Source organism: Nansenia antarctica (genome assembly GCF_963989245.1).
Source record: "Nansenia antarctica genome assembly, chromosome: 13".
NCBI lineage: Eukaryota > Metazoa > Chordata > Actinopteri > Argentiniformes > Microstomatidae > Nansenia > Nansenia antarctica.
The window spans coordinates 12,667,036-12,811,214 of NC_137683.1; the positions used below are offsets into that span (position 1 = coordinate 12,667,036).

General features: G+C 45.9%; 3 protein-coding genes across 5 annotated transcripts in view; 1 reads left to right on the plus strand and 2 right to left on the minus strand.

Annotated features, from left to right (window-relative positions):
• The window catches only part of cpne3 (copine III), a 12,800-nt gene extending 1,874 nt beyond the window's left edge, over positions 1–10,926 (minus strand). The window contains exons 1-16 of one of the 2 annotated variants that reach the window (XM_080544351.1): positions 10,826–10,926; positions 8,930–9,066; positions 8,474–8,653; positions 7,714–7,788; positions 7,179–7,250; positions 6,838–6,918; positions 6,248–6,337; positions 4,417–4,515; positions 3,698–3,784; positions 3,406–3,465; positions 3,121–3,254; positions 2,604–2,658; positions 2,264–2,315; positions 2,000–2,133; positions 1,209–1,445; positions 767–890 (exon numbers count right to left, since the gene is read on the minus strand). In XM_080544351.1, coding sequence (XP_080400477.1) covers positions 771–890; positions 1,209–1,445; positions 2,000–2,133; positions 2,264–2,315; positions 2,604–2,658; positions 3,121–3,254; positions 3,406–3,465; positions 3,698–3,784; positions 4,417–4,515; positions 6,248–6,337; positions 6,838–6,918; positions 7,179–7,250; positions 7,714–7,788; positions 8,474–8,653; positions 8,930–9,064 — 1,611 coding nt within the window. In that variant the 5' untranslated portion in view covers positions 9,065–9,066; positions 10,826–10,926 and the 3' untranslated portion in view covers positions 767–770. The remainder of the gene's footprint in view (positions 1–766; positions 891–1,208; positions 1,446–1,999; positions 2,134–2,263; positions 2,316–2,603; positions 2,659–3,120; positions 3,255–3,405; positions 3,466–3,697; positions 3,785–4,416; positions 4,516–6,247; positions 6,338–6,837; positions 6,919–7,178; positions 7,251–7,713; positions 7,789–8,473; positions 8,654–8,929; positions 9,067–10,825) is intronic. The other variant, XM_080544350.1, reaches the window with a different exon arrangement.
• A 17,172-nt stretch (positions 10,927–28,098) lies between these two features.
• On the plus strand, positions 28,099–38,503 carry rmdn1 (regulator of microtubule dynamics 1). The gene is made up of 10 exons (XM_080543818.1): positions 28,099–28,238; positions 29,107–29,212; positions 29,385–29,472; positions 30,429–30,588; positions 31,591–31,680; positions 31,764–31,819; positions 34,909–34,996; positions 35,081–35,111; positions 35,238–35,371; positions 35,480–38,503. Exons 1-10 carry the CDS (start codon positions 28,107–28,109, stop codon positions 35,522–35,524), a joined length of 930 nt encoding a protein of 309 aa, XP_080399944.1. The 5' UTR covers positions 28,099–28,106; the 3' UTR covers positions 35,525–38,503.
• wwp1 (WW domain containing E3 ubiquitin protein ligase 1) lies at positions 38,488–92,718 on the minus strand. Of its 2 annotated transcripts, none has more exons than XM_080543816.1 (25): positions 92,641–92,718; positions 70,324–70,380; positions 70,019–70,112; positions 69,703–69,841; positions 58,915–59,039; positions 58,277–58,417; positions 57,849–57,915; positions 55,329–55,540; positions 54,543–54,909; positions 54,056–54,151; positions 53,161–53,335; positions 47,114–47,168; positions 44,417–44,501; positions 43,739–43,867; positions 43,341–43,413; positions 43,153–43,224; positions 42,304–42,392; positions 41,990–42,149; positions 41,763–41,896; positions 41,380–41,520; positions 40,052–40,172; positions 39,765–39,869; positions 39,021–39,117; positions 38,767–38,839; positions 38,488–38,625 (listed from the first exon to the last, which is right to left on the minus strand). In XM_080543816.1, exons 3-25 carry the CDS (start codon positions 70,089–70,091, stop codon positions 38,526–38,528), a joined length of 2,829 nt encoding a protein of 942 aa, XP_080399942.1. In that variant the 5' UTR covers positions 70,092–70,112; positions 70,324–70,380; positions 92,641–92,718; the 3' UTR covers positions 38,488–38,525. The 2 variants fall into 2 exon arrangements, with proteins under 2 accessions (XP_080399942.1, XP_080399943.1); XM_080543817.1 differs by having other exon boundaries at positions 70,019–70,099; positions 92,641–92,699.
• Between the last annotated feature and the right edge of the window lie 51,461 nt (positions 92,719–144,179).

The following is a 144,179-nucleotide window of genomic DNA, read 5'->3' on the forward strand; positions in this document are numbered from 1 at the left end:
CTACTTTACCTTGTTAGCAGGCTCACAAAACAAGCTGTGTTAATTTACTAGCGAGTATGTCATTGATTTTCAACAACGCTGAAATGTATTTACATTTTTCGAAATAAAAGTCAGAACATTAAATCGGCTGCCGGCTTGTTACCCCTTTCACCAGCAGCTGTCACATGATACTGTGATCCCATCAGCTTCCAGTGATTGCTTAGCTTGCGCTTGTCTTAATATCAGAAAGTTGCCTCTCGTTGTCTTTCAGAGAACAGATGCCAAACTGCCGACATGTTTGCTATAATTGGGCCTATATGACTTGGCAGTAGGCAGTCATCACTCAATGCTTGTCTCATTCACAAAACAGCATGGGTTGCTTGCACTGATCGTGTCTTCAAAAAAACGTCTCGTATTTATAACATTCAGCCTTTTTCACACAATCGGCCGAACACCGAATGTGCTTTTGTTTTGCTATTTTCAGCCGAATAATTTTGGTGGCCGAACTTTCGGTGCATCCCTATATCAGTTATTAGTAATGATGCTGTCAGTCCAACAAGATAAACAAACTCATGCCTCACTGTGTACTGAATTATTTAAAAAGTCAAATCAAAAAGTCAAAATCTGGTTTCTAGATGAAAGGTGATATGAAGGGAAATAGGGGCTAGTATGACGTACAGTGTTCAAGCTAATATGTATTGGTATTAGAACACTACTGTATGCCAGACAGACCATGCAAGCAAGACAGGGAGCTAGGGAGAGTAACTGAAGCAGTTGGTACCCCTACGTTTCTATGAAGGATTGGGCTCATTGGGCTCATTGGGAGGCTTCAGCTTGTGTAAATTGAAGTAGGACACCACTTGTTCAGGCAACTCTGCCAGCACGCACTGGGCAAGAGCTTCACTTGTTGCCTGAAATGAGACGGATACACAAGGCAAAGTAAAAAAGCTGGTGGGAAGCTCTAGTGGCGGGGGGGTGGGGGGGTGGGACTGTCTCTGCTTCCCAGATGCAAATATCTAATTTGTGTAGAAGCTTCAGGCCAGTGTATTAGCCTGATGAAAAAAGCACTTCGAATGAAACTAGTACTTTTCATTAAAGCATGCTTGTTTTGTCAATGAAAAGGGTTATTCTAGATCAGAAAATCACAGAACAGTGCTTTCATAACATCAGGTCTTCAAGTCCAAGCCCATTGCAGTAAACAGAACAACGTGTCACCACAGATTACTTACGTTCTGGAACTTTCTGAATGGCACAAACTGGACGATGTCTCGTACAGCCACCTCTCCCGAGGGCGATCGCAGACGGCCGTCGTCCCCGTCCAAAAACTCCATGGTGCTGAAGTCTGCCCCGCCGACACCCACGATAATGATGGAGATAGGGAGGCGCGAGGCGTTGACGATGGCGCTGCGCGTCTGGTCCAAGTCTGTGATCACGCCGTCCGTGATGATGAGGAGGACAAAGTATTGCTGCAGACAGGGAGGAGGAACAAGAAGAAGAGGGAGAAGGAAGGTGGAATTCGGTTGTTAAGTCGTGACGTGTTTCCGGGCCCAACGTTGGCTGAGGCGCTCTCTTCGAAATGCCTCAGTAATAATAATAATTCATTATATTTGTATAGCGCTTTTCCGAGGCACAAAGACGCTGACAATATGGGGAAAACGGGAAAGTGCTGTGTCCCTTGTTGTATGAATAGATCCGAATCTAAAAAACGATTGAACTGTCATTCTACCGCTGTAGTACGTACACTGGTACTCTGGTGCAGGGAATTTCTGGTTTGGACCCGGAAATTGCTAAACGTCACGTTTGACGTCAGACTTAACCGAATATTGTTAACAACAACATGATTTTCAAGTCAAGGTAGACTATTCTCTGTTGATATCACAGAAGAGCGGTGTAAATGAATGGCTCGACCTTTAATAACATTGTTCTGTTACAGTGACAGAAATCTGAGGGAGAAAGGATCAACATGGATAAGGAGTGCAGGGGCAGACAGAGGCAGTATGTGGCGGGAGCTGTTACTCACATCAGCTGTCTTCTGCTGGGCTGCCTCCAGACCGAAGCGCGCCACGTGGTTGATGATGGGAGAGAAGTTGGTGGGACCGTAGAGCTTCACCTGAGGAAGGCACACTCTGTAGGCCTCCACTATACCCTCGATACCTGTACGACACACACACACACACACCTCTAAGCACTTGTACAATCCCCAGATTGCTTGTTAACTCACTCCCATATTGTCTTTGTCCCCCCCCCCCTCCTCCACTTCCCAAAATGTCCCCTGTCAACATACCTGCACAGAACGGATTTGCAGGATTGAAACTTAGAGGAAACTCATGGGAAACCTGTTAAAACACATGACATTGTACTTGATCAGGGTTGCACACTGGTGACGGCCCGAAAGCAGAAGAAATGATCAATGCCTTAACGGAGAACATTTCTGTGGACGTGGGGGGAGGGGGAGTGCTAGCGGAGAACATTTTTGTCAAGGGGTCGGGGAGAGATAGAGCTAGGATTAGCGGTGGTAGATGGATAGCGCTAATGGTGGTCTAACAATGATGTGGAAGTAGCCGGCGGCGGATTTAACGAAAAGCTAACATTTGTAATTATCACACTAAATGATGTATATTCACCTGCCAGCTGGGAGGGATCTGGGCTCCGAAGCCAAAAGCAGGGAACATCTTGTCACTGCAGAGGGGTGAGATTTAACACGGGTATAGGATTAGCAAATGTAAGGGTGTGAGTTTCAGTTTTATCCATAATCAGGGTTCCCACACCTTCTGAAACATCAGATTCAAGCACCTTTCAACGACTTTAAAGACTCAATTCCCTCAAATTCAAGGACCCAACACGGCATAGTTTGAGACAGATCAAGATGAGAATTTAGATAATAGGAACTATCCGCTCACAGACGACTGTTACTGTGTTAAGTTAAGCAATACAGAGACTTATCTACTATAATTATGTCAAACTTTTTTTTTAATATATAGATTTTTTTGGGAGAGAGAGGGGAATTCAAGCACTTTCAATGACCCATATCTATTTTCAAAAACTTTTAAGGCCTTGATTTCAAATTCACAAACTTTCAAAGATTTCAAGGACCCGTGGGAACCCTGCATAATGTAACAACGGTGTATATGCTCAGTTTACCTGTCGTAGTCTTGGATGACGTTGCCTACAGACCAGATGGCAGACAGGTACTCGTTATACCCTTGGGGGCTGATATAGTGGAGCGACTGAGGAGACTTAGGGTCACCGTTGGACCCAGTGAAGTCAATGGCAACCTACGGTTTTTGGGGGAAGAGAGATTGGACTGAACTCATCAAGACAAGATACATGACACATTCCGCTATTCATGAACAAAGCTAGTAAACTAAACAAAAAAATGGGCATTCTCATACCGATTACGATAAATAACCATCATACTTTACTTACAGTGAAGTTCAACTGGCAACCGCCCATGACGTAGTCCAGGAAAGAATACTCCTTCACCACCTGTATGACCCCAGATAAGAAACACTTTGAGAGGCTATACTCAGAAGAAGCCCAAGCTCTCCAAACATTTCTGCTAACAGTCTGGCTGTCATGAAGGTCATTACAAAACAAAATGTAATGGCCAAAACCACTCAATGTATTGCTGTCATGATTTCCTCTAGGGTATGATGAGGGCAGACTATCAACTGAGTATTTAATGGAGTTGTTATTAGAGTAAAGAACATAGAAGTACCTGGCATAGCTTCACACACACAACACCTGAGTTTTTGTAGTGTTTCTTCTTCTGTTTCTTCTTACTGTTGATGCATTCAAACTCCGCCTGGCGAGACAATTTTTTTTTACATTTCAACCAATAGACGTCATATTTACTACAGTAACACAGGACGAAAAACATCAATTGCTGTGATCCCAATTTGTAGTTGAGTGAAAGTCATGGTATTGTCAACAGACAGACAACCACAGATGGCAGTGGTTTACTATGGGTCTCATACTACTATGGGTCTCATAGTAAACCACTGACATCTGTGGATAAATCATGTGTGGGTTGGGATTATATTATGATATAGCTGTAATACAAGCCAGGCAGTTACTTAGTCAGTGAGTTCATAGTCGGTGCAATTACTGTAAGCAGACATGCTGCAGTACGGTTTAAAAATGTTGACTCGTCGAAAAAAAAAAATAGGTTATGTTTTGGTCAGGGACAGCCATTGTGTCTACAGGGGAAAAGCTGCTTTTACTGTGCTCCTCAGACGTGGAATAATCTTCAGGGTAAACTAAGCACGTGGTCCTTAACAGCAGTACAGAGACATCCTCTCGTTTTGATTGGTTAATGTGAGTATTTTGGAGCGTTTTTAAGGTGTTGTTTTGTAATCATGTTTTATTCTATTCAGGGCACACCCGCAAAAAAGAGACCTCAGTCTCAGTGTGTCTTCCTGAATAAATCAATCTCACCGGTGAATGGCGCGCTGCCTCTTGCAGACGTTTCATATTGGTCTCGAAGATTCCAATGAGGTCATGAGAGCCGTCGCTGTCGTAGTCATAACACTCCACCTGAGGAAGAGACGGGTTACAGAGACGAACAAACAAACACACTCCAACTAACATTCAGATGGCATCAAAGGAGGGTGACTGAGAAGAGCATGCAATGGTTAATGGTTAATGCAAGACCTCTTCATCCCCACTACCTCCCCTGTACAGTTTCTCTACTATTCCTTCTTCTAGCATTGTGACTGCCAATGCCCCCCCCTGGTCCTAGCATAGATTTATTTTTCTTATGACGACTGATGGATAGATGATTCACTTACTTAGACAAATAGATTTGTTGTAAGTCGCTTTGGATAAAGGCGTCTGCTAAGGGGTGTAACGGTACACGTATTTGTACCGAAAATCTTCGGTATGGGGTCCTTCGGTGCGGTTTGCGTGTGTACTGAATGAATGCGTCGTTCTTTTACCCACTGCACTTTTTTGTGTGTTGAAATAATCTCAGCCAGTACTCATGCGCACACACACCACAGAGATTGTTAGTCAGCAGAGTGAAGCGCATTTAAGCTGCCTCTCGCTAACGATTCAGACCATAGGTGTTTTTATAGCAGTGGACTCTGTTGTCGAGAACACAGGTTTTAAAACACATGTTGAAAGTAATCGAGCCATTGATTCGCAACATTTTTGTCTACCGTTACACGCCTAGCATCTGTAAATGACAAAAACATTTTAAAAATGTATAAAGAAATGTTAACCCTGAACCAAAACCCCATGGTGTTAGATGGGAATCAAGTGAACACAACAAACCAAGCTAAGGGCACACGTCACACACAGATAAGTAACACTAACGCACAGCAAACGGATGATGCCAGCGGCCTCATCATCCCACCATCTCCATTTGTCAACCAAGAGAAGAAGGACGTCTATGGAAGGACTGAACCTGGTGATCCTTTTGTGTTGAGGACATGTAAGCCTTAGATGTTTTAAATATATGTTGCCTTCCTTGTACTGTAGCAAAGCAGTAATTCACATGAGACCAGCCCAGCTGAATGAATGAGTGTTGAGAGTGACCCACCAAAGGATGGGTGCAGGGTGTGTTTTCCTAGTGTTCTCACTATTCACTACACACACACACACACACACTTCACCCTTCATCTGAAGGCACATGAGTTGGACACACATACCAGGATGACATGGGTAACTCACTTGTCCTGAGGTGTGGGAAGTAGCTCTTCCTTACGATTGAGATTGATTTAGGCATTAAAAGCTGAAAATCACCAATCGTTAACGTCAAAATAAATGCAGCTAATCTCTCCAAAGAGCACGACCACCATATAAAATCCATTCTTTCGCTTCTAATTCTACTGTTTTTATTGCTTTACTCTGCTAGTAACCATACATATCGTCACCTTATTCAAATAATGGCTTACGTCATATTTTCAAGTTGCGAAAAACGGAATAAACTGAACCAAATGTACAATATATGATATTTAGGCAAAAACATAATTTTCCTCAAAAGTGACGTGTGCCATTATTGTAAGAAGGTGATGTATCTAAAGACGGCGTTCAACGGGGAGTTTTGTGCTGTTAATTATCATGCAAATCTCCGGGAAATCTGGGATAAATGCTACATCAAAGCATCGCTGTGTCAAAAGCATCAAAGCATCGATGTGTGGCAAGGGGTATCTCTCCCCCACCCAGAAAATTAATTGGTTAAGTATTTAAATGCACTTGAATCTGTGTGTGTGTGTGTGTGTGTGTGTGTGTGTGTGTGTGTGTGTGTGTGTGAGTGTGTGTGTACCTTTACTGATTTCTCCATGTCTCCTCCGCAAAGAGACCGCAGGGGGATTCTGAAGGGTCGCCATGATGGGTTCAGGTTGTTTTTCACCACCTGCACACGACACAGGGACATTCACATCAGGCACACTAAGTAACACAGCATCTGGATACAGCTTGAGAGCAGGCTCAAAGTCCCATAAACCAGATTCAACTTTGCTCAGTAAATGCATGACAATCCAATCCAACACAATGTGAATTTGTTATGATGTTGTTTGACATCGCCCTTGTTCTTGAACCGTCTCAGTACAGTACAGAGGGGGTTGTCATGTTCTCTTCTCCTACACCACAACATGGTGAAAACGACAGAACGAGAGTAGCAGCGTATTATCCAAAGTCAGTCGATATGATAGGGAAATGACGCAGTAACGACACAAGAGGAAGCTGTTGCAAGTTGGCAAGTTGGCCATTACAACATGGGGGAACAGAACGACAACACTGGATGGAAATCACTCTTGCCCCCACATCACACAAGACGAAAAGTGGAAAACAGATAGGCCTGTGTTTTTCCAGATCATGAGAGGGGACATTGTGAAAGTCAGTGTGGTACTGTACCTCTGTTCTATGGGCCAGCTGCCATCCGGTCTCTGTCTGCTTGTAGAACTCCAAGTAGGGGTCGGACTTCCCAAAGAAATCCTGAGAACAGTCATTGCATCTTTCAGACATTAGCTTCAACTGCATTCATCAGCTTCGTTGAGCGGAAAATAAAACTGGTAATTATTGTGTGATTGCGATATGATATTAAAAGTCCATACGTCAGAAACTGAATGTAGAGTATAAATATAACTGGAGACGCTGGTCATTTCTGGAGACAGGCAGCAATTACGACATTAAGACGGTCTCCAGTTATGCAGTTTATGACTTAGCATATCGCTTGAGGAATTTAGCAAAGTTACCTTGTTGTCAAGTTTCCTGGCGTCAACCTCAAAATTCACCACCCTGTTGTCATTTATTTCTTCAGCTCTTATCTACAAAGAAACGGGAGACAAAACAAACAGGAAGACATTGTTTGACATCAAAGTAATGACATTGTTTGACATCAAAGTAATGACATTGTTTTGATATGACCCTTATTTGTGGATTGACTGGACTGTGGGTAATATTCACACACTAAGAACATTATAATGGCCCAATATGAAACATCCATCCAGGCCAACATTACTGTAATGCTGCTGACCCAATGAGAGCCCTAAAGGCCAGTTCAGCACGTCACTGTCATCCATTTCACTCTTTTTCTTGCCAGGTAAACACAACTTGTGTCATTGTTATGGAAAAGGTCATCTGTGTCTGTGCACGTTGCAGTGCGTTGCCTTGCTTTGATGTGAACTGCCCAGTTTTAGAATGTTGGAAACCAGTTTTGGGATTCTGTTGCAAGTTTTCACTCATCTAGTTGCGAATCTTTGATCTGAACTGGCCTTAAATGACACTCACTGTAATGGTCCCTTTTCCCGCTGGTCTTTTGTTCTTCAAGACAAGTGGTCGTGTCAGCTTCCTACTGGACACCACCTGAAATTGAGAATGTGATGCAGGATAATTAATATTTAAAAGAATTATAATCAAGTGGACACATCAAACTGCCACGGTGTCATCTTAACTGAGGCCATTGTAGTGACCCCCACGAAGTGCCGGGTGTATTGGCAACATAACAGCGCACAGCGGACCCGCATCCCCCCCCCAATCAGCCAGTGCCCAGGGAAGAAAACCACAGGCTCGTTAAACCAACATGCCACACCTGCGCCCTCTCACAGGAGGCACCCATATAGAGCAGTGGAGCTAACACATGGGGGAGAGAGAGCTACAGACCGGGGACACGTATGGACTGGGTGAGAGCCGGATCCCGTGTCCCGAGGCCCTTACCTGGAGTGTAACCCGTGGGAACATTATTGAGAACCCTCAGTTGAACTTTGACCCTGTTGTTGAGGGACCTTCTTTTGATTAAATGTGCCAGTGCGGCTGAACTGCTCCCTGTTGTCGGTGTCTGTTTCTACCTTGGTTGTGCTTGTTTATACCCGGTCCTACGTGGTGGTCACCACACCATGCAAAACAAAACAAATAGACAAATGTAACATGTGGTATGAAGTTACAGGTTCGACAGGTTGTAACTTCATACCACATGTTCCACAACATGAAAGCCTTTGTGGACATAACAAACTAAAATGTCCCATACAAGATGAGAGGAGATGATTTTTACCTGGCCCATTGTGCACTCAAATTCCCCCAGGAAGTCGTCATCGCTTAGGTCAACTGTTTTATTGTCGATATCGTAGACTCCAAACTTCAATTTCTGTACCACCTCAAAGTAGTAGTCGATCAAAAACTTCTTGGCAAACTGTGGGTTGAGGCAATTCTGTACTGTTTCTGTTCGGCCAACCTATACAGACAAACATTAATGAAAATGAGTGAATGATCTTTAGTCAGGTACAACGAAATTCAAAAATTAAATCAAATCATATACATTTTCAGTCTAAAAATAGCCTAAAGGTAGATAAACAGTTGATAACACTGAACTGGCCTCTTAATCTTGAACTGCTCCTCGTGGCAGGCTACAGTATGACTGAAGTGCAGTATTGACAATAATTCAAGCACCTTTTTCGGCTGAGACAACATTTACAATGTGGCCCTGTTTCCAGGACAACCAATGACTGACCTCATACCACTGGGAGCCAGATGTGTTCATGAGCAGCACACACAGAGGGTCGGACTTGGAGCCGATGTCCTTATCCAGGAGGTGATCACAGGAAATTGTGAGCTCCACCTTCGTCACACACTGCGCTGTTGCCATATCTGCTTTCAACACGTGTAGACACACACACACACACACACACACACACACACACACACACAGTGACCGTTATGTTTGTACACACGATCAGGCCGGATGAACGCACTGGAGGCAGGAATCCAAACAGGATACCTCGTGCAGATTATGTGGATGACAATTAATTGGAATGTAATCCATTATTTTTGCAACGCCCATGTGGGGCTGGCTGGTGTTATATTATACAGTGGGGGAAATAAGTATTTGATACCCTGCTGAGTTTTGTAAGTTTGCTCACTTGAAATGAACGGTCTAAAATGTTAATGGTAGGTTCATTTTAACAGTGAGACTGAATATCCACACAAAAAAATTTTTTTATATAAAAGGTCAGACGATTTCATACCTGTATATATAAAAAATAAATAAAAATAAAAATCAATAAATAAAGCTGGTGAACGCATTACGTCTGACTAGATTCTAGAATCTAATGTTATCATTACACTCGTTTTCTGCAGTGTCAACTGTTTTCAACAGCGTATAAGCAGTTAGCATTTGTTGACAAGCATAAGCGCCTGTTTGTTTTGCGCAGAATCAGAAGATCAAAAGAGTTGAATAATAAACACATTTATAAGCAGCGATTTGGTGATTCAGTCAACCAGCTGCTGTCACAATTCTAGGCCCGATTTAGAAGCAAAGTGTCCCAAGAAATATGTGTCACACCCCTTATTCAATTAAAGTCCCCGACCACATTAATATTGGTTGTAACGACCACTCAGATCAGAGCAGAGACCATGTTTTGTGTCCCCCCCCCCCCCCCCCGGTAAGAGACAGGCAGCACACATAACCTAACCAATGGTAACCAATGGTTACGTTATTTGTATAGCAAAAACCACACCCAACGAGTGTTTTTCTGCTTGTTTGAGCATAGCTTTATTTTACTAGCCACAGTTTTGCCAAAATGACTCATGTCATGGAAACTATGAATCGTCAAGAAGGAGCCAAACTTCTAGCAAATGGCTACAGAGCCTTGTAGCACCCTATAATGTAATAATTTCCTGATAATGTAATAACATGTCCACTTAACTCCATCGAAAATGTAATAAAACCCAATAATGTAATAATTGACCAATAATATAATAAAATAACCTGACTGATATTGTAATACATTTTTTACATTATTGGGAATTTATTACACTTTCAGGTGGGTCTTTAGGTTATTTTATTACATTATTGGTCAATTATTACATTATAGGGTGCTACAAGCCTCCTCCTCTCTCTGCAGTCACTAGCAGACAGGTAGCTGGGCGTGGACAGCAGCTCGGCTGGCAGTGCTATCTGGTTTATTAGCCTGTTATAACCTATAGGGGACTATAGTAGAGGGACTAAACGATAAACATGTCACGTAAATGGGATTGATGCAATCGTAGCGCAACGCCCTACAGGCAGCTAGCGTCCAGTTTCTCTGGGTATAAATCAGACGACTCGAGGCCACATCAGGGCTGGTTGACAGCAGCAGCTTGTTAGCTAAGCTAGCTAGCTGTGTGAGACACCAAGCACTTACTTGATTGTTTTAGCAACAACATGACACATCGCGGCAGACTAATATCAAACATTGTATAGAACAACGTCATTATACTATAGCTACGATGATCCATTACCAGATGCATAGCTAGTTGACTTGTTACCTAACATACCTAGATCTACGCCTGCTTCCAGTAAAGATGGTGAAACCAAAGACCGTTAAATATTAAATGTTGACAGTCGCATATCCTTACTGCTACTTACTGTCTTCGGTGTAGTTGTGCGAGTTGCTTTCGAGATGAAGGTGTTAAACACTGTTGACGATCCACTCGTACTCACATCTGTAAACAAAGAGTGTAAAAAGAGAGTCTTCTCAAAGAAGCGTAGACTTTAGGTAGAGATAAACTACCAGAACCCTCATTCACTTGTTCTGAGAACGACAGCGCTGCAGCTCCGCCCATGTAGGTCACGTGTATGTCCATTTGATTTTCTTCAAAATACTTAAAACTTTCCACTTGTTTAGTTTCCCCCCCCCCCCCAATTAAATCGTTTAAACATGTTTCCTGCCTTCGTTTCTCAAAACTCTACACAGAACACTGAAGAGTTCACAATTTGTATCTCTTCTCAAAACCACTAAAACGATACACACAACTATCAGATCTCCTAACACTGGTGTGCTAAATTTCAAACACTACCATCAAAATAGTGTTCATATGTCAAACTGTATAGAAATTGTTTCTGGGTAAGTAAGTAAGTAAGTAAAGCTTTATTTATATAGCACCTTTCATACAAGAAATGCAGCTCAAAGTGCTTTACAAAATTACAACAGGAATAAGAACATAAAGTGAATATAAAAACATGTATAAAAACATACACAAGATCTAACTTTCATATCCCTTTCATCTCCCTACCTTCCACAGTCTTTCTGTACTTCCCACTGGCTTTCCACCACCTGGCTTTCTGCGCTCACTCTTCCTCTCTGTTCTCCATGCTGCTCCATACCCCCACCCCTCAACTGTCCCACAACAAATACATAAAAACAAACAAATACATTATTCACAAATATATAGTGGATATTTTGAACATGTTTGAAATCATGAAACAGATACATGCCCAATAGGAATTATTCTTCCTTATGGAGTTATCAGCTTTTTGAAGCTGTGCTAATCTGTACTTCTGCTCTTTAGGTTTCTCGTTTAAGAAGTGACTTATGGGCATCATCATCATCATCATCATCATCATCATCATCATCATCATCATCATCGTCATCTTTGTTTGGCAAATAACACTTCCAACCTCTTTTCTGAACTCTGGATACAGTGAGGATCCATGTGAGATTGTGGATTCAACTTCATTGTCATTGCACAGAGTACAAGTACAGTACTTATACAACAAAATGTAGTTTAGCATCTAACCAGAAAGTGTGAATAGTGGTATGGTATTACAGTGAGTATAAATACATGAATATACATGATATACCTTTTCCTCAATAACAGGGCTGAGATCCAGAATACAGTCAATGTTTCCTCTGCATTAGGAGGAACTGGTTGGCTTTCTCTCTACAGTCATGGGCTCCCCGTCCCCTAAATCAACTTTAATCCCGTACAGAGCTTGCAAGTTTTCACCTCCAATGATGTCAAGTACCACAACTGTGTAATCGCCTCTCCTAAAGGGCTTGAATGAATGAATGAATGAATGAATGAATGGTCTTTATTGTCATTAATGTACCATACAACGAAATTTAGGAGGGGGGGCTCCCCTGGTGCTAGGAAAAAAAATACTAAAAACAAGAAGGGAAAAGAGCTGGTTTACATAAATAAAGGCTATATACACTATCCACTATACTATACTACTATACTATACAAATAAAACACTGTGCTGTACTCTATGCTATGCTATAAATATCCTAACATTTCCTATCTCTGAACCTTCTGTACACGAGGGTTGTCATATTGCACATAGAATTATTGCACATTCATTTAAAGTGTCGCAGTTTGCAGGTTTGAAATGTTCACAGTTGTATTTCAGTATTGCACTTGATTACAATCTAGTAGCTGCCATCAAATTGTCTAGATTGTCCAGGGCCTAGAACCTAGGTCTTTGCTGTGTTCAGGGCCTGAATGGCCCTAGGGTAGAAATTGAAATTCAGTCTATTTGTCCTTGCGGCTGTTTGGGTAATTCTTGCTTCAGCATGGTCCTTTGTTGCCCTGGCCTTCAGATTCCTCCATCTTAGGGTGTGTTCTCACTAGAACATTTGCTTCACTTGGAATCAGAGTTTAGGATAAAATTCGCTTTGCTCTGCGTCGTTTGGAGCTGTGAGAATGCGCATTCGAAGTCACTCCCGGAGCAAACAACCGACGGATGCTCCGCTTGAAAAGGGTGGTTTCGCTCCGGTTAGAAACGACACATCTAGGCTGTCCATAGGAAAACAACAGTGCATGCGTGTTGATTTGGATAAGAGCGGGACGAACGGGCAATTTTAAATTTCTTCTGACCATGTTACTTTGTTTACATAAAGGGCTGTGAGAACGCAAATCAGAGAAATAATTCATGCAACAATGTTGCAATCTCATCCACTTGCTCCGGGTCTTGATTCAGACTTTCATGTGAGAACATGACCTTAAGTTCACTTGCTCTGTGGTCCTCTTCTAGCCAGACTCCATGGCATTCACATTCTGGATGATTTCAACCCAAATGTCTTTTTTCTTTTTGTTAGTGTAGTATATTTTACTTAAACACACACATGCATGGACTGTATTACTTAGGGTTAGGCTTTTTGGCTATGGAAGAATGTCTGCTGACAAAGGGGTGTTTTATGACACCTTGTAACACATCCTTTTGTCTCAAGAGCCATAATTATGTTTTTGCCTCAAGAAGTGGATATGGGCATTTTAGGATGATTTCCTGTGAATCTGCCCTGACCTTTAACCTGGAACAACATTAGGCCAGAGTGACATCATATGTGAGTGCCCCTCTTTCACACCTTGATCACCCATACAGTGATTGTGATAGGACCCTTGTTTTAAAACTGTATTTACATATTGTTGTTGATAAATACTGAGTGAGTGGAGGGGACTGCCCTTCTCTCTTGATCATCCCAGCACCCAGCTCTCATATATGTTGTAACCTGTGTACTTTGTTTAAATAAATTGTCTTAAGACTCAGAAGTATATTCTTGATTAATATCCAACAAGTAACTTAAGAAAGATACTACATTAGTTAGTTAGTTGTTTCTCCACCCTTACAGGGATGAGGTAGAGCAGCTGAGCAAGCTGTGCAAGGTTAACAACCTGCTGCTGAACCAGTCAAAGACCCAGGAAATCATCGTGGACTTCAGGAGGAAAAAATCTGAGTCTCAACCCTCCGATTCCTGGGGGTGCACATACAGGATGACCTGTCCTGGAAGAACAACACAGCAGCCATCATCAAGAAGGCACAACAGCGGCTCTTCTTCCTGAGAGTCCTCAGGAAAGACCACATCGGACAGGAGATGCTGGTGACCTTCTACCGCTGCGCAGTGGAGAGCATCCTCACCTACTGCATCTGCATCTGGTTCTCCAGCTGCACAGCCGCAGAGAGGAATGCGCTACAGAGAGTCGTGAGATCGGCCCAGAAGATCACCGGCGCCCCCCTCCCCTCTCTGGAAGAGCTGTACAACACACGCTGCCTCAGGAAGGCCTCCAAGATCTCCAGAGACCCATCCCACCCTGGGTACGAACACTTTGCTCGGCTGCCCTCGAACAGGCGGTTCAGGACCATGTTCGCAAGGACAAACAGACTGAAGCTCAGCTTCTACCCCAGGGCCATTCAGGCCCTGAACACAGCAAAGACCTAGGTTCTAGGCCCTGGACAATCTAGACAAATTGATGGCAGCTACTAGATTGAAATCAAGTGTAATACTGAAACACAAATGTGTACATTTCAAACCTGCAAACTGCGACACTTTAAATGAATGTGCAATAACACTATGTGCAATATGACAACCCGTACATAAGGTTCAGAGAATAGGAAATGTTAGAATAGGTATAGCATAGCATAGAGTACAGCACAGTGTTTTATTTGTATAGTATAGTATAGTGGATAGTGTACATAGCCTTTATTTATGTAAACCAGCTCCTTTCCCTTCTTGTTTTTAGTTTTTTTTCCTAGCACCAGGGGAGCCCCCCCCCTCCCAAATTTCGTTGTTTGGTACCTGTACTATATCAATGACAATAAAGACCATTCATTCATAGTAGAACTAAAACGTCATACTATTGACTCATAATGGCGCCTAACCCCCTCCAGCAGTGCGTGGGTTTCTGCAACAATGAAATTAGGTCCTTTTGAATCCATGGTTCCACCTCTTTGGTGTAGTGAACATAGAGTTTATAGGACTTGGGCATGGTTGATTTAATTGAACACAAGCCAAAGCACATCTGCTAATTGATGTTAAATGGCTGTGTGTTTGAAAAGACCAATTACACAGCCATCTTATTCAACCTTTCTCAGGGGAATTACAGAGGCACTGACATGGCAGGTGGGTCATTTTTTTTATACGGTGCCTTTTTTCCGTCCCCAGTACTAAATCATGTTGTATTTTGTCTAAATTTGGACAAATACTAATTCCATTAGGTTTTTCATGTATAGTCAATTGTTATTTATTATGAATACAATGATATGGGCTTCTAAGTTGTTGTTTTCTACATTTTAAAAGCTTTGGTTAAAGATGTAAATGGGATTTTGCATGGGATTTGGGATGTCCCCAGTGTTGTTCATTCAACTTCAATCCAAATAATAACTATTAAAAACATATACATTTCCAAATATGTTATTATTATTTCATTTTCCTGATCAATATCTATTGAAATCAAATATAGTTTTTATCCATTTAAAAAAAAAATGTGTACAAAAAATTAAGGTTTTGCTTACAATATTGCTTGTCCCTGCGATCACTGTCCACCCTGTTATGTCCCTTTTAAAAGAAAACCATATTTCTCAATCACATCACTCTCATGAGGTGACATCACATCAGTGGAGGGGATTTCAAATGTGGTAAGCTGTGTGATTTTCTACCTCTTTTACCATCTGATTTTTATGTTTTTATCCAGTGAGTTTAATGTGGTTGACCATAACGTGTCCACCCTGTTATGCCTAAATATTGAGGAGATCAATCAAATTGAATAATTTCAAAAAAAGTATTTAGTGCAAATTAGATTCCTCATCAAGTATTCATGGTCATTCTAGGCATTATGCTAACACAGGCAGGCTAAAGGCTAACTTTAACTCAAATGTAAAAGCTACCCATGTAGCTGTCTGTCAGTGTCCCATGTAGCTGTCTGTCAGTGTCCCATGTAGCTGCCTGTCAGTGTCCCATGTAGCTGTCTGTCAATTAATACAGTTGCAGTAACTAGAGAGAAAGAAGTTGTCTTTATTTGCACTTGACACCACGGACCTCATTGTCTCTTAGCTTGTTGTATAGCATTTTCGCTTTTTAATTGTCTAGTGTGTAATATTTGTGATATGTTATATGTGTATATGTTTGTGAATATGTGAATAGTTTTCTGTTTATGCACCTTCAGAAGAACCACTACAATTTCATTGTATAGGCAACTGTACAACGACAATAAAGTCTATTCTATAAAAAAAAATGTCCAAACTGCATCTTCACAGGCTCAAGTTCAGTGTGATGTGATGTCACAATGATGCCATACATAGGGATAGAGTCTTGGGATGTGAACATTCTGGGAGTCAGTCAGTCAGTTGGAGAAAGACTACGCATTGGTAAGTCCTCTGTACCAAATGTTCCAAATGTTCCTTTGAAAAAGCAATGATTGTTATCAAAAAAGCAATGTAATGTCCTGCTAATTTGTACAGTATTGTGCACAGCAGATATTCAAGTTTTGTCTTGGTGTGAATTAACATTAACAAAAACATTATTGCAAACCAGCATGTATTTCTCTGGTCAGATTTGTTGCATTTTTTTAAAAATTCAAAAACTAAAAAACTAAAATGTGTGTATTTGCTAAGAGATCTGTCTGTCCCATGTAGCTGTCTGTCAGTGTCCCATGTAGCTGTCTGTCAGTGTCCCATGTAGCTGTCTTTCTGTCAATGTCCCATGTAGCTGCCTGTCAACGTCCCATGTAGCTGTCTGTCTGTCAGTGTCTCATGTAGCTGTCTGTCAGTGTCCCATGTAGCTGTCTGTCTGTCAGTGTCTCATGTAGCTGTCTGTCTGTCAGTGTCATATGTAGCTGTCTGTCTGTCAATGTCCCATGTAGCTGTCTATCTGTCAGTGTTCCATGTAGCTGTCTGTCTGTCAGTGTCTCATGTAGCTGTCTGTCAATGTCCCATGTAGCTGTCTGTCTGTCAGTGTCCCATGTAGCTGTCTGTCTGTCAGTGTCATATGTAGCTGTCTGTCTGTCAGTGTTCCATGTAGCTGTCGGTCTGTCAGTGTCCCATGTAGCTGTCTATCTGTCAGTGTTCCATGTAGCTGTCTGTCTGTCAGAGCCCCATGTAGCTGTCTGTCAATGTCCCATGTAGCTGTCTGTCAGTGTCCCATGTATCTGTCTGCCAATGTCCCATGTAGCTGTCTGTCTGTTAGTATCCCATGTAGCTGTCTGTCAATGTCCCATGTAGCTGTCTGTCAGTGTCCCATGTAGCTGTCTGTCAGTGTCCCATGTAGCTGTCTGTCTGTCAGTGTCCCATGTAGCTGTCTGTCAGTGTCCCATGTATCTGTCTGTCTGTCCCATGTAGCTGTCTGTCTGTCCCATGTAGCTGTCTGTCAGAGTCTCATGTAGCTGTCTGTCAGTGTCCCATGTAGCTGTCTGTCAAAGCCCCATGTAGCTGCCTGTCAATGTCCCATGTAGCTGTCTGTCAGTGTCCCATGTAGCTGTCTGTCAATTAATAGAGTGGCAGTAACTAGAGAGACAATGTCCAAACTGCATCTTCACAGGCTCAAGTTCAGTGTGATGTGATGTCACAGTGATGTGATGTCACAATGATGCCATACATAGGGATAGAGTCTTGGGATGTGAACATTCTGGGAGTCAGTCAGTTGGAGAAAGACGACGCATTGGTAAGTCCTCTGTACCAAATGTTCCAAATGTTCCTTTGAAAAAGCAATGATTGTTATCAAAAAAGCAATGTAATGTCCTGCTAATTTGTACAGTATTGTGAACAGCAGATATTCAAGTTTTGTCTTGGTGTGAATTAACATTAACAAACAAATTATTGCTAAGCAGCATGTATTTCTCTGGTCAGATTTGTTGCATTTTTAAAAAAAAATCAAAAATGTAAAAAACTAAAATGTGTGTATTTGCTAAGAGATCTGTCTGTCCCATGTAGCTGTCTGTCTGTCAATGTCCCATGTAGCTGCCTGTCAAAGTCCCATGTAGCTGTCTGTCTGTCAGTGTCTCATGTAGCTGTCTGTCAATGTCCCATGTAGCTGTCTGTCTGTCAGTGTCCCATGTAGCTGTCTGTCAATGTCCCATGTAGCTGTCTGTCAATGTCCCATGTAGCTGTCTGTCAATGTCCCATGTAGCTGTCTGTCAATGCCCCATGTAGCTGTCTGTCAATGCCCCATGTAGCTGTCTGTCAATGCCCCATGTAGCGTCTGTCAGTGTCTCTTGTAGCTGTCTGTCTGTCAATGTCCCATGTAGCTGTCTGTCAGTGTCCCATGTAGCTGTCTGTCTGTCAGTGTCCCATGTAGCTGTCTGTCTGTCAGTGTCCCATGTAGCTGTCTGTCTGTCAGTGTCCCATGTAGCTGTCTGTCAGTGTTCCATGTAGCTGTCTGTCAGTGTCCCATGTAGCTGTCTGTCAGTGTCCCATGTAGCTGTCTGTCTGTCAGTGTCCCATGTAGCTGTCTGTCTGTCAGTGTCCCATGTAGCTGTCTGTCTGTCAGTGTCCCATGTAGCTGTCTGTCTGTCAGTGTCCCATGTAGCTCTCTGTCTGTCCCATGTAGCTGTCTGTCTGTCAGTGTCCCATGTAGCTCTCTGTCTGTCCCATGTAGCTGTCTGTCAGTGTCCCATGTATCTGTCTGTCTGTCCCATGTATCTGTCTGTCTGTCCCATGTACCGTAGCTGTCTGTCTGTCCCATGTAGCTGTCTGTCTGTCCCATGTAGCTGTCTGTCAGAGCCCCATGTAGCTGTCTATCAGAGCCCCATGTAGCTGTCTGTCAGTGTCCCATGTAGCTGTCTGTCTGTCCCATGTAGCTGTCTGTCATTGTCCCATGTAGCTGTCTGTCAGTGTCCCATGTAGCTGTCTGTCAGTGTCCCATGTAGCTGTCTGTCAGTGTCCCATCCCATGTAGCTGTCTGTCTGTCAGTGTCCCATGTAGCTCTCTGTCTGTCCCATGTACCTGTCTGTCAATTAATACAGTTGCAGTAACTACAGAGAAAATGTCCAAACTGCATCTTCACAGGCTCAAGTGCTGTGTGATGTGATGTCACAGTGATGTGATGTCACAATGATGTCATACATAGGGACAGAGTCTTGGGATGTGAACATTCTGGGAGTCAGTCAGTTGGAAAAAGACTACGCATTGGTAAGTCCTCTGTACCAAATGTTCCAAATGTTCCTTTGAAAAAGCAATGATTGTTATCAAAAAAGCAATGTAATGTCCTGCTAATTTGTACAGTATTGTGCACAGCAGATATTCAAGTTTTGTCTTGGTGTGAATTAACATTAACAAAAAAAGTATTGCTAAGCAGCATGTATTTCTCTGGTCAGATTTGTTGCATTTAAAAAAAAATCAAAATGTAAAAAACTAAAATGTGTGTATTTGCTAAGAGATCTGTCTGTCCCATGTAGCTGTCTGTCAGTGTCCCATGTAGCTGTCTGTCTGTCAATGTCCCATGTACCTGTCTGTCTGTCAGTGTCTCATGTAGCTGTCTGTCAATGTCCCATGTAGCTGCCTGTCAATGTCCCATGTAGCTGTCTGTCAATGCCCCATGTAGCTGTCTGTCAATGTCCCATGTAGCTGTCGGTCAGTGTCCCATGTAGCTGTCTGTCTGTCAATGTCCCATGTAGCTGTCTGTCAATGTCCCATGTAGCTGTCTGTCTGTCAGTGTCCCATGTAGCTGTCTGTCAATGTCCCATGTAGCTGTATATGTCCATATACACCACCCCTTGGCCCATACACACACCATTCCCCACTCCACTGACATTCTCTCATCTCTGTCTATCTCTCACCTCTATACCCTCTATCTTATCGAGACAGCGGTAAAGGCTGTTCTCCATAAGGTGTCACGTGCTGGTAACCTCTGTCCCTGAAGAAGCAACAACCAAGAAGACGTCGCTCATTAAGTGCCTTTTAGTTTGCTATGTGATTGTGCTAATAAGTTTAAGTCTAATTGAGACAGCGGTAAAGGCTGTTCTCCAACAGGGGTCACGTGCTGGTAACCTCTGTCCCTGAAGAAGCAACAACCATCGAGACAGCGGTAAAGGCTGTTCTCCAACAGGGGTCGCGTGCTGGTAACCTCTGTCCCTGAAGAAGCAACAACCAAGAAGACGTCGCTCATTAAGTGCCTTTTAGTTTGCTATGTGATTGTGCTAATAAGTTTAAGTCTAATTGAGACAGCGGTAAAGGCTGTTCTCCAACAGGGGTCACGTGCTGGTAACCTCTGTCCCTGAAGAAGCAACAACCAAGAACACGTCGGTCATTAAGTGCCTTTTAGTTTGCTATGTGATTGTGCTAATAAGTTTAAGTCTAATTGAGACAGCGGTAAAGGCTGTTCTCCAACAGGGGTCACGTGCTGGTAACCTCTGTCCCTGAAGAAGCAACAACCATCGAGACAGCGGTAAAGGCTGTTCTCCAACAGGGGTCACGTGCTGGTAACCTCTGTCCCTGAAGAAGCAACAACCAAGAAGACGTCGCTCATTAAGTGCCTTTTAGTTTGCTATGTGATTGTGCTATTGAGTTTAAGTCTAATTGAGACAGCGGTAAAGGCTGTTCTCCAACAGGGGTCACGTGCTGGTAACCTCTGTCCCTGAAGAAGCAACAACCAAGAAGACGTCGCTCATTAAGTGCCTTTTAGTTTGCTATGTGATTGTGCTAATAAGTTTAAGTCTAATTGAGACAGCGGTAAAGGCTGTTCTCCAACAGGGGTCACGTGCTGGTAACCTCTGTCCCTGAAGAAGCAACAACCATCGAGACAGCGGTAAAGGCTGTTCTCCAACAGGGGTCACGTGCTGGTAACCTCTGTCCCTGAAGAGGCAACAACCAAGAAGACGTCGCTCATTAAGTGCCTTTTAGTTTGCTATGTGATTGTGCTATTAAGTTTAAGTCTAATTGAGACAGCGGTAAAGGCTGTTCTCCAACAGGGGTCACGTGCTGGTAACCTCTGTCCCTGAAGAAGCAACAACCAAGAAGACGTCGCTCATTAAGTGCCTTTTAGTTTGCTATGTGATTGTGCTAATAAGTTTAAGTCTAATTGAGACAGCGGTAAAGGCTGTTCTCCAACAGGGGTCACGTGCTGGTAACCTCTGTCCCTGAAGAAGCAACAACCAAGAAGACGTCGCTCATTAAGTGCCTTTTAGTTTGCTATGTGATTGTGCTAATAAGTTTAAGTCTAATTGAGACAGCGGTAAAGGCTGTTCTCCAACAGGGGTCACGTGCTGGTAACCTCTGTCCCTGAAGAAGCAACAACCATCGAGACAGCGGTAAAGGCTGTTCTCCAACAGGGGTCACGTGCTGGTAACCTCTGTCCCTGAAGAAGCAACAACCAAGAAGACGTCGCTCATTAAGTGCCTTTCAGTTTGCTATGTGATTGTGCTAATAAGTTTAAGTCTAATTGAGACAGCGGTAAAGGCTGTTCTCCAACAGGGGTCACATGCTGGTAACCTCTGTCCCTGAAGAAGCAACAACCAAGAAGACGTCGCTCATTAAGTGCCTTTTAGTTTGCTATGTGATTGTGCTAATAAGTTTAAGTCTAATTGAGACAGCGGTAAAGGCTGTTCTCCAACAGGGGTCACGTGCTGGTAACCTCTGTCCCTGAAGAAGCAACAACCAAGAAGACGTCGGTCTTTAAGTGCCCTTTAGCTTGTTATGTGTTTGTGCTAAAAAGTTTAACTCTAATAGAGACAGCGGTAAAGGCTGTTCTCCAACAGGGGTCACGTGCTGGTAACCGCTGTCCCTGAAGAAGCAACAACCAAGAAGATGTCGCTCATTAAGTGCCTTTTAGTTTGCTATGTGATTGTGCTAATAAGTTTAAGTCTAATTGAGACAGCGGTAAAGGCTGTTCTCCAACAGGGGTCACGTGCTGGTAACCTCTGTCCCTGAAGAAGCAACAACCATCGAGACAGCGGTAAAGGCTGTTCTCCAACAGGGGTCACGTGCTGGTAACCTCTGTCCCTGAAGAAGCAACAACCAAGAAGACGTCGCTCATTGCGGCCCCGCGGTGGCGCAGCGGTCTAAGCATTAGCCTCTAGTGCAAGCTGCCCACCGGGGACTGGGATCGAATCCCGGTCTCGCCAGACCCGGATATGGCCGGGGCTCACAGGGAGCGGCATATTGAGCGGCCGCTCCCAAGGGGGGTATAGGACTATTTTCCGGACAAGGATCCGTCGCGCAACACCGCCCCCGTCTGGTGCTGGAGTAACGGTGTCGGGCTCGAGGAGCCAGACAGCTAGTCTGCCTGGCGATCTCCTCTGGGGCTGCCGGCCACGGGGTCGTGCGGCGGATCCTACGCAATAGGCAGGGGATAATTGGATGCTAGGTTGGGTGCAATTGGATACCAAATTGGGTGAAAAAGGGATAAAAAAAATAATAAAAAAAAGAAAAAAAGAAGACGTCGCTCATTAAGTGCCTTTTAGTTTGCTATGTGATTGTGCTAATAAGTTTAAGTCTAATTGAGACAGCGGTAAAGGCTGTTCTCCAACAGGGGTCACGTGCTGGTAACCTCTGTCCCTGAAGAAGCAACAACCAAGAAGACGTCGGTCATTAAGTGCCTTTTAACTAGCTATGTGATTGTGCTAAAAAGTTTAACTCTAATCGAGACAGCGGTAAAGGCTGTTCTCCAACAGGGGTCACGTGCTGGTAACCTCTGTCCCTGAAGAGGCAACAACCAAGAAGAAGTCGCTCATTAAGTGCCTTTTAGTTTGCTATGTGATTGTGCTAATAAGTTTAAGTCTAATTGAGACAGCGGTAAAGGCTGTTCTCCAACAGGGGTCACGTGCTGGTAACCTCTGTCCCTGAAGAAGCAACAACCAAGAAGACGTCGCTCATTAAGTGCCTTTTAGTTTGCTATGTGATTGTGCTAATAAGTTTAAGTCTAATTGAGACAGCGGTAAAGGCTGTTCTCCAACAGGGGTCACGTGCTGGTAACCTCTGTCCCTGAAGAAGCAACAACCATCGAGACAGCGGTAAAGGCTGTTCTCCAACAGGGGTCACGTGCTGGTAACCTCTGTCCCTGAAGAAGCAACAACCAAGAAGACGTCGCTCATTAAGTGCCTTTCAGTTTGCTATGTGATTGTGCTAATAAGTTTAAGTCTAATTGAGACAGCGGTAAAGGCTGTTCTCCAACAGGGGTCACATGCTGGTAACCTCTGTCCCTGAAGAAGCAACAACCAAGAAGACGTCGCTCATTAAGTGCCTTTTAGTTTGCTATGTGATTGTGCTAATAAGTTTAAGTCTAATTGAGACAGCGGTAAAGGCTGTTCTCCAACAGGGGTCACGTGCTGGTAACCTCTGTCCCTGAAGAAGCAACAACCAAGAAGACGTCGGTCTTTAAGTGCCCTTTAGCTTGTTATGTGTTTGTGCTAAAAAGTTTAACTCTAATAGAGACAGCGGTAAAGGCTGTTCTCCAACAGGGGTCACGTGCTGGTAACCGCTGTCCCTGAAGAAGCAACAACCAAGAAGACGTCGCTCATTAAGTGCCTTTTAGTTTGCTATGTGATTGTGCTAATAAGTTTAAGTCTAATTGAGACAGCGGTAAAGGCTGTTCTCCAACAGGGGTCACGTGCTGGTAACCTCTGTCCCTGAAGAAGCAACAACCATCGAGACAGCGGTAAAGGCTGTTCTCCAACAGGGGTCACGTGCTGGTAACCTCTGTCCCTGAAGAAGCAACAACCAAGAAGACGTCGCTCATTGCGGCCCCGCGGTGGCGCAGCGGTCTAAGCATTAGCCTCTAGTGCAAGCTGCCCACCGGGGACTGGGATCGAATCCCGGTCTCGCCAGACCCGGATATGGCCGGGGCTCACAGGGAGCGGCATATTGAGCGGCCGCTCCCAAGGGGGGTATAGGACTATTTTCCGGACAAGGATCCGTCGCGCAACACCGCCCCCGTCTGGTGCTGGAGTAACGGTGTCGGGCTCGAGGAGCCAGACAGCTAGTCTGCCTGGCGATCTCCTCTGGGGCTGCCGGCCACGGGGTCGTGCGGCGGATCCTACGCAATAGGCAGGGGATAATTGGATGCTAGGTTGGGTGCAATTGGATACCAAATTGGGTGAAAAAGGGATAAAAAAAATAATAAAAAAAAGAAAAAAAGAAGACGTCGCTCATTAAGTGCCTTTTAGTTTGCTATGTGATTGTGCTAATAAGTTTAAGTCTAATTGAGACAGCGGTAAAGGCTGTTCTCCAACAGGGGTCACGTGCTGGTAACCTCTGTCCCTGAAGAAGCAACAACCAAGAAGACGTCGGTCATTAAGTGCCTTTTAACTAGCTATGTGATTGTGCTAAAAAGTTTAACTCTAATCGAGACAGCGGTAAAGGCTGTTCTCCAACAGGGGTCACGTGCTGGTAACCTCTGTCCCTGAAGAGGCAACAACCAAGAAGAAGTCGCTCATTAAGTGCCTTTTAGTTTGCTATGTGATTGTGCTAATAAGTTTAAGTCTAATTGAGACAGCGGTAAAGGCTGTTCTCCAACAGGGGTCACGTGCTGGTAACCTCTGTCCCTGAAGAAGCAACAACCAAGAAGACGTCGCTCATTAAGTGCCTTTTAGTTTGCTATGTGATTGTGCTAATAAGTTTAAGTCTAATTGAGACAGCGGTAAAGGCTGTTCTCCAACAGGGGTCACGTGCTGGTAACCTCTGTCCCTGAAGAAGCAACAACCAAGAAGACGTCGCTCATTAAGTGCCTTTTAGTTTGCTATGTGATTGTGCTAATAAGTTTAAGTCTAATTGAGACAGCGGTAAAGGCTGTTCTCCAACAGGGGTCACGTGCTGGTAACCTCTGTCCCTGAAGAAGCAACAACCAAGAAGACGTCGCTCATTAAGTGCCTTTTAACTAGCTATGTGATTGTGCTAATAAGTTTAAGTCTAATTGAGACAGCGGTAAAGGCTGTTCTCCAACAGGGGTCATGTGCTGGTAACCTCTGTCCCTGAAGAAGCAACAACCAAGAAGACGTCGCTCATTAAGTGCCTTTTAGTTTGCTATGTGATTGTTCTAATAAGTTTAAGTCTAATTGAGACAGCGGTAAAGGCTGTTCTCCAACAGGGGTCACGTGCTGGTAACCTCTGTCCCTGAAGAAGCAACAACCAAGAAGACGTCGCTCATTAAGTGCCTTTTAACTAGCTATGTGATTGTGCTAAAAAGTTTAACTCTTATCGAGACAGCGGTAAAGGCTGTTCTCCAACAGGGGTCCCGTGCTGGTAACCTCTGTCCCTGAAGAAGCAACAACCAAGAAGACGTCGCTCATTAAGTGCCTTTTAGTTTGGTATGTGATTGTGCTAATAAGTTTAAGTCTAATTGAGACAGCGGTAAAGGCTGTTCTCCAACAGGGGTCACGTGCTGGTAACCTCTGTCCCTGAAGAAGCAACCACCAAGAAGACGTCGCTCATTAAGTGCCTTTTGAATGAATGAATGAATGGACTTTATTGTCATTGCTACAGTACAGGTACCAAACAACGAAATTTAGGAGGGGTGGCTCCCCTGGTGTTAGGAAAGGGGAAAAAAAACACTTTTTAAAAAATCACAAGAAGGGAAGGAGCTGGTTTACATAAATAAAGGCTATGTACACTATCCACTGTACTATACTGTACAGATAGACGACTAGGGTTGTCATATTGCACAATAGTATTATTTCACATTTATTTAAAGTGTCACAGTTTGCAGGCTTGAAATGTACATGTTTGTGCCTCAGCACTACACCTGATTTTTTCAGTCCAGCAGCTGCCATCAATCCGTCCAAACTGTAGTTTGCTATGTGATTGTGCTAATAAGTTTAAGTCTAATTGAGACAGCGGTAAAGGCTGTTCTCCAACAGGGGTCATGTGCTGGTAACCTCTGTCCCTGAAGAAGCAAAAACCAAGAAGACGTCGCTCATTAAGTGCCTTTTAGTTTGCTATGTGATTGTGCTAATAGGTTTAAGTCTAATTGAGACAGCGGTAAAGGCTGTTCTCCAACAGGGGTCACGTGCTGGTAACCTCTGTCCCTGAAGAAGCAACAACCAAGAAGACGTCGGTCTTTAAGTGCCCTTTAAATTGTTCTGGCCTTCTTTCTCTCTTTCTATCTCTCTACGTGACGGGACGCATGGTGCAACAGCGAGGCCAGAAACACACACGCACGCACGCACGCACGCACACACACACACACACACAAACACACACACACACACACACACACACACACAGTGAGTGGAGGGGACTGCCCTTCTCTCTTGATCATCCCAGCACCCAGCTCTCATATATTTTGTAACCTGTGTACTTTGTTTAAATAAATTGTCTTAAGACTCAGAAGTATATTCTTGATTAATATCCAACAAGTAACTTAAGAAAGATACTACATTAGTTAGTTAGTTGTTTCTCCACCCTTAGTAGAACTAAAACGTCATACTATTGACGCATAATGGCGCCTAACCCCCTCCAGCAGTGCGTGGGTTTCTGCAACAATGAAATTAGGTCCTTTTGAATCCATGGTTCCACCTCTTTGGTGTAGTGAACATAGAGTTTATAGGCCTTGGGCATGATTGATTTAATTAATTTTAATTAATTTAATTTTGCCATTTAGCAGACGCTTTGATCCAAAGCAACTTACAATTACGAATTACAGGGACATTCCCCCTGGAGTAACTGAGGACTAAGTGCCTTACCCAAGGGCACACTAGTAGTGGTGTGGCTTCAGGCGGGATTTGAACTCACAACCTTCCGATCCCAAGTCCAACTCACTATCCACTAGACCACCACTACCCTTTGGCTTGTGTACTAATTGAACACAAGCCAAAGCACATCTGCTAATTGATGTTAAATGGGTGTGTGTTTGAAAAGACCAATTACACAGCCATCTTATTCAACCTTTCTCAGGGGAATTACAGAGGCACTGACATGGCAGGTACTGTCCATCTCCACCACCGTTTTGGTAGGAAACGATACCGTCAAAGAGTAATAGGTAGCCTAAAGTCTACATTATCACTGTAACAGTTAAAAAAATCAAGTGCAAAATATAAATTAATTTCTATATACTACATGATACAATTTTTTATTACATTTTGTTCCTGAAATCCCCCCTGAATCCTATGGAGGACGGATCGTCAGATCGTGCCACAATAAAATACAATGCACACCGAAATGCAATACCACATTGAAATGCAATACATGTGTAACACTAAATACAATGCAAAAATACAGAATATTTGTGCCAAAATGAAATCAATACAGCCGTATTGTATTTCGAGATCAGGTGAGTTGCGATTCTAAATCAGTTTCTTACCAAATGTTGCTAGCATTTTACTATTAAATAGTATAGCCAGCTATAAAATAATATAATTATCTAACATACAGTGCCCTATCTGGACTGCATAGTGCACCTATAATTATCGCAACAGTACTCAGCAACACAGATCAGGGGGGTATTCCACGTATGTTGATTACTAGTATATTCGCGATTAAATGGAAAGCCTCGTTCAGGCAACTGCGCCAAACACACCATTGTGACATTGTCGATGCAACCAAGCAGCAAATTATTTGAGCCACATTCATGGAACAGAAACAGAACTCGAGTTGAAATAATCGCGAATTAGAGAAACTAGCCAGGATTGGCTCTAATCGCCTATCGAGGAATACCCCCAGGTGAGTCCAGCACCGAATCTCACACCGCACCTTACGTCATCGTTCCTACTATCAATGTTTCCTACTGTAAAGACAATACATAATGTATTGCATTCAAGCTTATAATAATGTAGGTTCAAATACATATGTATATAATAATCTAGATAGTTAAACTATCTATCTATCTAGCTACCTATCTTAGTGAACCGAAATCGTATGTAGGAACGAATAGGTCGTTATTATTCCCTGTTGACAGCATAGGACGGGGACCCATTCTACCATGATGCATTCAAGAACAGCCTCGTCACTTCTATGTTGAACTACCACCGAAAGCATTAAGAGACGTTTATTATTAGAATAAATTAATGTATGGCAAATATTTGCTGATGACTGACCACCTTGACAGGTCATTTCTGTCGCAAATATTATGACCCATTCATCGTTATAAACAGTTCACACGAACCCCGCGAAGTTATTTGTGTTCTGCAACGTTTTTGAACGGTTGTTATTCTGAATGCGCCACGTTATATTTATTTTCTACCTTTTCGGCTCAGAAAGCCACCAGTCCACTTTTGGGAGTTAAGTGAGGATGACAGGTTTGATGTTCCTGCGATGTGCCGCTCGAACGATGCTCTCGGTGTCAGCCTGCAAGAATATCCAGATCAGGGGACAAAAACGGCAATACTTGACTGGTTTCAGGAAGACAACTTCATATCTTACGGTAAATAAAACATCTATTTTCTTCTCATGTATTAAACAGTGGAAGAGCTTTTTGAGTCAGCCATGTGAATGTTATGTTGTGATATGCCAGGGGTAAATATTATTGCATTTGTTTGAAAATAGCCTATGCCCTATGTTGTCTGTAGGTGAAACAGCGTCTGTAGGTGAAAGGTCAATAATGCACACTAATCTAAATGCTTAGTAGATATCCCTCTTTGGGTTATATTATTATTGATCGTTTTCCATATCATTATTGTTTTCCATATCATTATTGTAATTCTACTGGAATTTTCTAATGGAATTTTATTTTTATCGAATTAATTCTTGCCATTATTATTAGAATTGTATACTTTTTGTATTGTATTATTTTTGTCCTATTATTTTTGTGTGTGCATTCCTGGGGGGTATTCCATCAACGTCGGTAAAACATTGTTTACAAATCCAGGCTTATTTAGATAAGTCTCGCGAGACGTACCAAAATAAGCATGCATTAGTTGATCTCGCGAGACTTATTTATAGAAATAAGGATCCATAAAATGGATTTTCCTTTAGCGGCGTTGATGGAACACCTGGACTGGTTCCCGTTTTTGGAACTCATAACACAACAGCAATCTATCAACTTGGGTTGAACTCTAAACTGGCTCACTGCCTTGATTCAAAGTTGCCCCTCCACATTAGTTGTGTCTCGGGGCTACCCTCGGTCAGAGAGAGTTGGCCTCAGTGTTAGTGTTAGTGTTAGCTCACTAAATGGGGAAAATTCATTGATGGCCTATATCAACCACATCAGGATGGGTACTGAGCATTGTCTTGTGATAGTTTAGATTCAGCTACCTTATGGCTTCATGATAACCAACTCTGTTCTCATACAGGGTGGACGAACAGCATTCTTGCTCAGCTTACCTACACTGTCTTTTCTGGGCCATGAAGCTTACAAGAGGGTGCATAGTGCAACTGTGGTCCATGCTCTAGAAAAAGGTATTCTACTTGAATAGGCTACTGATAGATGTAAAAAATGAATCAAACAAATGCATTAAAGTCAACTAATTTCAAATGCTCTTGCATGCGAAGTACATGCGAAGTACAGTACAGTACAGTACAGTTGATGCCTTGATCCTTTTTATTCGTGCTGATTTTATTTGTATTTCAGCTGAAGAGGTTTTGGAGCAAGCAGATTACCTGTACAGTTGTGGGGAGACAGAGAAACTATATCAGCTCCTGCTACAATATCAGAACAGGTATTTCATTTGTCCACCATGTCAACGAAGCATTGAGGTGTCTTCAATCACACTCACTCACGGCGGGTCCCATTTGTATCACAGTGAGCATTGCAGACATGATTTCACTTTTTTTTTTTTTCCACAACTAAAAGGTGCCCTTTAATGACCTAGTTGTCTGTTTACTGAACTTGACACGACATTGTACTGTTGTATGTTATTTGTGTCTGAATGAGGAGTAAAGCTACAAATGAATTGCCCCCAATGGGATCAATAAAGTTTGTGAGCTTAGAATGATAAGTTTCTATCTCCGTTTAGGGTAGTTCAGAGATATTGAGCGTCAACGTTTCTACATTCCATTATGTTCTGTGAGATGGAACCTTTGTATTTTATTAATTACTAACTCAAAAAATGTCAACATTTAAACATATAACATAAATAACACCACACAGGCATTAATAAACAATGGATCAGATTATGTAAAAAAACTCAATTTTGACAAAAATGGAGATAGAACCTTATAATTCTAACGTCACGAGTTGTCTGAATCTGAATCTGAATCTGAATGGGCAAGTGGCAACGCTTCAGGATGGATGGAAAACGTCAGCGTCCGGTTCTCACTGATTAAGACTCAGTTTTAGGTCTTTGCGCTCTTTGCAAAATAAGCTGGGACAAAGCTACCATTCAGGGCTCAGCAGGCGATGTCAGACGGCTTACACAGAATGCCCTTGAACCTCTCCAAACAGGCTTTTGTCCCACAAACCCTTAAAATGTTTGTCACTTGCCCAGGAAAATGTTCTCCAAGTGTTCTTGTCCCATAGCTCATTCTACCTAACCTTGTAACAGTATGTTAGACTTCACTATAGGTGGAGTATGGAGAGAGATACATTACATACAGTAAGAGAGTATACATTACATGAGCCGATGCCAAGTGCCATTCAGCAGTGACAGTATTCTGTGTGTGTGTGTGTTTCCAGTGATGATGCTGAGTTCCTTTGGCGGCTGGCCCGGGCATCTCGTGACCTCTCCCTCCTCTCACACATGGCCGTAGAGGAGAAGAAGAGGCTGACATTCGAGGCCTTTGAATACTCTAAGAAGGCGCTGGAGAAAAACGAGGCCTGTTTTGCTGCTCACAAAGTAAGCTCTCTACTGGAGCTCTCTACAGTATAGTTTTAATCTGGAAGTTTCAGACTGACTGACATGCCTTGGTTCCAAAGGTTCTTATTGAGTGAAGAAGTTCCCGATTTCACAAGTGAATGTGCCCCGTCATACTATTTGCATCAGTGACTATTTACAAAATTCGACACCCCCATGAAATATTGTTGATGTAATTGAACCAAAAACAATGAAAACGTAACTTTGTTATCATTTATTTAACAGAAAATGAACAAAGATGCCAATTCCTACTGAGGAAAAAGTTAGGACACCCTATGCCCTAATAGCTGCTATTGCCCCCTTTGGCTGAAATAACATCAATCACATTTTCCTCAAGCACCCTCTGATACAATAAATAATTCATAGTGGATTCTATGACGGTGAGCTGACTGGGCCCTGCTGCAGCAAAGCAGCCCCAAAGTATGACATTTCCACCCCCATGCTTCACAGTTGGTATGAGGTTATTGTGCTCAAATGCTGTCTTTGGTTTGCGCCAAACATGTCTTCTGTGACTGTGGCCAAATAATTAAACTTTCGATTCATCTGTCCAAAGCACATTGTTCCAAAAGTCCTGGGGCCGGTTTCACAGACAAGGCTTAAGCCTAATCCTAGACTAAAAAACATCTTCAATGGAGATTTTACATTGAAAGTGTGATTTAGTCCAGGACTAGGCTTAAGCCTTGTCTCTGAAACCGGCCCCTAGTGTTTGTCTAGGTGTTTTCTGGCCAACTTTAGTCTTGCTTCGATGGATTGTTTTACAGCAAGGGTTTCCTCCTTGCACACCTCCCATGAAAATCAATGTCCATGTACTTTGACATCAACCGTGGCAAGAGCATGTCTCAATATTGCTGAAATGAAGATCAAATGTCCATAATGTTTAAATATGTTGAAAAAGACAAAGGTTTTCATGGGGTGTCCTATCTTTTTCAGATGACTGTATATGGTGGTACTCCTATTGAAGTCTTCCATCTCTTGTCTTTTCAGTGGTATGCGGTGTGTCTTAGTGATATCGGCGATTACGAGGGGGTCAAAGTGAAAATAGGAAATTCTTACACCATTAAAGAGCATTTAGAGGTAAGCTTTTCATTTATGTCCAATTAACACAAATAGCCATTTGAATATTAGCAGCAGTCTCATCATAAACATGTCTTCCGTAGAGAGCTGTCGAGCTTAATCCAAACGATGCTACGTCTATACATATCATGGGTCATTGGTGAGTTATTTGTGAGGAAATTCAATGGGCCCCCAATTTGCTTCTGCAAAAGAGCTCTGCACTACATTGTCTAAATTGGTAATATTGTTCCGAAAAGTTTAGTTTCAGTTAGCGTAAAGGCAGAGGGCCGGCCTCCAGTAATGAGTCGGTGGGTATAATAATATAATATGATACGCTGAAGTCCATTGTCCTCGACCAATCAGGATCTCACTGTGAATGTTGGAATGGATCATTATTTTTGACAAATAAAATACTACGTTTAGGCAATGAATGTAATCACGAGCTGAAGTGTGATGTCATCATCTAAGTACTCAACAAACCTACGGTAGCACACCAGTTTCAACCTGCTGTGTGTCTCCAAGTCGTGACGTTAGAATTATAAGGTTCTATCTCAATTTTTGTCAAAATTGAGTTTTTTTACATAATCTGATCCATTAGGTGTTTATTAATGCCTGTGTGGTGTTATTTTTAAAATGTTGACATTTTTTAGTTAGTAATTCATAAAATACAAAGGTTCCATCTCACAAAACATAATGGAATGTCAAAACTTTGACGCTCAATATCTCTGAACTACCCGAAACGGAGTTCTATACCTTATCATTCTAAACTCACAAAATGTGTAATGGTTTAACGACCCAGTCATGACCTTTGCCACCTTATCATTTGCTAGATACTTGGGCAATTCTTCTTCTCACGCATCCCCCATAACAATACAACTTTATTGTACTCTTACAGTTGCCTACATGAATTTATTTATATAATTTCATAACTTTTTGTTCCTTCTCTGTAACCGCCATCACTGTATGGTTATTATTACAGTTGTGTAGCCTATTGTAGGCCTACTTGGGGTCGCTGGCAATAGTGGATAATATTCGACGTAAAAAGAAATACATCACAGGATAATTGTGTAGCACATTGTTAGAAGACAGCCATGCGCGCGATTCCAATAATCAGTGTGGGGATGGACATACAGTATATCTCAAAAGTGAGTACACGCTTTAGATTTTTGCAAATATTCTGTTATATCCTTTCAGGGGATAACATTATCCTACTGAAACTTTGATATAACTTAAAGTAGTCATTATGCTGCTTGAATAACAGTATAGAATTATTGTCCTTTGAAAATTACCCAGTACACAGCTGTTAATGTCTAAACAGCTGGCAACAAAAGTGAGTACACCCCATAGTGAACATGTCCTAATTGTGCCCAATGATGTTGTTTTCCCGCCCTGGTGTCATGTGACTCGTTAGTGTTACAAGGATTCAGGTGTAAATGATAAGCAGGGCTGTTAAATTTTGTGTTTTGGGCACAATTCTCTCTGAATGCTGGACAACATGGCACCTCATGGCAAGGAACTCTCTGAGCGGCTGAAAAAAAGGATTATTGCGCTTCACAAAGATGGCCTTGGCTATAAGAAGATTGCCAACACCCTGAAAATGAGTTGCAGCACAGTGGCTAAGATCATACAGCGGTTTTCCAGGACAGGTTCCACTCGGAACAGGCCTCGCCAGGGTCGACCAAAGAAGTTGAGTCCACGTGCTCAGCGTCATATCCAGAGGTTGGTTTCCAAAAATAGACGTGCGAGTGCTTCCAGCATTGCTGCAGAGGTTGCAGAAGTGGGATGTCAGCCTGTCAGTGCCCAGACCATACGCCGCACACTGCATCAAATCGGTTTGTATGGCCGTCGCCCCAGACAGAAGCCTCTTCTGAAACCGATGCATAAGAAAGCCCGCAAACGGTTTGCTGAAGACAATGAATCCAAGAGCATGAGTTACTGGAACCATGTCCTGTGGTCTGATGAGACCAAAATAAACCTGTTTGGGTCAGATGGTGTCCGGCGTGTGTGGCGGCACCCTGGTGAGGAGTACCAAGACAAATGTGTTTTGCCTACAGTCAAGCATGGTGGTGGCAGCATCATGGTCTGGGGCTGCATGAGTGCTGCCGGCACTGGGGAGCTGCATTTCATTGAGGGACACATGAATTCCAATATATACTGTGACATCCTGCAGCAGAGCATGATCCCCTCTCTTCGGAAACTGGGCCGTAGGGCAGTTTTCCAACATGATAACGACCCTAAACACACCTCCAAGATGACAACGGCCTTGCTGAAGGTTAAGGTGATGGACTGGCCAAGTATGTCTCCAGACCTAAACCCAATTGAGCACATGTGGGGCATCCTCAAGAGGAAGGTGGAGGAGTGCAAGGTGTCCAACATCCGTGGGCTCCGTGATGTCGTCATGGAGGAGTGGAAGAAGATTCCAGAAGCAACCAGTGCAGCTCTGGTGAATTCCATGCCCAGGAGGGTTAAAGCAGTGCTAGATAACAATGGTGGTCACACAAAATATTGACACTTTGGGCACAATTTAGACATGTTCACTATGGGGTGTACTCACTTTTGTTGCCAGCTGTTTAGACATTAACAGCTGTGTACTGAGTAATTTTCAATGGACAATAAATCTATACTGTTATTCAAGCAGCACACTGACTACTTTAAGTTATATCAAAGTTTCAGTAGGATAATGTTATCCCCTGAAAGGATATAACAGAATATTTGCAAAAATCTAAAGGGTGTACTCACTTTTGAGATATACTGTACATTTAGTTCATACGATTTTCCCCTCCCAATATTACCACCGAGTATGTCTAAGTGGAATGTGACAATTTTCAGGATGATTCAAACAACCATAGTTTTAGTTTGTGCATAAAGGCTCTACAAACATAGGCTTGCATAATGTAGTAATACGAGAATACACAATAATATACAATAGGCCTATTTCCAATTTTTTCTAGAGGATGTCCTGGTGGTATGAGCTCATCCTTGGGATTATCCCAGACAGGAGACAGCTGCCGTCATAATCAAATAAGTGTCTATTTTCACCTAATTATTGAAGTGGAACGTCATCTGTGTTTGTGTTGATTGGGGCAGATGGGTTATCTGGTGACACCAAATGGGTCTTTGCAGTTTGATTTTGTTTTGCGCAACTCTTTAGCAGAAGCAAATCAGGGCCCAATGTTGTGTTAAAGTCCACTCATATTTGTGAGGCAAGAGTTGTTGGGGTCATCGTTTGAAGACTGTTCTCACTTTCAGGTGTTTCGCCTTTGCCGAGTTACCATGGTACCAACGCAAAGTGGCAGCCATGATTTTCGCCTCGCCTCCGACCTCCACGTATGAGGAGGTAATGATGTTGTAGATGTACCAGATCTGATGACTTTAAACTACCAGGCACATGTATGACTCTGTATGTTTTTGATATCCTCAGGCCTTGGCGTTCTTCTTGAGAGCGGAGGAAGGTATGTCACTGCTGTTCTCAGTGTGCAGGTTTAGTAACTGAGCCAATGTCAACTGTAGAATGCTGAATGCATAGACATTCAGCATACAAGTACATCTCTGAACCTTTGCTGTATCCTTTCCTTTAGTGGATCCTAACTTCTACAGTAAGAACTTGTTAATGGTGGGGAAGACCTACATGGCCATGCAGGACAAAGAGAAGGCGGTGCTTTGGCTGAGGAAGGCCCGGGACTACCCTCCACACACAGAGGAGGACAAGGAGGTGAAATGCAACACCAGAGACACTTTCACTGCAATACCAGAGACACTTTCACTGGATCAGGAGTCATTATTTGCTCATTCACTATCCTGTTTCTTCCCGTCTCTACAGGTGTATAAAGAATCTCTTGAACTTCTGAAGAAACTGAATGGATGAGATGACCACAAACATGGAGACAAGTGGCATTGTGTGGCTTACAATGATAGGTGTACATTAATTCAGATTGTCTATATCTAATGTGAAAGGGTGTACGTGCATGGCCATAATTGGAGGAAATGGCACATGCCTTTCGATTAACCGATAGTGATTTACATACTGTGTTCATTTGAAGTTAATGCAATTTTAATGTACTGTGCTTCACTAGGTTTCAGTGGTACCAGACAGCTGCGTGTTTCTGTATCGCTACATCAGAGATCAAACTGTAAATCACAAAACTGCAGTCAACGGGATCCAATGTTCCATTAGGTTATTGGTCAACTCAATGTAATTAATGAGTTAATCTGAGTTGTTGTAATAACATTGACACTAACCATGGTTGTAATCTATGCAGATTTACACACGACGACAACGATTTGAATGAATTTGGACCCGGTGTAAAGATGGTCAGATACATTTATTAAATATGGTTCTTTCCACAGGCAAGATCCAACCCCCAAAAAAAAAAAACTAGAGAAAATAAAATGTTTTTAAGAACAGAATAAAAATAGCCAACAGGTTTAGTGAATCCTGAGCAGTAGGCCTCACCCCCATGTCTATTGTCTCTCAACAGAACAGCATGGAGGGCAGGGGTTCATTTATTTCATAAATCCATCTATTCATTCAAATGGGTAAAAGCAGATTAAAAATGAATCTTTTATACACATTGTCTCCAGTATGGGGCATTCTGTACAGTGTAGGTGTTTACAGTGTGTATCTACACGCGATATGTTACAGTTCATCTCTGATACGAACAAGGCGTCACAGAGCCTGTCGATGGTGAAGCTCTGAATACTACGAATAATTAAGTACTTTTTCTATTCTTTTCCTTTTTACATTGAATTATTTTCCATATACACACACAATTGATTTTCTTTTTGATTACTGATTTTGTTCAAAAGGAAGCACTTTATCATTATGGTGTTTGATTTCAGTGAGTCCTTTTGGTCATTCATACAGGAGTAAATTACAAATGCGACTTTTGCTGTTTTTTCGTTTTAATTTTCTGTGTGTCCCTCCTTCCTTTTATTGTCAATGGGAATAGTGACCAGATGTTATATACATGACTGATAGAATGAACCTGTTAGTTAAGTACTACGGTTTGCAGTGGTCTGAACAGAAGCTCAACAGAAAACGTGCAAATAAATGGCTTGGGCTCGTCCCTGCTCTAAACAATCAAACAGACAAAGCGTCAACGTGTTGGTAGAAATTTCACATTTCAAAAGAGAGAAAGAGAAACATTGTTTCAAACATACTGTAAATGAAAATAAATCCTGCAAATAATAATGTTTAAGAGACAACCTGAAGCCAAAGCAGTGATGTCATTGCTTAGCCAGCAGCCAAACAGAGACCTTGGACCTACAGAGAGGTTTTACAGGTTATTCCATTTGGCCTGTGGCACAATACTATAGAGTAGACCGAGTGAGATGGAATATATAAGCTACTTTCACAGAGAAGAAAATCATCTTGTCTGTTCAAAGGGCAAAAAGAAAAAAAAGATCCCTTCTGAAAGCTGCAGTTACTAACAACACTGTTAGAGAAAGGGCACTCACTGTTTTTCACACTTTCAATCATTTCATGGCAAGAAAAGTTTTGCCCTCCTAGGGCAGTTTCTGTACATTTTATGCTTGAACTTCAAATGTCTCCCCTTTCAATGTGGTGGCTGGTGGGTGACAACTGTTGAGCTGAAACCCTCTTATTTCTGTTGTATTTTCTACCAGGAAAAGTCAAGTAACACATCTAGATGACGCCCCCGGAGGGGCGGACAGCGCAGCGTGCTTGTGACTAACAAAACGCTCAGGGGAGAGTTACAATTTTGCCGCCTCGTAACAAACTGCCTTCTCATTCATACTTGTTTCTCTCTTTGTGAGTAGCAACTGCTTTGCTCCAGGTGTACACACAGCTTTGAGACTAGGCTATATCATCTCAACAAAAATTATAATAATAATACAACATTACGTAATAAATTAAATAGGCAGGTAAAATAATGTAAGAGAAGAAGAGAAGCCAGGTGCAGTGCCGCGGCCGGAGAGCGAAGCTTGAGTGCCGCTGCCCAGACCTAAACACGTCTCCTCTCTGCTAACAACACCACTCACTAGACCTGACACTGGGCTTACGTACACTGCATCTGAACCAAGCACCATTTCATTGGGTAAGTCTTGCACCTGCATTTAAATGGGTCTAATTCATTCAAAAATAAAAATGACTGACAACTGGATGATATCCGTTTTGCTTCCTTGGTTGACAGCTCTGACTGTTCACATCACCCCAGCTACAGGACTGGAGAATCTCACTTGAAAGGTACCATCCTCTCACTCAAGAGGTACAAGGTGTAGACTTTGAAGACTTTTGTCTGTCACCAATTCCATGTCATCTTTTGATCAGGATTAGGAAGAGGAGGAGGAGGAGGGGGGGGATGGACTCCAGGCAGAATACTGGTCTTCCTTGAATGATGATAACAATACTGACAGAGGCTAGCAGGCCTCTATTGATGTGTGTGTGTGTGTGGAATAGGGGTTAGGGCGGTCTTCCTCTTCTCTGAAGGCAGCCATGCAAGCGCAGCACAATCGCAACTACAGGTCCAAAAAACCCAGGCACTGGACCAAACACTACAATCACCCTTAGAGGCTCTATAAAACTAGAGCCGGAAGTATGGTTCAACTAGAAAATCCTCTCTACGTTTTCAGTCTCCTTTTAATAAACCAGCCAAAAAGGAAAATAAAATCATATATAAGATTTCAGTTTTTTAAAAGAGGAGGAAAAGCTGAAATGCTTGCATATTTCATGGGGTATATAATATAAGGGGGGGGGGGGGCTTGCTTGATGAGGCTGTCAATTAAAGATTTGGTTTTCAAATGACAAAATAGCTTATGTACATTGGTAGTTATCTGTGCAATTTTTCCTTTTTTGTTTTGTTTTACTTGGCTGGATACACTGCAAGTAGAGAGACGACCTTCTCTCTCTACTCTTGGCCAAAACCTTCAGTCTCCTCGATGGCGAAGAGCAGCTTCTCTTTCAGCTGTTCAAAGCTTTTGTAGGGGGGCAAGTCCAGCCTGTTAAAGCTACGACACAAACACATGAGACAGTCGGTGAGTACGGGGGAGTAACAGCTTGGTTATTTGACATCGTGAAACATCTGGGAAGATTGTGAACCTGAAGATGATTTGACAAGTTGAATGTCGTCATGGAAACAGAACACTCACCAAGTGTGACTCCGAGGGAGCCAGGTGTCTTTTCCCACCTTCTCGATGCAGAACTTCTGGGGTCCGTTACTCCCTAGAGAGAAACACAGGAGAGATTAAGTATTTTTTCAATCAAGCTTATCTATACCATGTGCACCACCAAACCTTCTGACTGCTATGAGTAGTGGAGCACAAATGACCACAAGAAATGTGTGTGTGTGTGTGTGTGTGTGTGTTTGTTTGTGTGTGAGAGAGTGAGAGAGCAAGCTGCTCACCCATGAGCTCTGCAAAGCCCCCTAGTGGCAGTCTGCAGGTCCCCGTGACAAACTGCATGAGCCGCAGACGCACTTCATTATCCACCTCCTTCACCAACTGCAGAGGGAGACAGAGACAGCAGGGTAAGAACAGGGGAACGCACGCAGACGTAAAGATACCAGACATAGACTTCAATGGCCAGAACACATTAACAAAACATAAACTCTCTAACACATGCACACATGAGTTTGGTGTTTGAGAACAACAGACAGAGGTTTTAGAGTGTGTGGGGGGGGGGGGCGGTGAGACAGGGTATATACAGGAATCTTGAGGTTAATTTCAATACCTTTCTAAGACTTTTTAAAGACCTTGTCAATATTTTTCCAGACCTCACCGCCACTTCGAGCTGTAAGCGTTCACATCAGTGACACCTTTAACTTAACAGTTTTAGTTTGCAATAGACTAGACCACTATCATACAACAGAATTTCCGGTTCATCTTTGTTTTTTAATAAAACTAATAAATTCACGAACTTTTCCTAAAAGTTGTTAGGACTCAAACTCTTTGGACAGAGTCTAATTCTGAAAAATACCTACAACATTCAAGACCTCTTAAAATCGTGAAGACTTTTTAATACTTATTAAGGGTCTTGATTTTCCCAAAATTGATTTATCAACTTTTAATACTTTTCAAGACACCGCGGATACCCTGTGAGATAAGTGGGGGGGGGGGGGGGGGGGCATCTCTGAGGGTCTGTACTGTACCTGCCAGAACCAGATGATCTGCTTGCTGTTCCTGGTGTAGTGGCGATACACAGTGTTTCTCTGCCAGTCCTGGAGGTCCACCTCCTGCATTCCACACAGCATCACCTGGAACGAACGAACGACCGAACACACACACACACACAGACACAGACACACACACACACACACACACACACACACACACACACACACACACACACACACACACACACACACACTTAAAACATGCTAATATTGACCTTTCCCTGGAACAGACATGTAAGATAAGACTTGAGACGCTGCCCTACCTCCAGCTCCTTCTCATCAAAGTACTGCAGCCACTGCAGCGGCACCACCTCGTTGAAGCCGTCCAGGAAGGCTTTGGTCTGGCCCTCCACCCCTCTGGAAAACCTCCACTCTGCCATCAGCCTGCAGTCCACAAGAGTTGCAGTTCAGACATTCTCGTCTTTACCCTCAAATGAATCTCCACAGCCCGCTGTCTTATGACAAGTGGTGTCATTCCTACACCACACTCTGAGTCTCCACCTGCCTTGTAGGACATGGAACCAATCTGATGATCTGATGATTAGAAAGCATTCGCGATATTCTATTTGTGAGACTGATGCGCCCTCCTCATTGCCTTGGCACTGCTCGATATACACTGTTTATAATAACTTTTAGGATAATGTATGTGTACTGTTAAGTTTGCACAGCTGAGGGTAAAGCACCCGTTTCATTTTCAGGAAATGTGAGTTGCTCAGATGGCTGGCTCAATGAACAATCTATGCTAGTTTTTGTGTACATTTCAAGCAACAAAATAACAGCAGCACCTTCAACCACCAATGTTCAACCACTAGAGAAAAACAATTGACAGATTTATTGTTTCAATTACGAGTAGTCTATACATGGGCAAAACCAAGGTGACAATATGACAGCACATTTTAGCAGGGCTACTTTTGATCTATCCCATGACCATCTGCGAGACAGATATGAGACAATGACCTCAGCCAAGTTTTAAAGTACCCACTTGATATAATAAACAACAGTTTAACGATCACGTACGATCAAGTACTTATAATTTGTGGATTGGACTCACTATTCTCGTTTGCCATAGGCTACTGGTAAGGGAGACTTTTGGAAATACTTTCGTTTTGGGACAGGTTCGTGTTTGGGGCTGTGTGATCATCTAATTATGTGTAGTTATGTGTTAGCAGTTTTATTTTAATTTGAGTGTATATTAAACTGTAATATTGTGCCTCAGCAATAAAAAAGTAAAAAGCTGTTTAATATTGACCGTGTTATTATATAGCATATATATATATATGTATATATATACACATATATGTGTGTATAATTATTTATTTTTTAAAGTTTCAAAAGTATCGATTTAGGTACCGTTTTGGCACCGGTATCGGATAGAACCCAAACGATACCCAACCCTAGTTAGGATGCAGGCCAACAAGTGACCAAGTGTTATGATGTGGAACTTACTACCCTGTTGTTTTCGCCTTTCAACAACACACAGACAGACCGTTTCCTGAACAGAAACTATTCTGGATATCTCTCCATCTCCCTGACGGCAGCAGTGCCAGACCGGTTCTGTGAGTCATGGTCACGGCTCCTCCTCTTTCCTTACCCGATGTACTCCTCCTTGTTCTCCTCCGTCACCAGAACGTTGGTGCCGTCGGGCTTCAGGTCGTGGGAGGTGATCTTCCCCAGGATCTCCATGTCCACAGAGAAGTACATCTCCAGACTACACTCCTCTATGTTGTTATCCCTACAGAGGAGGAGGAACACCACAGGAGTTCTTTGTAAGTACCAGATAGATTAGCTTTTCCTATAAGCCTGAGTAGGGTTTTTATTATCTTGTTTTTAGTTTTTTTTTTTTCTGTTCTTTGATTCCACAGTAATTGTTTATGTCAATAAACATAAGTATATAAATAAATGTTTTTAGTCAATGGATGCAGAATGGTGTGGTAGTGACTGCTCGTGGCGAGGTCAACAGACAGGGCTGGTTACCTGATCCAGATCAGAGAGTTGTAGAACTCAGGATCGATCGACTCCAGGTCTTTCAGGATGAGTTTCTTGTTCAGCATGCGTTTGTAGAAAGGCAAAGAGAAGCCGGTATCGATGAACTTGCCGTGAAAGAGTGCCTGTAGACAAAAGAGACCAAGAATGTTGAGATTCTACTATACTGTATAAAGCTAACTATTTGTGAGTGTGTGTGTGTGTATGTGTGTACTTGCCATGGCTATGAAGCGTCCTATGAAACAGAAGTAGGACAGGTGGTCTGGGTTGATGGTAGATGCAGGGTTGATCTGCAGGCAGTAGTTACTCTTGCCGGCATACTCAAACAGACAGTACATGGGGTTAAGCACCTCGTGAGACAGCAGGAAGAACCACTCTCTGGGTTGAGAAAAGAGAGGAGACCGACAGAGATGAGAGTCAGACAAAAGAGCTATGACAAAGGGAATTGACCCCTTACATGTGTAGGGTGGAATACAATCAGGAGTGGTGAACGTATGCTTCGAGAAATCAATTCTCTGTGGTTTAGACTGACCTGGCTAGGCCACCGTAGTCCAGTCCTTCTTCTCCCCTGAAGATGACATAGAGTCTCCTCCTTAAGTCGTAAGGCTTCAGGGCCATAATCTGGACACACACAAACACAGACAACAGTAGAGTGAGCAACAGAAACACTTGGAGTGTGTGGACAGGTACAACTACACTGTCTTATAAAAGAAAACATATTAGTGAGCCAGAAACAATCGGACATGCCAAAAGGAGCTGTATGTGTCCATATACAGTGTGTGTGTGTGTGTGTGTGTGTGTGTGTGTGTGTGTGTGTGTGTGTGTGTGTGTAGCCGCTCAATATGGAGAAGGCGGTGCTTCCTGTACCCATGAGCTGGATACTGTCTGTTTTACAGTATTGATACTGGATCTGTCAACCCACTGGTATCATCTGGTGTGAATAACATCCTGTGTGTGGCAGAACTGGTTGTTGGCTCAGCACTATTGTAACAGATTGTTTACATGATATCAAAATGCACTGTTAGTATTTATGTCCTTTAGAATTGTACATGTATGTGGACATAAATAAAGCATTTAAAATGTGTGTGTGTGTGTGTGTGTGTGTGTGTCTGTTGCTATGCGTGTAGTACAATGGCGTACTTGGTTTGATGTCCTGTATTTAGTTTGTTGTTATATCTGATTTAGCTGTTTTTTTTATCTCATTTGCTTTGTTGATTTTAATGTTTTGATATGTGGTTTTAAACTGTCTTGTAAGGTGTCCTTGAGAGCCTTGAAAGGCACCCATAAATAAAATTTATTATTATTATTATTCTGTGTGTTTAGATGTACCAGCATGCAAATGGCTAACACATAGAAGACAGAGGAAGGGCGACTCTCTTACTTGCTGGAAAGAGTCTTCGAACAACGTCTGCCTGGACACAGTGATCTTCACATGGCTGGGGAGGGCGTTGGACTGGAGGGAGAAAGAGACACAAAAGTGGCGGTGAAATCAAACACGACCGGACTGTGGCTGAAAACACATCACATTCAAATGTCAACGGAGAACAGCAAAAAGACGGAGAGCGTTACCTGGCACAGGTAGCGGAAATGTGCTAGCTTCCACCTGAAGCTGCGCTCGTAGGCAATCTGGGGGCCTTTGGTGCTGAGAAGGCAAAGGTCAAAGGTCAAAGACCACGGAAATTAGTAGGGTCACAGGTCAGGTGAAGGTGCAGAGATGAGCCTGACCAATTATCATCATGTGACAAGAAGCATTGTTCAACAACCCCATAGAGAGACTAGAGACAGAGGAGACTACGTTAGACCAAACAGCTCTGAAACCATCCTAGAAATGTTGCCAGAAAGAAAAACTCTTTTCATAAGTAATGACTAGGAGGTTGTTACCCAGTCACTGAAATGAGACCAACTGAACTATATCAAACAAGCGCTGCATTTTCAAGACGACTTCGACGAGGAGTCCGTCCACTTACACAGAGGACTTTCCTGTGCGAGGGTCACTAAACGTGGTGGTCCGGGTGTTGTGATCCACAAAGTACCGGACCCCCTCCCGCGTGTACCGGATCTCCCAGCCCTCAGGTAGAGGGTCTTCATTCTGTAGCCTGCGAACATAGATGGAGAGATGGAGAGAGTTGGGAGGATAAGAGAGGAGAGCAGAGGATCGGGGAGAAACACCGGGAAAGTATTCAGAATCGTTCACTTTTCCCACATTTTGTTGTGGTGTAGACTCAATTAAAATAATTTGCCATCAATCCACACACACACGATACACCAGAATGACAAAGCCAAAACACGTTTTTTTTAAAATGTCAGTACATTTCTTAACATTTTAATTTAAACAGAAATACCTCATGTACATAAGTATTCAAACCCTTTGCTATGAGACTCTTAAAATTAGCTAAAATGCTCAAATGTCATCAACAAATCACTTAATAAGTTGAATTGACTCCATCTTAATGCAAGGATAATAGTTCATGTCATTTTGGAATTAATATCATTGTTTTTATAGGATCTCTGATTTGCAAAGAAATCACAAACAAACAAAAGTGAAAGGGTTCGAATACTTTCCGTATATCTGTATATGAGCAGCGTGGGGGTCACTACAGTCACAGTCAATAAGAGGGGCGCGGGGGGCTGTGTGTTCAACTCACCCTTGTGTGCGGGGGTCTTCCCACTGTGTTGTCTTGGTGCTGTGGTTGACAAAGTAGACTCGGTCGTTAGAGTCCACGCGGCGCTCTGTGGGGATACAGGAAAGGCGGAGAGCACACAGAGGTAAGACAAGAAGGAGTCGTAATGCCTAGTTCAGATTTAGTGACTATATCCGATTTTTTGGAACGCCTGCTTACACCTCCTTTTTCAAATGACCCATCTCCCATACCTGTGCTTAAACTGCTTAACACTTGAAGCGACCCGCATGCGCACGAGAGTTTGGTTACCATGGTTACATGAGGGTTTGGTTACCGGAAACAAAAGTAAACAGACAGCCGACATGGACGCAAACGACAGACAGTCGACACTCGCAACGGACCAAACCAGACAAACATTATTATCCAAGCCTTTGCTTCACGTATGGATGTTCAGAGGTCAGCAAATGTCAAACGTCATCAAAAATGCGAAGACCGTCGTATTTTCAATGACGTGCAAATCTGAATTGAGCGTTATATATGTGACCTGCCTGCTCAGACCGCAGTGGAAATGACACATATCAGATTTGTATCTGATTGAGGCCGGCATGAGACTGAGGCCTGAATCAGATCTGAGAATCAGATTCAATGTGCTTATTTTACTGCTTACACCTTGGGATATGTTATATATCCGGAACAAATATATATCCCAAAAATCAGAATTGTGTCACTTCCACCTGCGGTGTAAACGCAGCCATAGTGACACGGTCTGGTGAAAACTGGTCTGTTTAAAAAAAAAACTTGTTTTATTGTTTTTGTTTTGTTTCGTATCACAAAAGTTTAAGTGTTGAAGAGCCCACTCAACATAACAAACAACAGTTTTAGGATCACTAAATACTTATTATACTTTAGATACGTATATTTTGTGAATTGGATTCACTGTATCGTCTGCCGTCCTGCTTCGTAGGCTACAGGGTTAGTGATACATGGCTTATAAACAAACGTACATTTTAGGATGTGTTCAAAAGCAAGGACTGTGTGATCATCTAATTAAGTGTAGTTGTGTGTTTTTAGCATATTGATGTTCTATCAGCATGTTTTGATGTGCTAAACCTGCAGCAAGATGTTAGTACATAGCAGGGTTTCCGTTAGAAAAATTTGCCGTCGGACATCGTGTCCGGGACGAATTCGATTTACCGGACAAACGTGATATATTCCGGTCATCATATTAAAATATAATAAAAAAAATTTTTTTCAAAATCATATTTCTTTTTTTCAAATCTAATATAGCTGTTTGTCGCGGTGATTACTGTTGTGTAGCGGCCTATATATGCCATTTAATGTCTATTTCTCATCCGATACGATTAGATGCGAGCTATATAATATATAATAATATAACATGATTTGACGCATGCGCGCTATGCCATGCGTCAAATCCAGCGCTGAACGGGCGCCTCACTGGGAACTGAACAGACAGCATCGATCAATGAACGGACTCCACATTACGTTAACTGAAGTTTGTTAAATTGTTTGGGATTAATGTGAGTTTTCTATTTTCTCTTTCCAGTTTTACCCTTTTTTTTTAAATCAATAAAACAACGTCATTTCTATAACCAGGTCTCGCTGGTTGGGAAGGCATTTCGTTTAGCTCGGGAGTATGACAATGGGGAGAACATAACTGTTTATTGAGAAACAATTGATAGGCAGTCTGGGATACGTATATAAAGAAATACCACAATGTCTAGATGTATAACATTTTATTGAACAGTAACAGTGCAAGCATGTAGGCTTCTGGCGTGACACGGCTAGCCTAATTTCCGTTCATATGCCTTTTATCAGATAAAATAAAATAGAATAAAACTCTTTGAAAATAAATAGGCTTTAAATTAACTTGCAATGCGTATAGGCTAATTTCCGTTCGATGTTACAGCCTAGGGCTAGGCTATGCCTTTTCTCAGATAGATAGGGGATAGCCCTGTAAGCTCATACGGGTCTGTATGTCGTCCTGAAGACCGGCTGTTAGATCATATCGCTGAAGTTTGTCTCCATCTTAGTGTAAATGTTGTCCGTTTTGTTTGTTATCCTTGTTATTGTGCGATAAAGTTAAAGCGCTCCGCTTCGGGACACCATTTTCAGCTGAGCACCAAACACACACACACTCGTGTAACACTGCCCGAGAGAGAAGGACCCGCCCCCTTTAGTTAGCCTATAGCCTATAGGCTAACTAAAGGGGGCGGGTCCTTCTCTCTCGGGCAGTGTTCTGTGTGTGTGTTTGGTGCTCAGCTGAAAATGGTTAGAGGGAATTATTTTCACCGGACATTTATGTCCGACGAGTTTTCAACTTGTCGGACTTCCACTAATTTTACCGGACAAAGACCGGGAATTACCGGTTAACGGAAACCCTGGTACATAGTGAGGTTTTCTTTTTACAAACGTGTGGTTTGATTCAGAGCGATTTTCTTCAATTCTTGTGGACCAACACACAAATAAGAATATCTTCTTCAACTATTTTCGGACTATTTTCAATGACACAAACAATCTACACTCATAATCTGTCAAAAATTAAATTAAAATTAAAAAATGACCGTGCCCTACTTGGGGACACATATTTGACTGTTACCTGACTCAACACCCAACCAAAAGTATGCCAATATGAATACTTCAGATGAAATGGTCAGGTAGTCAGTGAAGCCACATAAAGAACATAATAAACTCAGAACTTACCCCAACCAGGAGGTAGTGGCCCCAGAGGGTCGTTCTCTGCCGACATCATGGAAGCCTGGAAGAACGGGATGGTGATTTGCACGTTCATACCGGCACACCAGAAACAGAGAGGAGAGGTATTCCAAATGAGGTAGGGATGGTATGAACGTATGGCTTCCTCCCTCCTTCCATACGACTAACTGACTGGCAAACTGGCTAAAGCTGACTATATCACACGAGTCTGACTGACTGAGGTTTGTGTTTTGTAATGTAAAACTAATCATCATCAGGGAAGATTAGATTACAGGTCAGTTCAAAGGCCTGGGATAGCCCCTCTCAAAGCCCAGAGCGTGGGGGGTGGGGTGGGGTCCGCCAGGGGCAGGACCAGAGACAGTCACATCTATCTAACAGGTAGGGTTCTATCTCTGGATTATCCTAGCCAATCAGAACTGCGAGAAAAAACACACCTGTGGCCCCCTTCTGGGTAAATTCAAGACACCTTTCGAAGTCCCTTTATAGAAGACAAAACAATGATTTGATGCAATTTCAAATGAGATGACGATCTTAGGATGGAACTACTGGCCTAGGTCTGTTGTTTTATCAACATCTCCAATAGAACTGATCTGATACCTCTACAATCCACATGCTCTCAATAAAATAGATGCATGGGACACTGAAATGTTAACAAAGACTGAAATCCACCAGAACTCTGACATGTAGCCAGTTGTGACTAGTCAAAAAGAGCCTTTTTTATTGTCTGAGAGTGAGTGCTTCAGACAATTCGGTTGTTAAGTCGTGACGTGTTTCCGGGTCCAAAGTTGGCAGAGGCGCTCTCTTCGAAATGCCTCAGTAATAATAATAATTAATTATATATATATATATATATATATATATATATATAGCGCTTTTCCGAGGCTCAAAGACGCTGACAAATATGGGGAAAAGGGGAAAGTGCTGTGTCCCTTGTTGTATGAATAGATCAGAGTCTAAAAAACGATTGAACTGTCATTCTACCACTTTAGTACACTGGTACTCAGGGAATTTCTGGTTTGGACCCGGAAATTGCTAAACGTCACGTTTGACGTCAGACTTAACAACCAAATAGTTATATCGGCTTCGTTTTCTGTGATGTGATTGGTTGATGGGAATTGTTAGAATGACATATTCTATAATGGCTGCAATGGTAGATCAACATGGAGCTATTGGCTGACTTCAACAAGGCCATAAGTTAAATGATGGTAATATTGCACCAGGAACTGTAAGTATTCTCCACCATTCAAACAAAACCCCAAAAATTGATGGATAATCAAGGATGAAGGCCACTGATCAAATATAACAATAATATATCAGGAATTCTTGATAAATCAATGCACTTCATTTCTATCCACCCCCACTGATGTTGCCCTAGGCCTAGACAGTGCTTGTGTGCTGGAGGGCAGAGGGGGTAGTTGTTACAGTGGAGGGGCAGAGGGGGTAGTTGTTACAGTGGAGGGGCAGAGGGGGTAGTTGTTACAGTGGAGGGGCAGAGGGGGTAGTTGTTACAGTGGGGGGCAGAGGGGGTAGTTGTTACAGTGGGGGGCAGAGGGGGTAGTTGTTACAGTGGAGGGCAGAGGGGGTAGTTGTTACAGTGGAGGGGCAGAGGGGGTAGTTGTTACAGTGGGGGGCAGAGGGGGTAGTTGTTACAGTGGAGGGCAGAGGGGGTAGTTGTTACAGTGGGGGGCAGAGGGGGTAGTTGTTACAGTGGAGGGCAGAGGGGGTAGTTGTTACAGTGGAGGGCAGAGGGGGTAGTTGTTACAGTGGGGGGCAGAGGGGGTAGTTGTTACAGTGGAGGGCAGAGGGGGTAGTTGTTACAGTGGAGGGCAGAGGGGGTAGTTGTTACAGTGGAGGGCAGAGGGGGTAGTTGTTACAGTGGGGGGCAGAGGGGGTAGTTGTTACAGTGGAGGGGCAGAGGGGGTAGTTGTTACAGTGGAGGGCAGAGGGGGTAGTTGTTACAGTGGAGGGCAGAGGGGGTAGTTGTTACAGTGGAGGGGCAGAGGGGGTAGTTGTTACAGTGGAGGGCAGAGGGGGTAGTTGTTACAGTGGAGGGCAGAGGGGGTAGTTGTTACAGTGGGGGGCAGAGGGGGTAGTTGTTACAGTGGAGGGCAGAGGGGGTAGTTGTTACAGTGGAGGGGCAGAGGGGGTAGTTGTTACAGTGGAGGGCAGAGGGGGTAGTTGTTACAGTGGGGGGCAGAGGGGGTAGTTGTTACAGTGGAGGGCAGAGGGGGTAGTTGTTACAGTGGAGGGCAGAGGGGGTAGTTGTTACAGTGGGGGGCAGAGGGGGTAGTTGTTACAGTGGAGGGCAGAGGGGGTAGTTGTTACAGTGTAGGGCAGAGGGGGTAGTTGTTACAGTGGGGGGCAGAGGGGGTAGTTGTTACAGTGTAGGGCAGAGGGGGTAGTTGTTACAGTGTAGGGCAGAGGGGGTAGTTGTTACAGTGGGGGGCAGAGGGGGTAGTTGTTACAGTGGGGGGCAGAGGGGGTAGTTGTTACAGTGGGGGGCAGAGGGGGTAGTTGTTACAGTGTAGGGCAGAGGGGGTAGTTGTTACAGTGTAGGGCAGAGGGGGTAGTTGTTACAGTGGAGGGCAGAGGGGGTAGTTGTTACAGTGGAGGGGCAGAGGGGGTAGTTGTTACAGTGGAGGGCAGAGGGGGTAGTTGTTACAGTGGGGGGCAGAGGGGGTAGTTGTTACAGTGGGGGGCAGAGGGGGTAGTTGTTACAGTGGAGGGGCAGAGGGGGTAGTTGTTACAGTGGAGGGCAGAGGGGGTAGTTGTTACAGTGGGGGGCAGAGGGGGTAGTTGTTACAGTGGAGGGCAGAGGGGGTAGTTGTTACAGTGGGGGGCAGAGGGGGTAGTTGTTACAGTGGAGGGCAGAGGGGGTAGTTGTTACAGTGGGGGGCAGAGGGGGTAGTTGTTACAGTGGAGGGCAGAGGGGGTAGTTGTTACAGTGGAGGGCAGAGGGGGTAGTTGTTACAGTGGAGGGCAGAGGGGGTAGTTGTTACAGTGGAGGGCAGAGGGGGTAGTTGTTACAGTGGAGGGCAGAGGGGGTAGTTGTTACAGTGGAGGGCAGAGGGGGTAGTTGTTACAGTGGAGGGGCAGAGGGGGTAGTTGTTACAGTGGAGGGGGTAGTTGTTACAGTGGGGGGCAGAGGGGGTAGTTGTTACAGTGGAGGGCAGAGGGGGTAGTTGTTACAGTGGGGGGCAGAGGGGGTAGTTGTTACAGTGGGGGGCAGAGGGGGTAGTTGTTACAGTGGAGGGCAGAGGGGGTAGTTGTTACAGTGGAGGGCAGAGGGGGTAGTTGTTACAGTGGAGGGCAGAGGGGGTAGTTGTTACAGTGGAGGGCAGAGGGGGTAGTTGTTACAGTGGGGGGCAGAGGGGGTAGTTGTTACAGTGGAGGGGCAGAGGGGGTAGTTGTTACAGTGGGGGGCAGAGGGGGTAGTTGTTACAGTGGAGGGCAGAGGGGGTAGTTGTTACAGTGGGGGGGCAGAGGGGGTAGTTGTTACAGTGGAGGGGTAGTTGTTACAGTGGAGGGCAGAGGGGGTAGTTGTTACAGTGGAGGGGTAGTTGTTACAGTGGGGGGCAGAGGGGGTAGTTGTTACAGTGGGGGGGCAGAGGGGGTAGTTGTTACAGTGGAGGGGTAGTTGTTACAGTGGGGGGCAGAGGGGGTAGTTGTTACAGTGGAGGGGTAGTTGTTACAGTGGGGGGCAGAGGGGGTAGTTGTTACAGTGGAGGGGCAGAGGGGGTAGTTGTTACAGTGGGGGGCAGAGGGGGTAGTTGTTACAGTGGAGGGGCAGAGGGGGTAGTTGTTACAGTGGGGGGCAGAGGGGGTAGTTGTTACAGTGGAGGGCAGAGGGGGTAGTTGTTACAGTGGAGGGGCAGAGGGGGTAGTTGTTACAGTGGAGGGGCAGAGGGGGTAGTTGTTACAGTGGGGGGCAGAGGGGGTAGTTGTTACAGTGGAGGGCAGAGGGGGTAGTTGTTACAGTGGAGGGCAGAGGGGGTAGTTGTTACAGTGGGGGGCAGAGGGGGTAGTTGTTACAGTGGAGGGCAGAGGGGGTAGTTGTTACAGTGGGGGGCAGAGGGGGTAGTTGTTACAGTGGAGGGCAGAGGGGGTAGTTGTTACAGTGGAGGGCAGAGGGGGTAGTTGTTACAGTGGGGGGCAGAGGGGGTAGTTGTTACAGTGGAGGGCAGAGGGGGTAGTTGTTACAGTGGGGGGCAGAGGGGGTAGTTGTTACAGTGGAGGGCAGAGGGGGTAGTTGTTACAGTGGGGGGCAGAGGGGGTAGTTGTTACAGTGGAGGGCAGAGGGGGTAGTTGTTACAGTGGGGGGCAGAGGGGGTAGTTGTTACAGTGGAGGGCAGAGGGGGTAGTTGTTACAGTGGGGGGCAGAGGGGGTAGTTGTTACAGTGGAGGGCAGAGGGGGTAGTTGTTACAGTGGGGGGCAGAGGGGGTAGTTGTTACAGTGGAGGGCAGAGGGGGTAGTTGTTACAGTAGAGGGCAGAGGGGGTAGTTGTTACAGTGGGGGGCAGAGGGGGTAGTTGTTACAGTGGGGGGCAGAGGGGGTAGTTGTTACAGTGGAGGGGCAGAGGGGGTAGTTGTTACAGTGGAGGGGCAGAGGGGGTAGTTGTTACAGTGGAGGGCAGAGGGGGTAGTTGTTACAGTGGGGGGCAGAGGGGGTAGTTGTTACAGTGGAGGGCAGAGGGGGTAGTTGTTACAGTGGGGGGCAGAGGGGGTAGTTGTTACAGTGGAGGGGCAGAGGGGGTAGTTGTTACAGTGGGGGGCAGAGGGGGTAGTTGTTACAGTGGGGGGCAGAGGGGGTAGTTGTTACAGTGGAGGGCAGAGGGGGTAGTTGTTACAGTGGAGGGGCAGAGGGGGTAGTTGTTACAGTGGGGGGCAGAGGGGGTAGTTGTTACAGTGGAGGGGCAGAGGGGGTAGTTGTTACAGTGGAGGGCAGAGGGGGTAGTTGTTACAGTGGAGGGCAGAGGGGGTAGTTGTTACAGTGGGGGGCAGTGGGGGTAGTTGTTACAGTGGAGGGCAGAGGGGGTAGTTGTTACAGTGGAGGGCAGAGGGGGTAGTTGTTACAGTGGAGGGGCAGAGGGGGTAGTTGTTACAGTGGGGGGCAGAGGGGGTAGTTGTTACAGTGGGGGGCAGAGGGGGTAGTTGTTACAGTGGGGGGCAGAGGGGGTAGTTGTTACAGTGGAGGGGCAGAGGGGGTAGTTGTTACAGTGGGGGGCAGAGGGGGTAGTTGTTACAGTGGAGGGCAGAGGGGGTAGTTGTTACAGTGGAGGGGCAGAGGGGGTAGTTGTTACAGTGGAGGGGCAGAGGGGGTAGTTGTTACAGTGGAGGGCAGAGGGGGTAGTTGTTACAGTGGAGGGGCAGAGGGGGTAGTTGTTACAGTGGGGGGCAGAGGGGGTAGTTGTTACAGTGGAGGGCAGAGGGGGTAGTTGTTACAGTGGAGGGCAGAGGGGGTAGTTGTTACAGTGGAGGGGCAGAGGGGGTAGTTGTTACAGTGGGGGGCAGAGGGGGTAGTTGTTACAGTGGGGGGCAGAGGGGGTAGTTGTTACAGTGGGGGGCAGAGGGGGTAGTTGTTACAGTGGAGGGGCAGAGGGGGTAGTTGTTACAGTGGGGGGCAGAGGGGGTAGTTGTTACAGTGGAGGGCAGAGGGGGTAGTTGTTACAGTGGGGGGCAGAGGGGGTAGTTGTTACAGTGGGGGGCAGAGGGGGTAGTTGTTACAGTGGAGGGCAGAGGGGGTAGTTGTTACAGTGGAGGGGCAGAGGGGGTAGTTGTTACAGTGGAGGGGCAGAGGGGGTAGTTGTTACAGTGGGGGGCAGAGGGGGTAGTTGTTACAGTGGGGGGCAGAGGGGGTAGTTGTTACAGTGGAGGGCAGAGGGGGTAGTTGTTACAGTGGAGGGGCAGAGGGGGTAGTTGTTACAGTGGGGGGCAGAGGGGGTAGTTGTTACAGTGGGGGGCAGAGGGGGTAGTTGTTACAGTGGGGGGCAGAGGGGGTAGTTGTTACAGTGGGGGGCAGAGGGGGGTGTCGTTACCGAGTAGAGGTATCGCTGGTTGAACTGGTGCATCGCTCCCTGCAGCTGGCTGCGCTGGGACTGCCACTGCTGGAAGTTCCTGACCGACTCCATGGTGGGCCGCTGCCAGGTGGTGGTTCTGGTGTTGTGGTCGACGTAGTAGATCCTGCCCCGGTCGTCCACACGCCTCTCCCAGCTGAACCAGGAACCGACGGACGGACAGACGGACAGACAGTTGTAGTGTCAGTACAAAGCTTCTAACAGAAGCTGTTCAGGACATTTTCTCATACAATAAGACCTGATAGGTTACTGGGACAAGGTCTGTTTGAACAATTGAATTGCATTCAGAACACATTGGTGAAGTGATTATATCTCAATCTAATAACACCATGACAACGGAAATCTCTAAATGCCCGTGGACCCAGGTGGACCCCAGGAAGAGCAGAGGAAGATCCTAATAAATCTAATCCCAGAAAGGAAGACAGTGTGTAAAACTGTGCAGATTAAAAGATGAATACAAAATAAAATAAACTTCTTTCAGCTATTAGCGACTGGTCACGTTAGCCACTTACTAGTACCCAGTATCTTGAATATCAAATGCAATATTTTGATCACACTAAAAAAAATATTTTGTAGTCTCCTATGGATCTTCCAGTACAAACATGTCATGTTTTTCCCCAAACAGCTTTGTCGTCATGGTATTCCTTCATTACGATGCCATAACTTAACCAGTGCACTGGAAGAGTCACGTTACGTACTGATTCACAGAGAGGTCTTACTGGACAAGAGTAGACTCAAGGCCAATGTCAAGGAAGACTCAACAGAGGAGACAGCACTTCACTAATGCTGCCATGTTGAAACTGCTGTGGAGAGGGCTGACTGAGGGGTGGCTGTGTGGTGTAGCTGACAGACTGACCCTGGTGGGAGGGGCTGGGGTCTCTCCCAGGTGGTCGTTCTCGTGTTATGATCCACATAGTAGGTTCTCCCATGGGGATCCTTCCTCTGCTCCCACCTGGACAGGAGCACAACACAGACACACATCAATCAGTGCAGTAATAACCTGCCCCGATCTCACTTCCCATCTTTACCGTAGATATTTCGTGAGCTTAGAATTATAAGGTTCTATCTACAATTTGGTCAAAATTGAGTTCTTTACATAATCTGATCCATTAGGTGTTTATTAATGCCTGTGTGGTGTTATTTTTAAAATGTTGACATTATTTAGTTAGTAATTCATAAAATACAAAGGTTCTATCTCACAAAACATAATGGAATGTAAAAACTTTGACGCTCAATATCTCTGAACTACCCTAAACGGAGATAGAACCGTATCATTCTAAGCTCACGATTTGTTTCCAATTTGTACACACAGCATGCAGCAAATGTCTCTCAGTGTGGTTTACCCTTGGGGGAGGGGGTCTGCAGTGCTTGCGTTGGTGGCCTGCTGTCGGGGCTTGGCCCCATCTGAGGCGGCCTCGCTGCTGCCCCCTGCAGCCTCGGCTGGGGGGGGGGAGGCTGCCGGGGCGGGGGCGGAGGCTGAGGCGGGGGGGGCGGAAGAGGGAGCAGCAGCACTGTCAGGTTCAGTGGAGGGAGCTGGGGGGGATTGGGGAACAGAGGGGGAGGTGGAGTCTGGGGCAGGGTCCGGGTCCGTGGCCGTGCTGAAGGAAGGGTCTGAGGCGGTGGCCTCGGTGCATTCCTCCGGGGCGTCTGTAGAGGGCAGGGCGTCATCCGTGGAGGGGTCAGGAGCAGCAGCAGAGAGCTCCCCGTTAACTTGAGAGGGGGGGGAGGGGGGGAGAGAGAGAGGGGGGGGATGAGAGAGAGAGAGAGAGGGGGGGAGGAAGACAGCATTCTTTAACATACAACATATAAAGTCTGGTATATTTTTCTCAACCCATAACTACGCTGTGTGGCTGACAGTCCTCCCTGTCTGGGTGTTCTCTAGCTGGGGGTGTGTTAGTCAAGTCATCAGCTGAAAATACCTGGATTTTTTCATATCGCAGAAAGAAATATGTATCGCAATGTCAGTATTTTCCAAAATTGTGCAGCCCTAATATATATATATATATAGTATAGATTTTCTACATAATGTTAGACACAATGAGGGGGGTGACCCTAACTGTGGCGGTAAAGAGAGGATCAATAACTCTGAAACTGTCATCTTCAACATTCAAAATGGCGTTGTGTCTCACCAGTCCTGTTGGTGACGTCACTGTCTTGGGGTTTGGGTGTGTGTGAGGGCTGGGGGCTGGCTCTCTGGTCGCCGGGGGAGGCAGCTCGGTCTCCATTGACAAGGACGGTGTTGGAGTCGCTGTGGGCCGAGGAGGTGGAGGGACCTTCGCTGTCCACGCCGTTGGAAGCCGGGTGGGAGGAGTCAGGATCAGACCCCATACCGTTCACTGAACTGTGGGGAGGGGGGAGCAGAGTTAGTGGCACGTCTGTGTCGGCTACTCCGTCGAACCTAAAACCTTCGTTCTGTGGGTCGGAGAAGAAGACTGTCGAAAAACAAACCTCATCCTCTTTCTTGCAACACATTGTTACTTTCACTGAACCTTCACGGTCTTATCGGAGTATACATATTACACAAGCTGGTAAAAGTGAGGACGTGACAAAAAGATGCAGTGTTGTCCTGACAGTCAGAACTGTTGCAGTCTTGTGCACGTCACAAACGCCTCCCAGCCTAGTCCATCAGCTGAGCCACAGCGGGTCAGACTCGTTGGAAATGAAATGACTAACTTCCGCTGGACCACAGACATTTCTGCAGGTTCTCTGTGTGAGTGCAGGGCAACAGTGCCCCCCCCTCCCCATTACCTCCAGTTCACTAAAGCCCTTCCTGTTTTCATGGCCAAGCTGCCAGCTGCTCTTACTGTGTGATTGTGTGCGGCATCTCAGATACCCCCTTTCCACCAAAGCGGTTTGAGGCCGGAAAACCGGTTCCAAAGTGGCACCAACACATGGCTGGTCTAGAACTACAAACCACTTACGTCAGTGGCTGGGGGGCGGGATTATCATGACCAAGAAATCAGTGCATCATTAAGTTATTCAGTTTTTTTTATCTGCAAATGTGACCGATATCATCGTAGTCGATGCTAGTCGACCTAGCGAGCTAGCTTCCGACAAAGGCTGAACATTAACATCTTACATTCGAGTGTTGATAAGAATCAAAACGTGTTAGGCAATTACCTTTCTTCTCGAACGTAATCGCTGTCCATAGCGATCGCGCCGGGGGCGGCGCAAAGATGCATAAATATTGTTCTTGTCGTGCTTGAAGTTGGCGCGTCGCTGGGAAAGCGGAGACGTATACAGATAGTGATGTCATGATGACATCATCAAAGCTCTCTCAAAACAAACCGCTTCTTAGAAGGTTCGCAAGTGGAACCGACTGCGAAGCGGCACTAGTACCGGCTCGGAACGAGGTCCTCGCATTGGTGGAAAGAAGATAAGAGGAAGGAGTGGGCTTGTGCTGTTCAGGGTGGATGGGGAGGCGGTCTGCGTGCCCTGTACGAGCCGCCTGTGACACACTGAGAGAAGAAGAGCCGGCGCTTTGTGACATTGAGACTATTGTCATGCAGGGAAAGAGGGGGGAGGGGGGGGGTAGGATGCCATAGAGATGAAACAGCCCGGGTCTGAAGAAGAGCTTTTGTGTTTTGTCACTGGCACAGACTAGACAACCCAGGGCCACCACGACGACACATTTGTTCACAAAAAGGACGAAACATGCCACAAACACAGTGTCTGGGCCGTGTGTTAGACGGTAGGACACAGAGACAGAGGCCCATACACACACACACAGCAGGTTGTGTACTGTCTGTCCCTGGCCTGGCCATTCGGGAGGACAGTGGAAATGTTTAAACAGCTGGGAGGACCTGGGGCAGGGGCACTGGGTTTAGAGAAAGTGTCTTCCTCACCCGCGGTTAGTTGATAAACAGAGAGATCAGCTGGGAGAGGGACTGGGAGAGAAGAAGAGAGAGAGAGAGAGAGAGAGAGAGAGAGAGAGAGAGAGAGAGAGAGAGAGAGAGAGAGAGAGAGAGAGAGAGAGAGAGAGAGAGAGAGAGAGAGAGAGGGAGAGGGAGAGACAGAAAAAGACTGTGAATGGGGTAGTAAGAAAACTGGAGAGAGCAACAGAAAGTGAGATAGCAGGGGGAAGGCCTTTATAAACGCAGCAACTGCAATGCAGATGGACGCTGGCCCCGCCCCGGAAAATAAATTGCAGTTCACAATTACAATTCACTTTTAGATAAGTACTAATAAAATATTAAGACTGGTGAAGGGAACTGTGACAAGAGCGTGAGACAATAAAGACGGACATTAGTTTGGCGGCTGGCATTGAGAGCGGTCCAGATGGAGGGGGGGGGCAGACACAGGGCAGGGCGAACGTGCAGTTGCCCGGAGCAGGAAATGACACGGTGAGTGTCCTAATAGCCCTGTGTTCAGAGAGAGCAGCTCCACGAGCCCAGACAAATATAGTCCCACCGCAATGATGTAAGGCAGGAAGCTGCCAGGCCGAGAGAGAGAGGGGAAGTGAGCGAGCGAGAGTGTGAGAGAGAGAGAGCGAGCGAGAGAAAGAGAGAGAGCGTCTGTGTGTCTACAGCATTTCATCAGAGCTTCTTCGGTTTCCATTCCAATATGACTTTCGGCTAATGGCCACTGATAAAATGCTCTTTCTACAGCCGTTTCTTGGTGTTGGTTTCCCTGTGCGGTAGTCGACTCACCTGTTAGGAGCCCTTGGGGAGGCGTCCCCTCCGTTTTCATGAATGGCATCTCCGTTCTGTTGGACTTCTGAAAGGGGCAGAGGTCAGATCAAGGTTAACCAAAAGCCACTTGAGTAGCACTAAAACACGCACAAGACACAACCCTTAACTACCAGAGTGTAAACCCAGTCTAAACCCATGTTACGGTACATGTGGGAATACGGTACATGTGGGAAAACTAGGGTTAGGGTTAGGTGCTAGGGTGACTTGGTACATGCTGGCATGTCTAACCCTAACCTTAACCCTAACCCTACCCCTAACCCTAGCACCCTAGCACCTAACCCTAACCCTAGTTTTCCCACATGTACCGTAACACATACACCCACATGGGGATACAAACACAACAAAGCCCCTTTCCACCTAACACATAGGGGAGAAGGAGAACTCACTGGTAGTAGTGGAGGTGTTGCCGTTGTGCAGCTGCTCCTGGTCCACCGTCAGGCCGTCCAGGAACACGGTCAGCTCTCCCGTAGGGACCACCGCCCCCTTATGATCCAGGGTCAGCTTCAGAACCTCCTTTACATTCTCCACTGAGAACCGGCCCGGCGCAAGAGTGGAGAGAACACAAACATAAATGGTAAATGGACTGCACTTATACAGCGCCTTTATCCAAAGCGCTTTACAACGGCCTCTCATTCACCCATTCACACACCAATGGCGGCAAGCTACCGTGCAAGGAGCTGGCCCGCTCATTGGGAGCAATTTTGGGGTTCAGTGTCTTGCCCAAGGACACTTCGACATGTGGTCAGTCGGGGCTCGAACCGCCGATCTGCCAACCTTGCAATCATTAGACGCCGACTCTACCTCCTGCGCCACAGCCGCCCCACTCAACACTCACTTACTTACTAACTGCTGATACACTGAAGGATAGGCTCGTTAAGTTCATTTTTACGCAGACCTTTCTACACGAGACTACTGGTGGAGAAGGCCAGACGTTGGGACATTTGGGTAGGGAACACGAGGGACAGACAGGGGGGAGGTGGGGAGGAGGACAGACAGGGAGGAGGTGGGGAGGAGGCTTACGTACGTTTCCTGTTGTGCTGCTCCAAGGCCTGGAGGAGGTCCAGAGTGGCTTTCCCCAGCAGTGCGTCCGCCTTCAGGGTGTGGTGACTCCATACCTTGAAGTCCACCTGCGAGGGTGGTGTTACATTCCTGCAAGAACAGAACACACACCGCACACAAGCAGTCACACACACCGTCACCCAAAACAAGCCTCCTGGGTTAGGGGAAGATCTCAACACACACACACACACACAAACCACTGCTGCTTTGGTTTGTCTGATTCTGAGGTTTGTCTGAATCACTAACATAACTGGACTGCACTTATATAGCGCCTTATTCCAAAGTGCTTTACAACGGCCTCTCATTCACCCGTTCACACACACATTCATACACCAATGGCGGCAAGCTACCATGCAAGGCGCCGGCCCGCTCACTGGGAGCAATTTGGGGTTCAGTGTCTTGCCCAAGGACACTTCCACGTGTCATGTGGCCAGCCGGGGGCTCGAACCGCCGATCTTGAGACGGCGGCTCTACCTCCTGCGCCACAGCCGCCCAAAGTCTTAACATGAGTGCATTTGGCTACTGATGATACAAGATGAAAAGCACACATTACTGACAGGAAACTATCACCATCACATAACGTAACTGAGGATCCAGTTATCCCATTGAATACCGTGGCCTATTATTGGTCCTCACTGGTCCTTAGGCGAGCGACCTCATCGATCTGAACACTCCCTGTGCCTGGCCTCAGACAGCACTCCCCGTCTCTCTGATCCAATTAGCTCCACACACACACACAGGCTTTAATGGAGACAGGGAGAGCCAGCCTCGGCACACTGTTCACCATCGGAGGGACGTGTTCAGCCATTGATTTCCCTTTGCGTTTATCCCACCTGGGAGATGTTTACATTGCTGTGACGTGTCCCTGGACCTCTCTATGCCTTCGGCAAACTCTCTGCAATCTTGCTTTTCTCAGAGACATTTGATTTTGGAGTCTACAGACAACACGCTCTCTGATTTCATGTTGAATTTGTCAGTCATATTCTCCTAAATACTGTGACGTCTTGATGGACAGCGTTATAAAAGGACAAACTCAGTGTCTCTGTCCCTCACCTCCCTCCCTCTCAGCTGTCTGAGTAGACAGCGTTATAAAAGGACAAACTCAGTGTCTCTGTCTCTCCCCTCCCTCCCTCTCAGCTGTCTGAGACTCAGTGTCTCTGTCTCTCCCCTCCCTCCCTCTCAGCTGTCTGAGACTCAGTGTCTCTGTCTCTCCCCTCCCTCCCTCTCAGCTGTCTGAGACTCAGTGTCTCTGTCCCTCCCCTCCCTCCCTCTCAGTGTCTCTGTCTCTCCCCTCCCTCCCTCTCAGTGTCTCTGTCTCTCCCCTCCCTCCCTCTCAGTGTCTCTGTCTCTCCCCTCCCTCCCTCTCAGTGTCTCTGTCTCTCCCCTCCCTCCCTCTCAGTGTCTCTGTCTCTCCCCTCCCTCCCTCTCAGCTGTCTGAGTAGTTATAAAAGGCCAAACTCAGTGTCTCTGTCTCTCCCCTCCCTCCCTCTCAGCTGTCTGAGTAGTTATAAAAGGACAAACTCAGTGTCTCTGTCTCTCCCCTCCCTCCCTCTCAGTGTCTCTGTCTCTCCCCTCCCTCCCTCTCAGTGTCTCTGTCTCTCCCCTCCCTCCCTCTCAGTGTCTCTGTCTCTCCCCTCCCTCCCTCTCAGTGTCTCTGTCTCTCCCCTCCCTCCCTCTCAGTGTCTCTGTCTCTCCCCTCCCTCCCTCTCAGTGTCTCTGTCTCTCCCCTCCCTCCCTCTCAGTGTCTCTGTCTCTCCCCTCCCTCCCTCTCAGTGTCTCTGTCTCTCCCCTCCCTCCCTCTCAGTGTCTCTGTCTCTCCCCTCCCTCCCTCTCAGTGTCTCTGTCTCTCCCCTCCCTCCCTCTCAGTGTCTCTGTCTCTCCCCTCCCTCCCTCTCAGTGTCTCTGTCTCTCCCCTCCCTCCCTCTCAGTGTCTCTGTCTCTCCCCTCCCTCCCTCTCAGTGTCTCTGTCTCTCCCCTCCCTCCCTCTCAGCAGTGTCTCTGTCTCTCCCCTCCCTCCCTCTCAGTGTCTCTGTCTCTCCCCTCCCTCCCTCTCAGTGTCTCTGTCTCTCCCCTCCCTCCCTCTCAGTGTCTCTGTCTCTCCCCTCCCTCCCTCTCAGTGTCTCTGTCTCTCCCCTCCCTCCCTCTCAGTGTCTCTGTCTCTCCCCTCCCTCCCTCTCAGTGTCTCTGTCTCTCCCCTCCCTCCCTCTCAGTGTCTCTGTCTCTCCCCTCCCTCCCTCTCAGTGTCTCTGTCTCTCCCCTCCCTCCCTCTCAGTGTCTCTGTCTCTCCCCTCCCTCCCTCTCAGTGTCTCTGTCCCTCCCCTCCCTCCCTCTCAGTGTCTCTGTCTCTCCCCTCCCTCCCTCTCAGTGTCTCTGTCTCTCCCCTCCCTCCCTCTCACAGTGTCTCTGTCCCTCCCCTCCCTCCCTCTCAGTGTCTCTGTCCCTCCCCTCCCTCCCTCTCAGTGTCTCTGTCCCTCCCCTCCCTCCCTCTCAGTGTCTCTGTCCCTCCCCTCCCTCCCTCTCAGTGTCTCTGTCCCTCCCCTCCCTCCCTCTCAGTGTCTCTGTCCCTCCCCTCCCTCCCTCTCAGTGTCTCTGTCTCTCCCCTCCCTCCCTCTCACAGTGTCTCTGTCCCTCCCCTCCCTCCCTCTCAGTGTCTCTGTCCCTCCCCTCCCTCCCTCTCAGTGTCTCTGTCTCTCCCCTCCCTCCCTCTCACAGTGTCTCTGTCCCTCCCCTCCCTCCCTCTCAGTGTCTCTGTCTCTCCCCTCCCTCCCTCTCAGTGTCTCTGTCCCTCCCCTCCCTCCCTCTCAGTGTCTCTGTCCCTCCCCTCCCTCCCTCTCAGTGTCTCTGTCTCTCCCCTCCCTCCCTCTCACAGTGTCTCTGTCCCTCCCCTCCCTCCCTCTCAGTGTCTCTGTCCCTCCCCTCCCTCCCTCTCAGTGTCTCTGTCTCTCCCCTCCCTCCCTCTCAGTGTCTCTGTCCCTCCCCTCCCTCCCTCTCAGTGTCTCTGTCTCTCCCCTCCCTCCCTCTCAGTGTCTCTGTCTCTCCCCTCCCTCCCTCTCAGTGTCTCTGTCTCTCCCCTCCCTCCCTCTCAGTGTCTCTGTCTCTCCCCTCCCTCCCTCTCAGTGTCTCTGTCTCTCCCCTCCCTCCCTCTCAGTGTCTCTGTCTCTCCCCTCCCTCCCTCTCAGTGTCTCTGTCTCTCCCCTCCCTCCCTCTCAGTGTCTCTGTCCCTCCCCTCCCTCCCTCTCAGTGTCTCTGTCTCTCCCCTCCCTCCCTCTCAGTGTCTCTGTCTCTCCCCTCCCTCCCTCTCACAGTGTCTCTGTCCCTCCCCTCCCTCCCTCTCAGTGTCTCTGTCCCTGCCCTCCCTCCCTCTCAGTGTCTCTGTCCCTCCCCTCCCTCCCTCTCAGTGTCTCTGTCCCTCCCCTCCCTCCCTCTCAGTGTCTCTGTCCCTCCCCTCCCTCCCTCTCAGTGTCTCTGTCCCTCCCCTCCCTCCCTCTCAGTGTCTCTGTCTCTCCCCTCCCTCCCTCTCACAGTGTCTCTGTCCCTCCCCTCCCTCCCTCTCAGTGTCTCTGTCCCTCCCCTCCCTCCCTCTCAGTGTCTCTGTCTCTCCCCTCCCTCCCTCTCACAGTGTCTCTGTCCCTCCCCTCCCTCCCTCTCAGTGTCTCTGTCCCTCCCCTCCCTCCCTCTCAGTGTCTCTGTCTCTCCCCTCCCTCCCTCTCACAGTGTCTCTGTCTCTCCCCTCCCTCCCTCTCAGTGTCTCTGTCTCTCCCCTCCCTCCCTCTCAGCAGTGTCTCTGTCTCTCCCCTCCCTCCCTCTCAGTGTCTCTGTCTCTCCCCTCCCTCCCTCTCAGTGTCTCTGTCTCTCCCCTCCCTCCCTCTCAGTGTCTCTGTCTCTCCCCTCCCTCCCTCTCAGTGTCTCTGTCTCTCCCCTCCCTCCCTCTCAGTGTCTCTGTCCCTCCCCTCCCTCCCTCTCAGTGTCTCTGTCCCTCCCCTCCCTCCCTCTCAGTGTCTCTGTCTCTCCCCTCCCTCCCTCTCACAGTGTCTCTGTCCCTCCCCTCCCTCCCTCTCAGTGTCTCTGTCCCTCCCCTCCCTCCCTCTCAGTGTCTCTGTCTCTCCCCTCCCTCCCTCTCACAGTGTCTCTGTCCCTCCCCTCCCTCCCTCTCAGTGTCTCTGTCTCTCCCCTCCCTCCCTCTCAGTGTCTCTGTCCCTCCCCTCCCTCCCTCTCAGTGTCTCTGTCCCTCCCCTCCCTCCCTCTCAGTGTCTCTGTCTCTCCCCTCCCTCCCTCTCACAGTGTCTCTGTCTCTCCCCTCCCTCCCTCTCAGTGTCTCTGTCTCTCCCCTCCCTCCCTCTCAGTGTCTCTGTCTCTCCCCTCCCTCCCTCTCAGTGTCTCTGTCTCTCCCCTCCCTCCCTCTCAGTGTCTCTGTCTCTCCCCTCCCTCCCTCTCAGTGTCTCTGTCTCTCCCCTCCCTCCCTCTCAGTGTCTCTGTCCCTCCCCTCCCTCCCTCTCAGTGCCTCTGTCTCTCCCCTCCCTCCCTCTCAGTGTCTCTGTCTCTCCCCTCCCTCCCTCTCACAGTGTCTCTGTCCCTCCCCTCCCTCCCTCTCAGTGTCTCTGTCTCTCCCTCCCTCCCTCTCAGTGTCTCTGTCTCTCCCCTCCCTCCCTCTCAGTGTCTCTGTCCCTCCCCTCCCTCCCTCTCAGTGTCTCTGTCTCTCCCCTCCCTCCCTCTCACAGTGTCTCTGTCCCTCCCCTCCCTCCCTCTCAGTGTCTCTGTCTCTCCCCTCCCTCCCTCTCAGTGTCTCTGTCCCTCCCCTCCCTCCCTCTCAGTGTCTCTGTCCCTCCCCTCCCTCCCTCTCAGTGTCTCTGTCTCTCCCCTCCCTCCCTCTCACAGTGTCTCTGTCCCTCCCCTCCCTCCCTCTCAGTGTCTCTGTCCCTCCCCTCCCTCCCTCTCAGTGTCTCTGTCTCTCCCCTCCCTCCCTCTCAGTGTCTCTGTCCCTCCCCTCCCTCCCTCTCAGTGTCTCTGTCTCTCCCCTCCCTCCCTCTCAGTGTCTCTGTCTCTCCCCTCCCTCCCTCTCAGTGTCTCTGTCTCTCCCCTCCCTCCCTCTCAGTGTCTCTGTCTCTCCCCTCCCTCCCTCTCAGTGTCTCTGTCTCTCCCCTCCCTCCCTCTCAGTGTCTCTGTCTCTCCCCTCCCTCCCTCTCAGTGTCTCTGTCTCTCCCCTCCCTCCCTCTCAGTGTCTCTGTCCCTCCCCTCCCTCCCTCTCAGTGTCTCTGTCTCTCCCCTCCCTCCCTCTCAGTGTCTCTGTCTCTCCCCTCCCTCCCTCTCACAGTGTCTCTGTCCCTCCCCTCCCTCCCTCTCAGTGTCTCTGTCCCTCCCCTCCCTCCCTCTCAGTGTCTCTGTCCCTCCCCTCCCTCCCTCTCAGTGTCTCTGTCCCTCCCCTCCCTCCCTCTCAGTGTCTCTGTCCCTCCCCTCCCTCCCTCTCAGTGTCTCTGTCCCTCCCCTCCCTCCCTCTCAGTGTCTCTGTCTCTCCCCTCCCTCCCTCTCACAGTGTCTCTGTCCCTCCCCTCCCTCCCTCTCAGTGTCTCTGTCCCTCCCCTCCCTCCCTCTCAGTGTCTCTGTCTCTCCCCTCCCTCCCTCTCACAGTGTCTCTGTCCCTCCCCTCCCTCCCTCTCAGTGTCTCTGTCCCTCCCCTCCCTCCCTCTCAGTGTCTCTGTCTCTCCCCTCCCTCCCTCTCACAGTGTCTCTGTCTCTCCCCTCCCTCCCTCTCAGTGTCTCTGTCTCTCCCCTCCCTCCCTCTCAGCAGTGTCTCTGTCTCTCCCCTCCCTCCCTCTCAGTGTCTCTGTCTCTCCCCTCCTTCCCTCTCAGTGTCTCTGTCTCTCCCCTCCCTCCCTCTCAGTGTCTCTGTCTCTCCCCTCCCTCCCTCTCAGTGTCTCTGTCTCTCCCCTCCCTCCCTCTCAGTGTCTCTGTCCCTCCCCTCCCTCCCTCTCAGTGTCTCTGTCCCTCCCCTCCCTCCCTCTCAGTGTCTCTGTCTCTCCCCTCCCTCCCTCTCACAGTGTCTCTGTCCCTCCCCTCCCTCCCTCTCAGTGTCTCTGTCCCTCCCCTCCCTCCCTCTCAGTGTCTCTGTCTCTCCCCTCCCTCCCTCTCAGTGTCTCTGTCCCTCCCCTCCCTCCCTCTCAGTGTCTCTGTCCCTCCCCTCCCTCCCTCTCAGTGTCTCTGTCTCTCCCCTCCCTCCCTCTCACAGTGTCTCTGTCTCTCCCCTCCCTCCCTCTCAGTGTCTCTGTCTCTCCCCTCCCTCCCTCTCAGCAGTGTCTCTGTCCCTCCCCTCCCTCCCTCTCAGTGTCTCTGTCCCTCCCCTCCCTCCCTCTCAGTGTCTCTGTCTCTCCCCTCCCTCCCTCTCAGTGTCTCTGTCCCTCCCCTCCCTCCCTCTCAGTGTCTCTGTCCCTCCCCTCCCTCCCTCTCAGTGCCTCTGTCTCTCCCCTCCCTCCCTCTCAGTGCCTCTGTCTCTCCCCTCCCTCCCTCTCAGTGTCTCTGTCTCTCCCCTCCCTCCCTCTCAGTGTCTCTGTCTCTCCCCTCCCTCCCTCTCAGTGTCTCTGTCTCTCCCCTCCCTCCCTCTCAGTGTCTCTGTCTCTCCCCTCCCTCCCTCTCAGTGTCTCTGTCTCTCCCCTCCCTCCCTCTCAGTGTCTCTGTCTCTCCCCTCCCTCCCTCTCAGTGTCTCTGTCTCTCCCCTCCCTCCCTCTCAGTGTCTCTGTCTCTCCCCTCCCTCCCTCTCAGTGTCTCTGTCTCTCCCCTCCCTCCCTCTCAGTGTCTCTGTCTCTCCCCTCCCTCCCTCTCAGTGTCTCTGTCTCTCCCCTCCCTCCCTCTCAGTGTCTCTGTCTCTCCCCTCCCTCCCTCTCAGTGTCTCTGTCTCTCCCCTCCTTCCCTCTCAGTGTCTCTGTCTCTCCCCTCCCTCCCTCTCAGTGTCTCTGTCTCTCCCCTCCCTCCCTCTCAGTGTCTCTGTCTCTCCCCTCCCTCCCTCTCAGTGTCTCTGTCCCTCCCCTCCCTCCCTCTCAGTGTCTCTGTCCCTCCCCTCCCTCCCTCTCAGTGTCTCTGTCTCTCCCCTCCCTCCCTCTCACAGTGTCTCTGTCCCTCCCCTCCCTCCCTCTCAGTGTCTCTGTCCCTCCCCTCCCTCCCTCTCAGTGTCTCTGTCTCTCCCCTCCCTCCCTCTCAGTGTCTCTGTCCCTCCCCTCCCTCCCTCTCAGTGTCTCTGTCCCTCCCCTCCCTCCCTCTCAGTGTCTCTGTCTCTCCCCTCCCTCCCTCTCACAGTGTCTCTGTCTCTCCCCTCCCTCCCTCTCAGTGTCTCTGTCTCTCCCCTCCCTCCCTCTCAGCAGTGTCTCTGTCCCTCCCCTCCCTCCCTCTCAGTGTCTCTGTCCCTCCCCTCCCTCCCTCTCAGTGTCTCTGTCTCTCCCCTCCCTCCCTCTCAGTGTCTCTGTCCCTCCCCTCCCTCCCTCTCAGTGTCTCTGTCCCTCCCCTCCCTCCCTCTCAGTGCCTCTGTCTCTCCCCTCCCTCCCTCTCAGTGCCTCTGTCTCTCCCCTCCCTCCCTCTCAGTGTCTCTGTCTCTCCCCTCCCTCCCTCTCAGTGTCTCTGTCTCTCCCCTCCCTCCCTCTCAGTGTCTCTGTCTCTCCCCTCCCTCCCTCTCAGTGTCTCTGTCTCTCCCCTCCCTCCCTCTCAGTGTCTCTGTCTCTCCCCTCCCTCCCTCTCAGTGTCTCTGTCTCTCCCCTCCCTCCCTCTCAGTGTCTCTGTCTCTCCCCTCCCTCCCTCTCAGTGTCTCTGTCTCTCCCCTCCCTCCCTCTCAGTGTCTCTGTCTCTCCCCTCCCTCCCTCTCAGTGTCTCTGTCTCTCCCCTCCCTCCCTCTCAGTGTCTCTGTCTCTCCCCTCCCTCCCTCTCAGTGTCTCTGTCTCTCCCCTCCCTCCCTCTCAGTGTCTCTGTCTCTCCCCTCCCTCCCTCTCAGCTGTCTGAGGAGCATGGTTGGTATTCCTGGCAGTAGTGAGAAAGCTGAGCATTGGGGCGAGGCGTGACGCCACTTCTCCCTCAGCCTCCAACTCTCTCATCTCCCTCTCATTCTCCCTTATTTACTCCAATAACAGGAAACAAAAGCTGCTGGAATACTGCAGGGAGGAGGAGGAGGAGGAGGAGGAGGAGGAGGAGGAGAGGGATGCTGCCTCAGCTCTGACTGCAGACTAGGGGTGTAACGGATCACGGATAATCCGTGATCCGTTCGGATCGCCCTCCACGGTTCGGAACGCATGTGTACCGCGGATCAATAGCAAAATCGTTTTTTTTTTTTTCTTTCCTAACACCAGGGGAGCCACCCCTCCTAAATTTCGTTGTTTGGTACCTGTACTGTAGCAATGACAATAAAGACCATTCATTCATTCAAATGTAACCGGTAGAAAAACAATCGTGCGCTTTATTCTCACTCTCTGCATGTGTACTGAGTTGACAACAACATTCATTCACTCATCTCTGTCCCAATTATATCACGTCATATCACCCGCTAAGCAGCCTGGGTGATTGTGTAAACACACAAAAAAAGTACTCTGTTACTTTGCAGCAGTGATGTTATATATATGTTGTTATATATATATATATGTTGTTATATACAGATGTTATATATATATGTGATATATATATCAGTTTTGACATCTTGAATGTTGTTTTTTTGTTTCACACATTAAAAGTGGTGTTTTTACAGAATTCAAGGAAAATGTTGTTTTTATTAAAAAAAATATATGTTTTGTGTTGATCCGAAAAATGATCCGATCCGTGACTCAAAATCCGTGCCACGATCCGATCCGTGAGTTAGGTGATCCGTTACACCCCTACTGCAGACTGATGCGCCCTAGTCTCAACACACACAGAGGTGGTCTAGTCTCAACACAGACAGGGTTGGTCTAGTCTCAACACACACAGAGGTGGTCTAGTCTCAACACATACAGGGTTGGTCTAGTCTCAACACACACAGGGGTGGTCTAGTCTCAACACAGACAGGGTTGGTCTAGTCTCAACACAGACAGGGTTGGTCTAGTCTCAACACACAGGGTTGGTCTAGTCTCAACACACACAGGGCTGGTCTAGTCTCAACACACACAGGGTTGGTCTAGTCTCAACACAGACAGGGTTGGTCTAGTCTCAACACACAGGGGTGGTCTAGTCTCAACACACACAGGGTTGGTCTAGTCTCAACACAGACAGGGTTGGTCTAGTCTCAACACACAGGGTTGGTCTAGTCTCAACACACACAGGGCTGGTCTAGTCTCAACACACACAGGGTTGGTCTAGTCTCAACACACACAGGGTTGGTCTAGTCTCAACACACACAGGGTTGGTCTAGTCTCAACACACACAGGGTTGGTCTAGTCTCAACACACACAGAGGTGGTCTAGTCTCAACACAGACAGGGTTGGTCTAGTCTCAACACACACAGGGTTGGTCTGGTCTCAACACACACAGGGGTGGTCTAGCCTCAACACACGCAGGGGTGGTCTAGCCTCAACACACGCAGGGTTGGGCGAGACAGAAAGAAGGGAAAGAGGAGAGGAGGGGAAGGCTTAGAAACAACATGCATGAATAGATGGACAGAGAGTATGGAGTCAGAGGACCGGCATAGAAGACGTGTGGAAGGCAGACGGAAACAAAAGAGACGGTTTAAAAACAAAGGCGAGGCAGAGGGAGGTAGAGAGGGTCGACACGGGACTGTCCTCATAAAAATCAATACACTGTCTTCATTATCATTGTAAACATAGACTACAACACACACTCTGCTGTAACACAGTGTACCAGCTGGTGCTGTGTTCATACACACAGCAGCAACACGCCAGCTAGTTTCCAGAAGGTCTAGTTGTTGTATTTGAGCTGGAGTGTAGGGCTCAAACGAGACACTCTGGACTATGACCTGTCGGCCAGAGTGGAGCTGCAAATACTCCAATAAAAAGCATGCAGCACAAAACAGCATCCGAACAGAGCTCTGTTTTGTCACGGATAATTACCAAATGAAGGCAATTAGTGGCATGACTGACGAGTTTCTGACATTTGGCTTACTAATTAAAAAGCCAGAGAGCCATAAATCCTGCTAGGTAACGGACAGACTGCGAGCAGCTGAACAGATGCAGGGGTCTTTTTTTCAGGATGGTTCAACTCAAAGTTGAGCACCAACATGGAGAATAAAACAATAAACCAGGTTGACAGTAGGGACAGAGTGTGCCGGAAGATAGACGATAGGCCTAAAACATCTTGGTTTTATTATTCATCATTTCATACTGTCCGGCCAGACTACGCATTACAGAATATTCTAACTTGAGAAATATTTTACATACACACACACAACACACACACACACACACACGCACACACACACACACACACACGCACACACACACGACACACACGACACACACACACACACACACACGACACACACACACTCTCTTTCTCTCTCTCATACACACACACACACGACACACTCTCTCTCACACACACACACACAACACACACGACACACACACACACGACACACGGCACACACACACTCTCTCTCTCTCTCTCTCTCTCTCTCATACACACACACACACGACACACTCTCTCTCTCACACACACACACGACACACACTCTCTCTCTCTCTCTCTCTCTCTCTCACACACACACACACACACACACACACACGACACAGTCTCTTTCTCATGCACACACACACACACACAATAAGAGAAAGCGTATGGGGTGGAGGGTGCTTACAGAGTGAGTCTCTCGTCCCACTTGGGGTTGGAGGAGCTGTGGGACTTGGCCGTGCGGCGTGACTCTCCCTCCACCGTCACCTCCACATAGATGGCCGTCCCGAACAGGCTCTTCTTCCTCTTCAGTTTGGCACAGGACACTGCAGGAGGAGACGGGGAGGACGGTCAGAGTCACTAGTCTGGAGGAGGCTGAGAGGATGATTAGCTGATCCTAGATGGGACTTTGCGGGGGGGGGAAAGGGAAGCTGATTTGGGCCTATGTGGGGAGCATTCTGAATGATGTCACAGTGGTGTCAGCCAATGAGCTCTCCTCTCACCGATGACATGCAGCTGTGACGTCCCTCTGTGGTGACCGCTGCTACACTCTGCTCTGGAGGAGGCCGTGGCCATGTCACACACTGCAGTGGACGCCTGGGGACGGACCGGCGCATACATACGGACCGGCAGATACATACCGGTACATACATACGCACACACACACACACACCTCTCATCATTGTCCTGTATTTGTACTTTGAGCTACAGACATGCGGGAACAATTCCTTCCTTAAACCTTGATGACAATTACTTATGCAAATGACCCTGCAAAGTCCTGATGGAAGGTTATTAAGACCAGACTCACGATTGGTGCGTTTTGCAAAGCCCTGCAAATCAGCCGACTCCGTGGCCCATGGTTCCCCTGCAAGAGGAAACAGGAAGTAGTTAGGGTCAGCTGACACAGACCACAGAGGTCGTGTTACAGTTTAACCACAGAATCAAAGTCAAGGGGAAAAGGGTGCAGTTATGGCTCAGTTGGAGGAGCATTGCACTTTGGCTGTGGGTTCAATTCAATTTTTTACAAAAACTTCTGTCATCACTTTCAATAGCGTCTTGAACCACACAGACAGTGGTGCCGGACAAACACTCTTAAGGCGTTTATTAGGCTATATATAGCAAATTGGGACAGTTTTTTGACTGTATTGACAAATAACGTTGCTATTTTCGATAGACTAGATAATATTGCAGCCATAAAGCATTCATTATGCCATTATATGCCTGATAAGGAGTCATAATGGTCTACATATGTTTATAAAGTAATTTACAAATTGGCACTGAGTTTGTAAAATTGGCCATAAATGTGATATAAGGCCTTATTATATTATGCAAAATCTAAATCTGCATACATTCTACTAAACAATATATTGCAGTGTAGTCTCAAGGCCTTATAAGAAGCACCATGATGGTTTGCTTGAAATATATGTTATGGCCTAAACAGAGAAAGAGGCTTTTCGGTGGAGACAAAGTTGAAAGTCAATGTGACATAACACATTCATAAAGACCTTTATAAATGACTATAACCTTACGTAGGCTATTACTGTTATGCCATGCTTATAAAGGCTACATTAATGCTTTGTGGGTGCAACATAACATTATTTAGCCTATGAGTCTTTTTTAGCCTAATGAGTCTTGAACTTGCAGCTTGTACCGGTACAAAAAGCTAAATCAAATGGTCGCACAATGTGACCAAATGGTAGCACTCTGGAGCCCTAAAACAGTTTAACAGTTCAGTGACAGACCTTATGAATCCACCAAAGCTACCCTGGTTGAACGGTTACGCTACAACAAAAATAATTTTGCGATTGAAAAAAAAACAACCAAAGAAAACTTTAAGCTGTGTGATAGGGGCTAGCTACTCTGAGGCTGAAACGCAGAACCGGGTCCACATTTGAGCAGATTTTAAGCTGCTTAGGAACTCAATTAAGAAGATAGGGAGCTCCAAACTGATAACTGGGCAGGAGGGGAGAGAAAGAATTATCTCTGTCAGCATAATGCTTCTCAGGGCTAAATGGTGCACACTCAGACACAGCTGTCACCATCTGATCACACAACACAGACAAGAACAAATATCATTGCTCCAAAACCGTTACACGGTGGTAAAGCAAAGGAACAAGGAGAGGTCACCATCGGTGCATACGTGCACACACACAAACACACACACACAGAGGATAATTGTCACACAGTGTAGACTGCCTAGTATCCTAACAGCCTCCCACAGATCGCCATATGAACAATACAAAGGGAACAGGACAAGGTCAACCTGACTAAGAGTCAAATAATCACACTGACATTGCGACACGGCTAGAATAGTGGGAGACACAACCATGCTAGAACACACTAGAACTTCACCATCACTAATAGAGCCTCCTTCTTTAATAAAAATGGGTTTGGGTAAGACAGCCGAAAGAGGAGCTCGAGGGCTGCCAGCTGACTGGAGGTGAAGTGCCGTTTGTGAGGAGAAAGCCCCCATTGTTTTTACATGAGTGCCTCGTCCAGCCATGGAATGGAGTTGAGCACCAAGTCAACCATCGAGATGAGGACCTGCCCTTTCATAGCTACACAAATAAGAACACATGAAATAGCCATTGTACACATAAGCCCACATCGAGAGGGAAGTACTGAAGCAGTCTGGGCCGGGGCGACACCATCCTGAGCTTTTTGACAAGCATCGTACTCATCCGCCAGTCCCAGACACAGTGATCTTACTCATCCGCCAGTCCCAGACACAGTCGTCCAGTCCAGTCCCAGACACAGTCGTCCAGTCCAGTCCCAGACACAGTCGTCTGTCCAGTCCCAGACACAGTCGTCTGTCCAGTCCCAGACACAGTCGTCTGTCCAGTCCCAGACACAGTCGTCTGTCCAGTCCCAGACACAGTCGTCTGTCCAGTCCCAGACACAGTCGTCTGTCCAGTCCCAGACACAGTCGTCTGGAAAAGCAGACCTGAAAAAGCAGAGCTGCTACCTAGAATGTCCTGCCTCCCTTTTATGATGAGCGTAATTCTCTCCCCTCCCCTGTCATTCTGTGATGAGGGGTGAACTGTACAGCGTGGTAACCAAGGGAACGCACTAGGACTGTTCTGAGAGGGAACAAGATGACCTCAGAGGGATGAGAGAATGTGGAGGAGTGAGGATAAGGGTGCTAACCCCTCCCCACTCCAACATCACACCGCTACTTGACGATTCCTCTCAATGCCTCAACTGGTGCACTTTGACCTCCTCCCTTCACGCCCTTCCTCACTGCCTCATTTCTCTCCGGGAACACTCTCTCTGTCCCCGCCTGCTGCTGCCCCTCCTCTACCACTCCTCTTAACTGCTCTCCTGTGCCCCTGGTGGTTAACCCCGGCCGGGGGAACGTGTCTGACTCTTAACTGCTCTCCTGCGCCCCTGGTTAACCCCGGCCGGGGGAACGTGTCTGACTCTTAACTGCTCTCCTGTGCCCCTGGTTAACCCCGGCCGGGGGAACGTGTCTGACTCTTAACTGCTCTCCTGTGCCCCTGGTTAACCCCGGCCGGGGGAACGTGTCTGACTCTTAACTGCTCTCCTGTGCCCCTGGTTAACCCCGGCCGGGGGAACGTGTCTGACTCTTAACTGCTCTCCTGTGCCCCTGGTTAACCCCGGCCGGGGGAACGTGTCTGACTCTTAACTGCTCTCCTGTGCCCCTGGTTAACCCCGGCCGGGGGAACGTGTCTGACTCTTAACTGCTCTCCTGTGCCCCTGGTTAACCCCGGCCGGGGGAACGTGTCTGACTCGCTTGAACTTGACCGAGCAGCACCACTGACTACTGACAGATAAAGCCTCCCTGATCCCATCCAAGCCTCGGATGAGACGGTGGAACCCAACCACGGGATGTGTGAGCGAGCGAGCGAGTGAGGGAGTGTGTAACTGGGGAGCAATAGAACCAACGACACAGCATTAGGGACTGGATGAGGCCGATCATTGTGTCTCCCTGACTGGTAGACGTAACAACGCCTCCAGCCAACAGCGCGGGGCGAACAGACTAGAACCTCCAAGGTGAGCGAGCCACAGGATTGTATGAGGGACGAAACGTGCTTCGTCTGGCTGGCTATGAGAAGACTAGATCAAAACAAACTGGCCTCCTATTCGTCTCACTGACACTTGCAGTGTTTCCTCTATATGCATTTATTGGTGGCGGGCCGCCACGAATGAATTTCCTCCGCCCCCAAATGATTCAGACAGTCCACTTTGATTCAGGCTGCGCAGAAAGGCAGCGAGTTATTATGACCAGAGAACAGAAAAAAAGCATGTGTCCCTGAACGCTCCGCCAATCACTGTGAGTAAACTGACTCTGAGAATGTCCCCACGTCACATTTTACCGTAATACCCTATATGTTGGTTGAAGTGCAACATCTCAGCTTTCAGGGACAGTTGGATTTTTTTCGATAGCACAAACCGTTTAGAAATTACGGTAATTACAATGTCGGGTGCGGATTTGTGCCGGCGGCGGTACATTCGGTGCAGAAGTGGTATCTATACCAGATAAATAATAACCAGTGTTTCCTCTACATGCATTTCATCGTGGCGGGCCGCCACGATGGAATTTCCTCCGCCACCATTCAGATTTCTCAACCCAAAAAAAAAAAAAAATTTAGGTCGCTTTTCAGACCTTCACAGCGCTAGACACACCCACAAGCGCGAAGCGACGCGCTTGCAAAACTGTTTTGTGATTGGTCGAATACATCTAGGCTGCGTCTAGTCTACAAACTACGATCCTCCACTCCTATCACCGTGGACACAGCAAGGAGCGAATTCCCGGGTAGAAATATTTCCTCTCCCCGCTGTCAGCGGTAAGCGGTACTTTCCTCCAGCAGCGGTAAATGAGGCACCCTTTGCGGCTTAATAACTTTGGTTCTCCGGGGGTTACGGTAAAAATTCCAATGTGTCCGGAAAGAGGACAAGCCATGGAATCGAAACGTTTTTGAATGGAGTCGATCCTCCACTCCTATCACCGTGGACACAGCAAGGAGCGAATTCCCGGGTAGAAATATTTCCTCTCCCCGCTGTCAGCGGTAAGCGGTACTTTCCTCCAGCAGCGGTAAATGAGGCACCCTTTGCGGCTTAATAACTTTGGTTCTCCGGGGGTTACGGTAAAAATTCCAACGTGTCCGGAAAGAGTCGTGGGAGACGATTTTTTTATTGACAACGGAATTACATGCTGGAAAAACATGCAGACACAGACAATAAGAGACACACGGGAGAAGTACAGGAAAACATTTTATATTTTGGGCCATCCTCGAGTTTTGGCTGAAATTACGTCGTTGTTTTGAGCGCGCGTGCGCGTTTCATGCGCGTGCACGCGAAAAAATCGCGCACGCGGTCAGCGCTACCCGCCACCATTGTAAAAATTCCTGGAGGAAACACTGATAACCATTTGCTTACGTAATTTTTAGTTTGTTTACATAGTCTGAAACTACAGATGGTAAGCTTTCAAATGATGCGTCATACATTGAAATCGAAAAAAAAATCAAGACGACACGAGTATTTGAATGTTTGTTTGTATCAATGTTGAATGGTGACTGCTAAACGCTGCTAGCGGCTAACGTTTCGTTCTAAAACGAAAGTATTGTAACGTCCCCACTTGGACAGTGGTTGAAATAATGACAGATAGCTTCTCTCATGTAATCTGTGGGTTAAAAAAACGTATAAATCGTATAAAAAACGATTCTTATGTGCCGTCACTTTAGCAACGACACAGTATTGTCAAGGGGAAAAGAAGGGGAGACGATTTTTTTTATTGACAACGGAATTACATGCTGGAAAAACATGCAGCTAAAATTCAGGGAACATTTGGACAATAAGAGACACACGGGAGAAGTACAGGAAAACAGGGCTGATGTGGGTGTCATCAAAGGTAAGAGTTTGTTTTCTTTAACTCAGCTGATACTCAGCTGTTTACCGAATGCTCCATCTGACTGTGATTTTACTTCTGTAATGTGGTGGGTTGACATAATTCACGCACGGAACTATAGGTTGAGAGTATTGTTCCGTCCGCAGTTGAGTGCGTAGCAGGGTTTCCGTTAGAAAAAATTGCCGCTGGACATCGTGTCCGGGAAGATTTCGATTTACCGGACAAACGTGACATATTCCGGTCATCATATTAAAATATAATATAGCTGTTTGTCGCGGTGATTACTGTTGTGTAGCGGCCTATATATGCCATTTAATGTCTATTTCTCATCCGATACGATTAGATGCGAGCTATATAATATATAATAATATAACATGATTCGCATGCGCGCTATGCCATTATGTCCAGCGCTGAACGGGCGCCTCACTGGGAACTGAACAGACAGCATCGATCAATGAACGGACTCCACATTACGTTAACTGAAGTTTGTTAAATTGTTTGGGATTAATGTGAGTTTTCTATTTTCTCTTTCCAGTTTTACCCTTTTTTTATCAATAAAACAACGTAATTACTATAACCAGGTCTCGCTGGTTGGGAAGGCATTTCGTTTAGCTGCCTGTCAAATCATACTTAATCGGACTCGGGAGTATGACAATGAGGAGAACATAACTGTTTATTGAGAAACAATTAATAGGCAGGCTGGGATACGTATATAAAGAAATACCACAATGTCTAGATGTATAACATTTTATTGAACAGTGCAAGCATGTAGGCTTCTGGCGTGACACGGCTAGCCTAATTTCCGTTCATATGCCTTTTATCAGATAAAATAAAATAGAATAAAACTCTTTGAAAATAAATAGGCTTTAAATTAACTTGCAATGCGTATAGGCTGATTTCCGTTCGATGTTACAGCCAGAGGCCTATGCCTTTTCTCAGATAGATAGGGGATACAGTGTTTCCTCCAGGATTTTTCACATTGGTGGCGGGGTGGTCTTCTTGCATAAAACGCGTGCACGCAAAAACAAATATAATTTCTTAAATAGCGGTTAAGTCATTAAAGCCGAGCAGGTGATTTTATATAGAAGGTGATCAAATACCAATATTGTTATGTACGACAGTATGTCATTGCAGCACTTTGTTGCACTTTACGACGTCACGTTCTGTTAGAGCTTTACGACTGTGTGTGTGTGTTGTCAGAATGAATGGCACTTGACCGTTGGGAGAGAGAGCTCGGGTGAACTAAGAAAGCTGTGTATGAGATAGTTTACAATTAAACGCACAGATTACATGAGAGAAGCTATCTGTCATTATTTCAACCACTGTCCAAGTGGGGACGTTACAATACTTTCGTTTTAGAAGCGTTTTTAGCAGTCACCATTCTTGAGCAAAACATGATACAAACAAACATTCAAATACTCGTGTCGGCTTGATTTTTTTTTCGATTTCAATGTATGACGCATCATTTGAAAGCTTACCATCTGTAGTTTCAGACTATGTAAACAAAGAAAAATTACGTAAGCAAATGGTTATTATTTATCTGGTATAGATACCACTTCTGCGCCGACTGTACCGCCACCAGCACAAATCCGCACCCGACATTGTAATTACCGTAATTTCTAAACGGTTTGTGCTATCGAAAAAAATCCAACTGTCCCTGAAAGCTGAGATGTTGCACTTCAACCAACATATAGGGTACCGTATTACGGTAAAATGTGACGTGAGGACATTCTCAGAGTCAGTTTACTCACAGTGATTGGCGGAGCGTTCAGGGACACATGCTTTTTTTCAGTTCTCCGGTCATAATAACTCGCTGCCTTTCTGCGCAGCCTGAATCAAAGTGGACTGTCTGAATCATTTGGTGGCGGAGCAAATTCATTCGTGGCGGCCCGCCACCAATAAATGCATATAGAGGAAACACTGGGATAGCCCTGTAAGCTCATACGGGTCTGTATGTCGTCCTGAAGACCGGCTGTTAGATCATATCGCTGAAGTTTGTCTCCATCTTAGTGTAAATGTTGTCCGTTTCGTTTGTTATCCTTGTTATTGTGCGATAAAGTTAAGGCGCTCCGCTTCGGGACACCATTTTCAGCTGAGCACCAAACACACACACACTCATAGTGTTTGGTGCTCAGCTGAAAATGGTGGCCCGAAGCCAATTTGAATACAATTCGCTAAAGCGAACTGTATTCAAATTGTGCTTAGAGGGAATTATTTTCACCGGACATTATGTCCGACGAGTTTTCAATTTGTCGGACTTCAACAAATTTTACCGGACAAAGACCGGTAATTACCGGTTAACAGAAACCCTGGTGCGTAGTACCCAAGTTGTTTAGACTGTTCTATTTACTGCTTGAGTGTGTTGTTGACAATCGTTCATGTCCTTCATTAAACGTTTAGCTTTGTCATTTGATACGCCGCCTACGACTCCCATCTCTCTGCACTACAGTAAACAGTTAATCAGTAACGTTAGCCGCTTTTGTGCTCATGTAGGCCTACTTCGTATTATATTATAGCTGATGATCTTTGTGTGTGTGTGTATGTGACTGTCAGTCACAAGTTTATATTCTGTATATTCATTATTATTTTTTGGGCCATCCTCTAGTTTTGGCTGAAATTAGGTCGTTGTTTTGAGCGCGCGTGCACGCGGGAAAAAAAACGCGCGCGCGGTCAGGGCTGTCCGCCACCAATGTCAAAATTCCTGGAGGAAACACTGACTTGACTTCAGCCAGGTCCTCAGAGGAGGCAGGCCCCTGGTCATCTCCTCTCAGGTGGGATGCGGTTAGCCTAACTGCAGTGTCGGAAAACAAGAATCCCAACGAAATAAGTCCACTTGCTTTGGACTAGAAAGTTATCAACTAGTCAATGGAAGCTTAAAAAAGCCTTCAAGGCTAGACTCCCAAGGCTAACCAGAATGTGCACTCCACAACAGAGGCAATCCCATCTATGGCACAACGGATAAACAGGGCTGTTCTGCTTACACTGCAGCACAGAGGCCTAGCTAGTATGTAATATCAGTGAAATAACCTAGAGACAGCCTAGATACTATGGCTAGAATTCCCTGTCCTGAGAGACTGCCTCACAGCTGCAGGGACTGGGACAGAACCCAACACTGATCTGCCATCAGCCTCTAATGAATAACCCTGACTAATGAAAGCGGATATGGTCAGACGTGGGAGGGACTGGCCTGTAATCCCCTGGTAGTCTGGAGTCAATACAAGGGTCAAAGGGTCAACGCTGGCGAGCAACATCTTCTGTATCATCTCGACCAATGTTCTTTTCAAGTGTGGCTCTCAAAAAAAGAAAATCTCCTGACAATTGTCTTTTACACTCAGCTGCAAGCAGTCTGTGCTAAGCTATATAACCTAGCTAATCATGCAGTCTGTGCTAAGCTACATAACCTAGCTAACCATGCTGAATCACATGACTGTATGTCCGCTGAGAAGGAAGGGGAGAGGACAGGTTGTTTAAGACAGAGAGAATGAGGTGTGTGTGTGCATGCTTGTTCTAATGTGCCTGACCTGCAGGACGTCATTTGGGGTTGATGACTAAAGGACCGTACAAACCAGAATTATCGACACGCAACAAAACAGCCAGAAACCAGTCATTTACAACGAGATAGAGACGGGGGGCGACACAGAGTAACGACACTGACCAACAACACGACAAACCCCAACTGAAATCTTTTCTATTCTAGGCAACAGAGCAGAGCGACAACTGTGCCGAGAACAGTTGTTAGCCAATAGCTAAGCTAGGTATTGATCACAATTATGTGAATTAGCTGATCTAGTACATAATTGTTTCATTAGGCCTATATCATAGTTATCCGCAGAACTAAAATAATAATTAATGATACATAAATTCATAGATTAACCATCTATTTTGTAGCTCCTGGTTTGCGCATGACAAGAGGAGAGACAAGAGATGTGCACATGCAGTAAGGGTCCGCCTGTCAGCATGTTTTCAATACAATCTGACACAGACAATCAGCTACAATTACAGGATTGTTGATATTGACTCAATAATATCACTGAATCGAAGTATAGGCCTAATTAAATGTCCAACTGACTCTAGTGGAGTCTAGGAAAAACGATGGATCATCTGATGTGAAGCCTCCACTGTGGACTGGCAGGTTGCAGAAATCTGTGTGTGTGCGCGGGTGTGTGTATTAGGGTTGGACGGTTTCCGATTTTCAATACCGTTAAACCGCTCTCGAACGAAACCACGGTTTCTCGGTTAACTGTGGGACTCCAAATCACATTGTTGTAGGGTTTGACTGAGCCGCCTATCCTTTCTGCCAACACTTTCCCTCCATTCCCACCATACAAACACACTGGTGAATTAGTAGCATCTTACAGTAATATAACAGTGTTTCCTCTATATGCATTGATTTGTGGCGGGCCACCACTAATTGATTCAGTCCACTTAGATTCAGGCTGCGCAACGAGAAAGGCAGCGAGGTATTATGATTAGGGATGGGACGATTATCGTTTTTATCGTTAATCGCGATAAAAACACCCGCGATAACTTAATCGTGGAGAATTTTTATTATTTGAATAATCGTCATAATCGTATGTTATGAATAAACTGTGTTTAACAAACGTCTGGCGCTATTTTTCAGCCTAGTCTACATTACTTTTGCAGTCAAGTTAGCGACTGTTACTGTAATATAATTGCAATTCCTCACATGAGCCGCGCGCACAACGGCACGCTCCCCGCGGCTGCTATCAGACTGGCCGCGGGAGTGAGTGTTGCGGGAGAGAGGAGACGGCAACCCTCGCTCGCCATAGACCGTATCCCTACTCGTCTCTCCTGAGCTCGGTTGTTACGTGAACCGTGGAATACAGGATATGTTAGATGCTTTACAATAATTCCCCAAATGACCAGAAAAGGAAGTTAGATTTGTCACTGGTCGCTTTTGACTAATTAAGTCGCCAAGGGGCTCTGGAAGTTGGCAACACTGGGAGTGCGTTCTTTAAACTTCCTTGGGTACGTTAATGAAAGGTGCTGATTGGCCGAAAAGGAATTGCTCTTTCTTAACCCTTAAAGGGCTGGGGCTATTTGAGCCATTTTTGTCATACTTAGGATTTTGACCTCATATACCACATTAAGGACCCGGATTATGGCCAGAGATATGTGCCACTAGAATCTGAATTTGAATTACTGACTTAAAATGTCCTAAAAATACAACAACATCTAAGTTAAAGTGATTACAGTGTGTTTTATTGGCATTAAAAAAATAATTAAAAAAAACATTTTTATTTTATTTTATTTTTTAATTCTCGCGATAATATCGTGGATCGCGATTATTTTGCCCACGATAATCGTGACATGACATTTTCTAATCGTCCCACCCCTAATTATGATCGGAGAATAGAAAAAAAAGCAGATTGGAGCTAGATTTAGGCCGCTTTCAGACCTACATTTCGTTGTAGTAAGTTACAATATAATTAACCTTGTCTCGGTTTGTGTTCGCACTGCAGTTGAGACTGAATCGCTCTCAACACGCGCGAGGCGACGCGCTTGCAAAACAGTTTTGTGATTGGCCCGAATTTAGCGGGACATTTGGATATCAGGAAATCCCTCTCTCTTCGCCGGTCCCTTTAATCCCGTATCCTAATCGAAAATGGAACATCAGCAACGACTGTGGGTTATTGCATTTACTGCAATATCTGGTTCATGTTCTTATACCAGTGCTCAGTATACGAGTATTTAAAATGAACATTCGTAATGTAGTCTCTGATGTTCATGGTCAACTAAATCAGGCTATTTTGTGAAACAAATAATGTTCCCGCTAATGGGCTAACCGAGCACCTAACGCTAGGTTCGTACTACTCATAGCATAAACGCTGGTAAACGTCATAAACGACACAGTATTGGCAGGGGAAAAAAGGAGTCGAATTTCTATTGACAACGGATTTACATGCTGGAAAAACATGCAGCTAAAATTCAGGGAACATTTGGACAATAAGAGACACAAGGGAGCTGTGGTCGCATGGTCTAATTACTGGGCAATATGCGCGGGGCAAAAATAATCTATTGCCTCTAAAATCATCACGAACAGAACGGCGGAGGTACGGGAAAACAGGGCTCATGTCGGTGTCATCAAAGGTAAGAGTTGGTTTTCTTTAACTCAGCTGATGCATTACCTTGCTGTTGGTTGTTTACCGAATGCTCCATCTGACTGTCACACTGTGATTTTACTTGTGTAAACAGTTAATGAGTAACGTTAGCCGGTTCTGTGCGTGTACTCTCATGTAGGCCTACTTCTTATTGATGAGCTGATGATCTTTCAGTGTGTGTGTGTGACTGTCAGTCACAAGTGTATCAGTGCTGTATGCGCGTTCCCAGTTCCATGTGTACTCGTGTACTTCATATTCGATGAGCTGATGATCTTTCTGTGTGTGTGTGTGTGTGTGTGTGTTTGGGTGTGTGTCTTGGGCGTATCTGTCAGTCACATGTAGGGATGGGACGATTATCGTGTTTATCGTTAATCGCGATAAAAACACCCGCGATAACTTTATCGTGGAGAATTTTAATTAGTTGAATAATCGTCATAATCGTTTTTTTTTTTTTTTTTTTTTTTTTAAATGACTGGACTTTTTAAATAGGCACTACATTTTATAAACACTGCATTGTCTGTCTGTTTTTATTGTATGTATTAATGTATGTGACCTATGTGTGTTTTTTGGGGGGGGGGTTAATATTTCACAGTGTTTCACAGAGACATGTACACAACAGGACATAACAACAACAGTGGTGTGCCGTCAGGGCCAGCAAGGCCTTCTCTGCTGGCCTAAACATCATCAGAATATACATTTTATTTTAATATATATTTTCCACAAATATGTATTAATGATTCCCCATAGTCTATTCTCTTCATTTCATAGCTTTCCTCTTGGTTGCGCTGCTTCCAGTCTCCGATTGAGATTTGGAGGGCTGGCCTTTATGTTAGAGCTTTTATCCAATCAAAATGTGTTGCTAGGGGGCTCAAAAATCTGCCCGCCTTCACATTAAACGGTGCTGCGGATTCGACCTGTAACTTAACATTGGAACGAGAAAACCTGTGGCGTACCTAGTAAACCTACGTAGATGCGAGCAAAAGCAACAACGGCGCCTGCTGTAAGGCTCAATGATGTCAGCACCCAGCACGTCTTTTGATTGGATACGCACTATTGCTACGCACTATTGATACGCACTATTGATATTCACTATTGAGATGCGGAACTATGCCGGTAGATGTGAAACTTTTGAAAGTGCGCAGGGAAACGGAGCCTCACAACGAAAGCTTTCGTTGACTGATCGATAATACTGATCGATTGTGTCCTGTTTTTGGGTAAACAATAACTTTCATTTAGGGGACACAATGAAAGCGCCAAGTCCACAAACAGAGGAAACTACGTTGAGCTTCTTTCTTTTCTGGCTGAAAACAACCCAGATTTACATTACCACCTGTCCACAAACAAAGTGTTTACTGGGACGTCAGGCAAAATACAAAACGACCTGATTTTTGCTATTGCTGAAGTGATGGAAGAAGAGATCAAAATGGAGATTAAAAAGGCACCCTTTGTCGCTATTATGGTGGACGAGACGACAGACGTGGGTAATGTAGCGATCTTAAAGATGTTAGTTTAACACTCTTCATTGTAAATGCGGATTTATTGATTAAAAATGCTTCGGAAATATTAATATAACTCTGTTGTACTTGTCTGACTATGTTAAGGTGATGCAACGCCCGGTTATACTGTGTTTCTGTCTAGTTTCTAGAGCCATGGCGTCATAACGATGGTATTAAGAGGTAGAATAATTCAGGTAGGAATGTGTCGGACATCACTGAAGGCCTAGGTGTGAAATGCACCGCCCGCCACTGAACAACAACAACTAGTATCCGTGGGGGAGGTTATTGTCCCATTAATAGTAGAAAACTAGTTTTGCACTTTGTTATGCAGTACATTGTCCATAAACAGAAAATGTTTAAAAACAAAACAAAAACAAAAAAACAGGGGGGGGAGGAGGCCATGTCACATATCAGAAATAAACAGAAAAGAAAATGACACAACACATGCCATAATATATGGGGGGATCACCCCCATCGGAGACAGCATCCATGTCTTACAGTCCTAAACACAGCGGCAGCACAACACCAGCACAGTAAATAATATTGTGACCCATACATTGTAGATCTGTTACACATTAGTCTTGTGTACTTTCTTGAGTGTAATTCACCAAACCTTTCATTACAATGGCAGCCAGGCTGGTACCAATATAATCTAAGAACGGAGACCAAATCTTATAGAATGTCTTTATCTTACACTTAGACCTATATGTCAGATATTCCATAGGAATCATATCAAAAATTACCTTGTGCCATCCAGCTATTGTAGGCGGTTTGCAGTCTATCCATTTCAGCAATATATTTTTCCTTGCACAAAAAGTGAGGATACACAGAAGTCTTTTGGAATGCATACTTTTAAGTTGTTTGTCTGGGAACCCAAACAATAGACACATGGGGTCCTTATCCAATGTAAAATTAGATGAATTTTATCCACTATACCTTTCCAGTAATCATCTATATATCTACAAGTCCAAACACAATGAACAAAGCTCCCAACCTCGGTAATACACTTTGTACACATTTCCGATTTGTTATGATCCATTTTATGTCTAAGTTGGGGAGTAATCTGCAAACGTTGTAGTAGTCTAAATTGCGTTTCCTTCGTCCTATTACAGATTGAGATGTCGTTTGCCGATTGCCATATTAGTGACCAAGTTGCTTCATCAGTATTCATGTTCAGGTCATTATTCCAGTCTTTGGGCGTAAATGCAGGTTTGCCTTTATCATATTTCGAAAGTGCTCTATACCCAAGCCCCAGAATGCCTCTCGTCTTTCCAGCAGAGACTATCTCCTCCAGCGGAGAGGGTTGGTGACAGAGGCCAGTGTCTTTTTGGCTATTTAAAAAACTTCGTATCTGAAGGTATCTGAAAAACTCATTTCGTGGTAGGTCATATTTCTTACATAATTGGTCAAATGAAAGTAGTATTTCCGTATCATATAAATGTCCGATAGTAACCATCCCTTTGCTGTCCCACCGCTTGAAACCCCTATCCGTGGCACCAGGGGAGAAGTCTATGTTGCCCCAAACTGGCGAGAGGGAGGATGTCATAATCGTATGTTATAAATAAATAGTAATATAATTGAGATTTCTCACATTTGCACTTTAACCTATCTTTCAAGTCTCTAAGCCACAAGGCTAGCACTCAGTTTGATGACAGAAAAGTGTCAGTGTTCAAGTTTTGTTTGACAGTATTTTTTTCCTTTATTTATGCAGTGATACCTTATAATTTATCATTACCTTATTTAAGATTTTATTAAAGATTTTCATTTTTGTCAAGATGTTTTTAAAATGTTGTTAATGTTATTAACATGATTCAATAAAAATACAACAAAATCTAAGTTAAAGTGATTACAGTGTGTTTTATTGGCATTCTAAAAAAAAAGTTTTTTTTTTTTTTTTTTTTTTAATTCTCGCGATAATATCGTGGATCGCGATTATTTTGCCCACGATAATCGTGACATGACATTTTCTAATCGTCCCACCCCTAGTCACATGTAGGCTATATTATACGGTAACCTATGATCAGTGCTGTATGTGTGTTCCGCATGTTCTGCTGCAGCTGTAGCCTCGGGATATCTTGGTATTTGATCACCTGCTATATAAAATCACCTGTTCGCTTTAATGGCTTAACCATTTTATTTTATTTTTAATGCTTTGCCAGCCTCTTTGTTTTGAGCGCCAGTGCGCATTTCATGCGTGTGCACGCGGAAAAATGACCACCCCCCCGTATAATATAGCAATTTATGACGTTGAAATCCCGGTGTTGGGTTTAACCGTGAAACCGTCCAATCCTAGTGTATATATTCTCTCAGTTTGCTCTGAGCTGACCTCTGACTAGGCACCTCAGAGGACATCCACAGCACCAGAAGCAGTGGTTGATATTCCTAACAATAAAATCTCTCACTAAAGCCTGGTACACACAAAGATTTTCTAAATCTTAACAGATTTTTTTATCTGAGAGATAGGGGTGGGCATCGATGATCGATGATCGATTAATTGATCTTGGTCGATCACAAAATATTTTGCTCGATAATCGTTTTTTATTTTTTTAATTTAATAATAATAATAATAATAATGGAAATTAGTTTGTCCACGTTATGTGTGAGAAATGAACTTTGCATTTGCCTTTGCATTGAATTTCGCAACGCAGTACGGCATGACGGAAGTTCCCGTACGTTAGTGTAACCTGACCTCCGGTCAGCGCCATGGCACAGCTCCTCGGGGAGCAATACGCAGCAGGCGCTGCTGCTGACAAGTTTGCACCTTTCTGAGGGAGCCTTCTGCGGGCCTGAACTGCGACCCAACTAGGGATGGACGGTTTTTCGGTTATACCGAAAACCGGGGTTTATAAAAATAGAAACGTTTTTTTATCAAAACCGTCTGAAACCGGATTTATTTTTTTTATTTTTTTATGAAAAAAAAACCTTATTGATTAATCGATAATTGATCGTTAATTCGTTACGATGATCGAACAAAAAATGTTGATCGTTTGCCCACCCCTACTGAGAGAGACCCTACACATGAAGATAAAAAATCATTGCTTGAACAGTTTTGATCGTATTGTGTGTGCCGATATTCCCAATACAGCACACCACATAAATAACGATCTGTCCTACAACAGTCTAGAGCAGACCTGGGCATTGTACGGCCCGCGGGCCAAATACGTCCCGCCAGATGATTCTGACCGCCCGCGAAAGATTACATGATAATTAGAAAAAAAAAAAATTTTTAAATAAAATAATTTAATTAATTTATTATTAGATATTATATTTTCTAATTATCTCATGGGTGGACTAAAACCGCATTGCTTTTATTTTGAAGCCCATTTATTCTCACAATGCACGCAATCGTGCATGTGAAATGCGTGTGAACCTGTCTTCCTTCCGTGTCACCTAGTGATGCTCCGATCTGATCGGCGCCGATCGGTATCGGCCGATATGGCCTTGATCGGTTTTGATCGGAGTTCTCAAAACGGCCGATCAAACATGACCGATCAGTTTACAAAATGGCGTCGCCAGTCTGGAAATATTACACAGTGTCGGAAAGAGACAACAAATATGCCGTTTGTAATGTCTGCTCAAAAGAAATACCTTGCGGAGGAACGCACGCAAGGTCTTTCAATACCACGAATATCATACGGCATTTGCTGCGTTCGTCGATTCGCTCAGAGAGCGCCGAAGCGCACACGGGGCTCGACGTCATAAAGGGACCGAGTGCTTTGATTGGACGAGAGGCGTTCCACGAGTGCTGGTCAGAGTTCCAGCGCGACTTCACGAGCGTAGTGTAGGTAGTGTTCACCGACGTCATGTGACCCCGCGAGCAGGAAGTCACTTGGCCCATAGCAACAACAACTATTAGCGCGTTAGTTTTAGGTCTTCCTCTGTGCACCTTGCACAAGTGTAGATAGCGAGCGACTTTTCAGCAGCAGGACATATTTTAGATGATAAGAGGAACAGGCTGAGTGCCAAAAACGCTGAGATGCTTGTATTTCTCAAGGCTAATCTGCCAGTGATGCTGCTTAATCAGAAGTAAGGTTTGAGTCTGAAATCTCCTTAGGTGCAATGTTTTGTTTTTTTGTTTTATTGATTATTGCTGACTTGCTGTCTTATCTCCTCCTAAATATGACTTGAAACTGACTGACTTGAAACAGTATTTTATATTTGGCTATAGCCTGTTTATGTTGCAGTTTAGTTTGGGTATGTTTATTGTTCCTCAGGAAAGCTACAGTTACAGTATAAGCTCCAAGTTCTCTAAGAGCCCCTAGTTCCTCTCATTCGAGTGGAATGTTGCACATTTGATGTGACAGTGTACATTTTATTTATTATGATTTTTATTTTCACATTTTATTTGTTTTTCCTGAAGTAAGCTACAGGTGGTTGTGAATTCAATAAAACAGATGGTCGTCAATTCATGATACTTTCTCATCTCCTAATTTCATTTAAATACTTAATATACAATGTCAATGGTGTTAAGAATAATTTAAAACATAAATAATGCTACACAATAAATAGAATGCTTCAATTGCCATTTTCGACGCTGTGATCGGTGATCGGTGATATCGGATCGGCAGATCACTGATTCCAGTGATCGGTGATCGGCACCAAAAACCCTGATCGGAGCATCTCTAGTGTCACCCCTGAACTGTCTACCTTCCGTGTCACCCCTGAACTGTCTACCTTCCTTGTCACCCCTGAAAAATGCGAAAATGTCGGCTTGTGCCAAAAAGAGGAAAGTGGATGCCGAACGCAGAACTTTCAAACAAATATGGACTACTAATTTGTATATTAGTATAAAACGCGCGACTTCAAGCTTACGGAGGAGCTGGCAGCAATCCGGCCAATGAAAGGAACCACAACGGGGAGTGATCTATTCACCGAGGTAAACGCATGCATGGACAAACTGGGACTCGAATGGGACAGACTGGCAGGTGTCACTACGGATGGATGTCCGAATTTGACAGGGAAAAATGTTGGGCTTTTGAAAAGAATGCAAGATAAAGTGAGTGAACTCAACGCAGAGCAGAAATTGGTGTTTATACATTGTATTATTCATCAGCAAGCGTTGTGCAAGTCAGTGCTAAAACTTAGCCATGTGGTTGATGTTGTTACTACAACAGTTAATTTCATCAGAGCGCAAGCATTAAATCACAGGCAGTTTGTTTCACTATTGGAGGAGCAAGAGAGCGAACATGGTGATGTCAGGTACCGGACAGCTGTCAGATGGCTCAGCCTGGGCAAAGTGCTAAAAAGGTTTTGGGTTCTGAAATCAGAGATAAAGGAGTTTTGTGAGATGAAAGGCAAAACCATCCCAGAGCTGTCTGATAAGGACTGGATGGCAGATTTATCATTTGCTGTTGTTGTGACTGCAATGATGAATGAACTGAACACACAACTGCAGGGCAAGGGCCTTTTTGTTCATGAAATGCATAGCCATGTGAAAGCCTTCATGACAAAGTTTCAATTCATTTCAAGGCAACTAGGCAGCAACAATCTCGAACACATGAAAACCCTGAAAGTCAAACCATCAGCTGATCACCGGCACAGGTACTCATCCATGTTAGGAGCACTGCATGATGAATTTTCAAGGCGTTTTCAAGATTTCAAAAAGGTTGAGGATGAAATGCAGCTGTTTTCCTCTCCCTTTACCTGCAGTGTTGAAATTCTATTTGAATAAATGATATTTTTGAAAGCTAACCTCACCTCTTAATTGCCAAATAATAACATACACTCTTACCAGCGGTCAAAACAATGCCATTTACTGCTTTTTATATAGAAATAAAATGTATATTATGCATAATTGAGTTTGGAATTTTGGCCCGGCCCTCCAAAATATTTTCAGTTGCTCATTTGGCCCCCTGGGAAAAATAATTGCCCACCCCTGGTCTAGAGTCTCGTCCCCCAAATAAGAAATCTCGCGTGATCAGGGTAGTAGTACCCTGACTGACCTGTACGAGGCAGCCATGTCGACAGGGCAAATAAAGTGCTGAAGAACGAAAAGAAGAAGACGCGTCAGTGAGCTCGCTTCTTGATTGGCTACATTGCATTCCAGGTCACAATCGGACTCGCGAGCAGGGTTGCCAGATGGGGCGGGTTTTTATTTTATTTTACAAACATCATTGGCAACAGACATACAGTTTACAAGAGTAATTCGCGGTTTTCTGACAATATAGGTTTTGGGCTGGTTTTTGGTGGATTTAGCGATTTAGACTGTGGTTAGGCTGGAAATTGTCAATCCTATCTGGCAACCCTGTTCGCAAGTTGTCAGTTTCGCCCATACGCAAGAGGACTTTTGATCTGCTCGGAAAATGGTCGGGGCCAACGATCGTAAATATTAAAGTGTTCAATATTTACGATCGTCTGCCCCGACCATTTTCCGAGCAGATTGTTGGGAGAAATGGACTCTTAACACACCTCACACCGCAGGATAATCTTGTAGGATAATCTTTAGAGCCATCCGATAATCGGACGTTTGCCGTCCTTGGCCGGAAGAGGGGAAATCGGGCCAAAATCGGCCAGATTATCTTTATTTGTGTACCTGTACTAGGCTTAAGAAACTGAATCTCAGAGAGTGGATCTGGAGCCGATCTCCAGGGTTTTGTGATATTGTAATTGGTATTCAAAGCGACTGTATAGCTTTTCTGTACGACCATATAACTTAAAACAGCACACCTACAGGCAGCTCAGCAAAAGCTCAGCCTACATTACAGACATGCCACCAACTGCACAGTCACTCTTGTGAGTAGGGATGTCCCGATCCCACTTTTTCACTACCGATACCGATACCTGGGCTTCGGGTATCTGCGATACCGATACCGATCCGATATTTGTATAAATGTTTTGACCCCTGAATAATAACAAATACCTCCCCAGTATATAGTCCACACCAACAACAGTTAAATTAAAGACTGCCAGCCTTTATTAAAGCAACAAATGCGACGTGTTGTGGATTGGAACTACGGATCATAAGCTTTCAAATGATGTGTCATAGATTGAAATCCGAAAAAATATGAAGTTAGAGTCATTTGAATGTTGTTAGACGTCAGGCACATATAGGGTTAACCTCTTTGTAATGAAACCGGAAGCACACAGCGCTATGCACATTTTAAGCGCATATAGGACTCGCGTGAAGCATTTCTGCGACACGCGTTTCTGTTCACTGTTTTCATTCCCTCATCGCTTATACACATAAGTTTGACTGCGCATGACAGTAGGATCGGATCTGAGCCTTTTTTTTTCTGGTGCGATCCAGCATTCAGGTCCAATATCGCGGCGATATCCGATATCAGTATCGGATCGGGACATCCCTACTTGTGAGTCATAAACACTTCTAACTGAAATTCTACAGTAGCCATGTAAATCGTCAATTATGAACACATTTCTTACTTTCAGAGGTAGCCTCGAGGTAACCGGGTTTGTAATATATGTCAATGCATCTGAGCACCACCTGCCTTTGAAACAGAGAGACTTACGTTTTGATCATAGCTAATTTCCTCTGATTAAGGAGGCAATTAACATAAATGATCAATGCTGGCACCAGATAAAATCATGTCATATAATAATAATAATCATAATAGCTTTTTATTTGTATATGTGCAACTAACATCGATTTGGACAGCAGTGATGTCAGGAAGGAAAGTTTTTCCGAATTTCAAAAGCATTGAGGCATTCTGTGACCTTTAACCGTTACATATCAGATCAGGGGTTTCCCCAACGATAAGCCTAATGACGAAAAGTAGAAAAGGAGCTGTTATAATTATACTCCTGTGTCTCATGGGGCTTTCACTGTATCCACTTAATAGGAGTCTGCGCAAAAGGAATATCCCTGTTTAGGTTGCATTATAACATATTGCAGCTATGGGCCAATGTGGGTGAATTATCTTACAAAACAGTTATGAATGTGTGCACTACTAGACAAATGTGTGTTCTTATTTGAGGGGGTGGGGCCTTATGGGATATTTTTCTGACATTCTGACATTGGAATATCTTCCAGCACACAGCAATCAAGCCTAGATAGACCATACTACTAGCCTGGCGTTACTCTTCTGCACCACGCTCTATTCAAACCTAACATGATTGACCTACAATAGGAACGGACCGACGCTACTTTGATTAATCAGAGGTGTCTTCATTCGATTAAAGAGATTAGCTCAACTCCAGTCTAGCCACACCAACGGCTGCGACCCCTGGCCAGCTCAAAGACAATGAGCCATCTAGGATTCCCATTAATCTTACCCATAGGCATAATTAGAAAAGCATTATAGAAGGATTGACTAATGTTTACACCGCTCATTAACACATACCAAGCAGGTCCTTTTTTTTTTACAAACACAACAGTTATTTACCTTGGCACAAGCCACTAGATTCACACCGTGGGGTGCAGACGTATGACTCCAGCATTCCCCCACAGCTGTTTCCTTGTGAAAGGTCAACAAGGGAGAGGGAAAAACAGGGAGGCCAAATAAGCATTTTTAGGGAGGGCCAGCCAAAAGCACTGCTCAAATGACAGCTTGCTGTAAACTAATTCCTTCACAGTGTGACAGCCAAAGACGACAAGACTACTGTTGTCAATGGGAGAGAGGATGCTACCGCAGGCCTGGGACACAATACAGCCCAGTTTAGGGCTATGTGGAAGAGCACTATCAGCAATTGAACCAAAATAAGGCCTGCAGTTTTTAGTCTTTTTAGAGCAAAGGCACCAATCCCGAGGCCACATATTTTACTCATAGGCCAAAACTATAGGTATTCATCCAATCCAAAACGAAGTTAATACCGGTTTGAAACCGTTATTGCGAACCTAAACCCTAAAGAAATCCTCTATACCAAGACTCTCACCTTGCAAAACAACACCAAGAACTCAAGTCTCAACGCTCAAAGTTCTAGCACAGCTGGCTTAGAGAAATGGGACATTTGGAGAGGCTTTTTGTAGAGTGAATTAATATCGAGCTTACCTTTAATAACACAGGGCTTTGCTTGCTTTACCTACCTCATCTGCAAGACACCCTGCGCAGTGTGCGCATGACCCATGAAAAGTTAGTTAGGCTAACAACGACTAGCTATCTGATCACTATGACATGACTATGATTATGACATTTAAAACGACGTTTTAAGCAATATCATGGGGGTGAACACCCTGGACATTTGGCTGACTTTGGCCCAACGATTTATCTGGGTGTTTTTTTAAACACCAAGGACAGTCAAACACAGTTGTAACACCAAAGTAGCCAGCTAGCTGTACTATAGCTGGGCCTCAACACCACAACAATCATCTCTGACTAGAGGCTACAAGCTCGCTAGGATGTCCGCCATCTTCTCAGTTACTCCCTTATTGTTTGTGTTTATTTGAGCAGTTATTTTCTCCAGTTGAGTGGTAAACGAATCTGTGTGTAATTAGCCATTAGATAGCATGTCAAACACGAACTCGGTAGCATAGCTAGCCAGGCTATGAGCCAGTGGACAGAGGAAATGTATAGCAGGCTAGCTGGCTTGGCTAGCGTAAAAACTGGCTAAATCCGAGGCCAGGCAGTTCCCAAGTCAGTTTTAGGATATTTTAAAAAGGCAACTGACTGACTGACTGACTGGCTGGCAAGCAACGAATTGTTGTCAACAGGAAGAGAAAGTCCACCGCTGCTGTGGTGTTTTACCGTCTGTTAGCTCCGCTCCGCCGGGTGTCTCTCTCTTCTCTGCGGCTCCGTTAGTAACACTCAACCACGACTTCCATCTCTCACCACAACACACAGGCTCACACGTCCCGCGAGAATCACACATCCCGCGAGAATGAGAATCCCACCGCAGCAGAAACAGACGCAGGCGGAGATCTGACGCCTTCCCGCGACTACGCATGTAAGCGAAACTTTGAAATTTTGCGCAAATAAAAGAATCCGTTTAATTCTAATGTCGACATTTCAATAAACATGTTGATGAGGCATGAAAAAACCATACACAAATCACCACCTAAACATGATGTTGTAGGTTGTTGATGTTGTCCAGGGCTGCCAAGTTTCACCAAAAGTTTGGAGTGAGATTTTTTGGCGGTGGAGCGATGCAAAACTGTGCACGTTTTGGCAGCGGCGGCCCGTCTCTCCCACCCAATTATTTGTGCTAGTTTCCTGCAATTTTACATGTTGTTCATAATAAACCAGCACAAGAAATGAAAATAATTAACATTTTATAAAACAAGAAAACAATTCAGACAATATATCATATTTATGAAATCTTAATAAACAAATACAGTAGCCTACAGACTCTAAAAGAAAAATTGGCCCCATCAACAGGACTCAGCCCCTTGGTCAGCAGCAGAAAGACCCTTGGACATCATCTTATATACAGTGCATTGCTCATAGATGGCTATCATGTTATACAGTACATACCAGGGTTTTTCCTGGGTCAGAATGAGGGCTTGGTGGTTGATTGGCGTGGTGCAACCGAAATGAGTAAACAACTAGTTTGAAACTAGCTAGTAACAACTAGGGGTTTAGTAACTATTAAATGCCTGCATTTAGTAATGACTTACGCCATATTGGTTGTCATGTGGGGTGGACTACACGCTGTTGGGGTTCGGTACGCACGCCCACCGAACATACAAGTCCCTGTACAATGCAAAAGACCGGGAGAGTCGTGTGTGTGTGTGTGTGTGTGTTGATTTTGTGTGTGTTTATGTATCGCATGTGTCTGATTTTGTGTTGATCTCTGTTACAGCTGGGTGAACTGGATAGGGGAGTTTAAAAAGTATGTGCTGGCTCAGGACACGGCACCAGACCTCCTCCTCGGACCCATCAGACGCTGATCTTTTCACCGCTGCCATCGAGGTCGACTCTCCTAGTAAGTGTACCTTTTGATGTGAATTCACTTGTAATGCACTTGTAATGCGCCACCCTAACACTGATATGTTTTGTCAGTCATGTACAGGGACACCCCAGCAGCTGTCGTCCCCTCTTCCTCTCTCTCCTCCTCCTCCGAGCAGCCACCGGAAGGACCAGGACCAGGACCAGGACCAGGAAGAAGCCTTCAGAAGCCTGCCTCCGGCAAAGAGGTATGTATGATGTGTGTGTGTGTCTGCCTGTCTGCTGCACATTCACACTCACTAACTGTGTGCCCCTGCTGTCTGCTGTGTGTGTTTCAGCTGCTTCCCCTCAGCTGGAGGCAGACGCTGCCTGAGGAGCAGCAGGAGTGGGTAGGCCGGGCCCTGTTCCAGAGGGACCCCAGCAACGGAAAGGTGGTCCTCACCTCACCACTCCGCCTGTGGTGGTACCCACCTGGCGCCCGGCCACTCTACACGCAGCCCCCCGCCAATGCCCACGCCTTCTTCCAGCGGCCATTCTGCCTGTGGATGCCCTACCGGATGTGGGCATATCACCTGAAGTGCCCCTCCGATGGGCGGAAACTGATGGCCGCTGGAATATATAAGACTGTCCGGAGGGTCTTGGACAGGAGTGGGTGGTATTACATGGCCACGGAGTGCCTGCAGTGCCCCTCCTGCCAGAAGAAGATGGCGGGCTGGTCGCAGGACATCTTGGAGCAGCTGGACATCGCTCACCGAGAGCAATTCCCAGCTGTTCTCACGTACAGGTATGTCACTTTAAGTCATTCATCATTTACTCAACAATGCGTTGTTGTTGTTGTTAACTTTATTTCTGTTTGTATTGTCTGTACACTCTCTGTTTCCACCCCAGGTTGTCCTGCGACAAGCGTGTGATTGCCTCGATAAAGGAGCGCACCCTGGGCAACGGTGTGTCTCGCCTCCGTGCCACCCTGGTGGAGCAGCACTCCAGGGAGTGGATGGCGCGGTCGGTAGAATACCTCTCCGTGCTCCGCAAGCTGAGGGCACCTGGAGCGCCACCAAAGGAGGTGTCGCTCCCAAAGCTTCAACAGGTGCCCGGACTCACCTGGTTCGGCCGGGTCTACGTCCTGGATGCCATGACCAGGCTGGGCGAGACCAAGGCCAGGGTGACGTCCATTTTTGGTGATCTCCTCAAAATGGACTCCACCAAGAAGGTGAGATTTCTCTCTCCACTGTGCCGTTACCCTGTATGATGTCTGTGTGCCTGGTGTCTAAATGTGTGTTTGTGCTGTGTCTTGCAGATCGCCAAAAAGCTTGCGGGTGGTGCCGCCGGCTCGGCCGCCTGGATGACCAATGTTGGCAACGAGTACGGGCAGGTACTCGTGTCCGTCCTCACGGCAGCCGAGGGGGACGGACTGGCCAACATGGCGGCCGGCCTGATGAGGCGTTACCGTGAAGCCGGAAAGGCCCCTCCGAAAGTCATGTACGTGTACCGGGACTGCTGTGTCACCGTGGGAACGTCTGCTGTGAAGAAGATGTACCACGAGTGGCACGAGCTGGTGGTCAGGCTCGACGTGTGGCACCTCATGCGGCGCTTCGCGGGGGGTGTCACCACAGACAGCCACCAGCTCTACGGCCTCTTCATGGCGAGGCTGTCCTTTGCCATTTTCGAGTGGGACGCCGGTGACGTCGCCCGCCTGAGAGAGGCCAAGCAGTCCGTGGAGGGGAGGGACGCCCACGTCAAGTTGTCCGCCAAGCAGCTCGCTCGACACTGTCGACGCCGTACGAGGGGAGCGGCGGAGACAGAGCGGCTCCTCCGGAAGGTGCTGGACGCCTTCTGGAGCTTGACGGACACCATGGGCGTCCCTTTGATCGACCGCGCCCGCATGGAGGAGATCTGGAGCACGCAGCGCCGCCACCTTGACTGGATCCAGGACCCGGAGGGGGTGGAGCTGTACACACAGACGGGAGAGGTCACCAAGGGTGGCGTGAGGCTCCCCGTCTACCGGTGCGCATGTGGCTCCACCTCCCTCGAGTCCTTCCACCTGCACCAATGCCGCTTCATTCCGGGTAAGTCTTTCTCCAGCAGAGCGTGCACATAGTCAATGTATAGTTTTACTTACTCTCCCCTCACTAATTGGATTTCTCTGTTCCTCTCCCATCTATGTGTTTTTCTAGGTACATCTGCGAGTGACGTCAACTTCCAGGTGTACCTGCTAGAGGGCCTGGCGCGGTGGAATGAAGACCGGGGACGAGCAGCAGTCGAGGGAGGTCAACGCGTGGCGCTGCGTTGCTACAGTGGCCAGCTGCAGCACAGCTTCAACCAGCTGTCCCTGGAGGTCAAGGGAGTGGAGCTGGTTGAAAACTACACCACGCCCAGGGAGTACACAGGTACTCAGAGAGCTCAGAGACAGAGAGTGTTTGCTGCTGTTTATTTATTTTAACAAAATAAAACAACAGAAAAGCTTAAAAGCAGAGTGTGTCTCTCTCCCTCTCTCTCTCTCTCTCTCTCTCTCTCTCTCTCTCTCTCTCTCTCTCTCTCTCTCTCTCTCTCTCTCTCTCTCTCTGCAGGGGAACTCTTGGGGGTAGAGTACCTGTATTCCCAGACAGGCACTGCGCTGCAGCCGGATCGAAACACTCCGGATGGGACTGACGAGGCCGAGGAGGACGACGACGACAGGACGACGGTGACCGATGAGGGCTTCGAGGAAGAGGAGGAGGAGGAGGAGCCAGAGGAGATCCGTCTCCTCGTCCATCACGACGCTCTCCTCCAGGAGCCCCACGGTGTGCCTGAGGCGTCGTCATCCCAGTTGGGATCCCCCCCCCACCCACCACCCCCCGAGGACGACATGATGGAGGTGCAGCAGGCTGAGGAGGATGAAGTGAGTGGACGGTTGGCTGTTAACAGTTCATATTTGCTTGGTGTTTGCTCGCAGCGTCGCCTCATGTGCTGTGTCTGTGTGTGTGTCTGTTTTTTTTTAGGACGTCATGGGGCCAGACGGTCACCTCGGTTACCATCACGTGGTGGCCCTGGCCCTTAGCCTCGTGGCGATGCGTCACCACGCCTTTGTCACCGTTCGTCAGTCCAGGGAGGTGGTCGCTCTTTGGGAGAAGCTGACTGAGCGAGACAAGGCGTCGGTGACCTTCCCCCCCCGTCACCAGGACAAGCTGGTCCAAGGCCGTTTTAAGACCAGTAACAGGCACGCTCACACGCCGGGAGTGGAGAGTGTTATACGGTAAGCAGTAACTGCATTAACAATTTCATTTTATTTTCAGAGCCTGCTATAGTCAGTAACTAAAGTCCCTCTCTCTCTCTCTCTCTCTCTCTCTCTCTCTCTCTCTCTCTCTCTCTCTCTCTCTCTCTCTCTCCAGTGTGGTCCTGGGCAAGGGGGCGGGTGCGGCACAGTCTCCTAATGCCAGCAGGCTTGTTGAAGCTGTCATTCTGGAGCTGTGCCGAGCTCACACCCACGAGGCCAAGACGATAGCCGGGGTCCGGATCAACCGCTGGGCTGCCATCATGAACGACTACAGACAGATCCAGGACAATGTGGTCAACTGTCATGCCCTCATGGCGTGCACCCGGATCCAGCTGTTTGATGTAAATCAACAGACCCTGGCGATGTGGTAAGTCAATATACTTGTGTTTGTTGTCATGATTAATATCTTTGTCACGATAAATAATGCATTGTTTTCTATCTGTTTTTTAATTTCTTGTAAGGCACACTCAGAGGAGCAAGGCGTTCATGCGAGACACCGTCGCCATGGCAGTTCCGGGGCCCAGCGCTCCGCAGACAGCAGCGGAGCACCTGCCTGCCCCACGGAGTCTTCTGGGAGAACCCCAACAGCCAGACCAGCCCCTTGAGCACCACCTGCCCGTGGACTCCTCTGGTCTGGCTGTCACCATCAGGGGTCCCCTGGCCCCGGAACTTTTTGAACTGCTCCTCTGTGACAAAAGTGCCACCACCTCCTCAGCCTCTGCCCCACCACTCGACACCACCACCACCACCACCACCACTACCACCACCACCACCTCCCCAGCCCCAGCCACTGCTCCAACCATCACTCTGGCCGCCATCGCTCGAGCCCCTTGCGTCTCCCGCTCTAGCTTGTGGAGGCACAAGCTCCAGGCAGAACAGGAGCGTCGAGCCCTGGAGTGGGGTCTCTTCCTCAAGCCCTTCACGAGGGCAAAACATTTTACATGCAGGCGCTGTGGCCAACCCAAGACTCGGGAATATGGCCACAGCAGATATAAGAATGAGACCTTTTGCGCCAGGGCCGACGGGGGGACCGTAGAGCAGTGGCTGGTGGAGAAGAAAAGTAGGGAGCGTGAGGGACAACCTCCCCCACCACCCCCCGCACCCTGAACTTTGTGCACCCTGTAAAGAGGTATCTATGAACCTGCTGAGTTCATTGCCTGTATATTTCTTTAATAAATCCTTTATTTTGAAATAGATCTTTTCTATGTCCTCATTTCCTCTTTTCTATGTCCTCACTTCACACTTCACACACAGACACACAGACACACACACACACTTCACACTTCACACACTACACACTAGACACTACACTCTTTTGTATCTGATGGTAGCTGTCCAGGCCCGTTTGTCTATCAGCGTGCCGGTCTGTCTGCCAGAGGCGTGAAGTTGTAGGTGTGTCTAACCAGGTGTGTATCCCACCCCCTTCACTTTCAAAGGTTAAAAGGACATGAGATCTCTGTCTTTGAACCACAGTCAGGATGAAGGCGACACAGAAGACCAGACACGTTCAAGATGAAGCCCAGCAGGATGAACCACAGCAGGAGGGTGTGCAGCCTATAAGAGAGGGTGTGTATTTAATCAATCAAGGTGTATTTTTTGTGTGTATTTCATCTGTGTGTACCAGTGTGTGCATCTGTTTCATTTTACCATGACTAAAAGAGTTCTCCATTGCCTGTGTTCAGTGTCCATGACCCTCAGCGATTACCGCGCCGCCGCTGTTGCTGCCCAGCAAGCCTACGCCGCTGCAAAAGCCTGTCATGCCGTTGCTTCTCCAGCAGCAAAGAGGAAGAGGAAGCGACCGACGTGCCAGACCTGTGGGAAGGAGAGGACCGCTAAGAACGGTCACACAAAGTTCCAGGGCACTCTCTACTGCCAGCTTGGCGAGGGCCCTGGAGCCAAGACTCGGGTGGAGTGGCGTCGGTGAGCAAGACACACAGGACCACGGTCTGCAGACGGAGGAGAAATAGGCGGCAGGACAAGAGGGTGCTGGAGGAGGAGAAAGGAAAGCCCCAAAGCGCGCCGGGGGACCCCTGCCCCATCTGTGACAGGCAGCCGAGGAGCCTGGAGACGGGGCATGCCTTCTACAAGGGCGCCGTGTACTGCGACAAGGAGGGGGGCCCCGGGCACGCACCAACAGCTCGTGAGTGGCTCGCGGGTCAGCGCACGCCAGAGGACGCCAAGAAAGTGCCAAGAACGACACTTTGGAGGATGAAGAAACGGTTTGGGAGGCAGGTCGAGGCTTCCTCTCCTTCCTCTCCTCCTTCTCCTCCTCCTCCTCCTTCTTCTCCTTCTCCTCCTTCTTCTCCTTCCCCTGGGCCTTCGAGGCCGCACAAGCTGTCTTCTTCTCCTCCTTATTCTCCTTCTCCTCCTTATTCTCCTTCTCCTCCTTCTTCTCCTTCCCCTGGGCCTTCGAGGCCGCACAAGCCGCACAAGCCGCGCAAGCCGCGCAAGCTGCGGACCTGCCGGCTGTGCCTCCAGCCTTGTCGAAAAGACTTTGGGCACAGTCGGTTGGAGGGGAGACCGTTCTATGCACTGTACTCCTGCAAGACAGTGGAGCTGTGGCTTGCAGAGAGGAGAGATTTGAAGACGCGAAAGCCACTGTAAATACTGTGTGTGTAGTCAATTTTTAGTCTTTTTTCTCTTATTTTAAATGTATTATAGTGTACTGTGTGCTTTTTTTTTACCTTTATTAAAATCATTAATCATTGAAAACATTATTTGTATTATTTTATTATTAAACACCACAAAAAATTAAAGCAGGTTGAAATAAAGCAGGTTGAAATAAAGCCATGCTGCAATAAACCATTCATTCATGTATTATTACACATTTATCACTAGTACAATATATAATAAAACGAAAATACATTGGTTTTGAACGAAATCGACAAATTTAGAACATAAAAGCATAAAAACACATCAATAACATAAAAGCATGTCTATAAATGCTTCTTTTTTTTTTTTGCCATTTAGCAGACTTCGTAAGTGCCTTACTCAAGGGCACACTAGTAGTGGTGTGTGGTTTCAGGCGGGATTTGAACTCACAACCTTCCGATCACAAGTCCATCTCACTATCCACTGCGCCAGGCGAGGGGAACGATAGTCTGTTAAGGGTGGGGAAGAAAGTGCAAGAGGGGGAAGAAGGGGAAAGAAGAAAAGGGAAGAAAAAGAGAGGAAAAAGGGAGAAAAAGAGGGAAAAGGAAGAGAGAGAAATTGAGGCTTCTTTTCCATTATCTACATGTTTAATAGTCTCAATGTATTATACACAATTAATGCACAATAGAAAAGGTCGCCTTTGCCATTTTTGTATGGGGGGAAGAATGGATCCGAAGGTCACCGGTTCAAATCCCGCCAGAAACAAGAAAAACAAAAAGTGTCTCCAAAAGTGTTGTTTTGTGTAAATTCAAGATCCTGTGAGCCAAAATCTTGTTTTTTGTTAGTTATAAAATTATCAGACCTGTTTCTTTCTCTTGTGGACTGGGCATAACTAGCAATGTGTCTGATTGATGTCAGAAATGTCAGATAAAATATTTAAATGTGAAAGATGTTTATTTTATTTAAATAATCACAAAAAACATACTCACACACAAATAAATAACTATTTACAGAGAAGTGATAAGATTTATATATGAAATAGAACTTTTAATTAAATATTAACAAATAAACACACATTCACACACAAATAAACAAGTTAACCTGAGGTACTATTTACTACTAACTATTTACAGAGAAGAAAAGAGCTACTCTTCCATCTTATTCTCTCTCATCTGCTTGATCCACTGGTCCTTCGTCAGAGACTCAGTCATAGGACAATATGGGTGTCCCTTATAATGGCTGTGGCCAGTCATTGCCTTGGGCTGCCCACACTTCTTGCAGCAGTTAGGCTTTCCACTCCGTTTGCGGACGTTCGGGGCAGCCAGATGAGGGGCAGGTGGAGCAAACAGGGTTTGGAGAATGACAGGAGGAGGGAGAGCAAACACAAGGGGGGAAGGGGTGGGGTTGGAGGGAAAGTAAAAAGTGGACTGGTGAATGGTGGGTTTATATTCCCAAACACCTGGGGCATACTTCTAGTGTGGTGAGGAAACAGCTGCCTCTTGGCTGCCAGCCTGGGTCTCACTGTGGGTGCGGGTGGTGCTGCAGTGGCTGTAGCTGTGGCCTTCCTCTTTCTATGAGCCTTCCCTGCTGTGCTCTGTGGCAGGTGGTAGGAGTGTTGAACTCCAGGCAGTTGAGGGGCAACGGCAAGGCGAACCTTGCCTGGAGGAAGGGACTCAGCAGCCACAGAAAGGCGAGGAGGCAGATCAATGCCCTGCTGCAGCAAGGATAAATCCTGCCTGGCCACCCTCTTGTTGTGCCACTGGATGAGGGTGGTCTGGTTGACATGCACCAGCTGCAACGTGGTGTCTTGTAAGAGGGCCCCGTTGGCCAGAATCAGTTGCCGAATAGTGTTATAGTCACGCAAGATGAGAGTCCATCTTGTCAGGGTCACACCGTCCTTCTTTTTTGGTGACCTGTGAATCTGGCAGAGCCTGACAAAGATGGACTCTATCAGTCGGCAGCAGTCTGGCCACTGCGCAGGAGAGCCGCTTGAAGAAACCACACAGTGTCTTGTGCTCTCCACCCCAGGGGTGAAGTCCGCCTTCTTTTTGGGGGACCTGAACCTCCCCGTCTTCAGCCTGTCCTGGTGCCGGGCAGAAAATACTACCCGCCTCTTGTCGTATTCCGGCAGGGCCTGCCACAAGCCGAGGATGGTGCTGACAGCCTGGTTACTGAGGACTAGGCTGGTCTGGGTCCTCAGGCCCACCAGATACTGTGCCATGCTGTCCACGTGGTCCATTCCCCCCACGTTGTTCTCATCCACTGCCTGAAAAATAATACCAATAACATGAGTTAGACACACATAGGAGATTAACAGAAACATTTTTGGAGAACAGTGGATTTACAGGGAGAAAGAGAATGAGAAAGAAAAAAAAGAAGAATTACTTACCTACTGCTCTGCAGGCAACTGTGGGGTGGGGGTGGTGAGAGCAGAGGACTGGGTATGTGGTGGAGCATACTGGAGACCACTGGTGGAGGCTTGGGCAGCTGATGGAGGTCGAGGTGGAGCAGGGGACCAGGCACCACATTCAGAGAGCAGGGTGGGCGGTGGAGTAAAAAGGGCACCACTGGCAGAGGACTGGGTAGGTGGTGGAGCATGCTGGAGGCCACTGGAGGAGGCTTGGGCAGCTGATGGAGGTGGAGGTGGAGCAGATTCAGATGATTCAGAAAGCAGGATGGGCGGTGGGGTGAAGAGGGCACCACTGGCGGTGAGGTCGTCAAGGCTAGCCACTGTGGGGTCAATGGCATCCCCTTGGAAGCCTTCATCCTCCAGTTCCTCTTCTATGGCCAGGTCCTCCAGCAGCTGGTCTGTCTCATCTGCCTCAGGGTCTATGTCCTGCATGGCTTGCCCTGTCTGCCTGTATAAGTAGTCCATGCCAATAAGCTCTCCTGTTAACGAACATGTTATGAACTGTTATGAACATACAAAGAAGCACAGATATGTACAGTTCAAAATACAATGCACCAGTATTGTGAGTTCTAAGTAAATATATGTATTTCTAAATAATGAAATTTACCAGTGTACTGTGCGGGGGGACGGAAGGAGGGGGCGTACTTCCGAACAAACACCTTTGTGCTGTGTGTGTTTACACAATGCACCAGCTTTCCAGAGTAGCTGAGGAGAGCTGACGGCTTCTCTGTCACAGCTGCAGCAGCCCGGTCCTGATTCCACCTGTTCAGGCCTTCCAGCAAGTACAGCTGGAAGTTGAGGCTGTTGGCCTGGGTCCCTGAAAATAAAAGAGAATGCATGAATGAATTATAGCATAAACTTATTATTTTAATTTGCACACAGTCTCTTCAAAAGCACTAATAAAGGAGCAATCAATATGAACATTTCAAAATAACAATGATGTAATTGAACTCACCTGGAATGAACCTGTTCAGGTGGAGGTGGAAGGACTCCAGGGCAAAAATAACACAGTTAAACATGAAAATACCTAACAACTAAAGATTTGAAAAAATGACTAGAACAATGTGATTCCATATGATTCAATAACTATATCTCTCTTCATCTGCAGTATAAAATATCGATGCGTGTTGTACATTGTTAAGTCGAGTAGGCCTACTGTAACTGCCACACACGGGGGTTGCTAAGTAACGGCTCTTTCCCAGACAGATCACTGGTCTTAGGTTCTCAGGTATGGAGATAGGAGGAGAGGAGAGCCTGTGGGGCTGGTTTAACTGCTGAAAACAGTCTACATGACTGTTGTACAGGGTAAAACTGCAGAATAATGAGGATATGTGAGAGACACGTATAGAAAACGATCAATGAATATGGAAGGGACAACCCATCAATTCCACAATATAAAAAGTAACCGAAGAGAAAAATATATATAACAACCAATAAAATTCACGTACTTATATATGCTTATGAAAATATCATGATTTGACTTTAAAACAGTGTTTCATTATGTTATACAACAGCCTAGAGTTATATGTATCCATTATATCTATTGTTTACATTCTATCATTGAGACCTTTCTCACATCTTCCATGTGATGTTCAGGCAAACACATACTATAGTAGCAAAACACCAAACCTCGTCCCTTTTTTTTAAAACAGAGAATTACAATTAAGCGAAAAATTCCCAATTATCAGCCTTAATGTTGTGCCAATAGAGGACAAGAACACCAAATTGTAAAAAGAAATTATAAACTGAGCTCACGTTTGACGGTTAATGAATGAATTAATTAATGGACTTTATTGAATGGGATAATACTCCAAAGCCTAAGCAAGGACAGCATTTCACTTCAATCACAAAAGTCTCTACGTCACCAAAACAAAAGCAAGCTTGTGTTAGTCATTTACTTATATATCTTCATTAGATTGCAATTGTTTTCCCGAAAAACTGCCATTAGAAAAGGGACAAATTGTGATATGTTGGTGTTGGTCACCTAGCCAAAAAGGCAAAACTGATATAATTTATAAGTAACTTGTCTTTCTGATGTGTCATATTCAGATTATATGCATGTAGTGATGAGTCTGAGACCAGTGGCGGCTGGTGCCAAAAATTTTGGGTGGGGCACAGCAGTGTGGCGGGGGGGTCCTCTTTCGCGCGCGCAGCGCGCGCGAATTTTTTCCGCGTGCACGATTTTTTTCCGCGTGCACGCGCATAAAACACGCACTGGCATTACAACCACTGTATAATTTCAACTTTCACCCTTAAAATGACCGTGTGGGCCATGGAGAAGTTACCCTGTCAACTACAGACACTGAGGTGGAAGAGTGACCGGTCTATGGACGTCGGTACGGTCCAATACCCAGTGTCAGACAAGGAGGAAGTCTAGTCAACAAGGCTAGTACAGGCCTCACAGCTACACTCAGGTTAATAAAGGTAGCAGATGAATATGTGTACTATGTGTCTGTGTGACATGGCTACATCAATGAGCAGAGATGAATGCTGCAGTCAGTAGTACAGTAACTATCTATTTCATAGACACATGATGGATGATGATGGAGAGTGATGGTGGTCAACACATCACAGCAGGTCAACACATTCAATGATGTATCACAACCAGACCATGTCAGAAACACAACCAGACCATGTCAGAAACACAACCAGACCATGTCAGAAACACAACCAGACCATGTCAGAAACACAACAATGCATCAGCTGAGTTAAAGAAAACCAACTCTTACCTTTGATGACAGAACATGAGCCGTGTTTACCCGTACCTCCGCCTTGCCCCGCGCATATTGCTATGAATAATTCGAAGATATGTGCTTGCACGTTAGGTGCAAGGCTGCTTGGTTAACCCATTAGCGGGAACATTATTAGTTGCACAAAATAGGCTGATTTAATTGACCATGAACATCAGAGACAGACATTACGAATCTTCATTTAAAATACTCCGGAAGCCCGAAGTCCGGAAAACCGGAAGTCGGGAGTCCTCAGCATAATGCATTGTCTGCAATACAACCGGAGATTTCTTGGCCAGGGCGCACATTTGTGCGCCCTGGCCAAGAAATAGAGACAGCCAATTGGAGCGCTGCTACAGCTCACGTGTAAGCCAAAAGTATTCGTCCTGGCATAGACTTGCATTGACACGGCGCCCCGCGTTCTCTCCCTATGTATTTTAACAGTGAGTTTTACACACACACGCACACACACGCAGATAAAAATGTTTATTGTATTGGAGGATTTTTAATGAATGCTGATAGGCGCCGACAGAATATCAGCCGCATTTTGTGAATAAACAATGTTTATTTAAAAAAAAAACTTTTACAAATCGCAACCCGGAAGTGAAGGTGGGGGCGGCGCCCCAGCGCCCTCTATCGGCCAGCCGCCAATGTCTGAGACACTTTACTGTGTATCCAATCCATGATACTGAGCATTAAGGAGAAACGCAGAGCTACTACTGTTTATCACTTGATTTACTTAAAAACTGTAATTAAACATCCGTTGTCCACTAGATAGCGCCATAGTCACGTTATCGGTGCTACTCGTATATACTGTATCTCATAATCGGTAAACTTCACATATTGTCAATAGCTCTGGCATGTATTACCATGGCATTCAAACTTAAAACATGTTCAAAACTTGGAAATCATTGAAATTTAATTAAAAAATAATAATAAAAAAGAACATGCCTTAGTTATAAATGTGTTGTGATGAGACTGAGAAAATAGAGAGCAAATCGAACAATGATATTGTCAAGATCGTTTTTTTAAAAGTTTTTTAAAAAGTTTCTTCATGGTGGTTGAGGGGTTGGTTCATGGTGAAGTTTCATATTATTGTCATCTTACCAATGTTTCATTTTGGTCTGTTGTAAAGATTAAACAGGCCAAAGAAAGTCCTCCGTTCTCCGTTTGTCGTCTCCAAGGTCTCCAAGGCCTTTCCGGAGGGGGAGGAGTCAAAATATCTGATCACCTGTATGGCCTCGGCTGGGCCCTGGGTCATTCATTCGTATCATTCATTCGTATCATTCATTCGCTGGATCTCATCATTTTCATCATTTATTACGTAAGTTATGCATTTTTTTCTTCATACAAGCAAATAGAATAGCAGTATTGAAACAACTTAATGTTCTGTAAAGTTTAAAACTAATCGTATGTGTTTTTATATGGAGTTCGCCTAGATCAGTGGTTCCCAACCACTGTGCCGCGGCACACTAGTGTGCCGTGAGAGATCATCAGATGTGCCGTGGGAAATTATCAAATTCCACTTACCGTATTGACCCGAATATAAAACGGGGGTTTTCCCCTGGAAAAAAGTCTGGAAAAGTTGCGTCTTATATTCGCACCCTAGACTTTTACACGTCAATATTAATTCACAACAACGTATGTGGAGACACACTCACACACACCCGCGGAGACACACTCACACACACCCGCGGAGACACACACACCCGCGGAGAGACACCGCAGAGACACACTCACACACACACCCGCGGAGACACACTCGGACCAGCTCGAAAAAAGTGTCTCAAGTGGTTGGTCAAGTTAACAAACAACAGAGGAGGAGTTACGATGCCAATGTTAAGACCATGGATGAATGAATCAATGAAGCAGAGGCATCAAACAACTGTCGAGGAGCCAAGAAATATGATATTACAGAGTGTAATGTTAGAAGTTGACGAGCCCAAAAAGATCGGCATAAGAATGGTAACAGTCAGAGAAAAGCGTATCGCCGTCCGCAAAGCGGCCTCTTCCAGGTGATTGACAGGAGGGTGTGTGAATAAGTGACTGAAAAACCTAACGATTGTATGCCCATACCCCAAGATGATAAAAATAACCTACATTGTTTCGTTCATTCATTAAGACGATTGCCAGACGCATTGCTGACATGTCTGCAGACATCAAAAATTTTGTTTTGGAGAAGATACGTGGCAGTGGGCAGTTTGCTTTGCAACTTGAGTCTTGGCTCAACTCTTGGCCAATGCACGCTTTGTGGATGGAGACACAATCACAGAACATTTCTTTTTTGCAAGACATTGCATAAAAAAACAACAGGGGAGGAAATATTTCAGATCACATCAGAGCAGGGGCGCCGCTAGGGGGTGGTAAGTTAGGACGATTCTAAGGGCCCAGCACTGACAGGGGCCCATGAGAATCTTTTTATTTATTTTTTATATATATTATATTTATAAATAATATTATTATTATTATTATCATAAGGACGTTAATGTAGCCGAATTCAAATTATAATTCTATGTATTAAAAAAAGTCACAAAAGAAACAAACTGGAGTTTTGTTTCTCTATGTTTAACAAAATTAAGCCTTATTATTTACCCCTCTATTTATTCACTGCATGGTTCAGTCCACCGTGCGCGAGCTGCTAGACTAGAGGAACGTTACCGCACATATTCTGACAAGGTTTCCATGACCAACATGTCCTGTATGTGTGTGGGACAGATGGAGGAAATGCATCAAATGTACGTGTGCGTGCGTAGACGACGTCGTGAAAGGCAAAGCCAAAGTCAGGGTCACAAAAGAGAAAAGTAAAAAAAATCACTAAAAACAGTGGTTTAGTGATCTAATCACTGCGTGGATGATCTAGTTAGCTCGCTATAGCTAATTAACATTAACTTCAAGTATAGTTAACTTACAGTGCACTGTCAGTATAATTTCAGTTAAATGTATGAGATGAGGGCAATTTTGGTCCAAATATAGGTTATTAGAGCTCAGTGAATTTGTATCCAGCAGCTATGCACTCTTGCTATAGCTAGCTAGCTAACTAGTATAATGTTACATGCTAATGATGTCATGCACAGATGCACCTCCCAGTTGAAGGAGAAGGGGGTGAGCAGTAGGAGTTTGGGGTTAACAAACAGATTTTGAATATTTTAATGTATGCTGCATTACCATGCAAGCATTGAATACAACTTTAGCTAATATTCATATTTAGTTAATAGTTCTTCCAGTAATTGCAATAACATTGACCACTGGCATCTTAATAATATTGTTAGCTAGCTAGATAACATTTAAGTTAGCTAATCTGGTGTAATGTATGTATTATTATGTTAATACTATTATAGGACATATTATGAATTATGTACCTATGGATACTCCATGCCAGGGCCCTCTTCAAGCAAGGCAGCCAGAGAGGAGAGCAGAGGTGGGGGGGTAGTGGTGGTCTAGTGGATAGTGAGTTGGACTTGTGATCGGAAGGTTGCGAGTTCAAATCCCGCCTGAAACCACACCACTACTAGTGTGCCCTTGAGTAAGGCACTTAGCCTTCAGTTACTCCAGGGGGAATGTCCCTGTAATTCGTAATTGTTTGGATTAAAAGCGTCTGCTAAATGGCAAAATTAATTAAAATTTAAAAAATTAAGAGGTAAAGAGGCAGAAGAAGAAGAGCAAGAAGTAACAAAGGACAATGACAGCAGCACAGCAAGTTGGCTTCATCACTAGATTTCAAGGATCTTATTAAAGATTTTGCTACTAAGAAGGCCCAGCGTTTAGCTTTGATTTGATTTGATCTCTTTACTCCTATCTTGAATCGTTGTGCATTAGGCTAGATATAGTTTTTAGCTCTCCAGGTATACTATTCCACAGTACTGCCACAGTGTAAAAATAAAAATCTTCCCATTTCACTATTCAATTTCGCTGGCACCATGTCTGTGTTGCTCCCTCTTGTATAAGACACGTTTGTCTTTGTGTGAAACAAGCAATGCTGAGTCAGTAAATATCTCTGCTGTAATTCTTCATTGATCTAATCCTGACAGTATTATGGCCAACTGATCTTTACAAGATCTACATTTATTTAGACACAATACCACCCCATTAAAATTATATGTTTTACTTTTTGTGTGATTTATACTTTTATAATTGGGTTCCAATCTTCATTTAATTATACTTTTGTCCTTGTGTTGTTCAAGTCTTAATTTAATAAGTTAAAGAATGTTGAGATTTCTTTGCTGAATTGTTGATTCCTGTATTAACTGTAATTTTAAATTACATTTACAAAAGATGTCCATCATTGGATTTCTTACAGTGCATCAATAGTTCAACTGGGTTTAGGTTGATGGGTGGTTTAGGTGGGGGGGGCCCAAAATGACATTCTGTCATCGGGCCCAGAATCTCTAGCGGCGCCCCTGCATCAGAGTATGTCGAACAAGGAGGACTTCAGTGGGACAGCTGCGTAAGTGTCTGCACCAGGGGCGGATTTAGGATCGTAGGAGATCCGGGGCTTAGCCCAGAGGGAGAATGTGATGTACGGAAAATGTTGCCTTCAACCTTCAACTTACCACCACCTTAAAGCGGACAAAAGGCACTGGAGAACACATATACATTCACACCCTTTAATGAAGCAAACTAATTGTGGTGGTTCTGGGCACAGAGGGAGGTCAGCACACGTAGCTCCCCCTGTCAGTCAGTCACCATCATTTATATTTGTATAGAATTACATAATTGATGGGCTGAGGCTAGTTATGTTACAGTATGTATATCAGGGCAGACTCTGTGCCCACCACTTATATTGTATTTAGAGTCTTGTCCTGTGTTATATGACGATATATTACATGTATTGTTGGCCTGTGTATTCATAGCTTTCAGTCACGTGGTTTCTTCCCTAGCAACCACCAACCTGACGGGCAAAAAGTATCATAGCAACATCGCTCAACATGGCTGCCTACTATTTAGACCACCTCACCCATGAAGAACTATCAAGATACACGACGGTGATAGGAGTGGAGGATTGACACCATTCAAATAGTGTTGGATTCCCTGTCTTCTACTCTATCCGGACACGTTGGAATTATTATCATAACCCCCGGAGAATCAAAGTTATTGACCTGCAAAGGGTGCCTCCTTGACCGGCTTTTCACGTGAATAACACCGGTTATGGAGGTGGTACAAACATAAGACTATTATTGCTAAATTCACCATCAGTATACGGTCATTTTGAGCCCTTAACCACCGCGCTGACACCCCGAGAAGATATACTTTTAATATGAAACTCGATCAACCGGGCGTTCACCGGCTGCTGGACGAAACTCCCAACTCCCGCTGTCAGCGAGGCGAGGGAATATTTATATCCGGGAATTCGCTCCTTGCTGTGTCCACGGTGATAGGAGTGGAGGATCGACTCCATTCAAATAGTGTTGGATTCCCTGTCTTCTACTCTATCCGGACACGTTGGAATTATTTTCCTAACCCCCGGAGAATCAAAGTTATTGACCTGCAAAGGGTGCCTCCTTGACCGGCTTTTCCCGTGAATAACACCGGTTATGGAGGTGGTACAAACATAAAACTTTTATTGCTAAATTCACCATCAGTATACGGTCATTTTGAGCCCTTAACCACCGCGCTGACACCCCGAGAAGATATACTTTTAATATGAAACTCGATCAACCGGGCGTTCACCGGCTACTGGACGAAACTCCCAACTCCCGCTGTCAGCGAGGCGAGGGAATATTTATATCCGGGAATTTGCTCCTTGCTGTGTCCACGGTGATAGGAGTCGAGGATCGACTCCATTCAAATAGTGTTGGATTCCCTGTCTTCTACTCTATCCGGACACGTTGGAATTATTTTCCTAACCCACGGGAAATCAAAGTTATTAACCCGCAAAAAGTGGGTTTTGCCCGTGGGTTTTGCCCGCAAAAAGTGCCTTTTGCCCGTCAGGTGGGCGTTTCCACTATGCTGTGACGTCACATGAAAGCTATGAATAGTACTGTGAAATCAAATCCCCCCTGGGACATTAAACAAACTTAGTTAGTTAGCGTTACATCTTAGGATAGATTTGAGTCATGTTCTGTATACATACATACTACCATAAGGGCATACTTAATGTGGTTACTCCATGTTTACTAGCTGTAACATTAACGTTACATCATTCTTTTTCACTTGTTACTCAGTCAACCAGAGTGCAGATATCAAAGACTATCAGCCTGTTATTCACTTTATTTGTATAAGTATTATCCTTTGTTTGATTTCTTACCATGTACCGTAACAGTACCTTGCTATGTTTCATTTTCATTATAACATAACGTTATGTTATGATAGCCAGCTAGCATCAGCAAACCGGAAAAGTAGTGTCAGTGAGTCAGTCACCTTTCTAATAAGATTCACAAACCTGAAACATCATCTATGTCATCACTGCTGGTGATGTCATTCTTGCTGCTGATACTGCTGCTGCAACAGTTCTTGGCGCTTGTTTTGTTGAAAACAACTTTGGGATATCCATCCTTACAATTTTGTCAGGCACTGATTGAGATCACTTCTTCTTCAGGGCAGGGCAGGCTACGCAGTACGCAGGCTAATGTCGCGCAGCTGCTGCCTCTCTGTTGGACTCCGGTACTGCACGTTACTCAAGATTTTTTATTTTTTTTATTTTTTTTAAGTAAAACATTCGGGGCTTTTCAGAAAACATCCGGGGCTTGAGCCCCAGTAGTCACCCCCTAGCGCCGCCCCTGGTCTGCACTGATGGAGATATCTGATGTGTTGAATGCTGTTGTTCGTATGGTAAACTTAGTAAAAACAAGACCTCTGAAAAGCCGCTTATATGCAGCATTATGTGAAGAGACGGGAGCCCAGCATAATACGTTATTGCTCCATACGCCGATGATTGTCCCGCGGAAAAGTGCCGCCCGCGTGTTTGAGTCACGGGAGGAGCTGAACACCGTTTTAACTGATGAGAAGTGTGATGACGCAAAGCTGCTTGCAAGTGACAAATTGTGCGCAAGGCTCGCATACATGGCCAACATACAGGGCCAGGCTTCGCACTGAGTGAGTATAACGACAAGTTCATATAATGTTACGTATATGATAGGCTACTATGTATCATTTTGTAACATTTGGGATGGCGGTGTGCCGTGGGATTTTTTCAAGGTAAGAAATGTGCCGTGGCACAAAAAAGGTTGAAAAACACTGGCCTAGATAATATGACCGTGTACACGTGTACACGTAATTGTCAGTTTTAACCGTTAATATAAGCCTAGTTATTTCGTAATTGGTTTAGTTTAACTTCGGTTTGAATATTGGAAACAAATTCCAAGTATAAATATGTTAACTTTGTGTATGAAATGCAACGTGTGGTTAATGGATGGGAGCAGGGCAATAGGTCAGCTATTGTGTAACTATAATAATAATAATAATAATAATAATAATGGATTTTATTTATAAAGCACTTTACATTTCAAGAATCTCAAAGTGCTACAGTCAATAAAAGAAACAAAAACAGCACAACACAATAAAGATCACTAAAAACATCAAAAGCAGAAAGGTTAAAAAGACACTGTGGCATAAAACTAAAGAAAAGAAAAAAAATACAAATCTGGCTACTGGAACGCCTTGTTAAAAAGATGAGTCTTAAGTCCGCTCTTAAAAGAGTCGACCGACTGTGGTGCTCTCAGGTGTAGTGGGCAGGGAGGGCGTTCCACAGTTCGGGGGCGATGGAGCAGAAGGCCCGGTCTCCCATGGAGCGGAGGTGGGTCCTGGTGGGTTTGAGGAGGTTTGCATTTGATGAGCGGAGAGTGTTGCAGGGCAATAGGTCAGCTATTGTGTAACCTAATGGTCTGATATAATCCTGATATTTACATTAAAGTCGACAGTATTACCCTAACACCCCTGGTAGCTGAGGCTGATATCCTGAAATTACCATTGATATTAACAGTGTTATTGTAACACCCCAGGGGAGGCAAACAGGTCATGTGTAATAACAACAGTGCAATTAGTCATTTAAGTGTATTATAATGTGCTGTTTTATTGTCTTTGTCTTTCAGAAAATGGCTTTTGCACCAGTGTTTACATTCGAGGCCCCTACCAACGAGCTCACGCTTCGCCCCTCTGCCGCGGCGGCGGCACACACCGCCCGAAGCCGCCAGCAGACCTCCGCTGGTGGGCGGAATGTGGTGAAGAAGGGTGACCTCTTGAAGGCGGAGGCGATGGCCAGAGCCTGCCAGAAGGGGGATGGCAGCGACCAGATGGTCCTGGCTGAGACTGAGCTCCAGTTTGGACAGTATTACGGGCAAACAATCCGGTGGCTGCTGGAGAACGATGTGGGCTACGCCGTCAAGATCTTGGCGGTCCACCAGCAGGAGAGAGAGGAAAGGGTAAACATAACAACACCCCTAATGCAGAACAAGGACGACCTTGCCTCCTATGCCAAGCTTTTCCCCCCCATGGTGACGGCCGTTGCCAGGCGTAAGTTGTGCAAGGGCTCCGGTTCCACATGTGGGGTGGACTACACGCTGTTGGGGTTCGGTACGCACGCGCACCGAACATACAAGTCCCTGTACAATGCAAAAGACCGGGAGAGTCGAACGTGAGTATTGTGTGTGTGTGTGTGTGTGTGTGTGTGTGTGTGTGTGTGTTGATTTTGTGTGTGTTTATGTATCGCATGTGTCTGATTTTGTGTTGATCTCTGTTACAGCTTCGTGAACTGGATAAGAAGAGAGGTGGGTCCAGGATAGGGGAGTTTAAAAAGTATGTGCTGGCTCGGGACACGGCACCAGAGCCACCAGGCGCCTCCTCCTCGGACCCATCAGACGCTGATCTTTTCACCGCTGCCACCGAGGTCGACTCTCCTAGTAAGTGTACCTTTTGATGTGAATTCACTTGTAATGCACTTGTAATGCGCCACCCTAACACTGATATTGTAGAAAAGGCTCTAGAAAGTATAGGGTGTATGTCACTTTAAGACATTCGCCAGTTGGAGGAAACCCTGTGTGTACCCGTCAGTTTGGTGTTACGTTGCGAGAGGGAGCATGTCGGAGAGTTGAGAGGAGTTCTGGAGTTCATCGTTTCTCATATTATAGCCTACTGAGTTACTTACCAGTTAGAGACAGTATTATAGCCTTATTTACAGACGATCCAGTAGGGACGTTCAAGCATTAAGTAAATGACCAAAAAGTAAGTGCCTATTTCTCTGTTGTTAGCGACCATATACGTTGTGAGTTTAGCCACGCATTTGTATGTGCACAGAGCGAGTATAACTGTTTCCATATGTCATTATGATGCTCATGTTGTAATTGATTAGGAGAAGGTTGTTCGCTATTATATTTCCTATGTTTAAGTTAAAGTAGCATTGTTTATGCCGCTGTAAAGATTTAATTGAATAGCGTCTCCATGCCGCGAGTGAATGTCAGTTGCACGTGGATGCCAGTATGTAGTAGCCTCATGTAACACAGGGTAGCGCCATTTTCCTTTATTTAACCTGTTCAAGTACATATAATGCGAAGCGGTTTATTTCATTTGAATCAGAATATTGTTATCTGTAGCCTAAGTTGCTGGTTATGTACATAAGCAATGTACCAGTGTTAAGTTGAATGAGCCTGCTTTATTTGGTTTCCTTTCAGACTTAGGAATATTATTATTATAACTACATCTATATATAACTACCTACTGGAATTCAATACAGTTGGATAAAAGAAGTACATCTCCTCGTCTTATTGTGTCCTGACCGATGCACCATCTTGTTTACAATCTATACCTGAAAGAACTAGCCCTATCCTGGCTATTACCTCACTAACAGATATGTTTTGTCAGGCATGTACAGGGACACCCCAGCAGCTGTCCTCCCCTCTTCCTCTCTCTCCTCCTCCTCCGAACAGCCACCGGAAGGACCAGGACCAGGACCAGAGCCAGAGCCAGAGCCAGAGCCAGAGCCAGAGCCAGAGCCAGCACTGCTGGCTTTTCAGAAGCCTGCCTCCGGCAAAGAGGTATGTATGATGTGTGTGTGTCTGCCTGTCTGCTGCACATTCACACTCACTAACTGTGTTGCCCCTGCTGTCTGCTGTGTGTTATTCAGCTGCTTCCCCTCAGCTGGAGGCAGACGCTGCCTGAGGAGCAGCAGGAGTGGGTAGGCCGGGCCCTGTTCCAGAGGGACCCCAGCAGCAGAAAGGTGGTCCTCACCTCACCACTCCGCCTGTGGTGGCACCCACCTGGCGCCCGGCCACTCTACACACAGCCCCCCGCCAATGCCCACGCCTTCTTCCAGCGGCCATTCTGCCTGTGGATGCCCTACCGGATGTGGGCATATCACCTGAAGTGCCCGTCCGATGGGCGGAAACTGATTGCCGCTGGAACATACAAGACTGTCCGGAGGGTCTTGGACAGGAGTGGGTGGTACTACATGGCCACGGAGTGCCTGCAGTGCCCCTCCTGCAAGAAGAAGATGGCGGGCTGGTCGCAGGACATCTTGGAGCAGCTGGACATCGCTCACCGAGAGCAATTCCCAGCTGTTCTCACGTACAAGTATGTCACTTTAAGTCATTCAACATTTACTCAACAATGCGTTGTTGTTGTTGTTGTTGTTGTTAACTTTATTTCTGGCTGTACACTCTCTGTTTCCACCCCAGGTTGTCCTGCGACAAGGCTGTGATTGGCCTGATAAAGGAGCGCACCCTGGGCAACGGTGTGGCTCGCCTCCGTGCCTCCCTGGTGGAGCAGCACTCCAGGGAGTGGATGGTGCGGTCGATCGAGTACCTCTCCGTGCTCCGCAAGCTGAGGGCACCTGGAGCAGCACCAAAGGAGGTGTCGCTCCCAAAGCTCCAGAAGGTGCCCGGACTCACCTGGTTAGGCCGGGTCTACGTCCAGGATGCCATGACCAGGCTGGGCGAGACCAAGGCCAGGGTGACGTCCATTTTTGGCGATCTCCTCAAGATGGACTCCACCAAGAAGGTGAGATTTCTCTCTCCACTGTGCCGTTACCCTGTATGATGTCTGTGTGCCTGGTGTCTAAATGTGTGTTTGTGCTGTGTCTTGCAGATCGCCAAAAAGCTTGCGGGCGGTGCCGCCGGCTCGGCCGCCTGGATGACCAATGTTGGCAACGAGTACGGGCAGGTACTCGTGTCCGTCCTCACGGCAGCCAAGGGGGACGGACTGGCCAACATGGCGGCCGGCCTGATGAGACGGTACCGTGAAGCCGGAAAGGCCCCTCCGAAGGTCATGTACGTGGACCGGGACTGCTGTGTTACCGTGGGAACGTCTGCTGTGAAGGAGATGTACCACGAGTGGCACGAGCTGGTGGTCAGGCTCGACGTGTGGCACCTCATGCGGCGGTTCGCGAGTGGTGTCACCACAGGCAGCCACCAGCTCTACGGCCTCTTCATGGCGAGGCTGTCCTTTGCCATTTTCGAGTGGGACGCCGGTGACGTCGCCCGCCTGAGAGAGGCCAAGCAGTCCGTGGAGGGGAGGGACGCCCACGTCAAGTTGTCCGCCAAGGAGCTCGCTCGACACTGTCGACGCCGTACGAGGGGAGCGGCGGAGACAGAGCGGCTCCTCCGGGAGGTGCTGGACGCTTTCTGGAGCTTGACGGACACCATGGGCGTCCCTTTGATCGCCCGCGCCCGCATGGAGGAGATCTGGAGCACGCAGCGCCGCCACCTCGGCTGCATCCAGGACCCGGAGGGGGTGGAGCTGTACACACAGACGGGAGAGGTCACCAAGGGTGGCGTGAGGCTCCCCGTCTACCGGTGCGCACGTGGCTCCACCTCCCTCGAGTCCTTCCGCCTGCACCAGTGCCGCTTCATTCCGGGTAAGTCTTTCTCCAGCAGAGCGTGCACATAGTCAATGTATAGTTTTACTTACTCTCCCCTCACTAATTGGATTTCTCTGTTCCTCTCCCATCTATGTGTTTTTCTAGGTACATCTGCGAGTGACGTCCACTTCCAGGTGAACCTGCTGGAGGGCCTGGTGCGGTGGAATGAAGACCGGGGACGAGCAGCAGTCGAGGGAGGTCAACGCGCGGCGCTGCGTTGCTACAGTGCCCAGCTGCAGCACAGCTTCAACCAGCTGGCCCAGGAGGTCAAGGGAGTGGAGCTGGTTGAAAACTACACCACGCCCAGGGAGTACACAGGTACTCAGAGAGCTCAGAGACAGAGAGTGTTTGCTGCTGTTGTCTTATGGCATCTGCTAATGTGTGTTTGTGTTTGTGTTTGTGTGTGTGTGTCTCTCTCTCTCTCTCTCTCTGCAGGGGAACTCTTGGGGGTAGAGTACCTGTACTCCCAGACAGGCACTGTGCTGCAGCAGGATCCCAACGCTCCGGATGGGACTGACGAGGTTGAGGAGGAGGACGACGACCGGACGACGGTGACCGACGAGGGCCTCGAGGAAGAGGAGGAGGAGGAGGAGCCAGAGGAGATCCGTCTCCTCGTCCATCACGACGCTCTCCTCCAGGAGCCCCACGGTGTGCCTGAGGCGTCGTCATCCCAGTTGGGATCCCCCCCCCACCCACCACCCCCCGAGGACGACATGATGGAGGTGCAGCAGGCTGAGGAGGATGAAGTGAGTGGACGGTTGCCTGTTAAGAGTTCATATTTGCTTGGTGTTTGCTTGCAGCGTCGCCTCATGTGCTGTGTCTGTGTGTTGTGTGCTTTTTTTTCAGGACGTCATTGGGCCAGACGGTCACCCCGGTTACCATCACGTGGTGGCCCTGGCCCGTGGCCCTGGCCCATGGCCTCGTGGAGCTGCGTCACCACGCCTTTGTCACCGCTCGTCAGTCCAGGGAGGTGGCCACCACCTCCTCAGCCTCTGCCCCACCACTGGACACCGACACCACTTAATAAATCCTTTATTTTCCAAAAAATCCTTTCTATGTCCTCATTTATATCATATGCCTTTATTTCAGTAAGCCAGCCACACATTTCACACACTTCACACTTCACACACTTCACACTTCACACTACACTCTTTTGTCTCTCATGGTAGCTGTCCAGGCTCCTTTGTCTATCCGTGTGCCGGTCTGTCTGCCAGAGGCGTGAAGTTGTAGGTGTGTCAAACCTGCAAGACTGTGGAGCTGTGGCTTGCAGAGAGGAGAGACTTGAAGACGCGAAAGCCACTGTAAATACTGTGTGTGTGTAGTCTATTTTTAGTCTTTTTTCTCTTATTTTAAATTTATTATAGTGTACTGTGTGCTTTTTTTTTTAACCTTTATTCAAATCATGAATCATTCAAAACATTATTTGTATTCTTTTATTATGAAACACCACAAAAAATGAAAAAACACACCATAAAAGCAGGTTGAAATAAAGCCATGCTGTAATAAACCATTAATTAATGTATTATTACACATTTATCACTAGTACAATATATATAATAAAACGAAATACATTGGTTTTGAAATAAATCGACAAATTTAGAACATAAAAGCATAATAACACATAAATAACATAAAAGCATGTCTACTATAAATGCTTTCATAGGGGGGAAAAAACGAAACTGGCTCATGCCATTTGCCATTTAGCAGACGCTTTTAATCCAAAGCGATTTACAATTTCGAATTACAGGGACATTCCCCCTGGAGTAACTGAGGGCTAAGTGCCTTACTCAAGGGCACACCCTACCATTTAGGATCTACCATATGGCGCTTTTCCACCAACGGCCCGGCTCGGCTTGGCTCGGCACGCTTTTGAACAGTTCTGGTTTTCCACTATACACGAGACCAGGAACGAGTAGGAGGAGTAGGAGATAGTAGGTGGAATTACGCGTCATAAAAGCGCGCCATGGTGGTGACGTATATTTTCACGAGACACAACACAGCCACAACAATAGCAACATGGAGGAACTTGAAGCTATCGTGTACTTTTTCCTCGGCATGTGGTATATTATTAACCGTGGTTTTTTTGAGAGAAAGAGGAAGAGAGAGAGGAAGCTATGTACACATAATAAAGTCATGTTTTTTGAACCCTTAAAACCACTGCCGCCCCGCGGTGGTGTAGCGGTCTACGCACTGGCCGCTAGTGCATGCTGCCCACCGGGGCCGGGGTTCGTATCCCGGCTCGCCAGATCCAGATATGGCCGAGGCACACGGGAAGCGGCATATTGGCCGGCCGCTTCCGAGGGGGGTATAGGAGTATTTCTGGACTAGGATCCGTCGCGCAACACCGCCCCCTGGGTGCCGGAATAACGGTACTGGGCTCGAGGAGCCAGTCAGCCTAGTCTGCCTGGCGCCCTCCTCTGGGACTGCCGGCCACGGGGTCGTGCGGCGGATCCTATGCAATAGGCAGGGGATAATTGGATGCTAAGTTGGGTTAAATTGGCTACCAAATTGGGTGAAAAAGGGATAAAATCTGAAAAACAAATTTAAAAAAAAAAAAAAAAAAACACTGCCTTCACTTGTCTGCTTTATGAACTGTATGAGCATATGAGATGGCTACTGCCTGATCGATGTCGACACTGCTCGTAGTGAATATAAGCACTTGACGCATGTTGAACTCCTGGTTCATTGAGTTTACTCCCGGTTCACTTCTCGGGGTGGCACCACGGTGGTTCAGGGCTCAAAATGACCGTATACCGATGGTAGAGTTAACCAGCATAGTCTTGTGTTTCTACCACCTTCATAGCCGGTGTTATTAACGGGCAAAGACGGTGCACGGAGGCACCCTTTGCGGGTTAATAACTGTGATTTACCGCGGGTTAGGATAACAATTCAAACGTGTCCGGATAGGGGAGAGGACAGGGAATCCAAAACCATTTGAATGGTGTCGATACTACACTCCTATCACCGTCGACACAGCAAGGAGCGAATTCCCTGGTAAAACTTTTCTCTCCCCCCGCTGTCAACGGGAGTTTCAACCAGCAGGCGCGGTGCTGCGAGCAGCAGCGGGTGAACTCCCGGTTCATTGAGTTTACGGTTAAAAGCATATCTTCTCGGGGTGTCAGCGCGGTGGTTAAGGGCTCAAAATGACCGTATACCGATGGTGAAGTTAGCAAAGGAGTATTGTGTTTGTACCACCTTCATAGCCGGTGTTATTCACGGGCAAAGACGGTGCATAATAGCGATTTTTGTGTTATGCTTGTTGTAAATAAAAGTTCTATGATGCATTGAAATGACATTAAACTAAGATAATACGATGGTTAGCATAATTTTTCGAATCTTTATTAATAAGCTATTACAGAAACTGTAGTGACATTTTCCAAGAGCGAATGTGGTATTTAAAGATGGCGGTTAGCGAAGAAATCTATGAACATGGGATGACGATTTCCATTGACCAATCAACGGTGTGCAGCGTCACACGTCACACGCAGCCTGGCAAAAAGGTTCCGGGTCTCAAAAAGGTTCCTGCCCTCGAAGGGTAGCTAAAGAAGCGTGCCGTACCGCGCCGTGCTGATCCAGGCCGCTCAATGGAAAAGCGCCAAAGAAGCAGGCCAGCCTGGGCTGACCCGGGTCAGCCCTCTAGTGGAAAAGGGGCTATAGAGACACATAGCAGGGTAGGAGAATCTTCCTGTGTATTACAAATTCATTGTGTATTACACATTCCCTGTGTATTACAAATTCATTGTGTATTACACATTCCCTGTGTATTACAAATTCATTGTGTATTACACATTCCCTGTGTATTACAAATTCCCTGTGTATTACACATTCCCTGTGTATTACAAATTCACTGTGTATTACAAATTCCCTGTGTATTATAAATTCACTGTGTATTACAAATTCCTTTGTATTACTTTCCAGTGTATTATTTATTTGTATTACGCTTTTGTTAGTTGTTATTTACAATTACATGGTTAATTGATGTTCAGTCATTGCAAATCGTTTTAAATATGTGTATATTATGTACATGGTGTAGCAGTTATGTGTGTGCTTTTTAATAAATCAAGTGTGGAGTTGAATATATACACGTGTCAAAGTGTGTTTTAAAACAGTATAATGGTGACATTAAGATCAACAGTGAAGCATAATTAAGTTTTGACATTTTATGACAGGATTTTTATGGTGCATCAAGGAGATGGCCGGTGTTATCTCCTTGAAGAAAGGTGTTGATGCCTCTTCAGGAAGACTGCTTGCTGTGTGTTGCCTCAACAGGGGGCTGCAGTCTGATAAGACTTGCAATCTTCCCACGGTAAGATAGAAACTGGAAAGGGGCAGAATACATTGCATGTAAAACCAATAAATAGCAACAAATGTCCTGTTTTCTTTAATGAAATGAATTATAAATAATCAAAACATGTTGTGTTACATTAAACATTTAATTGATTAAGACTTAAAAAAAGAAAATATTTTGGACAGTAATGTCCTCAGGTGGATTCGAACCCACAGCTGAAAAGACGGCAAGAAAGGGTCAATAAAAGGTCAAATGTCCGTTACGGGAAATACTCGACTGGCCCCCGGGGGCCTACCCTGTGTAGCCGTAATTGTCCGTAAAAGCCGTTAATGTAACCCTAGTTAATATTACCCTGTGTAGCCGTAATTTTCCGTAAAAGCCGTTAATGTAACCCTAGCAGTGTGTGGGTTTTGCGAACCGTCTTGCGAGTTGTTCATAGTGTTATATTATTCATGGTTGTGCAATGTTTTAGATACTACTGCAATGCTAGTCTACACAGTTTTGCACAATGATAGCCTGGCCGTACTATACAGCATTAGGCTACTGTACATAATATGTACACCAGTATTGTACATACTAATGTGCAAATGATATGACTGCTGCCTAGCAGTGCCCACAATGTTGTCATTTAGTAAATCCCCCAGTGTTACACTGTGATATTAACTTTCAAATAGGCCTAAATCAAATCAAATCAAATCAATCAAGTGTAATTTATATTATAGGACAATTAAAGTGTAAATGTATACAGTTTATTTATTTACAATGTATTTATATTCCATATTGTGTGTTTCTTTTTTCCCCATCTATTAGTGTTTCACTTATCTAATCAGCATGAACAAGACCAACTTCTTCCCGGGAAGAATTCCTGTTTCTTTCCGTAAAAACGACTTTGGTTATTTACGTCAGGACCCCTCTGACTTGGCCAAGAGGATCAAAGACAATCCCGCCCTGCAAGACAAATCTGCTCCTCAGAGTGAGGGGGTTGTGAAGGCCAATGCCCACAAAACTGTCTGTCAAAGAGGGGGGGATGGGTCGGACAGGCAGGAGGTGTTAGGTGAATATGTCCTCCAGTTTGGAAAATATAAGGCCAAGTCTTTCCGGTGGCTACTGGAAAATGATGTGGGATACACCCTGTAGGAGGGTGGAACAGGAGGAAACGATGGGACAGTTTAACCCAGTGGGCAACAGTAAGGACAGGACTATTGTCCTTCCTGTCCTTTTCAAGGATGTTTAAGGAGATCATGGATCTCCTTCAGTATCAGACTATGAAGTCGGCTGCGATGGAACGGGAGGAGGACAACCATGTTGGCTTTGGGACCCGGCACAAAAGCACCTGGAGGGAGGTTTGGGAGAGTAGGGCTGATGGTTATGCTGCCTTCATCCTCTCAAAGAAGCCTGTGCCAGGCACTAAAATGCACCAACTTCAGCAGTACCTGTTGAAGCAGCAAAGCCAGGTAACGGTTGCCCCTGCTCCACCCTCAACATTACCTGACATGGCAGCTTCAACACCAGCAGCAACCTCTGCCCCTGCCTCTGATCTTCCAGGTCAGTTAATAACAAACATATTCATAATTATTGGTTTACTTTAATAGAACATGCTATTTGTAATGACACCTTTGTTTCATTTCACAGTAATGGAGGAAGACAAGGATTTGGAAAAGGCGATGCTGAGTCTGTCTCCATCTAAGTACATGACCCAGCTGAGTGAGTGTACTGATACATCTTTGAACTCATGTCGACATGTCCAGATCAGTAATTTATTAAACTGTACTTCATGCAATGATAAAATACAAATTTCCTGTGCTTCTAGGTCCACCAGCAGCAGCAGCAGCAGCAGCCATTGGAGCCCCGTCCACAGTTAGAGGTTTCTTCTCCATACGTCTGGGAGGATAATTCTGTGACCCACATTATTATTCTGCCATAATATCGTTTATTATTTTGGCCGTGTTCTGGCCTGTTTTGATGTGTGTGTTCTTCTGTCCTACTAACCACTATTATAAGGAATTAACATGTCAGCGATGTGGGTAAGTATCATGAATTTTATGATTATATTATCATGAATATGAATTCATTTTTTGCATGTTGTGCATGTTGGTATTGTCACTGATGTGTTACCTGTTTTTTAAAAAGTCAACATTGAACTAAATATTAATTCATAACAAGTGTAAACCGTAGTAATTCTCATCAGATGAGACATATTGAGACACATAGATCTTATTAATGTTCAAATCAGCTTGACAGACAATAACAGGTAATGACAGAATGTGTCTAACCCATTTACAAGTATGATTAATAATTACTAATGAAGCCAGGCGTTAGTGAGGGAGAGAATAACACTTTATTTTCCTTTACAGTGAGGAGAAAACTGACTGCTTCAGCTACACACTCGAGACCAGCTCAGGATGATGAATCCGATATGACTGCGTCTCCTTTGCAAGGTTAATACATGTGCATACAATACTGTGTGTCCCATCTTTATTCACTGTCAAAAGTGATTTCCAGTTGTGTGAAGTTTCATGTTACCTGCTCCTTCAGCTCCAGTGAAGGTCCTGCTGCCCATACTCTCAGCTGCTTGCCTTGATCCCATCCTTAGGCCTACAGCCTAGCTCAAGACAGCAGGAACCCGCCGTGTGGGAACATAGTATGTAATTTCATTTTATTTATATTGCACACATGTACTATAACTTATAACATAACAATATCATAGTATTTACCTAATTCTAAGGAATCAATTTAAGCCAGGTCTGTTATTTTGATTGAAAGTCATGAGTGAATTGCTGTGGATATTTAACCAATGACACTTCTTTTACATCATATTACCTTAGATCCTACATTACACGTGAGGCACCCTGCCCCTACCAGAGTACAGCAGGATACAGTGCTGCCTCAAGGTATGTATGACATACTCTCTGGCATGTTTTTTAACTGACGTCTGCGCACAGTTCCTTTTTGGTTTAACATGTTTCATGTTTTCATTTCATTTTCTGTCATGTAGCACTGCCACACCATGCTCCTCCAGCACAGCCTGCAGCCTCTCTCCCTCCACCCCCAGCACAACCTGCAGCCTCTCTCCTTCCACCCCCAGCACAACCTGCAGCTGAGCCTTCAATCCCCAACTATGACCATGACATGAGCCGCTGGAACTGCTCCCACCATCAGCGTATCTGGATAAAGACAGAGCTGGACGCCATGGGGCTGTGGCCAGGGTCCCGACCAGTGCGGAACCTGATGAACATTGTCTCCTTGTGGCGTTATCCACCTCAGCCCGAACTCATTGAGACCTGCTCTGAGCTTCTTTATCTGGAAACCAGAACACAGCATTATGGAGAGGTTGAGGAACAATTATGTCCTACCTTGCTTGTTTGATTGTCCCGACCCCCATGTGGCCTCTGCTGGTATTGGAAGGCCTCGGGTGATTGTTGGCACCAGTGGCCAGTACTACATTGTAGCCTCCCGCCTTACCTGCAAAGGTTGCAGGAAGTACTGGTTTGCTGACAACCCCGAGTGGCTGGACAAGCTACCAACCCGAACATGTTCCCAGGCTTCTACACACAGAAGAAGGCTGTCTGAAAGACGGTGATGGATGAGCTGAGGCGTTCCAGCAGGTCACCGAACGACATGGCCAACCAGGTGATGGAGATGCTCCACCTGAAGTATGAAAGAGCCAACCTGGCCTATCTGCTCAGTGTGGAGAACATCAGGGATGCTGAGGCAGGGCTGTATGGGCGGCAGAGGACCATCACTGGGTTCTTAAGACGGGAGGACTCACCTGGCCTGTTTGGGGGGTATGAAGATGCGGATGACTGGTGTGGAGTGTCTTTGACGGCATTCTACCTGACAGACTGCCTCCTCCAGGAGTTCAAACGGCAGGAGCCAGTCCTTACCCAGCTCCTACAAGGCACCTTCGGACAGGTCTTCAGGTCTGATCACACACGCAAAGTGGCCAGGAAGGTGGCACTGACATCTGGCACCATGTCATCATATGCGGTGATGAATGAGAACTGGATGATCCTGTCCTGGGTGATGCTGCAGTCGGAGTGTGAGCAATCCCTGGAGTCGCTGTACGAGGGACTGGCCAACCGCTACAGTGCTGCTGCAATTGAGAAGGCCAACTACCAGTGGGTGGACAGGTATGAATCCTCATCCTCACATTTTTATAACCAGTTTAAATACATATTTCCCAAAAAACATGTTTCACTTTCTTTTAGCATTCACATGTATGTGAGTAAAAGAGAAGATTTTCATATGTCAGCATTCTTTTCTGTTTAGATAATTAATCACATCTACAAAATATGACCATTATTAATTACACACTTATTTTTTCTCTTTGTGTCAATAGGGACTGTTGTGCTGCATTCAGGATCCCAAACTCCCAGCCTCATGAGCATCTCCTGTGGTCTGCCTGGATGACCACAGAGGCTATCGTGGCAGAGGTAACATCAGGGAACTTGGCCAACACCTGTGCCTCGCGGAACAAGTTCAACAACAACATCACTGTTAAATTGGACTTGTTCCACTGCATGCGGCGGTTCACCAGGGAGTGTTTCTCGGAGCACCATTCCCTGTACAGCTCCTTCTGCCAATTCCTCTCTGCAGCGTTCAGTGTGGTGGACCAGGCTGACCTGCAGAAGCTGAAGGAGGCCTACTCCTTCTGTGGGATTGTGCCTGCTAACCCCACCAAGCAGCACACCCGCGCGCACTGCAGGACAAAGGTGCCACACCCTACTGAGCTGGTGCAGAGAGTGGAAGCAGTCCTGAAACACTTCTACCAGGCCAAAGACCCCAGTGATGTGTTGCTCTTCAAGCCCTCAATGCTGAAGGAGTGGAGGATCCAGCGGGTGCACATCCTGAGAGGCTGCCTGAGTGACCCTGAGGTGGAAGACGGGGTTCTCTACAGGTATGGGGGAACACTGCAGCTGAACCACATCAAGGGTGAGGGGGCGACTGTGCCCATCTGGATCAGCGTCTGGGGCACCTCTCAGCAGGAGGGCTACCATTTCCACCAGGCTCGGTGGGTGACAGGTAACCGGGTGTCTACTGAGCTTTTCCAGGCCCAGGGTTTGACTGGAGTGACACGCTGGAACTTCCAGAGGCTGGTGGACCTGAAGATGCCTGATGTGGTCTTACCTGCAGTATTTGACCCATTGCTGATGGTGGAGCTGAACATGGCCTCTGTGAAGGTGACAGGACGGGCTAAATATCCAGCTCTGCAGGTCTCCAACAGGGACACAGGGGAGAGGTTTGGACTCCAATACGTGGAGCCAGGCTGTCGCCCTGTTCCACTTGACTGGGACAAGCACAAGGTGCCAAAGACTGTCCCAGCTCCTGTGGCTGTAGAGCCAGATCACCCTCCAGCAGCTTTCCCTTCTGCAGTGGCCATGGAGGGAGACATCCATCCGGAGGTAATCCAGAATAATCATATTCACTCACTCACTCACTCACATAGTTAAACTCTATGATTATTGTTCCTAATGGTAATTTGGCCTCTATTTCAGGAAATGGCCGACATAGACAACCTCCTGGCTCTTCTCCTCTCTGCTGACACCGATCCAGCCCCACTGTCACAGTCCTCACAACAGTCCTCCAGAAAGACTGTCCTGTTCCGGTCAACTTTAACAGTAGCTCCTGCTACAACCAAAGAGGAGGACCTGCTGGATACAGGTATTTAAAATTAGATAACATAATTATGTGTGGGGCCAACAGCTAATTCTGTTTTACACACCCACACACAGTTATGGTTAGTGTATAGTCATAGCTTTGTCATTAAATTCATATTTTAATAATAAAATGATAATACTCTCTTTCAGATCTGCTTCTGCCCCTGTCAGCCACACCACCCCTGCCCCTGTCAGCTTCTCCCCGTGCTGCCCGCACTGGGCCCATCAAGACAGGAGGCCGCATCTTTGTCTTGGACCACAGCAGGTGGACAGAGCCCATGAGAGCTGCCATTGATGGGCTCCTGGCCACGCACCACGGGGAGAAAGACATCCTGAAGTGGGTGGATGGGGTCTATGCTGCTCTGGTGCAGAGTAGGTGCACCGACCCTAACAGCCTCCTGCACAGTACCACAAAACATCACATAAACCGATACCTGAAACACCTGGCCAAGAGCAAGAACACCAGCTGTGCTCTTAACATTAGCCCCGAGAAGCTCCTGAAGACACAGCAGCTGTGGCAGCAGCTTAGCAAAACTGTCAGTGTCGCTGTCACACCCCTGCCACCTGCCCCAGTCAACCCACCAGCGGTGAACCTACCCCTGGATGCCCCTGCGAACCAGGCAACAGGGACAATCGAACAGGGGAACACGCAGCAACAGCAGCAAAAAAAGAAAATACTTACCTGTCGAGCGTGTGGCCAGCCTAAGTCCCGCTACCTTGGCGATGGCTCCTCCATTCATTTTTTTTTACACAAGTGCAGAGGTGAGGTACTTCTACTGCTCTAAAAAAGTATTCGATACCTACGCAGTAGAAGGCCTCACAAATCCACGCATGCCATTTACAGACTTTGCTGACACAGCATTTTTTCAGCGGGAGATAAATTCAACAAAACAAAAGGCGGAAGTGTTTAGAAAGAATAAAAGGACACCAGAGAAACACAAGATGCCAGGGCAGCAGCCGTCCGGCCGCCTGTGCAGGTTCTGCCACCAGCCACTTAGGCAGGGTCCCAACAGTCCACACACACACACACACACACTACATTCCCTGGAGTGAGAGGGAAATATATGTATTGCCCTGCAAAGGTACTGTCTCTGTACCAGGCACAGGGCATGGTAAAGGAAATGACCTGGATGGAGTTCCAACTGTCTGCATTTTATGAGACTGAGAAGCAGAGGTGGATGGTGGAGAAACATGTGGAGCTGCCTCCATTCACACTTACACGCACACACACACATAGAGACACATAGCAGGGTAGGAGAATCTTCCTGTGTATTACAAATTCCCTAATTTGTGTATTACACATTCCCTGTGTATTACAAATTCATTGTGTATTACAAATTCACTGTGTATTACAAATTCACTGTGTATTACAAATTCATTGTGTATTACACATTCACTGTGTATTACAAATTCACTGTGTATTACAAATTCCTTTGTATTACTTTCCAGTGTATTATTTATTTGTATTACGCTTTTGTTAGTTGTTATTTACAATTACATGGTTCATTGATGTTCAGTCATTGCAAATATCGTCGTTTTAAATACAGTATGTGTATATTATGTACATGGTGTAGCAGTGCTTTTTAATAAATCAAGTGTGGAGTTGAATATATACACGTGTCAAAGTGTGTTTTAAAACAGTATAATGGTGACATTAAGATCAACAGTGAAGCATAATTAAGTTTTGACATTTTATGACAGGATTTTTATGGTGCATCAAGGAGATTGCCGGTGTTATCTCCTTGAAGAAAGGTGTTGATGCCTCTTCAGGAAGACTGCTTGCTGTTTGTTGCCTCAACAGGGGGCTGCAGTCTGATAAGAGAATAAGATAAGATAAGAGCTTTGAAGAAAGGTGTCCATGCCTCTTCAAGAAGACTGCTTGCTGTGTGTTGCCTCAACAGGGGGCTGCAGTCTGATAAGACTTGCAATCTTCCCACGGTAAGAAACAAACTGGAAAGGGGCAGAATACATTGCAAGAATACATTGCATGTAAAACCAATAAATAGCATTAAATGTCCTGTTTTCTTTAATGAAATGAATTATAAATAATCAAAACATGTTGTGTTACATTAAACATGTAATTGATTAAGACTTAAAAAAAGAAAATATTTTGGACAGTAATGTCCTCAGGTGGATTCGAACCCAGGTCTGAAAAGACTTGCAATCTTCCCACGGTAAGAACTGGCAAGGGGCAGAATACATTGCAATGTAAAACCAATAAATAGCATAAAATGTCCTGTTTTCTTTAATGAAATGAATTATAAATAATCAAAACATGTTGTGTTACATTAAACATTTAATTGATTAAGACTTAAAAAAAGAAAATATTTTGGACAGTAATGTCCTCAGGTGGATTCGAACCCACGGCTGAAAAGACGGCAAGATCAGATATGTTGACTCCCCGGCTGGAAAGGACCCTGAGACACTCCCCGATCTTCTCTCCCGCGACCAACAATTCGAACCCACGGCTGAAAAGACGGCAAGATCAGATATTTTGACTCCCGGCTGGAAGAGACACTCCCCGATCTTTTCCCCCGCGACCACGGGCCAGCCCCCGTTAAAAAACATAAATATTATTCAAAACATTAGCAATAAGGAACGCTTCACGAATTTGCGTGTCATCCTTGCGCAGGGGCCATGCTAATCTTCTCTGTATCGTTCCAATTTTAGTATATGTGCCGCCGAAGCGAACACAAACTAACTACGATATGGAGAGCTATATGAAGAGGGTGTCCTGGCGGACATTACCAATCATGGTTCGGATAAAACAGACTTGTACTTATTGCCCTCAAACGGGCCTCAGCTGGACTCCGCAATCACATCAGTCAGAGAAGATCAGTAAAATATACACAGATAGTCACCGTATGAACATAATTATTCTTTTGTAGAGTATAATGTTCTTATTGAGTCTCTGCCTCAAACGGAGCCGCAGTGCAGCATGGGAGATATGCAGAGAGCCTCGCGGTGATTGGTTAAGGCAGCTAATACAGCCAATCATGGACCTTGGATTATGAAGAACAGGCCAATGAAACATTGCGAGTTTCTGGCTAGGGAGGGACGCGGGGGAGAAGATCGGGGAGTGTTGCAATGAAGACAGATAGGACAATTAGAACACGAGGTATCCCTCCACAAGGATGACACGCAAGCAAAAATCAGATGTTAGCATGTTCCACTAGGGGGCAGCAAAAGCTTCCTATTGAGTATCGACTATAATAATAATAATAATAATTCATTGTATTTATGTAGCGCTTTTTCAGGGCTCAAAGACACTGACTATGAGATGTTTATATGGAATATTACTATATCTTTCAAATAATCGGATTAAATGATGTTACTGTCAATCAATCAATGTACAAAACACACATCATCATATAATATCACGGTGGTCCAGTGGTCTAGCACCACAGTCTCCAGTGCATATGCCCATGTTGTTGCTAGCGAAGTTTCCCACAGAAGTGTTGGCATGGGTTCCAATCCTGCCCATGCCCTGCTGACATGCCCTCTCTCCTTACTGTCCTGTCTGTCTTCACTCTCTCTAGCCAATAAAATGGAAAATAGAGTTCTCAAAAAAAATTACTTAACCCTTGTGTGGTGTTCAGGTCAACCGGACCCGTTTTACATTTTTACTTGGTGAGAAATGGTACAAGAATACATTTGATCAATATGAAACTCCATGGCCTTGGCTTATTTTCTATGAAAAACATGTAAAAGTGAAAACACTTTTTACACATCCTACAATACCCCAACACATTTATGTCCTTCATAAGATCTTCGGGTCATTTAGGCCCGGATGCACAGAGACACACAGAAACATACACACACTCACACTGACACTCACTCACACACCTCTGCTCTAGCTTTCCCGTGCCAAGAAGCCGTCTGCTCTCGCACTTTTTACCCTTTGAAGTGCAACATTGTAAACATTTTTACATTTTCTTGCACTGTTCAGAACGTATGCAGCAACTGCAAAAGGTACATTTGAGGTACACACACTGTCATATTCTGTGCTTCATGTGTTGTGTAGACAGGCATACCAATGCAGACACAATTGTAGCCAGTGGTATTTCAGAATTATTTGGGATTTTTCAGACATAATACTGTATTTCGACAGTGACAGTGAAAACAGTGTACATTCCGTTCGTGTTTTGTGATTCAGCATTTGCAGACATTTTTGAGAGATGTATTTCATAGCTATTGGCAACAACAATCTTAGTTTGGTTCTTTCATTTCTATTCTTGTTCATCACCTGTATTTTCTTTACAGCTTTGATTATAATTAGATAAATGTGAAATTCAATTGAGAATATAAATTCAAAATAATAAACAGCAATGAAAATATTGTTTCATTAACATTTTTCCTAGATAAGTATGCTTTATGACACCCAGGTCTTTATTATAGTTGATTTTGCATTTTCAAAGTTAGGGGCATCATGTGCGTAAAAACGCTTCTACTCATCATGCTGTCGTTCGGCCCCACCTATTCCCAGGGGTCTGACACTTTGTGGGTTGTTACTAAGCATCCTCTGCTCCAGCCTCTCCAAAGGGCAGCCCCCTAGATCCACCAGAACAAAAGATATGCACTTTTGAATGTGTACACAGTACCTATTGTGCATTATTGGGTACAGTACCTGTTTGTGCCCACAGGAGGCGCCCTTTAATATTATGGGCTATTTTGGGGATTTCTTGCGCCCTGAGTATACCCCCTTGTATGGGTCACCCTTGGGACTAGGAGCACCGTGTCAAGACAAGTGCTTTTAAAACCCCAATGATGTCCAGGGTCAACTGGACCCGAACAGTACGAAAGGGTCCAAAAAGTGAACATCACACAAGGGTTAATATAACATTGTGAGAGGTGGTTAATTATATTATAGATCAAAAATGCATTGCCTCATAAAGTAGGGTTGCAAAATTCCCATACATTTGGGAAACTTTCCGCTAATTTCCAAAGTTTCCATAGGATTATATAAAATGAACAGAAAGTTTCCCAATCTTACGGGAATTTTTAAACCCTATTCATAATCAACCGTGTCTTTTCTCCTCCAGTGTTTAAGGAGCTTCAGAAGCAGTCAGAGTTCCAGAGGAAAGAGTGGCACAGGAAGCAAGGTGAGTCTCCCTTTATAAGGAACACGTCTTCTGGAGGGCATGCTTGCATTTGGATATAGCCTAGTGGTCGCATATCATCATAATAGTGATCGCAAAATGAATGTGTGAAAGCATTGTGTGATCACCCTCTCTCTACCGTGTTCCTTTCTTACGTAGGTCCTCATTTCGTGGAGTACATGAGTTACGAGGTGACCCCTGAGTGCTGCGTCATCCTGAAATGCAAGGTGAGACTGAGGTACCGGGCCAGGGACAGGCCCAGGGGAGGTGGAACCTGACAGGAAGAAGCGTTGTTTATTGTTTATTAGCAAGAATCCCCATTAGCTGACTCCAAGAAGACAGCTAGTCTTCCTGGGGTCTGAAACACTGTCAACATGACAACATTAAAAATTAAAACATGTCAAAACACATAAACCCAGGAAGCATAACAACATTAATGCACAAATACACTAAAACAAAACAAAAACACTAAAACAAAACACACCAAGATAACAGAAAATAAAACATAACTATAATATCACTGGTTCACTTGTAAGTAACATTTTAAGCTCTTTTTTTAAGCTTGCTATACTTTTTATATCCCTTATATACTTGGAAGACAATTCCATGCCGCAATAGCCCTATGACTGTTCTTCTACTTTCTAATCAGCCCTCTACTTTCTAATCAGCCCTCCACAGGACAAGCTTTCCTCAAATTCCCCTCGGGCACCCCAACAACTAAACCATCTCTCTGTTCTGTCGTCCGAGCGCAGGTGGGGAACATTAAGAAGGAGACCGTGGCCTTGTGGTACAAGGACGGCCGTGAGATCAAGGCGGACGAGCATCTCACCTTCACTGAGGGAGTGCTGAAACTGGAGATCGCTCAGGTGAGAAAGGAGGGAAACCCTGTATGGTTGTTGACGGCACGTTGAGTGAAAATATTGTATAATGTTGTAGTAGTCTTATATCTGTTATTCATTTGCATATATATGTGTGTATATGTGTGTGTCAGTATCACACATCTCTTCTCTATGTTCATATATCTTAAATATATGCGTTCTTCACACATCACCGGCTTCCCACTGTCACCTTGTGTCTTCTGGCTACGAGATGGAGTAAGTCATGTTTAAGGTGTCCTGGAGGGATCTTAAGGTGGTCTCCTAGGTGACCACGTGCACAGTTCACAGTTCACACCCCCATCAAACATGACATGACATGAGTCAATCTGAAATGTGTGTTGTGTGAATTCTGCCATACCAGTTTGTTTCCTATGATTTACAGTTAGCTTATCAACATTAGACTGATCTTGCTGAAGTAAACTCTATTTCACTCTACTACAACATTTAACACCACCTTATTTTGATCCGACTCACAAGTTGACTCAATTTATTACCTCACATCTAATTAAACACTATCCTCAACATTTCCTCCTCTAACATTTCTCTCTTACATTCTATGCAGCATCTGTAATCTGTGTCGTGTCTATTCCCAGTAAACAAAGAGCCCAAAGGACGTCCTCAGGGAAGCCGGAATGTGGGTTCAGACTACGTCTTTCTAGGACGTCCAGATGATGTCTTTCTAGGACGTCCAGATGACGTCTTTAAGACGATTCTGTAGTCCATAAGACGTCCTAGAAAGACATCATCTGAACCCACATTCCGGCTTCCCTGAGGACGTCCTTTGGGCTCTTTGTTGACTGGGTTTTAATCCTGTGAATCATTGTGAATTTCACCTCCTTTTCATACTATCCTTTTCCGTGTCCTGCATCATCCATAGCAGGGGAGAAAAGCTTTTGGCTTTTCCGTTGAATTAATTTAGTTATCCTCAACCTTTTTTTAAAATGGCGCCGATTGTTTGGTATGGGCTGTGTTCCTTGTACTGATTTCCTTGAAACGACTATCTTTTTAGATCACAAAGAAGGATGCAGGTGTCTATGAGATTGTGCTGAAGGACGACAGAGGGAAGGACACATCCACGTTGAATTTGATAGACCAAGGTAACTCAGGCCCATGTATTGTGTACTACTACTGCACACTAGTGAACATACCACGACTCATCCGTGATCAGACTTTGCTGAGGTGCTGGAACTGAAGAGTATCAATAGAGTTCAAAATAACAGCATCTGCACACTCAAACACTGCAAAAAAACATAGTTTATTGCAAGCTTTCAGTTGTAGACCTATTTTCTAGCTTCTACCTTCGAGTACTACTGCACACTGACATCACACACTTGCTCAATTTAAACCGACAATGATACAATGACCCATTTCTGTTGTTTTCCAGGTTTCAAGGACTTGATGAATCAAGTGTTCAGTGTTATCGGTAAGACTGTCTCTTTTAGTGTTAGTTGCAGTCTTCCAGCTGTCATCTTTTGTCAACACTCTCCCAACATTTGAACAGGCCCTCAAAACCAGCGGAGGCTGGTGACTTCCAGAATTGAGGAGGCCAATTTTTTTTCCGCTTGCTCGCTACACTCGCGATGGAATGTTCCCTGTTCTTCTTATCTGTCTTTGTTAAAAATTATTAATTTGAGCCCCGCGGTGGTGTAGCGGTCTAAGCACTGGCCGCTAGTGCATGCTGCCCACCGGGGCCGGGGTTCGTATCCCGGCTCGCCAGATCCAGATATGGCCGAGGCACACGGGAAGCGGCATATTGGCCGGCCGCTTCCGAGGGTGGGATAGGAGTATTTCTGGACTAGGATCCGTCGCGCAACACCGCCCCCGTCTGGTGCTGGAATAACGGTACTGGGCTCGAGGAGCCAGTCAGCCTAGTCTGCCTGGCGGCCTCCTCTGGGACTGCCGGCCACGGGGTCGGGCGGCGGATCCTTCGCAATAGGCAGGGGATAATTGGATGCTAAGTTGGGTTAAATTGGCTACCAAATTGGGTGAAAAGGGGATAAAATCTGAAAAACTAATTTAAAAAAAATAAATAATAATTTATTAATTTGTGTTTGGCGGTACTGAAGGGATTGGGACACTCTCAGGATGGTGGATGAAGCAGCTTTTATTGCCTGTACAATGGGTCATCAAATAAACAAAACAATTGGCATGAATCTCTGGTCCGCCTGCAGCAGCTACTGTCCCTTCTGCTCAGGCTCACAACATTCACCACAACATACTACATACAATCAATGACATGTCAAAAGCACTCAAACACTATGTCAATCAGACACACAACATACAATTCAGAACAATACTTTATCCATTTCTAATATTTATCCTGCAGAACAGCACTCATACACGCGTGTGGCGGAAAAAGGTACTACACGGAGGCCAGGCCTCCTCTGCCCACCCATTTTCAGTGATTTGGCCAATCACACATTGCCATGAAAAAAATTGCATTACATTGACTTCTATGAGAAACCACTTTCCTAGGGGAGGCCTGGCCTCCGTGTAGTACCTTTTTCCGCCACACGCGTGTATGAGTAATAGAAACGGATAGGGATTCTGGCCTGTAGGTGCTTTACAATTGCAATATTGGGTTTTAGCCATGGAAAATATTTATGAACAAAACGGAAATAATATTAATAAATAATATTAATATAAACAAAATTAAAAAACGTTTTTTGTTAAATAAATAAATAAATAAATATATAATTATTGCTTTTTTAAATCTCTCTCTCTTCTCTCAAATTATTGGGGAGGCCAGGCCTCCTCCACCTCTATGGAGGAGCCTCCACTGCCGCTGTCTCAATTAGACTTAAACTTATTAGCACAATCACATAGCAAACTAAAAGGCACTTAATGAGCGACGTCTTCTTGGTTGTTGCTTCTTCAGGGACAGAGGTTACCAGCACGTGACCCCTGTTGGAGAACAGCCTTTACCGCTGTCTCAATTAGACTTAAACTTATTAGCACAATCACATAGCAAACTAAAAGGCACTTATTGAGCGACGTCTTCTTGGTTGTTGCTTCTTCAGGGACAGAGGTTACCAGCACGTGACCCCTGTTGGAGAACAGCCTTTACCGCTGTCTCAATTAGACTTAAACTTATTAGCACAATCACATAGCAAACTAAAAGGCACTTAATGAGCGACGTCTTCTTGGTTGTTGCTTCTTCAGGGACAGAGGTTACCAGCACGTGACCCCTGTTGGAGAACAGCCTTTACCGCTGTCTCAATTAGACTTAAACTTATTAGCACAATCACATAGCAAACTAAAATGCACTTAATGAGCGACATCTTCTTGGTTGTTGCTTCTTCAGGGACAGAGGTTACCAGCACGTGACCCCTGTTGGAGAACAGCCTTTACCGCTGTCTCAATTAGACTTAAACTTATTAGCACAATCACATAGCAAACTAAAAGGACCTTAATGAGCGACGTCTTCTTGGTTGTTGCTTCTTCAGGGACAGAGGTTACCAGCACGTGACCCCTGTTGGAGAACAACCTTTACCGCTGTCTCGATTAGAGTTAAACTTTTTAGCACAATCACATAACAAGCTAAAGGGCACTTAAAGACCGACGTCTTCTTGGTTGTTGCTTTTTCAGGGACAGAGGTTACCAGCATGTGACCCCTGTTGGAGAACAGCCTTTACCGCTATCTCAATTAGACTTAAACTTATTAGCACAATCACATAGCAAACTAAAAGGCACTTAATGAGCGACGTCTTCTTGGTTGTTGCTTCTTCAGGGACAGAGGTTACCAGCACGTGACCCCTGTTGGAGAACAGCCTTTACCGCTGTCTCAATTAGACTTAAACTTATTAGCACAATCACATAGCAAACTAAAAGGCACTTAATGAGCGACGTCTTCTTGGTTGTTGCTTCTTCAGGGACAGAGGTTACCAGCACGTGACCCCTGTTGCAGAACAGCCTTTACCGCTGTCTCAATTAGACTTAAACTTATTAGCACAATCACATAGCAAACTAAAAGGCACTTAATGAGCGACGTCTTCTTGGTTGTTGCTTCTTCAGGGACAGAGGTTACCAGCACGTGACCCCTGTTGGAGAACAGCCTTTACCGCTGTCTCTATTAGACTTAAACTTATTAGCACAATCACATAGCAAACTAAAAGGACCTTAATGAGCGACGTCTTCTTGGTTGTTGCTTCTTCAGGGACAGAGGTTACCAGCACGTGACCCCTGTTGGAGAACAGCCTTTACCACTGTCTCAATTAGACTTAAACTTCTTAGCACAATCACATAGCAAACTAAAAGGCACTTAATGAGCGACGTCTTCTTGGTTGTTGCTTCTTCAGGGACAGAGGTTACCAGCACGTGACCCCTGTTGGAGAACTGCCTTTACCGCTGTCTCAATTAGACTTAAACTTATTAGCACAATCACATAGCAAACTAAAAGGCACTTAATGAGCGACGTCTTCTTGGTTGTTGCTTCTTCAGGGACAGAGGTTACCAGCACGTGACCCCTGTTGGAGAACAGCCTTTACCGCTGTCTCTATTAGACTTAAACTTATTAGCACAATCACATAGCAAACTAAAAGGACCTTAATGAGCGACGTCTTCTTGGTTGTTGCTTCTTCAGGGACAGAGGTTACCAGCACGTGACCCCTGTTGGAGAACAGCCTTTACCACTGTCTCAATTAGACTTAAACGTATTAGCACAATCACATAGCAAACTAAAAGGCACTTAATGAGCGACGTCTTCTTGGTTGTTGCTTCTTCAGGGACAGAGGTTACCAGCACGTGACCCCTGTTGGAGAACAGCCTTTACCGCTGTCTCAATTAGACTTAAACTTATTAGCACAATCACATAGCAAACTAAAAGGCACTTAATGAGCGACGTCTTCTTGGTTGTTGCTTCTTCAGGGACAGAGGTTACCAGCACGTGACCCCTGTTGGAGAACAGCCTTTACCGCTGTCTCAATTAGACTTAAACTTATTAGCACAATCACATAGCAAACTAAAAGGCACTTAATGAGCGACGTCTTCTTGGTTGTTGCTTCTTCAGGGACAGAGGTTACCAGCACGTGACCCCTGTTGGAGAACAACCTTTACCGCTGTCTCGATTAGAGTTAAACTTTTTAGCACAATCACATAACAAGCTAAAGGGCACTTAAAGACCGACGTCTTCTTGGTTGTTGCTTTTTCAGGGACAGAGGTTACCAGCACGTGACCCCTGTTGGAGAACAGCCTTTACCGCTGTCTCAATTAGAGTTAAACTTTTTAGCACAATCACATAACAAGCTAAAGGGCACTTAAAGACCGACGTCTTCTTGGTTGTTGCTTCTTCAGGGACAGAGGTTACCAGCACGTGACCCCTGTTGGAGAACAGCGTTTACCGCTGTCTCGATTAGAGTTCAACTTTTTTGCACAATCACATAACAAGCTAAAGGGCACTTAAAGATCGACGTATTCTTTGTTGTTGCTTCTTCAGGGACAGAGGTTACCAGTACGTGACCCCTGTTGGAGAACAGCCTTTACCGCTGTCTCAATTAGAGTTAAACTTTTTAGCACAATCACATAACAAGCTAAAGGGCACTTAAAGACCGACGTCTTCTTGGTTGTTGCTTCTTCAGGGACAGAGGTTACCAGCACGTGACCCCTGTTGGAGAACAGACTTTACCGCTGTCTCAATTAGACTTAAACTTATTAGCACAATCACATAGCAAACTAAAAGGCACTTAATGAGCGACGTCTTCTTGGTTGTTGCTTCTTCAGGGACAGAGGTTACCAGCACGTGACCCCTGTTGGAGAACAGCCTTTACCGCTGTTTCAATTAGACTTAAACGTATTAGCACAATCACATAGCAAACTAAAAGGACCTTAATGAGCGACGTCTTCTTGGTTGTTGCTTCTTCAGGGACAGAGGTTACCAGCACGTGACCCCTGTTGGAGAACAGCCTTTACCGCTGTCTCAATTAGACTTAAACTTATTAGCACAATCACATAGCAAACTAAAAGGCACTTAATGAGCGACGTCTTCTTGGTTGTTGCTTCTTCAGGGACTGAGGTTACCAGCACGTGACCCCTGTTGGAGAACAGCCTTTACCGCTGTCTCAATTAGACTTAAACTTATTAGCACAATCACATAGCAAACTAAAAGGCACTTAATGAGCGACGTCTTCTTGGTTGTTGCTTCTTCAGGGACAGAGGTTACCAGCACGTGACCCCTGTTGGAGAACAGCCTTTACCGCTGTCTCAATTAGACTTAAACTTATTAGCACAGTCACATAGCAAACTAAAAGGCACTTAATGAGCGACGTCTTCTTGGTTGTTGCTTCTTCAGGGACAGAGGTTACCAACACGTGACCCCTGTTGGAGAACAGCCTTTACCGCTGTCTCTATTAGACTTAAACATATTAGCACAATCACATAGCAAACTAAAAGGCTCTTAATGAGCGACGTCTTCTTGCTTGTTGCTTCTTCAGGGACAGAGGTTACCAGCACGTGACCCCTGTTGGAGAACAGCCTTTACCGCTGTCTCGATTAGATAGAGGGTATAGAGGTGAGAGATAGACAGAGATGAGAGAATGTCATTGGAGTGGGGAATGGTGTTTGTATGGGCCAAGGGGTGGTGTATACGGACATATACAGCTACATGGGACATTGACAGACAGACAGCTACATGGGACACTGACAGACAGCTACATGGGACATTGACAGACAGACAGCTACAAGAGACACTGACAGACAGCTACATGGGACATTGACAGACAGCTACATGGGGCATTGACAGACAGCTACATGGGACATTGACAGACAGCTACATGGGACATTGACAGACAGCTACATGGGACATTGACAGACAGCTACATGAGACACTGACAGACAGACAGCTACATGGGACGTTGACAGGCAGCTACATGGGACATTGACAGACAGACAGCTACATGGGACACTGACAGACAGCTAAATGGGACAGACAGATCTCTGGCAAATACACACATTTTAGTTTTTTACATTTTGCATTTTTTTAAAAATGCAACAAATCTGACCAGAGAAATACATGCTGCTTAGCAATATTTTTTTTGTTAATGTTAATTCACACCAAGACAAAACTTGAATATCTGCTGTGCACAATACTGTACAAATTAGCAGGACATTACACTGACAGACAGCTACATGGGACACAGACAGACAGCTACATGGGACACTGACAGACAGCTACATGGGACACTGACAGACAGCTACATGGGACAATGACAGACAGCTACATGGGACATTGACAGGCAGCTACATGGGGCTCTGACAGACAGCTACATGGGACAGACAGACAGCTACATGGGACACTGACAGACAGCTACATGGGACACTGACAGACAGCTACATGGGACAGACAGACAGCTACATGGGACACTGACAGACAGCTACATGGGACACTGACAGACAGCTACATGGGACAGACAGACAGCTACATGGGACACTGACAGACAGCTACATGGGACACTGACAGACAGCTACATGGGACAGACAGACAGCTACATGGGACACTGACAGACAGCTACATGGGACACTGACAGACAGCTACATGGGACAGACAGACAGCTACATGGGACACTGACAGACAGCTACATGGGACACTGACAGACAGCTACATGGGACAGACAGACAGCTACATGGGACACTGACAGACAGCTACATGGGACACTGACAGACAGCTACATGGGACAGACAGACAGCTACATGGGACACTGACAGACAGCTACATGGGACACTGATAGACAGCTACATGGGACATTGACAGACAGCTACATGGGACACTGACAGACAGACAGCTACATGGGACATTGACAGACAGCTACATGAGACACTGACAGACAGACAGACAGACAGCTACATGGGACATTGATAGGCAGCTACATGGGACATTGACAGACAGACAGCTACATGAGATATTGACAGACAGCTACATGAGACATTGACAGACAGACAGCTACATGGGACACTGACAGACAGCTACATGGGACAGACAGATCTCTTAGCAAATACACACATTTTAGTTTTTTACATTTTGAATTTTTAAAAATGCAACAAATCTGACCAGAGAAATACATGCTGCTTAGCAAAAACATTTTTGTTAATGTTAATTCACACCAAGACAAAACTTGAATATCTGCTGTGCACAATACTGTACAAATTAGCAGGACATTACATTGCTTTTTTGATAACAATCATTGCTTTTTCAAAGGAACATTTGGAACATTTGGTACAGAGGACTTACCAATGCGTAGTCTTTCTCCAACTGACTGACTCCCAGAATGTTCACATCCCAAGACTCTATCCCCATGTATGGCATCATTGTGACATCACATCACTGTGACATCACATCACACTGAACTTGAGCCTGTGAAGATGCAGTTTGGACATTTTCTCTCTAGTTACTGCAACTATATTAATTGACAGACAGCTACATGGGACACTGACAGACAGCTACATGGGACACTGACAGACAGCTACATGGGACACAGACAGACAGCTACATGGGACACTGACAGACAGCTACATGGGACACTGACAGACAGCTACATGGGACAATGACAGACAGCTACATGGGACATTGACAGGCAGCTACATGGGGCTCTGACAGACAGCTACATGGGACAGACAGACAGCTACATGGGACACTGACAGACAGCTACATGGGACAGACAGACAGCTACATGGGACACTGACAGACAGCTACATGGGACACTGATAGACAGCTACATGGGACATTGACAGACAGCTACATGGGACACTGACAGACAGACAGCTACATGGGACATTGACAGACAGCTACATGAGACACTGACAGACAGACAGACAGACAGCTACATGGGACATTGATAGGCAGCTACATGGGACACTGACAGACAGACAGCTACATGAGATATTGACAGACAGCTACATGAGACATTGACAGACAGACAGACAGCTACATGGGACACTGACAGACAGCTACATGGGACATTGACAGACAGACAGCTACATGGGACACTGACAGACAGCTACATGGGACACTGATAGACAGCTACATGGGACATTGACAGACAGCTACATGAGACACTGACAGACAGACAGACAGCTACATGGGACATTGATAGGCAGCTACATGGGACATTGACAGACAGACAGCTACATGGGACACTGACAGACAGACAGCTACATGAGATATTGACAGACAGCTACATGAGACATTGACAGACAGACAGCTACATGGGACACTGACAGACAGCTACATGGGACAGACAGATCTCTTAGCAAATACACACATTTTAGTTTTTTACATTTAGAATTTTTAAAAATGCAACAAATCTGACCAGAGAAATACATGCTGCTTAGCAAAAACATTTTTGTTAATGTTAATTCACACCAAGACACAACTTGAATATCTGCTGTGCACAATACTGTACAAATTAGCAGGACATTACATTGCTTTTTTGATAACAATCATTGCTTTTTCAAAGGAACATTTGGAACATTTGGTACAGAGGACTTACCAATGCGTAGTCTTTCTCCAACTGACTGACTCCCAGAATGTTCACATCCCAAGACTCTATCCCCATGTATGGCATCATTGTGACATCACATCACTGTGACATCACATCACACTGCACTTGAGCCTGTGAAGATGCAGTTTGGACATTTTCTCTCTAGTTACTGCAACTGTATTAATTGACAGACAGCTACATGGGACAGACAGACAGCTACATGGGACACTGACAGACAGCTACATGGGACACTGACAGACAGCTACATGGGACATTGACAGGCAGCTACATGGGGCTCTGACAGACAGCTACATGGGACAGACAGACAGCTACATGGGACAGACAGACAGATACATGGGACAGACAGACAGATACATGGGACACTGACAGACAGCTACATGGGACACTGACAGACAGCTACATGGGACATTGACAGGCAGCTACATGGGGCTCTGACAGACAGCTACATGGGACAGACAGACAGCTACATGGGACAGACAGACAGATACATGGGACAGACAGACAGATAGTTACATGGGACACTGACAGACAGCTACATGGGACACTGACAGACAGCTACATGGGACATTGACAGGCAGCTACATGGGGCTCTGACAGACAGCTACATGGGACAGACAGACAGCTACATGGGACAGACAGACAGATACATGGGACACTGACAGACAGATACATGGGACACTGACAGACAGCTACATGGGACAGACAGAGAGCTACATGGGACACTGACAGACAGCTACATGGGACACTGACAGACAGCTACATGGGACACTGACAGACAGCTACATGGGACACTGACAGACAGCTACATGGGACACTGACAGACAGACAGCTACATGGGACACTGACAGACAGCTACATGGGACACTGACAGACAGACAGCTACATGGGACACTGACAGACAGCTACATGGGACATTGACAGACAGACAGCTACATGGGACACTGACAGACAGCTACATGGGACAGACAGACAGACAGACAGCTACATGGGACACTGACAGACAGCTACATGGGACATTGACAGACAGACAGCTACATGGGACACTGACAGACAGCTACATGGGACAGACAGACAGCTACATGGGACAGACAGACAGCTACATGGGACACTGACAGACAGCTACATGGGACACTGACAGACAGCTACATGGGACACTGACAGACAGCTACATGGGACACGGACAGACAGCTACATGGCACACTGACAGACAGCTACATGAATGAATGAATAAATGAATGGTCTTTATTGTCATGTATATAGTACAGGTACCATACAACGAAATTTGGGAGGGGGGGCTCCCCTGGTGCTAGGAAAAAAATACTAAAAACAAGAAGGGAAAAAGAGCTGGTTTACATAAATAAAGGCTACAGTATATACACTATCCACTATACTATACTATACAAATAAAACACTGTGCTGTACTCTATGCTATGCTATAAATATCCTAACATTTCCTATCTCTGAACCTTATGTACCCGAGGGTTGTCATATTGCACATAGTATTATTGCACATTCATTTAAAGTGTCGCAGTTTGCAGGTTTGAAATGTTCACAGTTGTGTTTCAGTATTGTACTTGATTACAATCTAGTAGCTGCCATCAAATTGTCTAGATTGTCTAGGGCCTAGAACCTAGGTCTTTGCTGTGTTCAGGGCCTGAATGGCCCTGGGGTAGAAGCTGAGCTTCAGTCTATTTGTCCTTGCGGACATGGTCCTGAACCGCCTGCCCGAGGGCAGCCGAACAAAGTGTTCGTTCCCAGGGTGGGATGGGTCTCTGGAGATCTTGGAGGCCTTCCTGAGGCAGTGTGTGTTGTACAGCTCTTCCAGAGAGGGGAGGGGGGCGCCGATGATCTTCTGGGCCGATCTCACGACTCTCTGTAGCGCTTTCCTCTCTGCGGCTGTGCAGCTGGAGAACCACACGCAGATGCAGTAGGTGAGGATGCTCTCCGCTGTGCAGCGGTAGAAGGTCACAAGCAGCTCCTGTTTGAGGTGGTATTTCCTGAGGACTCTCAGGAAGTAGAGCCGCTGTTGTGCCTTCTTGATGATGGCTGCTGTGTTGGTCTTCCAGGACAGGTCATCCTGTATGTGCACCCCCAGGAATCGGAGGGTTGAGACTCTCTCCACGCTCCCTCCATCAACGAGCAGGGGCTGGACCTCAGATTTTTTCCTCCTGAAGTCCACGATGATTTCCTGGGTCTTTGACTGGTTCAGCAGCAGGT

What these genes read in the sequence shown, in the direction of transcription:
- rmdn1 (XM_080543818.1), top strand. Translation starts at nt 28,107, where the DNA reads ATGACAGGTTTGATGTTCCTGCGATGTGCCGCTCGAACGATGCTCTCG. An exon ending in ATACATATCATGGGTCATTG is followed by an intron (nt 31,820 to 34,908) that starts GTGAGTTATTTG and finishes TCTCACTTTCAG; the next exon opens with GTGTTTCGCCTTTGCCGAGT. An exon ending in CGACCTCCACGTATGAGGAG is followed by an intron (nt 34,997 to 35,080) that starts GTAATGATGTTG and finishes TGATATCCTCAG; the next exon opens with GCCTTGGCGTTCTTCTTGAG.
- wwp1 (XM_080543816.1), bottom strand. Translation starts at nt 70,091, where the DNA reads ATGGCCACGGCCTCCTCCAGAGCAGAGTGTAGCAGCGGTCACCACAGA. An exon ending in CCCCAGCCCCTCCCACCAGG is followed by an intron (nt 53,336 to 54,055) that starts GTCAGTCTGTCA and finishes TTCCTGGTTCAG; the next exon opens with CTGGGAGAGGCGTGTGGACG. An exon ending in TCGAAGACTCTTTCCAGCAA is followed by an intron (nt 42,393 to 43,152) that starts GTAAGAGAGTCG and finishes GTGTGTGTCCAG; the next exon opens with ATTATGGCCCTGAAGCCTTA.